Raw genomic sequence first — 144,179 nt, 5'->3', positions numbered from 1 at the left:
TTTTCCCACAGGACAGGGTCAGGGATTGAAAGGAACATTCATCCTGGATGGACTTGAAACAGGGGGTAAACTCCAAACCTGACCTTCAGAATAGAGTCTGTGTTTACCATGAACAGACACCTGAAGGTGCGATGTGCTTTTTTGAATTCTTCTGTGAACACAGGGCAGTGACCTGATGGAGGTGGGTCCTAGCTGATAGATCATGGAAACAAGCATGGAGTATTAATGTGTTGCACTGAGGCTGTTTCAGCCGGATCTCCACCTGTAGTCTAGACACAGGTCACATGACTTCAATCTGACCAATCGGAAGATTCCAGATTGACCTCTATGTTCTGATTGATTGAGTGATTTCTTTCCATTTGGGCTATCAGAACAATGCTCAGGACTCTAGGTTGATCATGGAGACAATTGGTATTTTGGAGGGAGAGCTTTCATTTTAAAGTCACCAATGGTAAAGGTAGTATAGAAAGCCGCTCATTCTGGATAGGAGCTCCCAGTGTCCCTATCCACCACAAAGATATAACCCACCCACCTGCTGGCATTTATGACTTGTTTTGCTCATGTGCCCCACAGTGCTATCTTTTCTTGTCAAAACCTGTTTGGCTAGCGCTTTACTGAACCAACTAGGACTCTATAGAGCACACTGTGGAGTGTCTGTATGGGGACAAGTGATCATTCCCGTCCCCAGGACTCTGTGTGCCATTCCAGGAGAGTAATGAAATATCCATGCCTTTAGTGTCCTGTCATTTCTCTTCTGGATCCTACAGACCTCCAGATTTTGCATATGAGAGAACACAGATGTTGTTGATTGGGACTTGATTGTCACGTATAGTACAGTCATGTTTTTATTTGTTGTTCATAATTTTTATTTCAATTTGCAACAAGCTGTTTTACATGTCAGTCTCAGGCCTTCACACTCTCCTCTTCCCCCGTCCCCTCAATATCTATCCCATCCTCTTTCTGATCCACAGGAAGCTTGATTCCTTCCCTGGGAATCTTCCCAATCATATCATATGGAGCAGGGCATAGGCCCTCCCCCATGGATATAGGTTGAGAGAGTATCACTGTATGTGGTATGGGATCCTAATGTCTATTTACACAGTAGAGATAAATTCACTACCGTGACCCCCAGAGACTGGCCAGTCCTCCTATCTAACACCCATATTTAGAGGGCCTGAATCCATCCTATGCTGGTTTTTAAACTACCAGACCGGAGTTCGTGTGCTCCCCCTTGTTCAGGTTAGCAGTTTCTATGGTTTTTTCCACCATAGTTTTGACCCCTTTACTCATAACTCCTACCTCCCTGCAACTTTATTATAGGAGTTTGCCTCAGTGTTTAGCTGTGAGTGTCTGCTTCTGCTTCCACCAGCTACTGGATGAAGGCTCTTGGAAGGCATATAAGGTAGTATTTAATCTCATTATCAGGGAAGGGCATTTGAGGTAGCCTCTCCACTATTGCTTAGATTGTTACTTGGGGTCATCCTTGTACATCTCTGGACAATCCCCAGTGCCTGATTTCTTTTTGAATCCTATAATGTCTCCCTCTATTATGGTATCTGTTTTCTTTCTCTCCTCTATTCTTCCCTGACCTTATCCTCCTGTCCCAACATGTCCTCCTTCCCCTCCTCTTCTGCCATTCTGTTTCTCTTAACTCCCTCTGTCTTCCACATATGCTCCCAATTTGCTCCTGAGGTCTTGTCTCTTTTTTCTTTTGTGGGACACAATGTATAACTCTGTTAGTGTCTTCCTTTCTTCCTAGCTTTTTTGCTGTGTGCTATTTAGGCTGGTGATCCTTTGCTCTGTGTCTTACATACATATATGAGTGAGTACATAGCATGTTTGTCTTTTTGTGACTAGGTTTCCTTACCTGAGATGGTTTCTACTAGTTCCATCCATTTGCCTGAGATTTTCAAGATTCCCCTTTTCCCTCTTTTGTGTAGTATACCATTGTTTAAATCTACACATTCTCCATCCTTTCTTCAGTTGAGGGGTATTTAGGTGGCTAAATCTAGGTTCTGGCTATTACAAATAAATCTACCATGAATATAGTTGAACAGATATCCTTATTGCATGTATGGACATGTTTTGGTTATGTGTGTATGAGTGGAATTCTGGATCATGAGGTAGAATGATTGTCATTTCCTGAGTAACCGCCATACTGATTTCCAAAATTGCTGTACAAGTTTTCACTCCCACCAGCAACGGAGGAGTATTTCCCTTTCTCCACATCATCTCCAGCATAAACCATCTGAGGGTTAGTCGTAGTATTTATAATTTCATTCCAGTGGTCTACTTGTCTATTTTTGCACTAATACCAAGCTGTTTTCAGGACTGTAGCTCTATAATAAATCTTGAATTCCGGGATGGTGATACCTCCAGAAGTTCGTTTATTGTACATGTTTGTTTTACCTATTCTGTTTTTTTCCATATAATGTGGAATACTGTTCTTTCAATTTCTGTGAAGAATTGTGCTGTGATTTTGATGAGGATTGCATTGAATCTGTAGATTGCTTTATGCAAGATTGCCATTTTTACTATATTTATCCTACCTATCAAACAGCATGGGAGATCTTCCTACTTTCTGGTATTTTGTTTAGTTTCTTTCTTTAAAGATGTAAAATTCTTACTATGTGTGCTTTTCAGATGTTTGGTTAGCATTAACCCCAGATATTTCATGTTGCTTGTGGCTAATGTGAAGGGTGATATTTCTGTGATTACATTCTCAGCCCGTTCTTGTCTGTATATCATAGGTGTACAGATTTTTTGAGTTAATCTTGTATCCTGTCATTTTGCTGAATCTTTTTATTAGCTATAGGATTCCCCTGTTGCAGTTTTTCTGGTTAGTTATGCAAACTATCATATCATATTGAAATAGTCTAGTTTGACATCTTCCTTTCAATTTGTACCCTCTTGGTCTCTGTTTGACTTCTTATTGCTCTCACTAGTACTTCAAGTAGAAATTTGAAGAGATATGGAGAGTCGGGACAGCCTTCGTAAATCATGTTTACGTGTGTATATTTTCTGTAAAATTTCAAATACTGACATTCATTATGTGCTCCTGACCCACATCCTCTTCATATATTAATCTCATTCTTGTATTGAAACTGTCATGTGTCCTTTGCAATTGACTCATTAACAGTTTCCCTTTGTGGATATGCATATTTTCAGGTCTGACTTGAGTATCATCCATGGCACTGTACTAGCTCCTAAATGAGTGACAGAGTTGAGCTGGAGAACATAAGATTGCAGGATACAGAGGCCCAAGAGACAGTTTGTACAGGGAGGATTTAGAGAGGATGGAAGATAGAGTGGAGTCTCCATGGGGAGTGGGATGTGTGCTGGGGTAAGAACAGTGGAGACTAAGTGCTATAATTTCAGATTCCCTTTGCGTCCTTTTCATATTTAAAGTGATGAACTTTGTAAATCAGGAGACACAGGGAGGAGATTTGCATCTGTGGCCTGAAAGAGCAGATGTAGGATCCATGCAGGAGTTCCAGATGGGAGTGTGCCCACTTGCCCACCATGATGTGTCTCTGCCCAGAACAGGAGGAGGTAAGTCATTTACCACAGCTTTCTCCCCAGGAAACCATAGTTCATAAGGAAAAATGGTTCAGGGCTGCAATTCACAGCATCCTCGATAGAGGGTGCTCTTAGGCAAGACAATGTCCATGGTGCTCATGAATGAACACACCCTGAGCACCAGTCTCAGTGAAATACCTCAGCAGTAGTCACTAATTTGTCCATCCCTTCTGGTTTCTGGTCCCAGTGAAGTGTTTTTTCCTCCTCTTCCTCTCATCCCAGTGGTCGTGTTTGTAGACTTCTTTTATCTCTGAGTCCTGTTTATCAGAAAGGCCCAGTCACACTCCATACTCACTTAGTTTGTGATGGGGCCTCACTGTAGGGAGTTTTCTCAGGAACATCTTTTTCTCTTACAGGAAACTGCAGCAAGCTGGAGGAAAATGGGTACCACTGTGCATGGAATTCTGGCACTTTGCTTCACTTTGCAAATAGGTAGAGCTTTCCTTACCTAGGGAAGAGTGTTCAGATATGGGGTCAGCACTTTTACAATTACTTTGTACCCTGGTCCCACGCTGTACAGGATTCAGGTTTAGACAGCCTTTGTGACTGAGAGCTAGGGCTTTTGGCCTGGTTGTCATTTTGTTTGTCCCGCTGTGTTACTTCCTAACTGAAACCAGTGCCTGGGCAAGGGAAAATTGCCTCCTGTGGCAGGACATGTAATCTTCTAAGAGACACCACAATGGGACCAGGGCCTCCAAGCCCATGTAATGGTTTGTAAGAATGTGAATCTCAGAATGTAGAGATGATCAAGTGTTCAGATGTTACAGTGCCAACTGTTAATATCTTTGGTCACTGGAGGGAGCATATTGTAGACTTTATTTAGACTGTTATTTGAGAGAAGTCAGGTAGTGACCAGGCTCTCACACTTAACACCCTTCTTTCTGACTGTCTGCATGATGGAGGCAACAGGAACAGGTGCAGTCAATACCAGCTATTTGTGTCTACTTCTTTCCACACCCTACCCAAACTTTCCCAGTACTGTTCACCTCCCTGGGGAGAAAAGTGTGTAGACTCTGCGATGCTCAATAGCTTATTCTTTTGTACAGTTTAAATTCCTTTGACCCATGCATGATAACCTTTTTGGTATTATCCTGGGTCAATTGTATTTTCCAACCTCAACCTCAGAACTCTAATTGGCAACCCTTTCCCTCCTCAGATCTCCAGGTCATGTTGGCCATGTTCTATGACAATCTTCATTTTTACCATGTGCATCCTGTGTCATCTAGGCAAGTGTCAAATGAGGTGGGGTGCAGGAATCACAGTTCCCAGATACAGACATGTCAGTGGGAAAATTCATCTCCTCCTTAATTCTCGAGCCAATGAACAGCACTTGATCATGAAAGCAGGAAAAACCAATCCCTGCAATCAGAGCTTTGTAAGAGAGCACACTGAGTTTTCCCTTAGGAAGGTCATATAGGAAGAAAATGGACATTGACCCCACCTCACTTGTTCCTGAATTGCACCAAAATCATCCTGCTGTTTTCTGTATGGTCTTAGGTCTAGTGTTGTTCTATAAATCTTTCTGCTAGCATTATCTTTAGTTTTAAATCTGCCTTCTCTTTTAGGTGTCTGTCCACATCCTATATGACGGACCGAAAACTCCTGACCTGAGGATGTGCACAGAGTTCATTACTGACATTGAATGAGGAGTGCACTTGTCACCTCCCCTTCTTCTGGAAGACTAACTAGTCATCGTCTGAGCACTTGAGAAGCTCAGAGTATCCACTCCCCATTATGAGGTCAATGCAATGGTTGGTCTTCCACCTTTCAAGTTTACAACTAGACGTGGGGAATGTTAGGAGAGTCTCCTTAGGAGAGTCTCCTTGTGAAAGCCTCCCAGTGGCTAGTTATTCCTGAACCACTGCCCAACTAAGATTCTTTTCATTTTGACAGTGCAGAATGTTACCCATGCCTTTTTGTACTCACTGACAACACTGACAGCATGTCTGCCCTAAGAAAGTATTTAAGAAGAGCCTTGGGAAATGAATGTCCTTCTCTTTCAGATCTCTAACCTGCATATTCTGAGCAGGGCAGTGTCCACAGACCTCCTCACTGTCATGATCATGGAGAACTGAAGTCACACAGTAGGTCCAATCTCACTGGTATTCATAGAATTAGACTACAAATAATTCTGTTTTGTTGTTATACAATTGAAATTAATTGAAATGGTTTCTTCTGGTTCCATGCATTGACTAGGAATTTGAAGACTTAATTTTTTCCCTGCTGAGTTGTATTCTATTGTATAAATGTATCAAATTTTCTCTAGGCATTCTTCATTTGAAAAATATTTAGGTTTTTTCCAGATTCTGGCAATTATAAATCATACTGCTATGAATGTAGTTGAATAGATATTTTTGTGGTAAGAATGTCCATCCTTTGGGTATATGCCTAAGAGTGGAATTGCTGGATCTTGTGGTAGACTGATTCTCATTTCCTGAGAATCTGCCATACTTACCTGTTGTTGGTTTGATATTGCCAACTTGAATCTGTCCAGAAAATTGTCCATTTCCTTTAATTTTGTGGAGTACAGGTTTTCAAGGTATGAACTGATGAATCTCTTGATTTCGACTGTGTCTGTTTTGTCTGCTTTTCATTTTTGATTTTGCTATTTTGCATGTTGTCTCTCTGTTTTTTTGGTTAGTTTGGATAGGTGTTTGCCTTTCTTGGTGATTTTGTTAAAGAACAACCTTTTGTCTTATTTATTCTTTGTGTTGTTTTCTTTGTTTCTACTGTTGTGATTTCAGACTTGAATATAATTATATCCTGTCATCTACTATTATTCCTGGGTGAGTTTGCCTCTTTTAGTTTTAGAGCTTTCCGGTGTGCTGTTAATCCTCCCGTGTTACTATCATCCAGTTTTGTCATGTGGGTACTTAGTGCTAAGAACTTTATTCTTAGTTCTCTTTTCAAAATGTCCTATACGTTTGGGTATGTTGTGCCTTAATTTTCATTAAATTCTAGGAAGTCTTTAATTTCCTTCTTTCTTCATTGACCCAGGAGTGGTGCAACTGAGAATTTTTAAATCTCCATGAGTTTGTAGACTTTATGCAGTATGTGTTGTTAATTCTATTTTTAAACCATGGTGACTGGATTAGATACATGGGGTTATTCAAATATTTAAATCTGCTAACGTCTGCTTTGTTGTTGAGCATGTGATCAATTTTAAAGAAAGTTCCTTGTGGCACTCATAAGGAGGTATATTATATAGTGTTTAGATGAAATGTTCTATAGATGTCTGTTAAATACTATTGAGTCATATCTTTTGTTAGTTGCTTAATGTCTTTGCTACGTTTCTGTCATTTAGTCCTGTCCTATGTTTATAGTGAGGTATTCAGATCTCCAAGTATAAGTTTGTCAGATTTTATGTGTGATTTGTGTTTTAGTAATATTTCTTTTTATGAATGTTGGTGCCTTTATATTTGTGGCATATTATTCTGAATTGAGATGTCATCTAGATGGATTTTTTTGGTGATGAATATGAAATGACCTCTATTATTTCATTAATTTATTTTGGAGTATAGTTTTCTAGGTATAAGAATAGGTACATAAAATATTTTTTATGCCCATTTGTTTCGAAAACCTTTTCCGAAATTTTTTCTTTGAGATTAGTTTTGTCTTTGAAGTTGAGGTATGTTTAGTGTGTACAGCAGAAAAATGGAATCTTCCTTCCCATTCATTCTGTTACCTGTGACTTTTTGGAGCAAATCAAGAAATCAAATATGGAGGGATATTATTGATCAATGATTGTTGATTCTTGTTTATTTTGATATTTGTTATCATATATAGTATTGTGTGTGTGTACCCCACACCCTTTTTATTCTTTTGGTAATGTGGAATTATCTATTGCCTATGGTTTTATGAGTGTAGTTAACTTGCTTGGTTGCAGTTTTCTTTCCAATACTTTCTGTATGTCTAGATTTGTGGATGTGTATTGTTTAAATCTGGTTTTGAAATGGAATATCTTGTTTTGTCCAATAATAGTGATTGAAATCTTTGCTGCTTATAGTAGTCTGGGCAGGTATTCATGGTCTCTTAGTGTCTGTGGAACACCTATCCAGTACCTTCTGGTTTTCAGAGTTTCCATTGAGAAGTCAGATGTCATTCTGATAGGTCTGCCTTTGTAAGTTACTTGACATTTTTTCTTTGCAGCTCCTAATATGATTTCTTTATTCTGTATGTTTAGTGTTTTGATTATTATATTTCTAGGGGACTTTTTTTTTTGGTTTGGTTTAATTTTATTTATTTATTTTTTTGATCCAGTCTTTTGGTGTTCTATTAGCCTGTTGTAGTTTTATAAGCATGCCCCACATTAGCTTGGGAAATTTGTCTTCTATGATTTTGTTTAATAGATTGTCTACGACTTTCTGCTTGGCTTTTTTGCCTTCTTCTATTCCTACCATTCTTAGGATTGGCCTTTTCACAGTGTCCCATCTTTCCTGGACATTTTGTGTTCGGGATTTATTGGACACAACACTTTCGTTGTCTATGATGCTATTTTCTTCAGTGAATCTTCCACACCTGAGATTCTCTGTCCTATGTCTTGTTTTCTTTTTAGTTATGCCTGAATCTCTGGTTTCTGATTGTTTATCTGGACATTGTACTTGCAGCATTCCCTCTGTTTGTGTTCTTTAATGCGTCCATTTCAGCTTTCAAGTCTTGGACTATTTGAATTCTATTTTCCCCGAATCACTGTTGCTCTTGTCTTGCTTGAATTCAGGCCATCTCCTCCCCCACATTTCCTGGGAACTCATTGTGTTAGCCCTGAATCTCAGTGGATTTTCTTAACCAGAAAATGTTTTATAACATCCTTATTCCTGTGTTCTTTATGACTCTGAATCCATTTGCCCTATGGTACCAAGGCAGCCACCTGATCGGGCAGAACCTGGCGCTCTTGAATCATCTTTGCATAGGCTTTCCCTGATCTTAGGAACACAAACTCCTTAGGCCCTTTACTTTCATATGTTGCAGGGTAGCTGGTATTGACTTGCCCATAGCATTCCATTTCCTCAATTACATTGTGTGTCAGGCCTTTATGTCCTTCAGCAAAGCTTTGGCACCAATATTCAATTTTGCTGTGCTCTTTTTATTCTTAAATTGTATATTTGAATTTCTTTTTTGCCCTGCTTGTTCATTTTCATTGTAAAACTGCATAAGAGTGATTGCTAATAACCACATGACAGTGTCACTATCAGGATATTTTAAAATGTCTTCTGCCATTGAGATTAGTTCAAAGCCTTTCGTTTAACCTGAGATGATTCATAGCAGAAGGGTAAAAAGCTGCCACATACTTTGGAAAAGTACCACAAGTATGTTGTGTAGCCCAGTTGCTAATACTGTTGCATTGGAAACTTTTTGAGCTAGGCTCCAATAGTCCACATTGCTCTCAGCAGTATTATCTTTCAATCCTTGAAATAGATGGCTCATTTGGCTCCCAGTTACAATATCCAATAACTTTCTTAATTCAAAGTCCTAAAATCTTCCCTGGTCCTCCAAAACCAGTGCCATCAGGCCTGTCACAGCAATACCACATTGCTAGTACCAACTTCTGTCTTAGTTAGTTTTATATTGTTTTGAAAAAACACTACAAAAACTACTTACCAAAACACTTTAAACTTGGACGTCATGGTTGCAGAGAGTTAGAGTCCATGGCAGTTATGGTAGGTTGCATAGCTGCAGACAGGTAGGCATGTTGCTAGAGCAGTAACTAAGACATCACATCTTATCCGCAAACACAAGGCAGACAGACAGCTAACTGGGAAGGACAAAGACTTTTTAAACCCAAAACCATCCCTATGAGACACCTCTTTTAACCTGGCCATATCTCCTATTCCCTTCCACAAAGTTTGAATTTGGCCAGTTTTATGCAAATCACAACAGTGGCCTTATTTATGTCTTACAGGTTTTGAAATTTGTATTTACATTTTTACTCAACTCTTGGAATTTAAAAATTTTTCTTCTGGATGTCTTCAGTGAAACATAAGTTTGTGAACATTATGTACAATTTATTGCTATTGATATCTATTTAATATCAGTTATTTACATTTTCTTTTGTTTCAGGAGACTTGTTTTGTTTCCTAATATGGGATCAATATTGGAAGCACTTCAACGGGCTGCTGAGAAAGATGTATTTTTTATATTTATTCCTTTTAGAATTTCATACATGGGTACTGCATTTATATTATACTTAGTCATGTCTCTTCGCATACCAAATACTTATCCCACATGCCTTGTCAAATTACTGACATCTTTAATTATTATTGTCACACCCCTGTTTGTGTGACTGTGTGTGTGTGTGTGTGCATATGGGTTTGTGTGTGTGTGAGAGAGATAGATTTGCTAAGTTGATTTATTGTTGCTCAGAATTATATGTGTTCAGGGTCACCAATTCGGATTGGTTATCTCATCAGGAATCTATCCCTGGGGAAAACATTCTCCCTCTTTTAGCAGCAGTTAGTTGTCCAAGCTCTTCACTGTGGATGGGATCTCTGCCCATGTGTGTTGAATTTTTACACGATGTCACTGCATAGTTCTTTTTTAGGTGACAATATTGTTATATACTAATGGGTATAGCTTCAGGTCAAATATAGAAAATGGCACCTCACAACAAGCATACAGTTCCTATGGCTCTTAGAATGACTCTGTGGTGTCACAAAGTTTGGTGTAATAAAAAGTTAAACAGCCAATAGCTAAGCCAGATTTTGGAGGCAGAGAGAAATGTGTAAAGAAGAATGTCGTGTCAGCAGGTGGACAGAGAGAAGACAGGCAAGTAAAGAGGCAAATGCCATGAGTCATGTGGCAATATAGATGAATAAAAAATGGGTTAATTTAGGTTGTGAGAGCTACCATCTGAGTTTTCATAATTAATAAGCAGTCTTTGTGTTGTCCATTTGTGAGCTGTCTGGCAGGACATACAAAGACTAACCACATATAGTTCCCAATTTCCAGGTACATATTTTCACGTAAGACCCAAGAAAGCACTAAATAAATAGATACCTAACACAAAACAGAATGAAAACTGGCTGCCTTGTTTCTCAGTCTCTCACGTATACACCATAGAATGATATGCTTTCCGGTATCAGTGTACAGGCCAGAAAATACAGCATGCCACGAACTAAGCTGTATGGTAGTTTACGATTTTGCTTCTGCAGACAGAAAAGTTTACAAATATGCATGAAAGCAAGTTCAGGTGGAGAAAACCCCTCTAAATTGGATACAGTTTGTTTAAAAATGTGCGTGGGCTTAATGTGAAAAAAGAGAAAAACAATATAGACAGTCACAAAAATGAAAAATAAAGAGTTTAATTTTAACGGAGTAAAGTATTTATAGAAATAGTAAAGTATTGAAAATGGCAAATTGAAATGGCAAATACACAGGGAGCCTGGATACTATATATTATTGTGGTGCTTGAATTTTTAAATTGCTAATCAACAAACAATATCTGTTGAGACACATTGGATTATGGGAATTGCTAAATTAAACCAACCCATATATTTTAAACATGTCTTCAAAATTGTGGAAGAGGTTAAGCTTTTGTTTCTACAGAATATGAAAAGCTACGGGTTCCCTCAAGTTTGAAGAGGATCAGGTTTGATTGGAGGACTCGCTGAACATTCTGGCTACAGACATAAAGCAATACATATAAAAATTACAAGAGGGGTAAGTATATTTTACCTACTCAGATGTAAAACAGAAATTTATCTTTGGGTGGCATGTGTACAACACACAGTCCACACTTGTATGAATGAAGATATGTGTACATTACCTTTCAAAGTTTCTGTGTTTTCAGAGCAATGAGACCAGACCAATGAAAACAGGTGGCCCTGTTGATCCAGACTCTCTCTGAGTGCCTCTGTTGCAGTTTCCACAGAGTTTTGCATGTAGAACAACTTCAAGACTGCTGGTTGAGATGATGTACCCTACCAAACTATTCTAGCTAGGACATGACCATCGTCCTACATTTTTCAGGTTCCCCGCAAAGATTCAAGGACCCCCCAGAAAACAGGAACCAGTCCAAGGAACGCAAGGCTGTCATTCCAAAGTGATACGGTTGGTGGGTTTTGGTCATTCAGTAGATTATGAGTATTTGTTACCTTTTAGGGGTGTTGCTTACAAATTGTTATTGGTCATTGTCAGAGAGAAAGATAAAGAAAGGAGAATAGTTTCAAGGATCTCTTTGTAAAAAGAGGGGATATAGCATAAAAATGATGAGATTAAAAAAATGATTTGTTGAATCTACATTTGAAAAACCATTCATCTCAAATATTATATATTTGTATGGATTTTTGTATACTGAAACAAATGTAAGGGTTTTATTGATTAGAAGATACTGTACATCCATTTCTATTATTATTTAAAGTATTGTAGCAATGTTGCTCACTTAACAATGTCATATAGATTTCTGGTCCTTGAAAGCCATTATTACAAACTAGGAAAGTAAAAAAGCATAGGTTAGCAGTTAGTCACTTATAACTATCAAATTTGTAGTCATGTTAGGTATCTTTTCAAAGTCAAACGGATATATTTTAGATATATAGATGATCTTAAAACACTTATAAGTCTTATAGAATACAACATTTAAAATGTTTTGTTAACAAAGAGCTTTTCATGATACTCAGATATGTCTATTATTGGTAGCAACAATTTAAATCAAACTTCATAAGGAAAGTTTACTTTCAATGTGGCAAAACTAGCCAATGGACCAGAAACTGCTCTCGTCTTGACTGTGTGCTGTACACAGTGGACACGTAGGAGACATAGGAAAAAAACTGTTGAACTTTGCCAAGACAAAGGTGGACAAGCTCCAAAAAGTTCCCCCTCATGTAAATGTCTGCAGACATTCTGCAAACCGACAAGAAAGGTATGCCCAAACTTTGCCAAAACAAGAAGGGAGAGTCCTTCAATCTCCTGCTTCATAAAATGCCTGTCAGATATTCTTGGCCTGTATGCCGAAGATGGATGCCTCCATGTTGTAAGAGATACTTGAGTGACTGTTCAGACATCCACATGTCTGTCCTTTCTATAGGCTTGGAAATGGCTTGCACTGCATTTGTTCTTTAGTAAGTTAATATCATGTCCTGGTGCCTTTGATGGAGTTGAATAGTAGGTAGTTATATAGAAGGTAAATTAGGTAAAGAGCTTTGAACTTATCAAGACAGAGCAAATAAAGAAGTATATTCTCCAAGTATTCCAGCATATTTTAAATATAATTCTTGCCCCATAATTGTTCTGATTGTCTGTAGTTTTACTGTGTTAATGTTAAAACTTTTTCTTTTCATTTAGGTAAAAAGAGACTAAAGTTGTATAATAATATTTTTGTATACCATGAAGAAGTGTCACTCAGCTTGTTTTAATAAAAAGCTGAATGTTCAGTAGGTTGGCAGGAATGACAGGACAGAGCGAACACAAGAAAGAAGGTTGAGTTGACAGCTGGATAGAAAGGGGACAGACTTGTAGGAAAAGGGCGAAAAGCTATGAGATATTTGGCAATATGTAAATAAATAAAAATGGGTTGGGATTTTTAAAAAATTGTTTTATTTAATTTGTTCTTATTTTATATATCAATCCCAGTTCCAGCTCCCTCTCATTCTCCCATGCCTTGCACAGAACCCCTTGCCATTCCCCCATCTATTTCCTAGGGAGAGTGAGGCCTTTCTTGAGGGTCATCAAAGCCTGGTAATCATTTGCGAGTACTGCCTAGTCCTTTCTCCTTGTCTCTACATTAAGGAAGTATCCCTCCATGGGGAATTGGCTCCTGAGGTCCGTTCCTGCAGTAGGAGATACACCCTGGTTCCATTATCAGAGGTACCATATCCCAGGCCTTTTGACTGAGACCCATGTTCATGGGGTCTGGTTCAGTCTTATGCTTGTTTCTTAGCTATCAGTCAGGGGTATAGGAGCTCCCCTTTATTTAGGTAAGCTGTTTCTGTGGGTTTCCCCAGCATGGATTTGACCATTTTGCTCATCACTTCTGCCTCTCTGCTACTGCATTACAGCAGTTTCTCTCAGTGTTCAGCTGTGGTTGTCTAATCATGCTTCCATCAGCTACTGGATGAAGATTCTAGGATGGCATATAAAGTAGTCCTCAATCTCATTATCAGGGAATGTCATTTAAGGTAGCCTCTCCAACCACTATTGTTTGATTGGTAGTTGGGGTCATCCTTGTTGGTGTTTGGACATTTCCCTAGTGTGAGATTTCTCTTGAAACCTATTATGTGTCCCTCCATTATGATACCTCTTTTCTTGTCTCCTCTATTCCTCTCACGACTCATTCTTCTGAGTCCCTCATGTACACTTTCACCCTCCTCCTCTCTCCTTTTGTTTCTCCTGTATACCCACTCAGGAGATCTCGTCCCTTTCTTCTTCTGTGAGGGACCATGTATGTCTCCCTTATTGTCCTCCTTGTATCCTAGCTTCTCTGGAGGTATGCATTGTAGGTTGCCATTTTTTTGCTGTATGACTAAAAACCAAATACGAGTGACTCCATACCATGTTTGTCATTTTGTGACTGGGTTACCTCACTCAGAATGGTTTCTTCAAGTTCTATCCATTTGCCGGAGAATTTCAAGGTTCCATCATTGTTCATGGTTTTTTTTTTTTTTTTGTGTGTGTGTGTGTTTTGTTTTTTGTTATGTTTTTGTTTATTTGTTCCACTCTATAGTGCTCCATAGTGTAAATGTACCACGTTTTCTGTATCCATTCTTTGGTTGAGCAGCATCTATGTTGCTTTCAGGATCTGGCTATTACAAACAATGCTTCTATGAATATAAATGAACACGAATGTATATTTGTTGGGTATATGTCTAAGGGTGGAATCCCTGGATCTTGTGGTAGACTGATTCCCACCTTCTGGAGAAACCACCATACAGATTTCCAAAATGGCTGTACAAATTTGCACTCCCACGAGCAGTTGAGTAGTGTTCCTATTTTCCTTATCTTCTCCAGCATAAACTGTCATTGTTGGTTTTGATTTTATGCAATCTTGCCCGAGTAAGGTGGTATTTCAGAGCCGTTTTGATTTGCATTTTCCTGATAGCTAAGGCTCTTATGCACTTTCTTATGTGTCTTTCGGCCATTCTTGTTCATCTATCGACAATTCTCTGTTGTGTTTTGTACCCAAGTTTTAAATTGGAATATTTGTTGTTGTGATCAGCTCATTGTTTTGTTCCTGTATTTCTGAGATGAGTTCTTTGTCAGGTGTGGGGCTGGTGAAGATCTTTTCCCTTTCTGTGGGTTTCCTTTTAGTCTAATTCATTGTGTCCTTTGCCTTACAGAAGCTTCTCAGTTTCAGGAGGTCCCATTTATTATTTTTTGATGTCAATCTGTGCTTCTGGTGTTTTGTTCAGGAAGCGGTCCCCTGTGCCAAGTTGTTCAAGGGTACCTCTCACTTTGTCTTCTAAGAGGTTCAGTGTGGTTGGGTTTCTGTTGAGGTCTTTGATCCATTTGGACTTAAGTTTTGAATAATGCAATAGATATGGGTTTATCTGCAGTCTTCTATACACCATCATCTAGTTGTGCCAGTACCATTTGTTGAAAATGCTTTCTTTTTGTCCATTTTAGCTGCTTTGTCAAAAATCAGGTGTTCATAAGTGTGTGGGTTAATATCTGTGTTTTAATTCAATTACACAGGTCTACCTTATTATTTTCATGCATTACCAAGCTATTTTCATGACTATAGCTCTATACTAGAGCTTGAAATCAGTGAAGATGATGCTTGTAGAAGTTTCATATCATACAGGTTTGTTTTGGCTATGACTACGAGACAAGAAAGGTTCCAGGGATAGGTAGAAGCATATTCAACATATATGTCTTGAGAGAACTTGTGTCCAGAACCTCTCTTCTGTAAGATAGGCCACATGGAAACACTTAGATTAATAGAAATTAATTAGTATTTAAGACAGAGTTAGCCAATAAAAAATGCTAGTAACCAGCTAAAAGCTTTATATGAGGTACAGCATCTCCGTGTGATATTTGTGGCTGTCATGTCAGTGGAACCGGGAGGGCAATAACTGCTCATAACGAAATGGAATCCACAATGTGGCTACTAAGAACTTCCACTTACATTTAACAAAAACCTTAAAAATGTCTTCAGAAACAAAAGAACAGATACAAGCAAGGCTTGTTGGTAATAGTATTTTTCTCTATTGGGATCTGTTTTCCTAGAGACAATCAGAGATTTGTGTGGTTCCTTTGAGAGATCTTTCCTGACTCAACATATAGGCAAAATACTACAAAGCTTTTAAAGAACTCTACTGAGAACTTAATGGTGGTTACAAGAGCTGGCTATGGCAGTGACCACATCTCCAAGCCAGCTGCATGTTGCTGTATGGTAGAGTACACCATGCCAGTGAGTACAGCTCACAGATCTGCCCCCCCCACCGCACACCCCCTGTCATCTTTGTTAGACTGCTGTTATTATAGATGTGGTTTTGATTTTAACAATGTTGTTTAACAGATAAAAGATCCATGGCAAGAAAAAGATTTACACTAAAGACAGATTCTGATTAAGTAAAACCTCTGAAGGTTTACAATGTGTTTTAAGATATACATTGGCTTGGGAGAGAACATGATAAAGTGGTTAAAAAAAATGGAAAGAGAGTTGCTGGGTGTTGTTGGCACATGACTTTAATTCCAGCTTTCGGGAGGTAGAGGTAAGTGGATCTCTGTGATTTCCAAGTGAATCTGGTGAATAGAGTTAATTCCATGATGTGCAGTAGTTAAACAGAGAAATCTCATTTGAATAAATAAAAAATATAAATAGAAAAAATAAAATAGTAAAAAATCCACGTAAAGATGGAAACCACCAAAAGATTCTTGATGCTCTATACTATTATATTGTCTTTAAATTGTCTGAATTTTGAGGAAATAACAATAGTTGTTTTTAAAAAGCTGCTGGATTCATCCAATTTATATATTTTAAAAATGCTTTGAATTCAAAATTTAAGTTCAAGGACAATTTAGTGGGAAAAGGATTTCTAATTTTGTTTCCACAGAAATCAAAAGCTGTGGATTCCTTCCAGACTAACATGGTTAGTAAAGCAAGACCCCCAAATGCATTGGACAAGAGAGCCTTGCAGACCACTAAATCCTGGGTTTGTACATCTTAGACTCCCATGACAAGACCCTCTACCAGGAGGAAGCAGTCTGGAAAGAGCGATGCCCAAATTCCCAAATACTGCCTATAAATATTTGTTTTCCTTAATTGTGGCTGATTATAGATAGTTAAGGACCACAACCAAGCTTTTTAAATGTATAATGGGGATTATGGCATTCATATGAATACTCTTTTTGTAATGGATTTTCAATTATTGATACAAATTTAACATCAATTTTGTGATATGTATATTTTTTCTCTTGTTTAGCTATTGTGTTTATATAGCACATTTAGAAAAGAATTATATTGCTGTTTTCTGTTTTTCTTTTCCCCCTTATAGCCCAGCCTCTGCCTGATGTGAGTCTGGGACAAGTTCAGGCTGCACCAGTTTACTGAGGAAAACTCTGGGTTATGTCCAAATGTCTCTCTCCCTTTAGCCTGTCCCTAGAAAGTACAGTCTTAATACTCTACCCTACCCCACCCAGAACCTGCCCTCCCTCTAGCCTTTGTCCTACTGGGCCAGCTGATCGAATAATCTGGTTGAGTACTGGGACAGAGTGGAGGTTCCGCAACCCCTCCTTCTCCTGAGAACTTCCAGGACCTTCTCTAAGCACACTGGATCTGTCTATCCATGTGAGACCACCCTGAGACTCTGCTTACCTGATCTTTGACCCACATCGGTGGGCCTCTGCTGGAGGTTAGTGTGGGACAAGTTCAGGCAGAATCCCCCATATACCTTTCTGTGGAACTCCCTGGGTTATCCCAAATCTCACTCCCCAGTATATCCTTTCCCTAGATAGTACAGAGCTAGTACTCTGATCCACAATCTACCCCAACTAGAACCTGATATGTCCCTACTCTGTGCAGTTCTGGGCCAGCTGACCCACTGCTCTTGTTGAGTACCTGGCCAGAGTGCAGGTCCAATAGGCCTCCAACTCTGGGGAACACCCCGGATCTTCCCCTAGCACACTGGGCCTGCCTATCCATGCGAGACCACCCTGTGTCTCAGCCTGCTTGATCTTACCCTTTTTCAGGGCTTCTGAAGGAGGAGAGTGCTACTAGAGTGGATGGATACATCCAGAGTGACAGAAATCAAATTCCTGATCCACCTATGCGCACAGTGAGAGTAAGAGAGAGAGAGAGAGAGAGAGAGAGCCTCTATATGTACCTACTGGAAGAAGTGATAGAAAGACAGGAATATAAGAAAACAGCCAACAAGAGAATGACAAGCCTGACACCACCAAAATTTACGGACCCTACACCAATTAGACCTGAACACACCAAAGCAGAGGAAGCAGAAGAGAACAACTGAAAAAATAACTCTACATGAAAATGTAGAGACCCTCAAAAAAGATTTGAGAAAATCCCTTAAAGAGATGAAAACAAACAAACAAACAAAATATTTGAAGAAATGAGTAAAATCTCTTAATGAAAGTATGGAAAGCCAAGACATAAAACAAACAGATGAAGTAAACAACATTTCAAGACTTGAAACCTGAAATAGAGACAGTAAAGTAAACATGAACTGAAGTAATGCTGGAAATAAAAAACCTGAGCAAACTATCAGGAAGTACAAATGCAAGCAAAACTAACAGAACATACAAGATGGAAGAGAGAATCAAAGATGCTGAAGATAAACTAGAGGAAATAGATTCATTGACCAAAGAAAATCTTAAATCCAACAAATGCTTAACATGAAAATCCAGGAAATGTAGGACACCTTGAAAAGGCCGAACTTAAGAATAATAGGCATAGAGTAAGGCGAAGAAGCCCAGCTCAAAGATTCAGAAAACATATTCACCAAAATCACTGAAGAAAACTTACTCAATGTAAACTATAACCTGCCCGTGAAAGTAGAAGAATTATACCAAACACCAAATAGACTTGACCAAAGAAAAAAGACCCCAAGACACATTATAATCCAAACACCAAACATAGAGAATAAAGAAACAATATTAAGAGCAGCAAAGGAAAAAGGATAGGTAACGAGGAAACATATAAAGTCAGACTTATCAAAATTACATCTGACTTCTCCATGGAAATTCTCAAAGCCAGAAGTTCCTGGATAGATGTTCTATAAGTACTAAGAGTCCACGGATGCCTGCCTAGACTTCTATACCAAACAAAACTCTTAATCATTGTAGACAGAGAACACAAAATATTCAGCGTCAAAGTCAGAGTTTCACAATACATATCACAATACAGCCCTACAGAAAGTTCACAAAGAAAACTCCAACTCGCTGGGTTGTTCCCTGATCCTGCTGCACCTGTGTCCTTTCCCCCATTGAGAACACCCTTGGAGCTCTGATACACCCCCACCCATCCCCACCTCGAGCCTGCCCCACCTACCATGTGCCCTACCTCGCCCACTGTCCTGCTTTTCTTCCCTGGTTGAGCATGGTGCAGAGGGTGGAGCCAACAGTCCACCCAACTTTGGAGACTTCTCAGAGCAACTCTGAACAAAGGAGACCTCCCTATCCTCGTGGGACCACTAGTAATTTCCACCTTCTTGGTCTCTGTCCCTACCTCCAGTCCACTGCTGGAGTCCCAGGCCCCTTCCAGAGATCTGCCTATCTCTGCGGGTCCACTCTGAGTTCCTGGCGGCAAGATCCTTGACCCCTAAAGCAGGGCCTCTGCTAAAGAAAGAGGCCTCAGCTGGAGAGTGCCAGTTTCAAGTGAGATCAGATTATCCTGCAGAAACTTCCCAAGTTTCAGCTTTGCCTTTGTACTCTTCCTTCAGCCATTGCCTAGAGCCATTGTCTAGAGGCATCTTCTACTGGATCCTCAGACCTGACCCCATCCCTGGGTCCCTGTCTGCAGAGAGACCACCTATAGAGCATCGAACACCCAGAGATACAGATATTGAATCTCTGACCCACATAAGCCCTCCGGGAAAGTACCATAGAGAGAGGAGGAGACCCCACCAACACCTACTGGAAGAAGTTATGGGAAGACAGCAATACAAGAAAACACCTAACAACAGAAAGACAAACATGACACCACCAGAATCTAGGGAATCTACTCCAACTAGAATGGAAAACAACAAAAAAACAGAGGAAGCAGAAGGGAAAGACTTAAAAATTACCCTAATATAGACCAATGGAATCGAATTGAAAATCCTGATATTAATCCACGCCCCTATGAATACATGATTTTCCACAAAACAGCTAAAAATTATACAATTGGGCAAGGATAGCATCTTCAACAAATGGTGCTGGCACAATTGGATGAGGGTGTGTAGAAGACTGCAGATAGACCCATGTCTGTCGCCATGCACAAAACTCAAGTCCAAATGGATCAAAGAACTCAACATCAATCCAGCCACATTGAACCTCTTAGAAGAGAAAGTAGGAGGTACCCTTGAAAAAATTGGTATAGGAGACCGCTTCTTGAATATAACTCCAGGGGCACAGACACTGAAAGAAACAATTAATAAATGGGACCTTGTCAAACTTAGAAGCTTCTGTAAGGCAAAGGACACAGTCGTCAAGACCGAAGGGCAGCCCACAGACTGGGAAAAGATTTTCACCAATCCTATATCTGACAAAGGGCTGATCTCCAAAATATACAAAGACCTCAAAAAACTAGTCAACAAAACACCAAATAACCCTATTAAAAAATGGGGTACAGAACTGAAGAAAGAATTCTCAATGGAGGAAATCAAAAAGGCTGAAAGACACTTAAGAAAATGCTCCACATCCTTAGCTATCAGGGAAATGCAAATCAAAACAACTTTGAGATACCATCTTACCCCTGCCAGAATGGCTAAAATTAGAAACACCAGTGATGACATATGTTGGAGCTGATGTGGAGAAAGTGGAACACTCCTCCACTGCTGGTGGGAGTGCAAACTCATACAGCCATTTTGGAGATCAGTATGGCGGTTCCTCAGGAAAATGGGAATTAGTTTACCACAGGACAAGGCAATCACCCTCTTAGGCATATACCCAAAGGATTCACATCATGCAACAAAGACATCTGTTAAACTATGTTCATAACATCACTACTTGTAATAGCAAGAACCTGGAAGCAACCTAGATGCCTCACAATTGAAGAATGGTTAACGAAGATGTGGCACATCTACACAATGGAATACTACTCTGCAGAAAAAAATAATGGTATCTTGAAATTCGCAGGCAAGTGGATGGTGCTTGAAGAAACCATCCTGAATGAGGTAACCCAGTCACAAAAAGAGGAACACTGTATGTAGTCACTCATATATGGATTTTAATCCTAGATCAAATGATTACCAGCCTATAATTCACATCACCAGGTGAACTAGGATACAAGGTGTATTCTAAGAGATTCATATAAAGTCCCTCACAGAAATGGGAAGGGGAAAGTTCCCCAGAGCTCAGGTGAAGTGGGGGAGGACAGCGAATGGAGAGCGAAGTAGGAGAAAATGAGGGGGATGAAAGGAAAACATGTGCGACCAGGAATATTCAGCCTGGTTAGGTATAGAAGACAGGAAAGAGAGAGAGACAGAGACAAAGAGAGAGAACATAAAAGAGGGAGCCAATATTGGTTTGAAGATAAAATTGAACACAAAGAAAGATCGAGAGAACTATAAGACTGCTCCCAACTAACAATTTGAGCTTCCGTGGAAATGCTATCATAAATGCCCTTCCCGGAGAGTGAGATCAACAACTAACTTCTCCATGGAGCCTTCAACTAATGCCTTTTGAAAACAGGATCAAACACCCATACATAAACACTGAGTCGAACTAGAACCCAGATGCAGATGGAGAGGACAAGACCTTGCAGCAGAAACACATACAGACAGCTTACCTGAACAAGGAGGAGCTAAGGGCCACTAGACTGATAGCTGGGAAGCCAGCATGGGACTGACTCAGGCCCCCCTGATTATGGGTCTCAGCCAGAAGGACTGAGCAGTCTAAGAGACCTCAGACAATGGAGCGAGGATGTATCCCTGGTTCACAAAAGAACTTTGCGAACATATCCCCCATGGAGGGATAACTGCCTTAATCTAGAGACAGGAGAGAAGCCCTAGTCCCTACTTCACAGGACCTGTCAGATGTACATGACCCCAACTGGATGGCAGGCCCCTACATATGGAATTGGGGTGGGGGGATGGACGGGGAGGGTATTTAGAGTGCATGTGAGAGGGCAGAGAGGGAAAAAGGGAGGGAAGGAGGGAGGAAGGGTTGGGGAAAGGGAGCGAGGGAGGGAGGGAGGGAGAGGGAGAGGGAACTGGGATCGACATGTAAAATAATATATTAAACTAAAAAAAAAAAATGCTTTGACTCCAAAATTTAAGTTGAAGGACAAGTTACTGGGGAAAAGGATTTCTATTTTTGTTTCCACAGAAAATGAAAAGATGTGGATTCCTTCCAGACTAATGTGGTTTGATCAGGCCAGACCGCCTGAAACAGAGTACAAGCTGATCCTACATTCAAAACAGGTGGACAAAACAGCCCTACAGACTACAGCCAGGATTTCTGAATCTTCTTTGAATCCCCCAAGACAGCGCCCCTTACCAGCAGGAAGTAGTTTGGAAAGAACGACGCCCAAATTCCCAAATATTGTGTATAAATGTTTGTCTTCATTTAATTGGACTTTTATATAAAATTAATTAAAAAATAAAAATAAAAGAATTACCCTAATAAAAATGATAGAGGCCCTCAAAGAAGATGTGAGAAAATTTTTAAAGAAATGGAGGAAAAAACAAACAAAAAAGTGGAAGAAATGAACAAATTCCTCAAGGAGAGCAAAGAAAGTACAGAAAGCCAAGAGAAAATATTAAGCATATGAAGATATTGGTTCAAGACTTAAAAACTGAAATAGAGAAAAAAAAAGCAACACAAACCGAAGAAATGCTGGAAATAGAAAAACTGGGCAATATCTTGGGAACTACAGACACAAGCATAACCAAGACAATTGAAGAGATAGAACAGAGAATCTCAGGCGCAGAAGATCAACTAGAAGAAGTAGATACATCGACCAAAGAAAATCATAAATCCAACAAATCCTTAACACAAAACATCCAGGAATAGTGGGACACCATGAAAAGGCCAAACCTAAGAATAATAGGAATAGAGGAAGGTGTAGAAGCCTAGCTGAAAGGTGCTGAAAACATATTCAACAAAATCATCTGCTCCACATGGAACCTTCTCTAAAGGTTCTATACTAGGTGGCATAAGAAACCTCAACAGATTCAAGACAATAGGAATAGTCCTCTGTATCTTATCAGACCAACATGCTTTAAAATTGGAATTCAACAACACAAATAGCAGAAAACCTGGAAACTGAACAAAGTGCAATTGCACCACTCCTGGGTCAAAGAAGAGATAAAGAAAGAAATTAAGGACTTTCTAATATTCAACGAGAACAAGGACACAACATACCCGAACTTATGGGACACCTTGAAAGCAGTGCTACGAGGGAAGTTCATTGCACTAAGTGCCCAAATGAAGAAAACAGAGGTTAGTCACATAAGAGAATTAACAGCACAACCGAAAGCCTTAGAACAAAGAGAAGCGAACTCACCCCGTAGGAGTAGATGCCAGGAAATAATCAACTTGAGGGCTGAAATCAACAAAATAGAAACCTGGAGAACAATAAAAAAAATCAATGCAATGAAGAGGTGGTTTTTTGAGAAAATCAAGAAGATAGTGAAACCTTTATCCAAATTAACGAAAAAGCAGAGAGAGAATATGAAAATTAACAAAATCAGAAACGAAAAGGGGAACATAACAACAGACACAGAGGAAATCCAGACAATTTTCAGGTCATACTTTGAAAATCAGTATTTACAAAAATTGAAAATTCAAAGAAAATGGACAAATTTCTGGATAATTATCACTTACCAAAATTAAATCAAGAACAGACAAACAACTTAAATAGACCTATAACCTGCAACGAAATAGAAGCAGTCATCGAAAACCTTCAAAAACAAAAACAGTCCAGGGCCAGATGGATTCAGTGCAGAATTCTACCAGACATTCAAGGAAGAACTAATACCAATACTCCTCAAACTGTTCCACAAGATAGAAACAGAAGGTTCATTGCCAAACTCTTTTTATGAGGCAACAATAACCTTGGTACCCAAGCCTCACAAAGACACAACTAAGAAAAAAAACTACAGACCAATATCCCTGATGAACATCAATGCAAAAATACTCAATAAATACTGGCAAACTGAATTCAAGAATACATCAAAGAAAACATGCACCATGAACAAGTAGGCTTCATCCCTGGAATGCAGGGATGGTTTAACATACGAAAATGTATCAACGTGATCCACCATATAAACAAATTGAAAAAGAAAAACCATATGATTATCTCCCTAGAAGCTGAAAAAGCCTTCGACAAAATTCAACACCCTTTCATGATAGAGGTCTTGGAGTGGTCAGGGATAACAGGAACATACCTAAACATAATAAGAGCAATATACAGCAAACCAACTGCCAACATCAAACTGAATGGAGAGAAACTTAAGCCAATTCCTCTAAAATCAGGAACAACACAAGGCTGCCTTCTCTCTGCATATCTCTTCCATATCATACTAGAAGTTCTAGCTAATGCTATAAGACGACAAAATGAGCTCAAGGGGTTCCAAATTGGAAAGGAAGAAGTCAAACTGTCTCTATTTGCAGATGAGAGGGTAGTTTACATAAGGGACCCAATAAACTCTACCAGGGAACTCCTACAGCTGATAAACACCTTCAGCAAACTAGCAGGTTACAAGATAAATTCAAAAAAATCAGTAGCCCTACTTTTTTCAGACAACAAAGAGACAGAGAAAGAAATCAGAGAAACATCACCCTTTACAATAGCCACAAGCAACATAAAGTATCTTGTGGTAATGCTTCTGAACAAATAAAAGACCTATATAATAAGAACTTTGTGACTGTAAAGAAAGAAATTAAAGAAGATACCAGAAAATGGAAAGATCTCCCATGCTCTTGGATAGGTAGGATGAATATAGTAAAAATGGCAATCTTGCCAAAAGCAATGTACAGATTCAATGCAATCCTCATTAAAATCCCACCACAATTCTTCACTGACCTTGAAAGGATAATACTCAACTTTATATGGAAAAACAAAAGACCCAGGATAGCAAAACACCCCTATGCAATAAAAGAACTTCAGGAGGCATCACCATTCCTGACTTTAATCTCCATTACAGATAGTTCTGAGAAGAGACTGGTATTGGCATAAAAATAGACAGGTAGACCAATGGAATCGAATTGAAAATCCTGATATTAACCCACACACCTATGAACACCTGATTTTCCACAAAACAGCTAAAATTTTATAATGGGGCGAAGACAGCATCTTCAACAAATGGTGCTGGCACAATTGGATGAGGGTGTGTAGAAGACTGCAGATATACAGACCCATGTCTGTAGCCATGCACAAAACTCAAGTCCAAATGGATCAAAGACCTCAACATCAATCCAGCCACATTGAACCTCTTAGAAGAGAAAGTAGGAGGTACCCTTGAACAAATTGTTATAGGAGACCACCATCCTGACATAACTCCGGGGTCACAGACACTGAGCGAAACAATTAAAAAATGGGACCTCTTCAAATTTGGAAGATTCTTTAAGGCAAAGGACACAGTAGACAAGACCAAATGGCAGCCCATAGACTGGGAAAAGATTTTCACCAATCCTATATCTGGCAAATGGCTGATCTCCAAAATATACAAAGACCTCAAAAAACTAGTCAACAAAACACCAAATAACCCTATGAAAAATGGGGTACAGACCTGAAGAAAGAATTCTTAAAAGAGAATATCAAAAAGGCTGTAAGACACTTAAGAAAGTGCTCCACATCCTTAGCTATCAGGGAAATGCAAAGCAAAACAACTTTGAGATAACATCTTACTCCTGCCAGAATGGCTAATATTAGAAACACTAATGACGACTCATGGTGGAGGGGATGTGGAGAAATGGGAACAGTCCTCCACTGCTGGTGGGAGATCAGTACAGCGGTTCCTCAGGAAATCGGAATTAGTTTACCTCAGGACACGGCAATCCCCCTCTTAGGTATATACCCAAAGGATTCCCATCCATACAACCAAGAGATCTGTTCAACTATGTTCATAGCAGCACTATTTGTAATAGCAAGAACCTGAAAGCAACCTAGATGCTCCTCAGTTGAAGAATGGATAATGAAGATGTGGCACATCTACACAATGGAATACTACTCTGCAGAAAATAATAATGGTATCTTGAAATTCGCAGGCAAGTGGATGGCACTTGAAGAAACCATCCTGAATGAGGTAACCCAGTCACAAAAAGAGGAATATAGTATGTACTCATTCATATATTGACTTTAGACCTAGATTAAAGGGTCACCAGCCTATAATTCACACCACCAGAGTAACTAGGATACAAGGTGTATTCTAAGAGATTCATATATAGTCCCTCACAGAACTGGGATGGGACAAGTCTCCCAGAGCACAGTAAAATTGGGGGTTGGGCAGTGAATGGAGAGACAAGTAGGAGAAAAAGAGCGGGAGGAAAGGAAAAACATGCAACTAGGAAGAGTGACCCCGGTTAGAAATGGAAGGCAGGAAAGAAAGGGAGAGAGAGAGAGAGAACATAAAAGAGGGAGCCAATATTGGTTGGACGATAAAATTGAACACAATGAAAGGTCTAGAGAACTACAAGACTGCCACCAACTAATAATTTGACCTTCCCTGGAAAGGCTACCATAAATGCCCTTCCTGGAGAGTGAGATCAACAGCTAACTTATCCATGGAGCCCTCAACCAATGCCTGTGGGAAACAGGAACAAACACCCATGCATAAACACTGAGTCGAAGTAGAACCCAGATGCAGATGGAGAGGACAAGAGCAGGCAGCAGAAACACATACAGAGAGCTTACCTGAATATGGAGGAGCTAAAGGGCCACCAGACTGATAGCTGGGAAGCTAGCATGGGACTGACTCAGGCCCCCCTGAATATGGGTCTCAGCCAGAAGGACTGAGCAGTCTAAGGGACCTCAGACAGTGGAGCCAGGATGTATTCCTGGTGCACAATAGGACCTTGCAAACAAATCCCCATGGAGGGATAACTGCCTTAACCTAGACAGGAGAGAAGCCCTAGTCCCTGCTTCAAATGACCTATGAGATCTACATGACCCCAACTAGATGGCATTACCCTACCTATGGAATTAGGGTGGCGGATGGGATGGGATGGTGGTTAAGGTGCATGAGAGAGGGCAGGGGGGGGGGTAAAAGTTAGGGAGGGATGGAAGTAAGGAGGGAGGGAGGGAGAGGGAACTGGGATCAAATGTAAAATAATAAATTAAATAAAAAATGTGTTTACTTCAAAATTTAAGTTGAAGGACAAGTTACTAGGGAAAAGGATTTCTATTTTTGTTTCCACTGCAAATGAAAAGATGTGGTTTCCTTCCAGAATAATATGTTTTGATCAGCCAGACCTCCTGAAACAGAGTATCAGTTGATCCTACATTCAAAACAGCTGGACAAAGCAGCCTTACAGACTGCAGCCAGGATTTCTGCAGAATACCCCATGACAGCACCTGTTACCAGCAGGAAGTATTTTGGGACGAAAGATGCCCAAATTCCCAAATATGGTCTATAAATGTTTGTTTTCATTTAAATGGACTTGGTTATATAAAATAAATAAATAAAAAAGGAAAACTCGAACTCAAGAAAATTAAGTGCTTTCACAAATACTTAGGCAATAGACAATCCCTCTTCACAAGAACCCAAAGGATAAAAGAGGACAAATATATTCACAACACCATAGCCAAAAACAATTTAAAAGCAAACAAAATTTAACAATCAATGGTTCTTATGTTCTCTAAGCATTACTGGTCTTAACTTACCTATAAAAAGTCACAGCTAGACTTATGGCTGGTGTTGGGCCTGTAAAGCTGGGGGGGGGGCTGGGAGCACTGCCCTTAAGATGGCATGGCAATGCGGTCCCCGGCAGATCAGGACAGGTTCATTTGTATATGTCCTGCTTGTTTAAATAATAAGATGACCATAGCCGAGAGGAGGCAGATTCATATAAGTAAATTATTATACTAAAACAAAAATCTCAGAAACCCTACAACCGCATGGAAACTGAACAATGTGCCATTGTACCAATCCTAGGTCCAAGAAGAAATAAAGAGATTAATGACTTCCTGGAATTCAATGAGAATGATGACCCAACATACCTCAACGTATGGGACACTTTGAAAGCACATGAACGAGGAAATTTATTTGCACTAATTCCCCATATGAAGAAAACAGAGGATAATCACTTTAGAGAATTAACAGCACAACTGAAAGCCTCAGAACACAAAGAAGCATAGTCACCCCGGTGGAGTAGATGCCAGGAAATAACCAATTTGAGGACTTAAATCAATGAAGTAGAAACCTGGAAAAGAATACAAAAATTCAATGTAACAGAGAGTTATTATTTAAGAAACGCAAAAAGATAGACAAACCTTTATCCAAACTAACCAAAAAACAGAGAGGGAACATGGAAATTAACAAAATCAGAAACAATAATGGGGACATATCAATGGACAGTGAGATATGCAGACAATTTTTAGATCATATTTTCAAAACCTATATATATATATATACTCCATAACATTTGAAAATTCAAAGGAAATGGACAAATTTCTCGATAACAGTCATTTACCAAAATTAAATAGCAAACAGATAAGCAACTAAATAGACCTAAAACTCTAATGAAATAGAAACAGTCATCAAAAGCCTCCCAACAAAAAACTCCAGGGCAAGCAAGCTTCAGTGCAGAATTCTCAGTGTTGTTCAAAGAAAAACTAATACCAACACTCCTCAAATGTTCCACACAATAGAAGCAGAACGTTCATTACCAAACTCTGTATGAGGGCACAATTACCTTGTTTAACAAACCACACAAGACACAACTAAGAAAGAGAAGTACAGATCAAAGTGTCTCATGAATATTGAAGCAAAAACTACTCAAGAAAATACCAGCAAATGGAGTTCAAGAACACATCAGAGAAATCATCCACCATGATGATGGCGACTTTTCCCTGGGTTGCAGGGATGGATCAATATATGGCTGTTCTTAAAAAAAAAAAAATGGTTATCTGTCTACCACAAGACCTAGCATTCTACTCTTAGGCATATACCCAAATGATCCACATTCATGCAACAAGGACATCTGTTCAACTATGTTCATAGCATCACTGTTTGTAATAGCAAGAATCTAGAAGCTACCTAGAGGCCTTTCAAGTAAAAATAGATGAAGAAGAGGTGGCACATCTACAGAATGGAATACTACTCAGTAGAAAACAAACGAACAATCAAAAACAATGGAATCTTGAAATTCACAGGCACATGGAAGGAACTTGAAGACACCATCCCGAATGAGGTAACCTAGTCACAAAAAGAGGAACATGGTATGTACTCACCCATATATGGATTTTAGACATAGAGCAATGGATCAACAGCCTATAATTCACACAGCCAGAGAAAATAAGATACAAGTGGAACCTAAGCCCCACAGAGAAGGGGAAAGGAACAAGTGGAGAGGGAACGAGGAGAGGAAAAAAGTGGGACTAGGTAGAGTGAGTCAGGAGTGGAATATAAGAGAGGAAAATAAGAGAGAGAGATGCCGTAAAAGAAGGAGCCATTATAGGTTTGAAGAGAAATCTGACTCTAGAGAAATGTCCAGAGACCTCCAAGGATGACCCAACTAACAATCTGAGCAAGAGTGCAAATACTACCATAAATGTTGCTCCCTGATAATGAGATTGATGATTACCTTATCTACCATCATATAGTCCTCATCTAGTAGCAGATAGAAACAGAGAAGAGACCCACAGCTAAACACTGAGCTGAACTGGAACCCAGATGCAGAGAGGGAGAGGTGATTAGAAAATCGGGACAAAACCAGGCTAACCACAGAGACAGCTGACCTGAACAATGGGGAGGAGGTAATGTTTCCACAGACTGATAGCTGGGAAACCATCATTGGACCAACTCTTAACTCCTGAACGTGGGTCTGAGTTAGAAGGCCTGGGCAGTGCAAAGGACCTCTGACAGTGGAACCAGGATGTATCCCTCTGGCAGGAAAGATTTTCGTAGCACTTTTCCAATGGAGGCATACTCCCTTAACCTAGAGCCAGGAGGGAGGGCCTAGTCCCTTCTCCAAATGACTTGATAGATTTTGTTGATCCCTTCTGGAAGGCATCACCCTCTCTGTGGATGTGATGGTGGGGGTGGGACAGGAGGATCATTGGCGGGCATGGAAGGGAGGGAGGGGTGGAAAGTGGAAGGGATGGAGGTTGGAAAGGAGGGAGATGGTAATGGGATCGATTTGTATAATAAGAAAAATAAAAAAAACTAGAAAAAAGAAAAGTGATGCATATCTATAATAGTCATAATTTGTAGTTATGTAAGTTAGGTTGTCTAGATATACAGAGATATAATTGAGATAAATAGGAATCCTTGACAATTTTCAAAGACCTACAGCATGTGGCATTTAAAATGGTTTAGGGTTTTTCTTAACAGTGTGGCACAACTGCTCCTGGCAACACCACCTTCATCAGAAAGGAAGGTGGACATGGAAGAAACTGGTTATGGAGTTTACTATAACATGGCAAAACTAGTTATGTGGGTAAGATACTGGTCTTGTCTGGACTTTTATACTTTATACTGTATAAACTGGATATGCTGAATCTACAGGAAAATGGCTGCTGATAAAAGATGTACAGTGCTACAGGTTCCTGTCTCATGGAAGAGTCTGCCAGACAGTCTATAGGACACAGAGAAAAAAGACTGACAAACTGCCAATACAGGTGGACAGGTTAAAGTTTCCTGAATTGCTTAGGAGTGTGCGACACACATACACACACACATATTCACACACACACACACATAAACACACACACACACACACACACACACACACACTATGGCCTATAGGCTAATGATGAAACATACGGAAGAACTTTGGGTGACTGGTCACGTAGCAAGATGTGTCTTTTTCATTTCTAGAGTCTATATATTATCCTTTTGTGGTGTTTGATGGAGTTGAAGCCACATACGTATGGTTATAGTTTTCCTTAGGTTTTCCTGAAATTTCATATAAGATTTAAGACTAACAAAGATAGGATAGATGATATTTCCTTTAAATCTTGCTCAATGTTAATGGATTCAGCATTGTTAACTATGTTTTTTATTTGATTACTGTTTTGTTATATATTCTACTATGTTAAATATAAAACCCTTCTTTTTATTTTAGACAGAAAAGTGTATGAGATAGGAGATGTCATTCTGTAAATATGTTTCTTTATTGCTTAATGTATAAGGCTTTGCTGACCAATGGAAGAGCGAGCTATGTGGAACTAGGAGACATGAAGATTCAGGTTAGGTCGAAGCAGATTCAAGATGTAGGACTTGAGAGAACAAGGGTTCTGAGACTTTCTCCGGTAAGAAATACCTCGTGGAGCCACACAAATTAATAGTAATGGGTTAATATTTAAGACAATACTAGCCAGTAAGGGATGCTAATAACAGGCTAACAGCAAATATTGTTTGTCTTTTATTCGTGGCATGCATTTTAGTTAGACTAGGCAGGCAGGTGAACTGCTCATAAGAGAAGTTCCTGTATTGTACAGGTTTGTTTTGGCTATCCTAGGTCTTTTGTTTTTCCATGTAAAGTTGCATATTTCCTTTCAAGGTCAGTGAAGAACTGTGCTGGGACTGCACTGAATATGTAGATTGTTTGTGGCAAGATTGCCATTTTTACTATGTTTATCATACCTATCAGTGAGGATGGGAGATATTTCCATTTTTATGGCATATTCTTAAACTTCTTTCTTGAAAAACTCTAAGTTTTTGCTACAAGGTCTTTCACTTGCTCGATTAGTGTTACCCCAAGACATTTTATATTGCTTGCGGCTATTGGAAAGGGTGATGTTTGTCTGATTTCTTTCTCATCCCCTGCATCATCTTTCTATAATAGGATTACTGATTTCTTTTTATCTTGTATCCTGCCACTTTTTTGAATGTCTTTATCAGTTATAGGAGTTCCTTGGTAGATTTTAGGGTACCTTATGTAAACTAAAATATCATCAGCAAATAGTGAACGATTGACTTTCCTTTACAATTTGTATCCTTTTGATCTCCTTTTGTTGTCCTATTGCTTTAGCTAGAACTTCGAGTAAAATATTGAAGAGCTATGGAGAGTGTGGATAACCAACCTGGTCTATCTAGTTCCTGATTTTAGAGGAATCGCGTTAACCTTCTTTCCATTCAGTTTGATACTGGCTGTTGGTTTACAGTATATTGCTTTTATTAAGTTTAGGTATGTTCCTGTTATCCCTGACCTCTCTAAGACCTTTACCTTTGTCAAAGGCTTTGTCAGCATCCAGTGACATGATCATGTGATTTTTCTTTTTCAGTTTGTATGTCTGGTTAATCACATTGATAGATTTTCAAGGGTAGAACCATACCTGCAACCCAGGGATGAAGCCTACTTGGTTATGGTGGATGATTTCTCTGATGTGGTCTTGGATTTTATTTGCCAGTTTTTATTGAGTACCCTTGCATCTATGTTCATGAGGGATATTGGTGTCTAGATCTCCTTCTTAGCTGTGTCTTTGTGTGGCTTGGGTACCGAGATAATTGGGGCCTTGTAAAAGGATTTTGGTAATGAACCTCCTTCTTCTATTGTGTGGAAAAATTTGAGAAATATTGATATTAATCTTCTTTGAATTCCTGGTTGAAATCTGCACTGAAGCCGACCAGCCCTGGGCTTTTTTTGGTTGGGAGACTTTTGATGACTGCTTCTATTTCATTAGGGGTTATAGGTATATTTAAGTTACTTATCTTTTCTTGATTTACTTTTGGTAAGTGATAGTTATCCATAAATTTGTTCATTTTCTTAGAATTTTCAAATTTTGTGCAGTATAGTTTTTCAAAGTATGACCTGAAAATTGTCTGGATTTCCTCTGTATCTGTTATTATGTCCACCTTTTTTTTTTCTGATTTGCTTATTTGCACATTCTCTCTGTGCCTTTTGGTTAGTATGGATAAAGGTCTTTTTTACCTTGTTGATTTTCTCGAAAAACCAATTATTTGTTCTAATGATTTTTTGTACTGTTTACCTTTTTTATACATACTTGATTTAATCCCTTAAATTTATTTTTTCTAGCATCTACTCCTGTGTTGTGAGTTTGCTTGTTTTTGTTCTATAATTCTTTCATGTGATTATCCTCCGTTTTCTTCATATGGTCACTTAGTTCAATGAACTTTCTTCGTAGCACTGCTTTCAAAGTTCACATAAGTTCGGGTATGTTGTGTCGTCATTCTCTTTTAATTCTAAGAAGTCTTTAATTTTTTTTTATTTCTTCCTTGACTCAGGTGTGGTGCAATTGCCCCTTGTTCAGTTTCCATGAGTTTGTAGGCTTTCTGCAATTTGTGTTGTGAATTACAAGTTTAAAGCATGGTTGTCTGATAAGATACAGGGGACTATTCCAATTTTTTTGTATCTGTTGAGTTGTGTTTGTTGCCTAGTATGTGGTTGGTTTTAGAGAATATTCTAAGTGTAGCTGAGAAGAGAGTGTTTGGATGGAATTTTCTATAGATATCTGTTAAACCCAATTGGGACATAACTTCTGTGAGTTCTTCTTTTCTTTGTTAAGTTTCTGTCTAGTGGTGAGAGTGCGGTGTTGAAGTCTGCTAGTATGAGCGTGTAGTTTTATGTGAGCTTGATTTTAGTAGTGTTTCTGTTATGAATGTGGATATTTTGTATTTGTGGCATAGATGTTCAGAGTTGAGACTTTGTACTGGTTGATTTCTCCTGTGAGGAATATGGTATGACATTCTTCATTTCCTTTGATGGATTTTGGTTTGAAGTCTTTCTTGTTAGATATTAGGATAGCTACACCTGCTTGCTGCTTGGGTCCATTTGATTGGAAGATCTTTTCCCAACCGTTTACCCTGAGGTAATGTCTGTCTTTTCATAGGCAAGTTAAGACCATTAATGTTGAGGGAAAGTAAGGACCATTGATTGTTAGTTCTTGTTTGTTTTAGATTTGTTGTTGGTGGTTGTGTTGTGAATATAGTTGGGTCGGTGTTTTCCTTCCATAAATTTGTAGGGCTGGATTTGTAGATAACTATTGTGAAAAGTCTTGATTTGTCATTGAATATCTTGTTTTCTCCTTCTGTAATGATTGAGAAATTTGCTGGTCATATAGTCTGAGGTGGCATGCATGGACTCTTAGTACTTGTAGAAAACGTATGCACGACCTTCTGTCCTTGAGAGTTTCCATGGAGAAGTCAGGTGTAATTTTGATATGTCTGCCTTTATATGTTATCTGGCCTTTTTTCCTTTGCTGCTCTTAATATTCTTTCTTTATTCTTTATGTTATGTATGTGGAGTATGATGTGTCTAGCGATCTTTTGTCTTTGGCCCATTCTACTTGGTATTTGGTATGCTTTTTGTACTTCCTCAGACTGAGAAAATTATCTTCAAAGGTTTTTTTTAATTTTATTTTATATAACAAAGTCCAATTAAATGAAAACAAACATTTATACACAATATTTGGGAATTTGGGAGTCGTTCTTTCCAAACTACTTCCTGCTGGTAAGGGGCGCTGTCATCGGGGATTCGAAGAAGATTCAGAAATCCTGGCTGTAGTCTGTAGGGCTGCTTTGTCCAGCTGTTTTGAATGTAGGATCACCTTGTACTGTGTTTCAGGCAGTCTGGCGTGATCAAACAACATTAGTCTGGAAGGAATCCACATCTTTTCATTTTGTGTGGAAATAAAAATAGAAATCCTTTTCCCCAGTAACTTGTCCTTCAACTCTGGCCAATAGCTGGTGCAAGAGTCTTCAAAGGTTTTGATGAATATGATTTCTGCACCTTTTAGCTGGGCTCTTTGCATTCTTTTTTGAAATATTAATTCATTTGATTATTTGTTTTTGCATATCGATCCCAGTTCCCTCTCTGTTCTCCCCTATTTCCCTCTCTCCCATCCTCACATATACCCCAACCACCCTCTCCTCTCACCTCCTCCACCTCTCTATATGTTGGTTGATGCCCTCCACGAGGGATCATCTAAATCTGTTAAGTCATTTGGAGCAGGGAATAGGACTTCTCTGGTCTATCTACATTATGGAGTATCTCTCCATGGGGGATGTTCCCGTAAAGTCCTTTTGTGCACAAAGGATACATCCTAGTTCCACTGAATGAGTTCCCTTAGAGTGCTCAGGTCTTCTAGCTGAGACCTATCTCCATGGGGTCTTAATCAGTCGCATGCTGGATTCCTAGGTATCATTTTGGGTGGCAGGAGGTCTGTGATTGGAGGGGAACTAGGAGAAACAGAAGGGGAAGAGAGGCAATCCCGTGGGACTAGGAAGATTGAGTCAATGGAGGAAGAGAAGAGACAAAAAAGAAGAGAGAGATAAAGTGTGAGAGAGAGAAAAAGAGAGAGAAGAGAGAGACCATAAAAAAGGGAGCCATTATAGGTTTGAAGAGAAAACAACTGAAAGAAAAGAAATGTTCAGAGAACTACAAAACTGACCCCAACCAAAAATTGAGCAATAGTGGAAAAGGTCCATAAATTTCCATTCCTGAAAATGTGATCCAAGACTAACTTATCCACCATTATGGAGCCCTCATCTAGGAAACAGAAGCAAACCCCTACAACTTTTTGTTCTTTTATGCCTTTTATTCTTAGGTTTTGCCTGTTCAATGTGTTCCTCATTTTTTATTATGAAGGATTTGTTGTATTTAAAATTTCCTTTTTTGATGAATCTATTTCCTCTAGTTTATGCTTAGCATCTGAGTGTCTGTCTTCCATGGCTTGTATTCTGTTGGTTATGCTTGCACCTGTAGTTCCTGATTGTTTTTCCAGTATTTCTTTTTCTGCATTCCCTCAGTTTTGTTTTTTCTTCTTTGTCTATTTCAGATTTCAAGTCTTGAACTGATTTAGCTGTTTCCTTCATCTGAGTGATTTCTTCCTCCTCCTCCTCCTCCTTCTTCTCCTTCTTCTTCTTCTTGGCTTTCCTTATTTTCTTTAAGAGATTTATTCATTTCTTACAATTTTTGTTTGTTTTTTCCATTTCTTTTAGTTATTTTCTCATATCTTCTTTGAGTGCCTATATCATTTTTATGAAGTTATTCCTTAAGTTGTTCTGTTTTGCTTCATCTGCTTTTGTGTATTCAGGTGTAGTTGTAGAGTTTCTAGATTGAGTTTATGTCATGCTTGTCTTTCTCCTGTTGGATGTTTCCTTGTATTGCTGTCTTCCCATAGCTTCTTCGTTTGGGTACACGAGGATTCTTTCTCTCTTCCCTACTCTCCCGGCGGGCATAGGTGGGTCAGGTGTTTGATGTCTGTAACTCTGCATGGTCCAAGCTCTTTAGGAGGTTTCTACTCTCTCAGAGGCCTGGTGATGGGGTTCAAAGATCAGGAAGGTAGAAGGACTGAGTTTGGTCCCACTTGGATAGGCAAGTCCAGTGTGATCAGAAGAGATCCAGGAAATTCTTGGGAGGTGGAGGGGTTGTTGGAGTCCCACTGTGTCCCAGTGCTCATCCTGAGCAGTGGAGCAGCAGGCCAGGTAGGACACACGATGGGAGGAAGGCAGGTTTTGGGTGGGGTGGTTGTGCACCAGATTACTAGGACTGTGCTGTGTATGGCCAGGATATAAGTGGTAGGGAGATTTGGGGCTAACCCAATGATTTAACCATGGCACGGTTTGTGGGCATTCGCCTGAACTGGTTTCATAGTCACCTCCATCAGAGATATGACTATGGGGGTCAAATATCATGGAGACAGGGACTCAGGGTGGTCCTGCATGAATCAGCAGGTTCAGTGTACTCAGAGTCGACCATGAAATTCTCTGGAGGTGGAGGCATTGTTTGACATGCACTTTGGCCCAGTGCACAACAACTGCAATGGAGCATCTGCCCAGTGAGTCACAGTGTGGCATATGTTAGTGTTGTTAACATGGCAGTTTTGTGGGACTATGAAGAGTTGGAGTTGGAGTGTCTCTGATTCATTTATCTGCTCTTGAAACACTTTCCCTCCTATTGGGGTGCCTGGTCCAGTCTCAATATGAGGGTTTGTTCCTTGTCTTATTGTATATTTTCATGCACTCTAAGGCCTACTCTTTCTGAAGAGAAATAGAAGGGTGCTGGATCTAGGGGAGGGGCAAATAGGGGAATCTAGGAAGAGTGGAAAGAGGAGAACTGTGATCAGGATGTATTGTATGAAAGAAGACTTTATTTCCCGTGAAAAAATTAAAAAATGTTTTTACAGAGGTCCTGAATTTTGCATTCTATCATGAACAAGTGACACAATGGAGATGTCCATAAACCTTATACCACTGGTCTCAGTTTGTAAATTTGAGTCAATACAGCATGGTGATAGGCTTGGAAACGATGTATTCATTCAATGCCATCAGTGCCAAAATATTTGTCCTCTTGTAACCCTGTAGATGAGCATAAGGATGTAGGATCCTTGAAACTACTGTTTAATTCAGAGACTGTTAAGTGAGTGTGGTGCTTTGAAAAAAAAAATGGCCTGCATAGTGGGTGGCACTCTTAGGGTGTATGGCGTTGTAGGAGTGTGTGTCGCCTAGTTGAAGGCAATGTATCACTGTAGTGGTAAATTCTGAGGTCTCCTTTGCTCAAGCTTTGCTCAGTGTGAAACTCAGACCATGTTCTCTTACCTGCAAGTGATGGTGTAGGACTCTGAGCTCCTTGTCCAGCACCAAGTTTGTCTGCGTGCTGTCATGCCACATCTGGATGACAATGGAATGAATCTCTGAAAATGTAAACCAAACCAATTAAATGATTTTGTTTTATAAGACCAAGTATCTCTTCACAGCAATAGAGACCCTAATGAGACAGTGAGTTGTGAGGGTTATTATTTCCTGAGAGTCTCCCCTCATCCCTTAGCTGCTGGGAAATAATCCATATCCCAAAAATATCCAGCCTGCTGTGAGACTACTCTAATTGGTCATCCCGTGTTTGATAATCCTAAATCAGAAAGACTCTCAAATTCGAAGGTCTCTCAGCATTGATTTGACTCCACAATACTGACACATGGCACACTGGTGCGTTTTAAGGCAACACTTGTGTCTCAATTGTAAAACATGTCATTACCAAAAACCTTGTTTGGATCTGTAGATGGGAATTTCCCGGTCTCCCTCATCAGAACAGTTCTATGGTGGTATAATTTATCACTGGCCTGGTACCCTACACCTGTTTCCCCTTTCAAGATGTCACTGACAAGCCAGGTCCTCCTTTGGTGAGCAAGCATGCTGATGACATCACAGTCTATTGCAAGGAGTAGGGTTTTTCTGCCCACCATTGGTCTGGTCCCGCCGCCACACCAGCCCCAATTAAAACACTGAGACTCTGTATTAGATGTAATGCTGTTGGCCAGGTACTTGTTTCTTACCGGCTAGCTCTGTCTTAATTATTAACCCATTTCTATTTATCTGCACGTGGTTTTAATCTTACCAGGGAATGGGGTAGACGTCTGATCTCCCCAACATCTCCATGTTGACTCCTCCTTACTACTTCCTCTTTTCTCCTAGTCCCTCCTATCTTCCTTTTTTATTGGCCAACAGTGCTTTATTCATTAACCAGTTTGAGAATCATGTATACTGAATGACATCTCCCTTCATCTCCTCTTTTCTGTCTAAATAAAAAGAAGGGTTTTAACTTTTACATAGCAAAATATATAACACAACAGTTATTAAGTAAGATTCACAGTTAGAAATAGTTAATCCACTACTATTTAGCATGATTAAAAGAAACTATTCTATCATCTATCCTTTATTTGTAAGTCTAAAGTTCTATATGTAACTTAACTTTAAGCCTAACTAATGAAAACTATAACCATAACTATGTGTATTCAACTCCTTCAAACACCACAGAAGGATAGTATATAAACTCTAGAAATGACAGAAACATCTTGCCTTCTCAGTCACCCGAAGTTTGTTTGTAATCTTCCATCTTCAGCCAATAGGCCATAGGAAACTTTACTGTCTTCTTGTATTGGCTGTTTGTCAGTCACTTTTCTCTGTCCTGCAAACTGTCTGGCAGACTCTTCCATGAAGCAGGAACTGTGTAGCAATGTCCATCTTGTATCAGCAGTCACTTTTCTGTGGGTTCTGCATGTCCAGTTTATACAGCATAGAGTCAAAAAGTCCAGAGAAATGGCTAGTCTTGCCATATTGAACGTAAACTTCTTAATGACTTTCTTCAATGTTCATCTTCCTTTTTGATACAGTGGTGTTGCCAGGAGAAGTTTTGTCTCACTGGCATGAAAAACCTTAAACCATTTTAAATGCTATATTCTGTAGGTCTTTGAAAGGTTTGAAGAATTCTTATCTATCTCAAATACATCTCTGTGTACCTTGAAAAACTTAACTAACTTAAATCTAAGCTTTGACTATCATAGCTAACTATCTATAATCTGTATTAATTTATACATTGCATTTCTAACTGAGCTTTATAAACACAATACCTAAACAACAAGAGAAATATACATATCACAAAATTGACCTTAAAATGTATCAATAAATGAAAATGCATTCCAAAACAAAGTATTTATATCTTTAAAATAATCCCCTTTTTACCTGTATAAAATTGGTTTTGATAATTAACCAGTTATAACCAACCAAATTTAAATGAAAACAAACATTTATAAACACTATTGGGAATGTGGGCATAATTCTTTCCAAACTTCTTCCTGCTGGTAGAGGGCGCTGTCATGGGGAGCCTGAGAAGAGTCAGAAATCCTGGCTATAGTCTGCAAGGCTTCCTTGTTCAAGCTGTTTTGAATGTAGGATCATCTGTGATTCTGTTTCTGGGGGTCTGGCTTGAACAAACCACTTTAGTCTGGAAGGAATCCACAGCTTTTCATTTTCTGTGGAAACAAAAATAGAAATCGTTTTGCCCAGTAACTTGTCCTTAGACTTAAATTTAGGAGTCAAAGCATTCTTAAACTATATAAATTGAATTAATCCAGCAGTATTTTCTTTAACAGTTGTTTTCTCAGCAGTCAAACGATATAAAGACAACAGAAGAGCATATAGTATCCACAGTTTTTCTGTGCTTTCCATCTTTACATGGCTTTTTTACTTCTGTTTCTGTTAGTTGTTTTTTGTTGTTGTTGTTTTTTTTTTTTTTTTTTTTTTTTTTTTTTTTTGAGTCAGGTTTTCTCTGTGTAACTTTTATCAGTCCTGGAATTCACTCTGCATACCAGGTTTACTTTGCAATGCCAGAGATGTGCTTGCCTCTGTCTCCTGAGTGCTGGGATTAAAGGCGTGTGCCACCACACCCAGCCTCTCTGTCTATTTAAAACCATTTTATTCCTTTTCTCTCCCAAGCCTACCTATGTTTTAGAACAAGCTGTAAACCTTTATTTTGGCCATGAGTCTTTATCTGTTAAAGAACAACATTGCTAAAAAGAAAGTCATAGTTGTTTCTGCCAAGGTTTATCAAAGATGGTAGCAGGTACTTTTACCGCCAGCAGTAAGAGCTGTGCTTACCGTGTTGGTCTATGCTGCATGCAGCAGCATGCTGTCAGCTTGTAGATGTGGTCACTTCCTTTGCCAGCTCTCATACACACCAGTAAATTTTTAGCAGAGTTTTTTTTCAAAGCCCTGTGGCTTTTTGCTGCTTATGCTGAGTCAGGGAACTTTTTAAAGGAGCCGTGCAATTATCTGCTTGTCTCTCACAATGCAGAGCCCAATAAGAAAAATGCTGCTACCAAGAAACCTTGCTTCAGAGTCACAAAGTTCTTATTATATAGATCTTTTACTTGTTTGGTAAGCGTTACACCAAGATACTTTATGTTGCTTGTGGCTATTGTAAAGGGTGATGTTTCTCTGATTTCTTTCTCTGCCTCTTTGTCGTCTGAAAAAAATAGGGCTACTGATTTTTTTTGAGTTTATCTTGTATCCTGCTAGTTTGCTGAAGGTGTTTATCAGCTGTAGGAGTTCCCTGGTAGAGTTTATTGGGTCGCTTATGTAAACTATCATATCATCTGCAAATAGAGACAGTTTGACTTCTTCCTTTCCAATTTGGATGCCCTTGATCTCCTTTTGTTGTCTTAAAGCATTAGCTAGAACTTCTAGTTCGATATTGAAGAGATATGGAGAGAGAGGACAGCCTTGTCTTGTTCCAGATTTTAGAGGAATTGGCTTAAGTTTCTCTCCATTCAGTTTGATGTTGGCAGTTGGTTTGCTGTATATTGCTCTTATTATGTTTAGGTATGTTCCTGTTATCCCTGACCTCTCTAATACCTTTATCATGAAAGGGTGTTGAATTTTATCGAAGGCTTTTTCCGCATCTAGGGAGATAATCATATGGTTTTTCTTTTTCAGTTTGTTTATATGGTGGATCACGTTGATAGATTTTCGTATGTTAAACAATCCCTGCAATCCAGGTATGAAGCCTACTTGATCATGGTGGATGATTTCTCTGATGTATTTTTGAATTCGGTTTGCCATTATTTTATTGAGTATTTTTGCATCGATGTTCATCAGGGATATTGGTCTGTAGTTTTCTTTCTTAGTTGTGTCTTTGTGAGGTTTGGGTACCAAAGTTATTGTGGCCTCATAAAAAGAGTTTGGCAATAAACCTTCTGTTTCTATCTTGTGGAACAGTTTGAGGAGTAGTGGTACTAGTTCTTCCTTGAATGTCTGATAGAATTCTGCACTGAATCCATCTGGCCCTGGACTTTTTTTCGTTGGAAGGCTCTCGATGACTGCTTCTATTTCATTTTGGGTTATAGGTCTATTTAAGTTGTTTGTCTGTTCTTGATTTAATTTTGGTAAGTGATAGTTATCCAGAAACTTGTCCATTTCCTTTGAATTTTCAATTTTTGTGGAATACAGATTTTTGAAGTATGACCTGAAAATTGACTGGATTTCCTCTGTGTCTGTTGTTATGTTCCCCATTTCATTTCTGATTTTGTTAATTTGCATGTTCTGTCCCTGCTTTTTCGTTAATTTGGATAAAGGTTTATCTATCTTGTTGATTTTCTCAAAAAACCAACTCTTTGTTGCATTGATTTTTTGTATTGTTTTCCTGGTTTCTATTTTGTTGATTTCAGCCCTCAAGTTGATTATTTCCTGGCGTCTGCTCCTGCGGGGTGAATTCGCTTCTCTCTGTTCTAAGGTTTTCAGTTGTGCTGTTAATTCATTTATGTGACTAACCTCTGTTTTCTTCATATGGGCACTTAGTGCAATGAACTTCCCTCGTAGCACTGCTTTCAAGGTGTCCCATAAGTTCGGGTATGTTGTATCCTCATTCTCGTTGAATATTAGAAAGTTCTTAATTTCTTTCTTTATTTCTTCTTTGACCCAGGAGTGATGCAATTGCACATTGTTAAGTTTCCATGAGTTTGCAGGTTTTCTGCTATTTGTGTTGTTGTTGAATTCCAATTTTAAAGCATGGTGGTCCGATAAGATACAGGGGACAATTCCTATTCTCTTGTATCTGTTGTGGTTTGTTATGTCTCCTAGTATGTGGTCGATTTTAGAGAAGGTTCCATGTGGAGCAGAAGAAGGTATATTCTTTTGTCTTTGATTGGAATGTTCTATAGATGTCTGTTAGCCCCAGTTGAGACATAACTTCTGTTAATTCTTTTGTTTCTTTGTTGAGTTTCTGATTTGTGGTCCTGTCTAGTGTTGAGAGTGGTGTATTGAAGTCTCCCACTATAAGTGTGTGAGGTTTTATATGAGCTTTGAGTTTTAGTAGTGTTTCTTTTACGAATGTGGGTGACTTTGTATTAGGGGCATAGATGTTCAGAATTGAGACTTTGTGTTGATGGATTTCTCCTGAGATGAATATGAAATACCGTCTTCATCTCTTTTGACTAGTTTTGGTTTGAAGTCTAGCTTGTTAGATATTAGGATAGCTACGCCTGCTTGCTTCTTATTTCCATTTGATTGGAAAGTCTTTTCCCAACCCTTTACCCTGAGGTAATGTCTATCTTTGGAGCTAAGATGTGTTTCTTGTATGCAGCAGAAGGATGGATTCTGTCTTCATATCCATTCTGTTAGCCTGTGTCTTTTTATAGGTGAGTTAAGACCATTAATGTTGAGGGTGAGTGAGGTCCATTGATTGTTGATGCCTGTTTGGTTTAGGTTTGTTGTTGGCAGTGGTATTGTGAATATATTTTTTCTGCTTCACCCTAGGTTTCTGGTGTAGTTGGATTATCTGTTGCCTACATTTTTGTGGGCGTAGTTACCTTCCTTGGGTTGGAATTTTCCTTCCAATACTTTCTGTAGGGCTGGATTTGTAGATACATATTGGGAAAATCTGGTTTTGTCATTGAATATCTTGTTCTCTCCATCTATATTGTTTGAGAGTTTTGCTGGATATAGTAGCCTAGGCTGGCATCCGTGTTCTCTTAATACTTTTAGAACATCTATCCAGGACCTTCTGGATAGATTCCAAACAGCTGGACAAAACAGCCCTACAGACTACAGCTAGGATATCTGAATCTTCTTCGAATCCCCCAAGACAGCGCCCCTTACCAGCAGGAAGTAGTTTGGAAAGAACGACGCCCAAATTCCCAAATATTGTGTATAAATGTTTGTTTTCATTTAATTGGACTTTGTTATATAAAATTAAATAAAAAAATGTATATGTATATGTATATGTATACATATATATGAAGATTTTTTAATTTTATAATTCTGCTACAAATATCAATACAACTGTATATTTTTCATTTACAAAGTCAAATCATCAGCTAAGTTTTTGAACAAAGTAGGCATTTACATAAAATAAAAAAAAGAAACCTTGCTTGTCTCTTTTGTTTATAAGCCCCCCCCCTTTTTTTAAGCTTTTGTTAAATTTTGAGTGGATGTTCTTATTAGCCAGGTGGGCGCCATATGTAAGGAGAAAGGTTTTTCCTCCCGCTGCTGGTCTTGTCCTGCCACCACACCAGCCCCAATTAACACACTGAGACTCCATATTAGATATAATGCTATTGGCCAGGTATTTGTTCCTTATCGGCTAACTCTGTCTTAATTATTAACCCATTCCTATTAATCTCCACATGGTCTTAATCTTACAGGGGAGTGGGGCAGACGTCTGGTCTCTGCAGCCTCTCAAAGTTGACACCTCCTTACTACTTCCTCTTTTCTCCTTGTCTCCTAGTCCCTCCCATCTTCCTTTCCTATTGGCCAACAGTGCTTTATTCATTAACCAGTATAAGAAACATACATACAGAATGACATCTCCCATCAGTCTATGCAGTGTTTTCTTTTCTTGCAATTTGAGGCCGAGATGAATCCTCCTCTGTGACCTTCAATTTTGGCTCTATTTACATCTCACACATGCCAAGGTTGTTGTTGTCAATGTCAACTCCTGTCCATGTGTCATTGGTATGTTGTGCCCACATGCATCATGTATGGTGGATTATTTATTTGCGAGAGACAACAAACAAGTACTTTCCCCATCACCTTCTGGGACAGAGTGAGTGTATCAGGCCCAGGGCTTGTGTTTGGTTGTGTCTCAAATGTGCAGGTAGTTACTGGATTTCTAAGGCTCAGGAGGAGGGGTTATGGCCACACTTCATATAATAGTCAGCGAGATTGGACAATGGTGGTGTCCCCATGGCTGTACTTCCAGTCAGGATGGGGTCTGTCTTTTGCTCTCTCTTCTTCAGTATTGAGAAGAGTTCCGGTTGTGGTATCTCTTAGATGGATTGCAACACTGTCTGTGTGATCAAATATGCACTGACTTGACACCACAGAGATACGTTTTAAAGCAGCCCTCATGACACAGGTACAGTTCACACAGAGTCTACAATGATTGTGTGACCGTATCCTAATCCATGTGTACATAGTGTCAACACATCTTAGTGTGGTTCAAGTCTACATTTCAGTCTCATTTGTACCTACGCCATTAGGGGACTGCAATGATCAGGTAAGGTATAGGCTTTGACCATTTCTGACACAAACACACAGAGCCCCTGAAAAGGATATGCCCTTCTGGTGAGAGGAAGACCTGAGCTTTCTTGGTGAAGATGCCTATGAGACCGAGTCACTAGAATTGATCTGCTGTTGGTGTCCATGTTAGTGATGTGTTGCCACCTGCCCTCTATGCCATGTCTCAACCACATTTGCTAAGCACATGGTTTATTGTTTCCTATTCTATTGTGATAGAAGTTCATATGGAATCTTAAGAAAGAAAGAAAATCTCAGGTTTATTTCTGGAGGGATAAGAGCTCATGCTGGTGGGTTAGAGGAGTAGAAACCAGCTGAAATCTTGAAGGCACTAGCAGGAGAGTGTCACAAACTCAGTGCCAAGCAGGAAGTAGAGAGCACAAATGCAGACTTTGCACATTCATCTCAGGGACAGTCCCAAGGATAGATTTCTGTCACACAAGCACCACCATATTAAATTCCCAAAGTGTACCATCAACTGCCCTTGTGTGCCCATGTGTTCAATGGCCAATTTGTGTATGACAATTTTAATTCAAAGTCCTACAGTGGTTTCATTAACTCATGTCCGATGTGTTGAGCATTTGGTTTCTAGTTTGGGAAATTGTTGAATACAAGGGTGTGGACCTATGTCACTGGGGGATAGAGAACTTCTAATGCTGGATCACCAGCCACATAACTACCAGGTTATAGGGACCAAGAAGCTCCCACCACCATGGCATCCATTTCTCCTGAAATCCTTTCCATAAATCAACACATTCTCCCTAGAGTTTATTCTGGTCTGGGATCTTGTCTAAGACATGAGAAATATACTCAGGGCACTGGCTGTCGTACAGAACCTGATCTACATCACTGTCAGTTCTGACAAGTCATGATTGGTCAGTTGTTTGTGGTGACATCACAAGGAGACATTAGGAAGACTTCTAGAAAACAGTGCATGTTAGGGACTGCATGACTAGTGCTCCCATCCATGTATCTCAGGGTAGCCATTGGTTGCCTTCAGGGCAGATGGACTTAAATATGGCTCTGACAGACTAGGAATCTCCAATCCATTGCATGATGGACAATGACTTGTGAGTGAAATAAAGTCTTTACTGTCATTCCTTGCATTTGATCAGTGTTTTCTCACAGCATCAGAGTGTCCAAATAATCTATGTGTCTGTGTTTAAGTTTCTTCTTTTGTTTGTTATTGTACGAATCATGGACTTGATATGGTCTCCTGACTGGGTTTGACTTCCACTACTCCTGTCCCAGTCTTAGTATTTCCATGGATCCAGGCATCTGACACTATAATGCAAGTGTCTTTAAAAGCACTATATCTTCATAATGTAAGATTGTGGGGAGATCATTACTTCCAGTTAAAGTTGCAGTACAGGGCTATTATAAAAAAACAGCATGGCATGTTATTGGTAACAAAATAAACACACAAGCAAAAAAGAGATACTGTGATCAGTGGCATGGTGCTGAAAACTCAGAGGAAAATCCAACTCATGAACTCTAAAAGTAGCCCAAAACATGCACTGTAAAAATGTCAGTATCTTCAACAAACAGTGTTGGTCAAACTTCTTCTTCTTGCCTGCACATAGATGAAGCCAAATTGATCCATGCTTGCCACACTGCACAAAACTGAACTTCAAATGGATCCAAGGGCTCTTTACAAACCCGGACACAGGTAGCCTGATAGAAGAGAAAATAAAGACTAGCCTTGAACTCATTGGCACAGGTAATCTTTCTCGACAGAAAATTATTAGCACTCATACTAGGAACAGCTATTAGTAAATTAGACCTCATGAAACTGAGAAGCTTCTTCAAAGGAAAGGACACCATCATTCAGACAAAGTGGCAGCCTCCATGTAGAATTGGGCAAGATTTTGTTTTTATAAACCACATAACTTGTAGAGCAATAATATCCAATATAGAACAACACAAACTAGGTAGCAGAATAACAAATAACTGAATTTGAAAAAGAGTCACAGGTCAAAATAGAGATGTTTTAATAGATAAACTCAAGTGGCTGAGCAAAGCCAATAACAACAGTGAAACAGGGGAAAATATAATTCAAATAGTCCAAGACTTGAAAGGTGAAATGGACACAATTAAAAACACAAACAGAGGGAATGCTGCAAGTAGAATGTCCAGATAAACAATCACGAACCAGAGATTCAGGCATAACCAAAAAGAACACAAGACATAGGAGAGAGAATCTCAGGTGTGGAAGATTCACTGTAGAAAATAGACTCAGTGACAAAGAAAGTGTTAAGTCTAATAAATTCTTTAACACAAACTATCCTGGAAAGCTGGGACAGTGTGAAAAGGCCAAATCTAAGAATAGTAGGAATAGAAGAAGGCGAAAAAGCCAAGCTCAAAATCGCAGACAACCTATACAACAAAATTATAGAAGACATAGTTCCCAACCTAATGTAGGGCATGCTTATACAACTACTAGAGGCTAGTAGAACACCAAAGACTGGATTTAGAAAAGTATAAAAACAAACAAACAAACAAACAAACAAACAAAAACAACAGAATCCCCTTGAGACATAATAATCAAAACACTAAACATACATAATAAAGAATCATATTAGGAGCTGCAAAGAAAAAAGACCAAGTAACTTAGAAAGGCAGACCTATCAGAATGACATCTGACTTCTCAATGGAAATTCTGAAAACCAGAAGGTACTGGATAGGTGTTCTACAGACACTAAGAGACCACCTATACCAGACCAGACTACTATAACCTGCGAAGATTTCAATCACTATTATTGGGGAAAACAAGATAATCCATTTCAAAACCAGTTTTAAACAATATATATTTAAAAATCTGGGCATACAGAAAGTATTAGAAGGAAAACTCCAAGCAAGTTAACTATACTCATTAAAAACACAGGTAATAGATAAATCCACATTACCAAAAGACTAAAAAAGGTTGTGGGGTACACACACACAATACCATATATACAATAAGAAATTTCAAAACAAACCAGAAACAACAATCATTGTTTAAAAATATCCCTCCCTATTTCATGTCTTAATTTGCTTCTAAAAAGACACAGGTAATAGAATGAATAGGAAGAAAGAGTCCATTTTTCTGCTGTAAACAGTACACATACCTCAACTTCAAAGAGAAACATTATCTCAGAATAAAAAGTTGGGAAAAGGTTTTCCAAACAAATTAGCATAAGAAATATTCTATGGCTCTACTGCCAGGCCTTTCCTAGAGGTGAGTCTAGGCCCATATCAGGCGTCCTCTCCCCTACATCCTCCCCTGAGAACTCCCTGGTTTGGCCCCAGATCCCACTTCTCCTGTATCGTGTTCCCATGGAGAGTGGTCTTGGAGCTCTGATACACCCCTACCCATCCACACAGAGAGCCTACCCTCCTCCTACCCTGTGCCCTTCCTTGCCCACTGTCCTGCAGCTCTGGCTGAGCACTGGAACAGAGGGTGGAGGCAACAGACCAGACAACTTCGGGGAACTTCTGGGAGAGGATCTGAACACAGGAGACTGCCCATCAATGAGGGACCACCCATAATTTCCACCTGCCTGGTCTCTGACACCCACCGCTGGTCCTTTACTGGAGTCCCAGGCCCCTTCCAGAGATCCACCTATCTCTGCCAGACCACTTTGAGTTCTTGCTAGCAGGATCCTTGACCCCATAGCAGGGATTCTGCTAAAGAGACCTCAGCTGGAGATTACCAGGCCCAGGTTAGATCTGCCTATAGGCACAAGGAACATCCAGAGACCCGGCCTTCGGGATCTTTGACCCCCATTGCCAGCCTTCTGCTGGAGCCTGATCACTGACCCCCATACTAGGGCCCTTGCCTGTAGAGAGACTGCCTAGAGAGCTTGGACCACCCAGAGCTACAGACATCAAACCTCTGAACCACATAAGCCCACTGGGAAAGTACCATAGAAAGAGGGAGAAACCCCATCAACAACTACTGGAAGAAGCTATGGGAAGACGGCCATACAAGAAAACACCTAACAACAGAAAGACAAGCATGACACCACCAGAATCTACACCAACTTGACCAGAACACAACAACAAAGCAGGTGAAGCAGAAGGGAATGACTTAAAAGTTGTCGTCATACAAATGATAGAGGCCCTCAAAGAAGATGTGAGAAAATTCCTTAAAGAAATGGAAGAGAAAACAAACAAAAAAGTGGAAGAAATGAACAAATTTCTTATGGAAATTAAAGAAAGTACAGAAAGCCAAGAAAAAGCAATTAAACAGGTGAAGGAAACAGTTCAAGACTTGAAAACTGAAATAGAGAAAAAAAAGGCAACACAAACGGAAGTAATGCTGGAAATAGAAAAACTGGGCAATAGATCGGGAAGTACAGACAGAAGCATAATCAACAGAACTCAGCAGATGGAAGAGAGATTTGAATTCCATCTATAGATGGAGAAAAGAATATATTTACTGACAAAACCAGATTTTCCCAATACGTATCTACAAATGCAGTCCTACAGAAAGTATTGGAAGGAAAACTCCAACCCAAGGAATGTAACTATGCCAACAAATATGAAGGCAACAGACAATCTAACTACACCAGAAACCAAGGGTAAAGCAGGACAAATAAATTCAAAATACCACTGCCAACAACAAATCTAAAACAAACAAACATCAACAATCAATGGTCCTTACTCACCCTCAACATTAATAGTGTTAACTCATCTATAAAAAGACACAGCACAGGCTAACACATCATTCCCACCACTATACAGGACCTCCAATCAGAAACTCAACAAAGAAACAAAAGAACTAACAGAAGTTATGTCTCAACTGGGTTTAATAGCCATCTATAGAACATTTCATCCAAACACAAAAGAATATACCTTCTTCTCTGCTCCACATGGACCCTTCTCTAAAATCGACAACATACTTGGTGGCATAACAACCCTCAACAGATACAAGGGAATTGGAATTGTCCCCTGTATCTTCTCAGACCACAATTAATTATAATTGGAATTCAACAACAACACAAATCGCAGAAAACCTTCAAAGTCATGGAAACTGAACAATGTGCAATTGCACCACACCTGGGTCAAAGAAGAAATAAAGAAAGAAATTAAGGACTTTCTAAAAATCAACCAGAATGAGGAAACAACATACCTGTACTTATGGGACAACTTGAAAGCAGTGTTATGAGGAACTTCATTGCACTAGTTGCCTATATGAAGAAAACAGGATAGTCACATAAGAGAATTAACAGCACAACTGAAAGCCTTACAACAAAAACAAGCAAACTCACTCTGGTGGAGTAGATGCCAGGAAATAATGAACTTGAGGGCTGAAATCATCAAAATAGAAACTAGGAGAACAATAGAAAAAAATCAATGCAAAAAAGAGGTTGTTGTTTGAGAAAATCAATAAGATATACAAACCTACATCCAAACTAAGGATAAAGCAGACAGAGAACAAGCAAATTAACAAAATCAGAAACCAAAAGTGGAACATAACAAGGGACCTAGAAGATATGCAGACACTTTTCAGGTCATAGTTTGAAAACCTGTATTCCACAAAAATTTAAAATTCAAAGGAAATGGACAAATTTCTGGGTAACTACCACTTCTAAAATTAAATCAAGAACAGACAAACAACTTAAATAGACTCATAACATGCAATAAAATAGAAGGAGTCATTAAAGCCTTCCAAATGAAGATGTGGCACATCTACCCAATGGAATACTACTCTGCAGAAAAAAATAATGGTATCTTGAAATTCGCAGGCAAGTGGATGGCACTTGAAGAAACCATCCTGAAATAGGTAACCCAGTCACAAAAAGAGAAACACAGTATGTACTCACTCATATATGGATTTTAGAACTAGATCAAATGATCACCAGCCTATAATTCACATCACCAGAGGAACTAGGATAGAAGGTGTATTCTAAGAGATTCATATAAAGTCCCTCAGAGAACTGGGAAGGGACAAGTCCCCCAGACCTCAGGTAAAGTGGGGGAGGACAGCTTATGGAGAGAGAAGTAGGAGAAAATGAGGGGGAGGAGAGGAAGTCATGTGGGAACAGGAGGATTGAGCCTGTTTAGGAATGGAAAATAGGAAAGAGAGGGAGAGAGGAAGAGAGAGAGAGACAGAGAGAGACAGAGACAGAGAGAGAGAGAACATAAAAGAGGGAGCCAATATTGGTTTGAAGATAAAGTTGAACACTAAGAAAGGTCGAGGGAACTACAAGACTGCTCCCAACTAACAATCTCAGCTCCCGTGGAAAGGCTATCAAAAATGCCTTTCCCGGAGAGTGAGATTAACAACTAATTTCTCCATGGAGTCCTCAACTAATGCCTGTTGAAAATAGGAGCAAACACCCATACATAAACACTGAGTCGAACTAGAACCCAGAAGCAGATGGAGAGGACAAGACCATGCAGTAGAAGTACATAGAGACAGCTTACCTGAACAAGGAGGAGCTAAGGCCCACTAGACTGATAGCTGGGCAGCCAGCATGACACTGACTCAGGGCCCCCTGAATATGGGTTGTAGCCAGAAGAACTGAGCAGTCTAAGGGACCTCAGACAGTGGAGCCAGGATATATCCCTAGTGCACAAAAGAACTTTGCGAACACATCACCCATGGAGGAATAACTGCCTTAATCTAGAGACAGGAGAGTAGCCCTAGTCCCTACTTCACATGACCTGTCAGATCTACATGACCCAAACTGGATGGCATTCCCCTACATTGGAATTGGGGTGGGGGGAAAGGAGGGGAGGGTGTTTAGAGGGCATGTGAGAGGGCAGAGAGGGTAAAAGGGAGGGAAGGAGGGAGGGAGAGAGACAAGGAGGGAGGGAAGGAGGGAGAGAGGGAGGGAGGGGTTACTCGGATCAACATGTAAAATAATAAATTAAATAAAAAAAATGCTTTGACCCCAAAATTTAAGTTGAACGACAAGTTACTGGGGAAAAGGATTTCTATTTTTGTTTCCACAGAAAATGAAAAGAGGTGGATTCCTTCTAGACTAATGTGGTTTGATCATGCCAGACCGCCTGAAACAGAGTACGAGGTGATCCTACATTCAAAACAGCTGGACAAAGCAGCCTTACAGACTACAGCCAGTATTTCTGAATCGTCTTCGAATCCCCCAGGACAGCGCCCCTTACCAGCAGGAAGTAGTTTGGAAAGAACAACACCCAAATTCCCAAATATTGTGTATAAATGTTTGTTTTCATTGAATTGGACTTTGTTATATAAAATAAATTTAAAAAATACAAAAATAAATAAAAAGGTATAAAATTGAAAAAAAAATTCAGGAACAAGGCTGCCTTCTCTCCCTATCTCTTCAACATAGTACTTTAAGTTCCAGCTAAAGAGATCAACAACTAACTTATCCATGTAGCCCTCACCTGTTACCTCTTGGAAATAGAAGCAAACACCCATTCCTAAACCCTGAGTTGAACTAAAACCCAGATGTAGATGGACAGGAGAAGACCAGCCTGAAGAAGGACATAGAGACCACTTACCTCAACAAGGAGGAGCTAACTCGCCCAGAGACTGATAGCTGGGAAGCCAGCTTGGGACTGAATCAGTGCCCCCTGTATATGGGTCTCAGCCAGAAGGACTGAGCAGTCTAAAAGACCTCAGACAGAGGATCCAGGATGTATCCCTGGTGCACAAAAGGACCTTTTGAACACATCCCCCATGGAGGGATACTGCCTTAACCTAGTCTCTACTTCAAGTGACCTGTCAGATCTACATGACCCCAACTGGATGGCATTGACCTACATGTGGAATTGGGGTGGGAGGATGGGAAGGGAGGGTATTCAGGGTGCATGTGAGGGGGAAGATAGGGTAAGAGTGAGGGAGGGAGAAGGAACTGGGATCGACATGTAAAATAATAAATTACATTAAAAAAAAGAGAGAGAAATGATTCCACATCCTAAACTCTCAGGGACATGACAATCAAATGAATTCAGAGATTTACCTTACACTATGAGAATGTCTTAGATCAATAAACCAAGTGACTGCTACTTCTGGCAAGGACTTGTGGTAAGAGAAACACTCATCCATTACTGATAGGAATGCAAGTCTGTTTTGTTCAGCTACCATAAAACCATCGTGGAATGTCCTCAGAATGATTAAAACCAAACTACCTGAAGATCCAGGTATACAACTCTTGAATAAACCCCCAAATGCCTTTACCAATGAGATCTAAGTGAATCTCTTTCATACAGGTGGATAGTATCTTATTCATCCTCTGTAGAAGACTTTCTTTCTCTGCCCTGAAAGACAAACAAATAGGTTACACACAGTCTGACCTTACAGGTTATTAGGAAATTAGGGAAGACAGTGCCTGTGTCTAATCTGTGGTGATACAGCGAATTTAGAGGACATTACATAGGAGCACTAAGGACTGTCATGATGGGAGAGTATAGCTACAGTAAGAGATGAGGCACAAACTGAGAACCTCTCCTCACTATTCCTGAAAGGAGAACATGGGCAGTGTTTGGAAGACAGTGCCTTCCTGGAGCATAGAAAATGTAGGGATTTGATTCAGGGAGCTGCTACATATGTGTGCATCAATTAAATGAGAGGGGGCTATGGGCAGAGAGAGAACCACTGATTGATTGTGTTCATCATGACACCTATAATGTAACTTGACCATGCCTAACTAGAGAAACATGCTTATGATTGCAGAAATAGTAATTGGAGAGGACAGGGACAAGTCAGAAGAATATTGAGATTACAATGCCATATAATCTACTGAACAATTTTGCTGATGTCCATGCCATTAGTGTTCCCACTGACTTAAGTTTTCTTAACTCTGAGGTTAAGTAAATCTACCTCCTGCAAGTAGACCGTTCACAAGTATTAAATATCATCCATTAGAAAAGTTAGATGTAGAATGGCTGGAGACAAGTATGTAAGATTACAAAATTTCAAAAAATCGCTGTGCGTTGCCAAGATGTGATTGGACCGTTGCATGTGACATCACTTGGATTCCATGTGAGGTAAGATACATATCGTCCAATGAAAGACCACCACCCTGGAATGTCATTTGTCATTGTGCTTCAGAGAAGCAGTTGGTCAAGGTGGAGTGAGCAGTTGGACTCAGCTGTTTCTTTTCTCATTTTGACTTTCCAAACCTGTGGATCGTGACATAGTGGGTGAGTTTCCCAGGGTTTCAGCTTGGCCTTTTGTCACTGGTCAATATATTCCTTTATTTACATCACAGGTTTAGGTTTTGATTTCTGCCTGTAAGTTTTTTTTTTTCATTTCACCCAATTTACATTTTTCAGCTCTTTTTGTCTTCAGTTTTGTGATTGTTATTGTGTATTTATATATGAAATGCTACAATAGTATCTGTATAGGATGAAGAATTTGATCTGACTCCCATATCTGCCTATACTGCATTTCAATGCCATTTTCCTAATCTTTTTCACTTTCCCATCCATTGAATGTGAGGAGAAAACGCAAAGGAAGAAAGGTTCTCCCCACTGCTTGTTCATGACCCTCCAGGAACAAAAATGGGACATTGTTGTTTGTGGAACTGGAATTTTGAAAGTAACACTATCTCCAGTTTCATGATTTTATCATAAACGTAGCGTATCATACCTTGGATGACTGATCATGAGACTTGAGTAATGTTACATTATGCTTTGATGTGTATCAATTTGTGTTCAGTGTAGGCATCATGATGTATACTGTGAATGTGGTGTGAATATGGTGTAAGCTATCTCTCCTGGAGGTTTATCTGTTATTTTCTAACTTCTTAGTCAAGCCATTGCCTTACACCAGGCCCCTTTTAAGTTTTATTCAGTTGGTCTGAGAACAAGGGCAATGCATATCCATGAACGTGTTGAAAACGGTCCTTCCTTCACATGTTAGGCTAGTGAAATATTTGGAGAATGTTGCTGTTACATGGTCAGGTAAAGAATTCATCAGCAGATTGTCTCGGTGACTGTAAAAGTTTTTCTTGATACTCAGTATTTTTAGTGTTTTGTTAAGTTTTGTTTCATATACATTAAGTTTTACTCTCATTTATTATTTCCCCTTGTAGGATATATTTTCTCTTTTATCAGGTGATGGAGGTATGGGGCAGAGTTACCAGAGGGATAGTGATGCTAGCAATCAATCCTCCTTTCAGAAAAAATGTTGTTAATGTTAATGGACACTCTGTGGTTGTCTGAAGGAGTTTAATCCCATCAGAGTATTTGTCCACAACTCAAGGTTTGTGAGAGGGAGATGGTATAACACCAAGAAAGAGGCTTGCTTAACATGAGACCTGTATGCAGGATAGAGGAAGGGATCTGGACTTGAGGCCACTAGAAGAGCTCATTGATTATAATCAGGGTGTAGATGGGAGAGGTATGATCAATGTGTGATTGTGTGACAGCAATGAATCTATTTTGACATTTGGGAAAGGAGCAGGGGTGGGGTGTGGATGGAAAGCAGCTCTCTTTACTAAGAACATGTATCCTAGGGGGGAATTTGTAAACTGAAAAAAAAAAAATTAAAAATCACCATGGCTTTGTTTTGACCTTTGATTGGTCCATCGCATGTGACATCACAGGGAGTCCTTGTGAGGTGTGCTAGTCCCTAGCCAATAAAATTGCATTGCCTGAGACTGGGCTTTGTCTGTACTTCAGAGCATCAGTTGGTTCTTGGGAGATCAGTTGGTCTCAGTTGTTTGCCATATACTTAGCCTTTTCCCCTCCTGTTGGATCTGGACATAGTGACTGTATTTCCCAATTTTTAGTGTGTTTTTGGCTTTGGCGTTTGACATCTTTTTACACTTTTATTTACATAATTGCTTTGGGTTTCAGTCAAACTTTTTCTCATTTCATACCAGTGATCTTGTGTATTTTAGAAATTTATCGGTATTCATTAATTGTATAGAATGAGAAATTTGATCATAACTTTGATATATTGCTTTCCTTTCATTTGATCATATCCATCTGCTATATTTCCTTTCCCACCAACACTGAATTTGACAAATACTTTCCACTATATAAAGGTTATTTATCCCCCTGCCTGCTCATGACCTTTGGGAAAGAAACTGTGACACCTGTGTTTGTGGAACTGCATGTGTGTAGTAACGCTTTTCTAGTTCCAAGCTTTTTCCTGAAGAAGGCATTGCCTTTCACTGATTTCTATATATAGGACTTACCTCAGTGATGTGTACATGCTATGCTTTGACAATTTGTTCACATTAATGAATGATTTATTCCTGGTTAAAGATACCTTGATCATGAGTTATGGTCTTAATTTGGCGTTGAATTTGATGTGACCTGTCTATGATTCTCACTGAGATTTTCCAACCTTTCAGTCAAGGATATTGCCTGAAAATAAGATCTTTTAAAATGTCTCGTATGGTTTGAAAATTAGGGTAATGTTTCCTTTACGAACAGAACTTGAACTGTTCCTTCCCTTGGTTTCAGAAGTACTGAATGACTTGTGGAACATTGCCATTAGCTGTTGCTGTCTAGTTTGTTGTTCATGAATCCTGGGATTTAGGTTTGCGGTTTCATATTTATATTCATGTTTTTCATTTATATTTATTCTTCTTTCATAAGTACATCCTGGCTGCAGCTTCCCCTCCCTCCAATGCTCCTGTGTCCCTCAGATCTACTGCTTCTCTGTTTCCCTTCAGAAAACATCAGATAGCACCTGAACACAGCAAAAGAATATGTAATAAGATTATTTTTAAATTTTGCCTTTGATCTGATCCCAAATTTAATATCAAAAATTCATTATTTAATTTCTCTGCCATTTCTTTTCTCTTATAAAGTTTTTCAGTATTTAACATAATAATTGTACAGTACATATAATATGTACTATGTGTAGTATAATTCTATTTATTATACCAATGATTATTATATATTATAACAAAATACATATCAATATTATTTTAATAATAACAATTATTTAATATGTGTATTATATTTCCTCAACATAAATATATATATACATAAATTTTGTATATTAACAATAAGTAATTACCTTATAAATTTTATACAGTTCTGTAGTGTACATTGATGCTACTTCACTGTAAAATTTACATACTCCCCCCATTGTTTGAACTGATGTTATGACTTGTATCAATGCACAGACACCCTCTTTCCTCCAGAAGCAGATGCTGTTCGCGTGCTTTGTTTCAGGAAAAACTGTACCTAGTGTTAGCTCTTTCCTACAACACAACAGTGCTCTAGTCACTGTATTGAATGTGGACTCTTCCCCACAGTCTCCTTCTATGCTCTGCTGTTGTTCTATTTGCTTGCTATATATTCTTCTTAAACTGCTGTGTGAGTCTGTTTGCCCTGTGAAAAAAAAAGGCTATTGAGTTTGTTGCTGAAATGGATGTGTATTATCAAGACTCTCATCGAAGATTTTTCTCATGTGTATTCACTAAGTAAAGGAAGTTAACTTGCTGTATTCATTGAACTTATTTGTTTGTGGGATCAGCAGAGTAAGAGTGGCACAGGGAAGAGTTTGGGTGTGTTCCTTTGCTTCCTCTATCTTCAATTATTATCTATCACTGGTCCTCCTATTTCTAGAAAGTACTGAACGATCCACAGAATCCATGATATTTGGGTTCTGCCATGAATGGAGCACTGCTTATTGCAAGTCCAAAATTGTTAGTTTTTGCTCATGTGTTTAAATGCTTTCATTTTACCTTAATTCAATATTTATACCTGAGTGGGAATTCAGACCACATTTTCTAATGTACCGGTATCTCAGCACTGTAACATTCCGGAAATGCCCTCAGGACTGTAGTTCTATCAGTTACACCATCAATAGTTGTATAATGTAATCTGTGTCTGACCTGCGTTGATGAGCTTGATTGAGCAGTTTGCATTGTGGCACATCCATGAAAAGAACTAGCTCATTGTCTCAGGGATCTCAGCATGTGCTTTGCACTCCCACTTTACTGACTCCAACAGAACCTTCTTTGATCCCCATCTACTGCTGTGGGTTTGGGTTCTTCAAGTATTTTTATATCACTGGAGGTCATCAGTAGGATATCACACATTTCATTAAGAGAATTCAAAACTATAAACATTCCCCATAAACCTACAATATTATTATTTTTTTAGCACTGTGTGCCTCTGAAATTTCTGAGGAGATAAAGTGGTTGGAATTGAGCATAACACCATGGCCAGCCACATGGAAGAGGACATTCTTGAAAAGGATTTCAAGATGTTACTATCTTTAGGTTCTGGTTCATTTGGGGAGGTGAAGCTGGCCTGCCACCTTCCCACACATACACGAGTGGCTGTCAAGGTCCTGGAGAAAAGCATCAACAGTGTGGCTGACATCAGCAGTGAAGTAAACATCCTTCAGTCTGTAGAACACAGGAACATCGTTCGATTTTTTCACATGATCGACACACTGACGACCACTTACATGATCATGGAATATGTGGCAGGCATAGATCTGGAGAGCTGCGTCAGGGCAGCGGGCTGTCTAGAGGAGGAGGAGGCTAGACCGCTTTTCCAGCAGGTCGTGTCAGCAGTGTACTTCCTCCACCAAAGACACATCGTGCACCGTGATATAAAATTAGAAAACATCTTACTGGACGCAGCAGGAAACGCCAAGCTGTGTGACTTTGGTATGGCAACTAAAGTCACCGAGGGGCAGACGTTGGAGGAGATCTGTGATTCCATGCTCTATTGGGCCCCAGAGATCTTGGCAAGGAAACCCTATGATGGAATGGCAGGTGACATGTGGAGCCTGGGTGTCGTTCTCTACGTCCTGGTAACAGGGCACTTCCCATATGTCGAAATCACCCCTGATGGTATGCACCGGCTCATCACCACCACAATGTGTCCCATTCCCCACCACCTATCAAAATCGTGCCACATCATCCTGGCACGTTTACTCATGGTCCCCACCGGGTACAGAATAACAATACGTCAGCTTGTGGAACGACCATGGCTGGGCCACATTCCAGAACACGTACCACCCGACACTAAAGAAATCCTTCCCAGGGTCGTGGAGACTATGTGCAGCATGGGCTATACGTGTAAAGAGATTGTATCATCCCTAAAGCACAGGCAACAAAATAATGTAACAGCAACCATAAATATCCTCAAATTCAAACTGAGCTGTGGGCATAGCCATCTACAAGATAAGTCCCGGATAAACATGGTCTCTTCAGGTCTTCTCAGCCTCCCTCGGCCCTTGAGGAGAGCTAGTGAACCAGCTCTTCCTGCTGTGGAGAATCATTTTCACAAAGCCCATGTGGAAGGAACAGGCAAGGGATGCAGAAGCTCCCCAATGGTCAGGAGACACCCCTGCCTGGAGCTGATGCCCTGTCCTGATATTAAAGTCCCAGAAAGAGATAGTTCAATGGCTGATATCACCAATACTGCAACAAGGGACATTGTAGTCAACAGGAACTCAGCTGACATTCTTCCTGTCAGTGTCTCTTCTCCTGAACCATCCCTGGATGAAACAGCCACTGGGTTTGAGAACATGGGCTTCTCCATAGAGGAGCCATCCATGGGGTCTGACATTCAGAGTGACCCGTCCCAGGTGGCAAACGCAAGATCTGGCACCAGGCCATTCAGGGGCTGGAAACTGATGAGGAAGCACATTTCCAATGCACTGAGGGTGCTGTGCTGCTGCTGCTGCTGCCTGCCCACCCCCAGGTGAGCCTCGACCCCTTGTTTCTGGGGCTTCAGAGGAAGGAGGGACCATGGAGTTTTACGTGCACTGCAGTAGGTTTAGTCACCCAGATGAATTGTTCCATTGTATTTTCAAGAAATTATTTTACAGTTGTATCCACTGAGAGGGCACAGAATTTAAGATGTCTGGTACATTAGACGCAATATGCCATAGCTTTCTTTTCATGTAATTGCCTGGAAAATGAGATAGCATAGCATGGGAAGTGCCAGAAGGGAAGGAAGGGTGTGATTTTGGCTAATGTGGGCAAAGGTTCAGAATAGTGGAACATTGGTACCAAACCTTGTTCTGTCCAAGTTGCTAATGGAGATGCTTTCATGTTTCCTTCTGCTTTGAAGTGTGGAAAACGAGATGGCCTAGTAGAACACCAACTCTGGTGAGGAGTGACTGCTCAGAAGGGAACCAGGATGGATGGATGGACAGATCTGCAGAATGTCAACACCGAGCTATCCAAGTCACCAGGCTCCTGCATCCATCCTCGTGCTATTGTGTGATGTGCATGTTTGATTCTCCTTCAGCTTCCTCCAGCACCAGCAGTTGTTGTTGTACCCAGACGTGCTCATTAGGCACGTTTACCCAATGACCCTATCTCCCTAGCTTTTTCCTTTTAGGACCTACAGACGGCATGGCAAATGGCTGCTTGTACATCCAGGAGTGCCTTCTGTACCAGTCTAGGCTGCTCATCATCCTGTTCACTTTAGCCATTCCAACTTATTCTGTGACTGTTTTGGAATGTACAGCTAGACCTGTGTAAGTCCTCTGGGGGAAGGACATGGTTCCTAATTGGGAAACAGGATTGAAGTAGGAAAAAAGGGAAATGTGGGGCAGTGTAATGAATACAGTCTGTCGTGGGGACTTCCTGTCAACAACTGCTATGAAAGAGATTAATGTATTGATCTCTGACAGGGTTTCTGTACAAGCTAGTGAAGGACCAAGGGTCCCGTGAAGTCCATAATGGGACTGAGAATAGGAACAGCCAGCAATTAGGTTTACAGGAACTGCTCTGGTCATCCTAGCATGTAAGGTACACAAAAGGATGCTGCCTTGGAAATGTCATCTTGTTATTACCCATTGAGCTAGGATGTTGTTGGAGTAAATGCCAGGTCTTGGCAAGTGGAGTCCCATCTTCCTCTGTTCTGAGTAATCCTGTCTGCCAGTCACTAATTGAGGTGCTTCCATTATTCTTTGTGTGTTTAGTTGGAGGAAATGAAATGTCCCACTTAACACAGCTTCTTGCTGTAAAATAGGAAGGAATTTGGTCACAAATCTGTGTCTTGTGCAGCAAGATGTAAGGGCAACAGGACTTAGTATCCATCCTGTAACAATTCAGCCTCAGCTACCACATTCCCAAAAGTTCCTGCCACTGCCACCCTCTCATGTTGTTGTTCATCCCTGAACAGTCACATGTAGCTTGAAGCTAGTTAAGATCTACTTCCCTGTTTTTATGGTCTTGAAGAACCAGGCTTCCATGCATCAAGTAGGGTTGCTTCTGTGAACAGGACAGAATATATTCAGCTCTGGGGCAGCAATCCTCTTTGATCACTCAAGTCCCGCCAAATTGCTTTCTGACTGTGTTTAGGAAAAGATTCAGGTAGTGCAAAACCAGTGAGAAATGGGATAAGGGAGGTTATGGGGAAGAACAGGGAGAAGCGAATTGGAGAGGATAAAGAGGAAATGAGAGGACCTGTAAAAATGGTGAAAAAGTCTGTCCTGAGGATCTAACCTCAAAAGAGTCAGGAAAAAGGGAAGTTTGTTCGGGAGGGGTTTTCAATAAGTAAAGTCAGGAACAAAAGTATCTTGCAGAAGAGTTCCCACTGGGCTCTGCATGAAGAGGTATTCCCTGTACTCAAATTTATGGCTCATGTCAATATGTAGAAGTGTGAAGCTCCTTTAGGAAGGGGTTACTCTCCTGGGCTACTGTTGAAGAGTGTGGCAATAGAGATGTTTGGCTCTGTCATGCAGTATTGTCTCCTCATGTCCTGTCTGAATGACCTGAAGACATCTTTGTCTCTGTTCTCAAGCCCTCTTCATCCAGAATTCTCATGTTCCTTCTGATCACCTGATCCAAGATTTTGACATCATTTTCCCATCTCACGGAGGTATTTTTAACTTACTTTTGACCATACATTACCATTGTTATTCTCCAAAGTGGAGAGGTAAGTAGGCCTTGCCAAGCTCCATGCTGAGATGTACCTTCACAAGTCCCTCAGCCATGACTTCTCTATGACCAATGATGACCGAAGGGGTCATGCTTTCACGAAGTCTTTGATTATGGTGGAGCCCATGATAAGGGCCATAGGTTAAGTGTGAAGCAGAGGTGGGTATAGTGTCTGAACTGTTTTCCAGGATACCTTCAGGTAGGGAAGAGCTCACTGAGTTGTTAAGGGGAACTGATATCTACTGGGAATCCAGTGCCCTAATCTGTCATGCATCATGTGAAGGGAAGATTGAGTATAGTAAGTATATGTTTTGAGAGAGAATGAGATTCTCAGGCCAGGTCTTGTTGTCTGGGAGAAAATTACATATGAGTTGGCCTATGTCAGCTTCTCCAAGACAGAGGGAAACTTACCATTGATTGCTTCAGAGCAATGGCAGACTGAGAGACCTTAGAGGTGTGGAAAGAGAGGTGCTATCTTCTTCATGAACTTGGAACCCAGATTCTATTCTGACCACCAGACCCTGGGCTTTTCTCAAACACTAGTGCATTTTGAAGTCGTTGGATGGTATTTGTCTAGCAGGATGGCAGCACACTTTTGCCATCAGTTACTTTGTAGTATACTGATCACCTCATGCATCCCATGTACACAGAACTATTAGCAGCTTGCTTAGTGGGTGAGACCAATTTTGAGTTGTGGGAATCAACCCTGGAAAAGCATTTTTTCTCTAGCAGATCAGTGGTGCCAGGGCTGTGAAATGGCTGAATTCAGGAAATGAGACAAGGAAATTTCATGAAAGCACTTTTTATGTTTTGAGTTTAAAGAGAGGATATTATATGCCCCGCCTATCCTTAGCCTCTCTATGTAGAACAGTCAGTTCTCCAACTCACAGAGATCCACACCTGCCTCGCCTCCTGAGTACTGCGATCACACATGTGCACTGCCATGCCTGGCCTCAAGTACTTTATACCATCAATGTAAATACCCCCAAATATGTGAGATAGAATTGTACCAATTCTGTGCTTTTTCCCACAGTACAGGGTCAGGGATTGAAAGGAACATTCATCCTGGATGGACTTGAAACAGGGGGTAAACTCCAAACCTGACCTTCAGAATAGAGTCTGTGTTTACCATGAACAGACACCTGAAGGTGAGATGTGCTTTTTTGAATTCTTCTGTGAACACAGGGCAGTGACCTGACGGAGGTGGGACCTAGCTGATAGATAATGGAAACAAGCATGGAGTATTAATGTGTTGCACTGAGGCTGTTTCACCCGGATCTCCACCTGTAGTCTAGACACAGGTCACATGACTTCAATCTGACCAATCGGAAGATTCCAGATTGACCTCTATGTTCTGATTGATTGAGTGATTTCTTTCCATTTGGGCTATCAGAACAATGCTCAGGACTCTAGGTTGATCGTGGAGACAATTGGTATTTTGGAGGGAGAGCTTTCATTTTAAAGTCACCAATGGTAAAGGTAGTATAGAAAGCCGCTCATTCTGGATAGGAGCTCCCAGTGTCCCTATCCACCACAAAGATATAACCCACCCACCTGCTGGCTTTTATGACTAGTTTTGCTCATGTGCCCCACAGTGCTATCTTTTCTTGTCAAAACCTGTTTGGCTAGCGATTTACTGAACCAACTAGGACTCTATGGAGCACACTGTGGAGTGTCTGTATGGGGACAAGTGATCATTCCCATCCCCAGGACTCTGTGTGCCATTCCAGGAGAGTAATGAAATATCCATGCCTTTACTTTCCTGTCATTTCTCTTCTGGATCCTACAGACCTCCAGATTTTGCATATGAGAGAACACAGATGTTGTTGATTGGGACTTGATTGTCACGTATAGTACAGTCATGTTTTTATTTGTTGTTCATAATTTTTATTTCAATTTGCAACAAGCTGTTTTACATGTCAGTCTCAGGCCTTCACACTCTCCTCTTCCCCCGTCCCCTCAATATCTATCCCATCCTCTTTCTGATCTACAGGAAGCTTGATGCCTTCCCTGGGAATCTTCCCAATCATATCATATGGAGCAGGGCATAGGCCCTCCCCCATGGATATAGGTTGAGAGAGTATCACTGTATGTGGTATGGGATCCTAATGTCTATTTACACAGTAGAGATAAATTCACTACCATGACCCCCATAGACTGCCCAGTCTTCCTATCTAACACCCATATTTAGAGGGCCTGAATCCATCCTATGCTGGTTTTTAAACTACCAGACTGGAGTTCGTGTGCTTCCCCTTGTTCAGGTTAGCAGTTTCTGTGGTTTTTTCCACCATAGTTTTGACCCCTTTGCTCATAACTCCTACCTCCCTGCAACTTTATTATAGGAGTTTGCCACAGTGTTTAGCTGTGAGTGTCTGCTTCTGCTTCCACCAGCTACTGGATGAAGGCTCTTGGAAGGCATATAAGGTAGTATTTAATGTCATTATCAGGGAAGGGCATTTGAGGTAGCCTCTCCACTATTACTTAGATTGTTATTTGGGGTCATCCTTGTACATCTCTGGACAATCCCCAGTGCCAGATTTCTTTTTGAAACCTATAATGGCTCCCTCTATTATGGTATCTGTTTTCTTTCTCTCCTCTATTCTTCCCCTGACCTTATCCTCCTGTCCCAACATGTCCTCCTTCCCCTCCTCTTCTGCCATTCTGTTTCTCTTAACTCCCTCTGTCCTCCACATATGCTCCCAATTTGTTCATGAGGTCTTGTCTCTTTTTTCTTTTGTGGGACACAATATATAACTCTGTTTGTGTCTTCCTTTCTTCCTAGCTTTTCTGCTGTGTGGTGTGTAGGCTGGTGATCCTTTGCTCTGTGTCTTACATACATATATGAGTGGGTACATACCATGTTTGTCTTTTGTGACTAGGTTTCCTTACCTATGATAGTTTCTACTAGTTCCATCCATTTGCCTGAGAATTTCAAGATTCCCTTTTTCCCTCTTTTGTGTAGTACACCATTGTTTAAATCTACACTTTCTCCATCCTTTCTTCAGTTGACGGGTATTTAGGTGGCTAAATCTAGGTTCTGGCTATTACAAATAAAGCTACCATGAATATAGTTGAACAGATATCCTTATTGCATGTAGGTACATGTTTTGGTTATGTGTGTATGAGTGGAATTCTGGATCATGAGGTAGAATGATTGTTATTTCCTGAGTAACCACCATACTGATTTCCAAAATTGCTGTACAAGTTTTCACTCCCACCAGCAACGGAGGAGTATTTCCCTTTCTCCACATCATCTCCAGCATAAACTGGCTGTGGGTTAGTGGTGAGGATTATAATTTCATTCCAGTGGTCTACTTGTCTATTTTTGCACTAATACCAAGCTGTTTTCAGGATCTACCTCTATAATAAATCTTGAAGACAGGGATGGTGATACCTCCAGAAGTCCCTTTATTGAACAGGTTTGTTTTACCTATAATGTGTTTTTCCCCCATATAATGTTGAGAATTGTTCTTTCAAGTTCTGTGAAGAATTGTGCTGTGATACTGATGGAGATTGCGTTGAATCTGTAGATTGCTTTATGCAAGATTGCCGTTTTTACTATGCTTATCCTACTTATCCAACAGCATGGGAGATTGGTATACTTTCTGGTATTTTGCTTAATTACTTTCTTTAAAGATGTAAAATTCTTACTATATCTCTCTTTCACTTGTTTGGTTAGCGTTAATCCAAGATATTTCATGTTGCTTTTGGCTATTGTAAAGGGTGATATTTCTCTGATTACATTCTCAGCCCGCTTCTTATCTGTATAACATAGGTCTACAGATTTTTTGAGTTAATCTTGTATCCTGTCACTCTGCTGAATCTTTTTTTTTTATTAGATGTAGAAATCCCCTGGTACAATTTTTTGGGTCACTTCTGTTAACTATCATATCATATTCAAATAGTGAAGTTTGACTTCATCCTTTCCAATTTGTACCCCCTTGATATCCTTTTGATTACTTATTGCTCTCACTAGTACTTCAAGTAGAATATTGAAGAGATATGGAGAGTGTGGGCAGCCTTAATGAATCACGTTATGTGTATATGTTTTGTGGAAAATTTCAAATACTGACATTCAGTATGTGCTCTTTGACCCACATCCTCTTCATATATTAATCTCATTTTTGTATTGAAACTGTCATGTGTCCTTTGCAATTGACTCAGTAACTAGTTTCCCTTTGTGGATATGCATATTTTCAGATCTGACTTCAGTATCATCCATGGCACTGTACTAGCTCCTAAACGAGTGACAGAGTTGAGCTGGAGAACATAAGATTGCAGGATACAGAGGCCCAAGAGACAGTTTGTACAGGGAGGATTTAGAGAGGATGGAAGACAGACTGGAGTCTCCATGGGGAGCAGGATGTGTGCTGGGGTAAGAACAGTGGAGACTAAGTGCTATAATTTCAGATTACCTGTGCATATTTTTCATATTTAAAGAGAAAGATTTTTATAAATCAGGACATGCACGGAGGAGATTTGCAGCTGTGGCCTGAAAGAGCAGATGTAGGTGCTATGCAAGAGTTCCAGTTATTCAACATGATGTGTCTGTGTCCAGCACAGGAGGGGGTAAGTCATTTACCACAGGAAACCATAGTTCAGAAGGAAAAATGGTTCAGGGCTGCAATTCCCTGCATGCTTGACAGAGGTTGGTTTTAGACAAGACCATTTCCAAGGTGCCCATGAATGAACACACCCTGTGCACCAGTCTCAGGGAAGTACCTCAGCAGTACTAACTAATTTGTCCATCCCTTCTGGTTTCTGGTCCCAATTATTAGGGCAAGAGATCTGTTTCTCCTTCTTCCTCTTCAGTGGTTGTATTTGAAGTCTTCTTCTTTTATCTCTGTTCATCAGAAAAGCACAGTCATACTGCATACTCCCTGTAGGGAGTTTTCTCAGAAACATCTTCGTCTCTTACAGGAAACTGCAGAAAACTGGAAGAAAATGGGTACCACTGTGCATGGAATGCTGGAACTTTGCTCCACTTGCAAGTGGGTAGAGCTTACACTGCCTAGGGAAGAGTGTTCAGGTATGGGATCAACACTTTTACAATTACATTGTACCCTGGTTCCATGCTGTACAGGATTCAGGTCTAGACTGCATTTGTGACTAAGAGCTAGGGCTTTTAGCCTGGCTTTCATTTTGTTTGTCCTGCTGTGCTAACTTATTAATTGAAACGAGTGCTGGGCAAGGGATAATTGCCTTCTGTGGCAGGCCATGTAATCTCCAAAGAGACACCACAAGTGGACCAAAGTCTCCAAGCCCATTGAATGGTCTGTAAGAATGTGAATCTCAGAATGTAGAAATGATGCTCAAGAGTCCAGATATTTACAGTGCCAACTATTAATATTTTTGATCACTGGAGGGACCATATTGTAGCCTTTATTTAGACTGTTATGTGAGAGAAGTCAGCTAGTGATCAGGCTCTCACACTTAACACCCTTCTTCCTCACAGTGTGCATAATGGAGGCAACAGGAACAGGTGCAGTCAATACCAGCTATTTGTGTCTGCATCTTCACACACACTACCCCAAACTTTCCCAGTACTGTTCAGCTCCCTGTGGAGAAAAGTGAGTCTCTAAGGTTCTCAATAGCTTGTTCTTTTTTACAATTTAAATTGCTTTGAACCATTCATGATACCTTTTTGGTACCAGCCTGTGTAAATTGTACTTTCCGACATCAACCTCAGAACTCTAATTGGCAACCCTTTCCCTCCTCAGATCTCCAGGTCATGTTGGACACGTTCTGTGACAAACTTCATTTTCACCACATGTGCATGCTGTGTCATCTAGGCAAGTGTCCAATGAGGTGGGGTGCAGGAATCACAGTTCCCAGATACAGACATGTCAGTGGGAAAATACATCTCCTTAATTCTCGAGCCAATGAACAGCACTCGATCAGGAAAGCTAGGAAAAACCAATCCCTGAAATCAGAGCTTCTTAGGAGACAACACTGACTGCTCTACCAGGAAGGTCATATAGGAAGAAAATGCACATTGACCCCACCTCACTAGTTTCTGAATGGCACCAAAATCAACCTGCTGTTTTCTGAAAGGCCACAGGTCTAGGGTTGGTCAATAAATCTTTCTGCTAGCATCATCATATTTTTTAAAATCTGCCTTCTCTTCTAGGTGCCTGGCCACATCCTCTATCATAGATCCCAAATCCCATGACCTGAGGATGTGCACAGAGTTCATTACTGACATTAGAGGAGGACTGCACTTGTCACCTCCCCTTCTTCTGGAAGACTAACTAGTCATTGTCTGAGCCCTTGAGAAGCTCAGAGTATCCACTCCCCATTATGAGGACAATGCAATGGTCGGTCTTCTACCTTTCAAGTTTACAACTAGACCTGGAGAATATTAGGAGAGTCTCCTTAGGAGAGACTCCTTGTGAAAGCCTCCCAGTGGCTAGTTATACCTGAATCACTGCCCAACTAAGATTCTTTGCATTTTGACAGTGCAGAAAGTTACCCATGCCTTTTTGTACTCACTGACAACACTGACAGCATGCCTGAACAAAGAAAGTATTTAGGAAGAGCCTTGTGAAATGAATGTCTTTCTCTTTCAAATTCTAGCCTGGATATTCTGAGCAGGGCAGTGTCCACAGACCTCCTCACAGACATGACCATGGAGAACTGAAGTCATACATTTGGACCAACCTCACTGGTATTCATAGAAACAGGCTCCAAATAATTCTGTTTTGTTTTTATACAATTTAAATTAAAAACAATCTTATTTCATATAAAAATCCCTGTTTCCCCTTCCTCCAATTCTCCCATGCCTCCCACCAATGCCCCATCCTACCCTTTCCCGTCTCCAGGGAGTGTGAGGTCCCCCAAAGTGATCATCAAACTCTGTTACATCTTTTGGTGCAAGGGCTGGGCCCTCCCCCTTGTGGCTAGGCTGAGAGACAACCCTCATAATGAATGGGCTCCCACATCCCATTCATGCAGTAGGGATATATCCTGGTTCCAGGAGACATAACCCCTTTGCTCATCCCTCCTCCCTATCTAACAAGATTTCAGGTGTTCATCTCATTGTTTGGCTTTGTATCTCTGTTCCTGTTTCCATCAGCTCCTTGATGAAGATTGTAGGATGGCATTCAAGATAGTCATCTCATTATATGGGAAGGTCATTTTAGGTAGCCTCTCAACAATGTGTAGATTCTTAGGGTGGTCATCCTTGTGGCTCCCTGGAGATCTCCCTCATTAAGGTATCTCTTTTCTTGCTGTCCTCTGTTCTTCCCCCAAGTTGACCTTCTGGTTCTCTCATGGTCTTCTCTCTCTCCCTTTCTCCCCTCTTCTTTCGTTTCCTCCCCTCTCCACATGCTCCCTATTTACTCAGGAGATCTTGTCACTTTTCCCTTTTCCACAGGCCAATATCAGCTTCCCTGGAGTTTTGTATTGTAGCCTGGTAACCCTTTGCTCTATTTCTAATATCTGTTTTTGAGTGAGAACATACTGTATTTTTCTTTCTGTGTCTGGATTACCTCCTTTATAATGGTTTCTTCTATTTCCATGCATTTGCCTAGGAATTTCAAGATTTTATTTTTTTCCCTGCTGATTTGTACTTCATTAAATAAATGTACCAAATTTTCTTCATCTATTCTTCATTTGAAAGGTATCTAGGTTTCTTCCAGGTTCTGGCAATTACAAATCATGCTGCTATGAATGTAGTTGAACAGATGTTTTTATGGTAAGAATGTCGATCCTTTGGGGATATGCCTAAAAGTGGAATTGCTGGATCTTGAGGTAGACTAATTCTCATTTCCTGAGCATGTGCCATACTTATTTGTTGTTGGTTTGATTTTGGTAACTGGTATCTATCCACAAAAATTGTTCATTTCCTTTAATTTCTATAATTTTATAGAGTACAGGTTTTCAGTTTTCAAAGTATGAACTCATAAATCTCTGGATTTCGACTGTGTCTGTTGTTAATTCTGCTTTTCATTTTTTATTTTGTTATTTTATATGCTATCTCTCTGCTTTTTGGTTCGTTTTGATAGAAGTTTGTTCTTCTTGTTGTTTTCTCAAAGAACCAACCTTTAGTCTTATTTATTCTTTGTATATTTTCTTTGTTCCTACTATTGTGATTTCAGACTTCTAATTATATCCTGTTATTTACTATTATTCCTGGGTGAGTTTGCCTCTTTTAGTTTTAGAACTTTCAAGTGTGCTGTTAATTCAAGTGTGACTATTATCCAGTTTTGTCATGTGGGTACTTAGTGCTAAGAACTTTATTCTTAATTCTGTTTTCAAAATGTCCCATAAGTTTGGGTATGTTGTGCCTTAACTTTCATTAAGTTCCAGGAAGTCTTTATTTTCATTTTTTCTTCATTGACCCAGGAGTGATGCAACTTTGAAGTTGAGGTATGTTTAGTGTGTACAGCAGAAAAATGGAATCTTTCTTCCTATCCATTCTGTTATCTGTGTCTTTTTAGAAGCAAATTATGACAAGAAATATGAATGGATATTATTGACCAATGATATTTGATTCTTGTTTGTTTTGAAATTTGTTATTATATATGGCATTGTGTGTGTGTACCTCACAACCTTTTTTTGTTGTTTGGTAATGTGGAATTATGTATTGCCTATGTTTTTATGAGTGTAGTTAACTTGCTTGGTTGGAGTTTTCCTTCCAATACTTTCTGTATGTCTAGATTTGTGGATATGTATTATTTAAATTTGGTTTTGAAATGGAATAACTTGTTTTCAACAATAATAGTGATTGAAATCTTTGCTGGTTATAGTAGTCTGGGCTGGTATTCATGGTATATTAATGTCTGTAGAACACCTATCCTGTACCTTCTGGTTTTCAGAGTTTCCACTATGAAATCATGTGTCATTCTTATAGGTCTGCCTTTGTAAGTTACTTGACCTTTTTTCTATGCAGCTTCGAATATACTTTAATCTGTATGTTTATTGTTTTGATTATTATGTTTCTAGGGGACTCTTTTTTGTTTTTTGTTTGTTTTCATGTTTTTTTTTTTTTTTTTTTTGGATCCAGTCCTTTGGCATTCTATTAGCCTCTTGTAGTTTCATAAGCATGCCCTACATCAGGTTGGGAAGTTTGTCTTCTATGATTTTGTTGAATAGGTTTTCTGCGACTCTGAGCTTATCTTTTTCACCTTCTTCTGTGCCTATTATTCTTAGGCTTGGCCTTTTCACACTGCCCCAGCTTTCCTGGATATTTTGTGTTAGGGATTTATTAGACTTAACACTTTCTTTGTCAATGAGTCTATTTTCTACAGTGAATCTTCCACACCTGAGATTCTCTCTCCTATGTCTTGTATTCTTTTTAGTTATGCCTGCATCTGTAGTTTCTGATTGTTTACGTGGACATTCTATTTGCAGCATTCCCTCTGTTTGTGTTCTTTATTGTGTCCATTTCAGCTTTCAACTCTTGGTCTTTTGAATTATATTTCCCCCCTGTTTCACTGTTGTTATTATTGGCTTGGCTTGAATTCAGGTTGCCCCCCCCATTTTATGGGAACTTATTGGGTTATCCCCGAATCTCAGTGGATTTCCTTAACCACATAAGATTTAATAACCTCCTTATTTCTGTATTCTTCATGATTCTGAATCCATGTGCCCTATGGTACCTCCAAAACCAGTGACACCATGCCTGTCCAGCAATACCACATTGCTAGTACCAACTTCTGTCTTAGTTAGTTTTATATTGTTGTGAAAAAACACTATGACAAAAACAACTTACCAAAACACTTTAAACTTGGATGTCATGGTTCCAGGGTATTAGTGTCCATGGTAGTTATGGTAGGTTGCATGGCTGCAGACAGGTAGGCATGTTGCTAGAGCAGTAACTAAGACATCACATCTGATCCACAAACACAAGGCAGACACACAGCTAACTAGGAACGACAAACACTTTTTAAACCATCCCTATGAGACACCTCTTTTAACCTGACCATATCTTCTAATCCCTTCCATAAAGTTCTAATGAGCCAATTTTATGCAAATAACAACAGTTGTTGTAATCATGTCTTACAGGTATTAATATTTGTATTTTCATTTTTATTCAACTCTTGGGAATTAAAAAAAATTTCTTTTGGATGTCTTCGGTGAAACATCAGTGTGTGTACATTATGTACAATTTATTGCTATTGATATCCATTTAATATCATTTATTTCAATTTTACGTTATTTTAGGATATTTTCATTGTTTCCTAATATGGGATCAATTTTTGAAGAATTTCAATGGGGTGCTAAGAGAGATGTATTGTAATTTATTCCTTCAGAATTTCATACATGACTACTGAATTTATAATGTATTTATCCATCACTCTTCTTATTCCAAGTACTTCTCCCACACTCACTCTCAAATTACTGACATCTTTAATTATTATTGTCACACCCCTGTATATGTGTGTGTGTGTGCATGTGTGTGTGAATATGTGTGTGTGTGTGTATGAGAGAGAGAGGTTTGCTAAGTTGATTTATTGTTACTTAAAATTATATGTGTTCAAGGTCACCACTTTGCATTGGATATCTCATCAGGAATCTATCCCTGGGGAAATCTATCTCCCCCTTATAGCAGCAATTAATTGCCCAAGCTCTTCACTGTGGATGGGATCTCTCCCCATGTGTGTTGACTTTTTACATGATGTCACTGCTCAGTTTTAATTTAAGTGACAATATTGTTATATACTAATGGATACAGCTTTAGGTCAAATACAGAAAATAGCATCTCACAGCAAGCACACATGTCCTATGGCTATAAGAATTATTCTGTGTTTTGGAATAATCTTATTGTTTACTGTGAATAAGTGTCACTCAATTTAGTTTAATAAAAACCTAAACAGCCAATAGCTAGGCAGGATTTTGGAGGCAGAGAGAAATGTGGAAAGAAGGTAGAGTCACCAGATGGACATAGAGAAGACAGGCAAGAAAAGAGGAATATCCATGAGTCATGTGTCAATATAGATAAATAAAAAATGGGTTAATTTAGGTTATGAGAGCTAACATCTGAGCTTTCACAATTAATAAGATGTCTTTGTGTTGTTCATTTGTGAGCTGGCTGGCAAAACAAAGAAAGACTAACAACATATAGTTCCCAATGTTCAGGCACATATTTTCACATAAGAGCCTGGAAGGTACTAAATAAATAGATACCTAACACAAAACAGAATCAAAACTGGCTTCCTAGTCTCTCAGTCTCTCATGTACACACCATAGAAAGAGATGCCTCCAAGTACAGGCTTGAGAATACAGCATGCCATGAGCTAAGTTGTATGGTAGTTTAAGATTTTCTTATGCAGACAGAAAAGGTTACAAATATGCAATAAAGCAAGTTAAGGTGGGAAAACCTCTAAATAGGTTTCAGTGTGTTTAACAATGTACATGGGCTGAAGATGAAAAAAAAAAAGAAAAAGAAAAGAAAAAGGATATAGACAATCATAAAAATAAATAAATAAACTGTTTAATCATAATGGATAAAGTATTTATAGAAAGACTAATGTAATTAAAAAAAGAATCAACCACATAGATAAGGCAAATAACAGGCAGTCTGGATATTATATATTATTGTGGTATTTAAATTTTAAATTGCTGATCAACAAACAATATCTGCTGAGAGACATTGGATTATAGGAACTGCTAAATTAAACAAACCTATATATTTTAAAAAATATCTTTAGTTTAAAATTGGGGAAGAGGTTAAGCTTCTGTTTCTACAGATCATGAAAGGCTATGGATTCACTCAAGTTTAAAGAGGATCAGGTTTGATTGGAGAACTCCCTAAAAATTCTGCCTACAGACATAAAGTAATAAATCTAAAAAACTACAAGAGAGGTAAGTATATTTTACCTACTCAGATGTAAAACAGAAGTTTATCTTTGGGTGGCATGTGTGCAACACACAGTCCATACTTGTATTAATGAAGATATGTGTACATTACCTTTCAAAGTTTGTGTGTTTTCAGAACAAAGAGATCAGACAAATGAAAATGAAAAATGGTTTCCCTGTTGATCTACTCTCTGAGTGCCCCTGTTGCAGTTTCCTCAGAGTTTTGCATCTAGAACAATGTCAAGGCTGCCAATTGAGGTGATGTTCTCTCACAGATTATTCTATCTAGGACGTGATCATCCTCCTATATTTTTCAGGCTCCCCCCAAGATTCAAGGACCCCCCCAGACACAATCCAATGAAGGGAAATCTCTCATTCCCAAGTGATAGGGTTAGTGGGTTTTGGTCATTCAGAAGGTAATAGACATTTGTCATTGTTTAGAGGAGTTGCTTAGAAATTGTTATTTGTTATTGTCAGAGAAAAAGATAAACAAAGGAGATTAGTTTCAAGGATCTCTTTCTGAAAAGAAGGGATATAGCATAAAAATGATGAGGTAAAAAATGAATTGTTGACTCAACTTTTGAAAACCCATTAGTCAGTCTCAAGTATTTTATATTTGTATCAATTTTTGTATACTGATACAAATTTAAGGTTATTTTTGTTAGCAGATACTGTATACATTTCTACTCTTATATGAAGTGTTGTAGCAATGTAGCTCATTTAAGAATGCCATATAGAATTGTGGTCCTTGAAAGCCATTATTACCTGAACTAGGGGGAGCTCATGGACCCCAGACTGATATCTGGAAAACCAGTATAGGACAGAACCAGACCCCCTGAACGTCGATGTCAGTTGAAAGGCCAGGGTAGTCTTTGGGACCTCTAGTAGTAGATCAGTATTTATCCCTAGTGCACAAATGGACTTTGGGAGCCCATTCTCCATGGACTGCTACTCTCACAGCCTAGACACATGGGGGAGGGCCTAGGCCCTGCTCCAAATGATGTGACAGACTTTGATGATCCTCTATGGAAGAACTCACCCTCCCTGGGGAGCAGAAAGAGGATGCCCCTAGTTCAGGTAGGCTGTTTCTGTGGGTTTTCCCAGACTAGTCATAACCCCTTTGCTCATCACTCCTCCCTCTCTGCAACTGGATTCCAGGAGTTCAGCTCAGTGTTTAGCTATGGGTATCTGCTTCTGCTTCCATCAGCTACTAGATAGAGGCTCTAGGATGGCAGATAAGGTAGTCATCAATCTCATTATCGGGGAAGGGCATTTAAGGTAGCCTCTCCACAATTGCTCAGATTGTTAGTTGGGGTCATCCTTGTAGGTCTCTGGACATTTCCCTAGTGACAGATTTCTCTTTAAACCTATAATGGCTCCTTCTATTATGGTATCTCTTTTCTTGCTCTCCTCTATTCTTCCCCCACTCAATCTTCCTGCTCCCTCATGCCTTCCTCTCCCCTTCTTTTTCTCCTAACTCTTTCTCCCCTCCTCCCATGCTCCCAATTTGCTCAGGAGATCTTGTCCTTTTCTCCTTCTCCAGGTGACCATGTATGTCTCTCTTTGGGTCCTCCTTGTTTCCTAGCTTCTCTGGGGGTATGGATTATAAGATGGTAATCCTTTGTTCTATGTCTAATATTCATATATGAGTGACTACATACCATGTTCATCTTTTTGTGACTGGGTTAACTCACTCAGTATGGTTTCTTCTAGATCTATCCATTTGCCAGCTAATTTCAAGATTCCATTGTTTATTTTTCTGCTGAGTAGTACTCCATTGTGTAAATGTACCAGGTTTTGGTTATTACTAATAATGCGTATGCACAATTTTTTCATGATCTAAAATGTGATTATAACTCAAAATAATAAATCAGAGCAGTCTGAGACCCTAAGCTTAGCTCTAAATTTAGGCATTACATCAGAGGGTCTCAGAGCTGTGATGCAGCATGCTTAACACTGATGAGCTTTCAGAAGTAAACTCTGCCATGTCTATCTGCCCCACGAGACCATGTTCCTCCATGGAGACAACTGTAATTGGTGGCCCCATCTTTGCAGATCTAACAGTTTAATCAGTTCTAACTGAAGTAATGGCAGGATTAATGAAATGCACCCTTGGTTCCAGGCTGGTGGGGGTGGCAGAGGATGGGATCATGCTTCTTGCTGATGGTTCTGGGACCAAGAGTTCAGGCTGACTTTGAGAGTGAACTTCTAACTTGCCCATTATGCTGTTACCTTTAACAACCTTCCTACCCTCACAGATCTTACCTGTTTCTACTGTGTGTCCTGAATATTGTATTTAATGGCCTGTCAGCCTCTGGGAGAAACTCCATATCTCAGTCTGTGCTGCTGTGTTTGTCCAGTTACTTTGGCCACAGCTAGAAGCATTAAGGGACAAGCTGTGACTGTAGCTAGGAAACTGAATTTTTTAAATGTGTTGGAACAACCTACTGGAAATTCTGCTTTCTTGCTTTAACATGGAATCAAAACCAGAATTGAGCATTGTCTTCACAGACCACATTTTGCTCATTTGCTTTTCTCTGTAGTTCATACAATGCTACATGTTTGTGACTTTGTATCTGTTTCCCCTACTAGAATATAATCATGTTTAAAAGATAATAAAGGAGAAATGAATTACTTTTTTTAAAAAAAGCCATTATTACAAGCTATTTAGGATAGTAAAAAAAAAATTTAGGTCAGTAGTCACTTATAACAATCAAATTTGTAGTCATGTTAGGTATCTTTTCAAGGTCAAACAGAGATATATTTTAGATATATAAATGATCATAAAACACAAGACCTATAGAATACAACATTTAAAATATTTTTTAACATAGAGCTTTGATGATAATAAGACATGTCTATTATTGTTAGCAACAATTTAATTCAAACTTCATATGGAGTTTACTTTCAATGTGGCAAAACTAGACATTGGACCAGAAATTGCTCTAGTCTTGACTGCTGACAGTGTGCTGTACACACTGGACACATAGGACACATAAGAATGAAACTGTTGAACTTTGCAAAGACAAAGGAGGACAATCTCCAAAAAATTCCCCCTCATGCATATGTCTGCAGACATTTTGCAAATAGACAGGAAAGCAATGCCCAAACTTTGCCAAAACAAGATGGGAGAGGTCTTCAAAAATCCTGCTTCATAAAAAGCCTGTCAGATATTCTTGGCCTGTATGCCGAAGATGGATGCCTCCATTTTGCTGCAGATACTTGAGTGATTGTTGAGACATCTGCACGTCTGTCCTTTCCATAGTCTTGGAAGTGGCTTGCACTGCATTTTCGCAATATTATGTCCTTCTGGGGCCTTTGATGGAGGTGAATTGTAGGTAGTTACATAGAAGGTAAATTAGGTAAAGAGCTTTGAATTCATCAAGAAAGAACAAATAAAGAAGTATTTTCTCCAAGTATGCCAGGGCATTGTGAGTGCAATTCTTGCCTTATAATTGTTCTGATTGTATGGAGTTTTAGTGTGTTAGTGTTAAAGTGTTTTCTTTTTATTTAGACAAAAAGAGACAATGATTGTAGAATAATATTTTTGTATAACATAAAAAAGTGTTACTCAGCTTGTTTTAATAAAAAGCTGAATTGCCAAATAGCTAGACAGGAATGACAGGACAGTGTGGACACTAGAAAAAAGGTGGTGTTGACAGTTAGATGAAAGGGAACATTTTTATAGGAAAAGGTAGAAAAGGTATGAGTTATGTGACCATACGTATATAAATAAAAACGGGTTAGGTTTTTTAAAAAATTGTTTCATTTAATTTGTTCTTATTTTATATATCAATCCTAGTTCCATCTCCTCCCCATTCTCCCATGCCCCACACAGAGCCCCATGCCATCCCCCATCTACTTCCAAGAGAGGGTGAGGCCTTCCATGAGGGATCATCAAAGGCTAACAATCATTGGGGGTAGTGCCTAGTCCTTTCTCCTTGTCTCTATGTTAAGGGAGTACCCCTCCATGGGGAATAGGCTCCTGAATTCTGTTTCTGCACTAGGGAATACATCTTGGTTCCATTGTCAGAGGTACCATATCCAAGGCCTTTTAACTGAGACCCATGTTCTTGTGTTTGGGGTCAGTCTTATGCTTGTTTCCCAGCAATCAGTCTGGGGTATAGGAGCTCTGCTTTGTTTACATAAGCTGTTTCTGTGTGTTTCCCGAGCATGGATTTGACCATTTTGCTCATCACTTCCTCCTCTCTGCAACTGGATTACAGGAGTTTCTCTCAGTGTTCAGCTGTGGGTGTCTAATCATGCTTCCATCAGCTACTGGATGAAGATTCTAGGATGTCATATAAGGTAGTCCTCAATCAGGGAAGGGCCTTTAAGGTAACCACTCTAACCACTATTGTTTGATTGCTAGTTCGGGTCATTCTTGTAGGTCTTTGGACATTTCCCTAGTGTAAGATTTGTCTTTAAACCTATTATGGGTCTTTTCTTGCTCTCTTCTATTCCTCTCCTGACTCAATCTTCTGGCTCCCTCATGTACACTCCCCCTCCTCTTTTTCTGTTCTGTTTCTCATAAATACCCACCCCAACTGCTCCCAATTTGCTCAGGAGATCTCGTCCCTTTCTTCTTCTGTGAGGGACCATGTGTGTCTCTCTTATTGTCCTCCTTGTATTCTAGCTTCTCTGGAGGTGTGGATTGTAGGTTGCCAATTTTTGCTCTATGACTAAAAACCATATACGAGGGACAACATACCATGTTTGTCATTTTGTGACTGGGTTACCTCACTCAGAATGGTTTCTTCAAGTTCCATCCATTTGACTGTGAATTTCAAGATTCCATTGTTGGTGGTGGTTTTTTTTTTTTTTTTTTTTTGTTCCACTGTGTAGTACTCCATAGTGTAAATGTACCTCATTTTCTCTATCCATTCTATGGTTGATCAGCATCTAGGTTGCTTTCAGGATGTGGCTATTACAATCAATGCTGCCACTAATATAGTTGAACATGAATGTGAATCTTTTGGGTATATGCCTAAGAGTGGAAACCCTGGATCATGTGGTAGACTGATTCCCATTTTCTGGAGAAACAACCATACTGATTTATAAAATGGCTGTACAAATTTGTGCTCCCACAAGCAGTAGAACACTTTTCCTCTTGTTCCCTATCTTCTCCAGCAATAACTGTCATTGGTTGTTTTGATTTTAGCCAGTCTGGCCGGTGTAAGATCGTATGTCAGAGCTGTTTTGATTTGCATTTCCCTGATAGCTAAAGATGTTATGCACTTTCTTAAGTGTTTTTCGACCATTTTATATCCACCTATCGACAATTCTCTGTTGAGTTTTGTATCCAACTTTTAAATTGGATTATTTGTTGTTGTGACTAGCTTCTTGAGTTCTTCCTTTATTTCTGAGATCAGTCCTCTGTCAGATGTGTGGTTGGTGCAGATCTTTTCCCTTTCTCTGGGGTGCCGTTTAGTCTAGTTCACTGTGTCCTTTGCCTTACAGAAGCTTCTCAGTTTCAGGAGGTCCCATTTATTAGTTGTTGATCTCAGTGTCTGTGCTATTGGTGTTATGTTCAGGATGAGGTCTCCTGTGCCAATTTGTTCAAGGTTAGCTCCCATTTTCTCTTCTAAGAGGTTCAGTGTTGGTGGATTTATGTTGAGGTCTTTGATCCATTTGGACTTAAGTTTTATTTATGGCGATAGATCTAGATCTATCTGCAGTCTTCTACACAACCTCATCTAGTTGTGCCAGTACCATTTGTTGAAAATGCTTTTTTTCCATTGTATAATTTTAGCTGCTATGTCATAAATCAGGTGTTCATAAGTGTGTGGGTTAATAATCTGGGTTTTTAATTTAATTCCATTGGTCTATGTTACTATTTTTGTGCATTATAAAGCTGTTTTCAGGAATATAGCTCTATACTAGAGCTTGAAATCAGTGGTGGTGATGCCTGTAGAAATTTTGTATTGTACAGGGTTGTTTTGACTATGACTAGGAGACAAGAAAGGTTCAGGGATAGGTAGAAGCAGATTCAACATGTAAGTGTTGAGAGAACAGGGGTTCAGAACCTCTCTCCTATAAGATAGATCATGTGGAAATACTTAGATTAATAGAAAAAGGTTAGTATTTAAGACAGAGCTAGCCAATAAGAAATGCTAGTAACAGGCTAACAGCTTTATATCTGCAACAGCATCTCCGTGTGTTATTTGTGGCTGCCATGTCAGTGGGGCCAGGAGGGCAATAACTGCTCATAACAAAATGGCATCTGCAATGTGGTTACTAAGAACTTCCACTTACATTTAACAAAATCTTAAAAAAGGGTTTTAGAAACAAAAGAACAGAGACAAGCAAGGCTTGTTGCTAATAGTATTTTTCTCTGTTGGTCTCTGTTTTGCTAGAGACAATCAGAGATTTGTGTGGCTCCTTTGAGAGATGTTTCTTGACTCAGCATATAGGCAAAAAACTACAAGATTTTAAAGTACTCTGCTAACAACTTGATGGTGTTTAATAGAGCTGGCTATGACAGTGACCTCATCTCCAAGCCAGCTGCATGCTGCTGTATGGTAGAATACACTAAGTCCGTGAGCACAGCTCACAGATCTGCACCTTCCCCAGTCATCTTTGTTAGACTGTGGTTAATTCAGCTGTGGTTTTAATTTTAACAATGTTGTTTAGCAGATAAAAGACCCATGGCATGAAAAAATTTACAATAAAGACTGATGCTGATTCAAAAAAAAAAAAAAAAAAAAAAAAACCTCTGAAGGTTTACAATGTGTTTTAAAATATACATTGGCTTAGAAGAGAAAATGAAACAGGATAAAGTGATTTAAAAAGTAGAAAGAGAATAGCTGGGTGTTGGTGGCACACACCTTTAATTCCAGCTTTCCAGAGGCAGAGGCAAGTGGATCTCTATGATTTCCAAGTGAACCTGGTGAATAGAGTTAATTGCAGGACAGACAAAATTATACAGAGATACTTTGTCTCAATAAATAAAAAAATAGAAATAGAAAAAAATAGAATAATAAAGAAGCCATGTAAAAAATTCTTGATGCTGTATACTATTATATTGTCATTAAATTGTTTGACTGGTGAGTAAATAACAATAATTGTTTTTAAAAATGGTGCTGGATAATCCAGTTTTTATATTTTAAAAATGCTTTGACTTCAAAATGTAAATTCAAGGACAGGTTACTGGGAAAAGTATTTCTATTTTTGTTTCCACAGAAAATTAAAAGCTGTGGATTCCTTCCAGATTAACATGGTTGTTACAGCAAGAATCCTGAAGCAATGTCCCAGGTTATCAACCATTCAAAACGTCTCGGACAAGGCAGCCTTGCAGACCACTATAGTCAGGGTTTGTACATCTTAGAATCCTCATGACTAGACCCTCTACCAGGAGGAAGCAGTTTGGAAAGAACAATGCCAAATTCTCAAATATTGTCTATAAATGTTTATTTTCATTAAATGTGGTTGATTATAGATAGTTAATGACCACAAACAACCTTTTAAAATGTAAAATGGGGATTATGGCAGCGATATGAATACTTTTTTAGAAATGGATTTTCACTTATTGATACAAATTTTAGGTCAATTTTGTGATATGTATATTTTTTTCTTGTTTAGGTATTGTGTTTATATAGCACATTTAGAAATGAAATTTATGGACGTTTTCTTTTTTTTTTTTTAAACCTTATGTCCAAGCCTCTGCCTGAGGTAAGTGTGAGAATAGTTCAGGCTGCATCCCTTTACCGAGGAACACCGTGGGTTACTTCCAAATGTCTCTCTCCCTAGATAATACACTCTTAGTACTCTTCTCTATACCCTACCCCACCCAGATCTGCCCATCACTCTACCCTTTGTCTTACTGGGCCAGCTGATCGACTAATCTGATTGAGCACTGGGCCAGATTGGGGGTTCAACAACCCCTCCATCTCTGGAGAACTTCCAAGATCAGCTCTGAGCACACTGCACCTGTCATTCCAAGTGAGGCCACCCTGAGGCCCCTGCCTGCCTGATCTTTGAACTCTATCAATGGGCCTCTGCCAGAGGTGAGTGTGGGACCAGTTCAGGCAGAATGCCCCTTACACCTTTCCCTGAAATTCCCTGGCTTATCCCAAAACTCACTCCCCCTATATCCATTCCCTAGACAGTATAGTGCTAGTAATCTGATCCACAAACTACCCCAACTAGAATCTGTCCTGCCCCTACCCTGTGTACTTTTGGGCCTGCTGACCCACTGCTCTGGTTGAGTACTGTGCCAGAGTGCAGGTCCAACAAACCTTCAACTCCAGGGAACTTCCTCGATCTGCTCTGATCACACTGGGACTGCCTGTCTATGCGGGACCACGCTGTGTTCAGCTTGCATGATCTTACCCTTTTGCAGGGCTTCTACTGGAGGAGAGACCTACTAGAGAGGATGGACTACATACAGAGTGACAGAAATCAAATTCCTGATCCACGCATGCACAGGGATAATAGGGTACAGAGAGAGAGAGAGAGAGAGAGAGAGAGAGAGAGAGAGAGAGAGAGAGAGAGAGAGAGCACGCGAGAGAAAGGAGAGAGAGACACTTGCCTGTACCCACTGGAAGAAGTGATAGAAAGGGAGCAATAGAAGAAAACACCAAAGAAGAGAAAGACAAGCTTGATACCTCCACAATTTCTCGACTCTACGCCAATTAGACCTGAACACACCAAAGCAGATGAAGCAGAAGAAAAATGCTTAAAAAATAACTTCATAGAAATGATAGAGGCCCTCAAAGAAGATATGAAAAAATCCTTTAAAGAGATGGAAAACTGGCAAACCAACAACTGGAAGAAATGAACAAATCTCTTAATGAAAGTATTGAAAGCCAAAAAAAAATCAAACAAACAGATGAAGGAAACAACATTTCAAAACTTGAAAACTGAAATAGAGACAGTAAAGAAAACACTTACTGAGGTATTGCTGGAAATAGAAAAACTGGGCAAACTATCAGAAACTACAAATTCAAGCATAACCAACAATATACAAGATGGAAGAGACAATCTCAGACACTGAAGATAAACTAAAGGAAATAGTTTCATTAGACAAAGAAAATCTTAAATCCATCAAATCCTTAACACGAAAATCCAGGAAATGTAGAACACCTTGAAAAGGTCAAGCCTAAGAATAATAGGCATAGAGGAAGTGGAAGACCCAACTCAAAGATGCAGAAAACATATTCAACAAAATCACTGAAGAAAACTTACCCAATGTGAAGCAGGACACGCCTGTGAAAGTCCAAGAATTAAACCGAACACCAAATACACTGGAACAAAGAAAAAAGACCTCAAGACATATCATAATCCAAACACCAAACATAGAGAATAAAGAAAGAATATTAAGAGTAGCAAAGGAAAAAGGACAGATAACAAGGTAACATATAAAGTCAGACTTATCAAAATTACACCTGATTTCTCCATGGAAATCCTCAAAGCCAGAAGTTCCTGAATAGATAGATGTTCTACTAGTACTAAGAGTTAATGGATGCCCGTCTAGACTTCTATACCAAGCAAAACTCTTAATCATTATAGACAGAGAACACAAACTATTCAATGACAAAGTCAGATTTTCACAATATATATCTTCAAATTCAGCCCTACAGTAAGTTCTGGAAGGAAAATTCTAATCCAAGAAACTTAAGTACTTTCACAAATACATAGGCAATAGATAATCCCAGTTCACAAGAACCCAAAGGATAAAGCAGGACAAATATATTCACAACACCATAGCCAACAACAAATTAAAAACAAACAAGATTTAACAATCAATGGTCCTTACTTTCTCTCAACATTAGTGGTCTTAACTCGCCTATAAAAAGACACAGGCTAACAGAGTGGATACAAAAAATAAATCCATCCTTCTGCTGAATACAAGCAACATCTCTAAGCTTCAAAGACGTACATTACCTCAGAGTAATAGGTGGAGAATTATCTTCCAATGAAATGGACCCATGGAGCAAGCAGGTGTAGCTATCCTAACATTTAACAAATAAATCTTCAAACCAAAATCAATCAAAAGAGATGAAGATGGTCATTTCAATTTCACAGGAGAAATTCTTTGGCACAAAGTCTCAAATCTGAACATCTATGTCCCAAACATAAAAGTACACAGATTCGTAAAAGAAAGGCTATACAATGATCACACAAACCTTCACACACTCATTGTGGGAGAGTTCCACAACCCACTATCACCACTAGACAGGACCAACAGAGAGAAACTTAACAAAGAAACAGAGAACTAACAGAAGCTATGTCCCAATTGTGTTTAACAGACATCTATAGAAATTTCATGGAAACACAAAAGAGTATACCTTCTTCTCAGCTCACCATGGAACCTTCTCTGAAATCAACCATATACTAGGCAACATAACAAACATCAACAAAATATTGGAATAGTCCCTTGTGTCTTATCAGACCACCATGCTTTAAAGTTGGAATCCAAAAACACAAATCTCAAAAAACCTACAAAGTCGTGGAAACTGAACAATGTGCCATTGCACCATTTCTGGGTGAAAGATGAAATAAAGAAAGAAATTAAAGACTTCCTAGAATTCGATAAGAATGATGACCCAACATAAATGAACTTATGAAACACGTTGAAAGCAGATCTAAGAGGCAATTTCATTGCACTAAGTCCCTATATGAATAAAACTAAGGATAGTCACATTAGAGAATTAACAGCACAACTGAAAGCCTTAGAAGACAAAGATGCATACCCACCTCGGAGGAATAGATGCCAGAGGACTTAAATAAATGAAGGAGAAACCAGGAAAAGAAAACACATTTCAATGTAACAAAGCTTTTTTTTTTTTTTTTTTTTTTTTTTTTTAGAATAACAAAGAGATGGACAAACCTTTATTCCAACTAATGGAAAACCAGAGAGGAAACATGGAAATTAAGACAATCAGGAACAAAAATGGGGATATTTCAATGAACAGTGAGAAATACTGACAATTTTCAGGTCATATTTTGAAAACCTGTACTCCATAAAATCTGAAAATTAAAAGGAAATGGACAAATTTCTCAATAACTATCACTTACCAAAATTAAATCAAGAACAGATAAGCAACTTAAAAAGACCTATAACCCTAATAAATTAGAAAGAGTCATCAAAAGCCTCCCACCTAAAAGAATGTCCAGGGCAAGAGAGCTTCAGTGCATATTTCTACCTGATGTTCAAAGAAGAGCTAATACTAACACTCCTCAAATTGTTCCACACAATAAAGGCAGAAGGTTCATTACCAAACTCTTTTTATGAGGCCTCAATTACCTTGGTTCCCAAGCCACACAAGACACAACTAAGAAAAGGAACTACAGACCAATGTCTCTCATGAATATTGGTGCAAAAACTACTCAAGAAAATACCGGCAAATGGTATCCAAGAACACATCAGAGAAATCATCCACCATGACCAATGTTACTATTCCCTGGGTTGCAGGGATGGATCAACGTATGAAAATTTATCAATGTGATCCACCATATAAACAAGCTGAAAAAGAAAAACTAATCATCTCACTGGATGCTGAAAAAGCATTTGACAAAATTCAACACCTTTTTATTTTAAAGGTCTTGGAGAGATCATTGATAACAGGAACATAGCTGAACTTAATAAAAGCAAAATACAGTAAACCAATAGACAACGCCAAACTGGATGGAGAGAAGACTGAAATAATTCCGCTAAATTCAGGAACAAGGCAAGGCTGCACTATCTCTCCATATCTCTTCAATATTGTCCTTGAAGTTCTAGCTAAAGCAATAAGACAACAAAAGGAGAACTAAGGGATTCAAATAGGAGAGGAAGAAATCAAATGTTCACTATTTGCAGATTATATGATAGATTACATAAATGGCTCAAAAAATTCTACCAAGGGACTCCTACATCAAGCTAACAGCATACAATATAATCTCAAAAAAATGATAGCTCTACTAATTACAGAGGACAAATGGACTGAGAAAAAATATCAGAGAAACATCACCACTTACAATAGGAACAAACAACATAAAGCATACTGGGTAGTTTTACCAAACAAGTGAAAGACCTATAAAGCAAGAAATTTGTATCTTTAAAAAAAGAAATTGAAGATATCAGAAAATGGAAAGACCTCCCATGTTCTTCGATGTGTAGGATAAATATAGAAACAATGGCAACCTTGCCAAAAGCAATCTACAGATTCAATACAATCCCCATCAAAATCTCAGCACAATTCTTCTTTGAAAGAAAGAATAATAATCAACTTTATATGGAAAATCAAAAGACCCAGGATAGCCAAAACAACCCTGTACAATAAAAGAACATCAGGAGGCATCACCATCCCGGACTTCAAGCTCTTCTGTAGAGCCATAGTCTTAAACACTGCTTGGTACTGGCACAATAACGGAAAGGTAGAACAATGGAATCAAATAAAAAAATCCTAACATTAACTCACACACCTAGGAACCCCTGAGTTTTGACAAAACAGCTAAAAGTAAAAAAAAAAAAAATGAAAGGGGGAAAGCATCTTCCACAAATGGTACTGGCACAACTGGTTGATGGTATGTAGAAGACCACAGACAGACCCATGTGTATCGCCATGCCCAAAACTCAAGTCCAAATGGATCATAGACTCCAACATAAATCTAGCCACAGTAAATCTCTTGGAAGAGACATTGGGAGGTACCCTTGAACAAATTGGTACAGGAGACTGTATCCTGAACATAACACGAGTAGCACAGACACTGAGATCAACAATTAATAAATGGGACCTCCTGAAACCAAGAAACGTCTGTAAGGCAAAGGACACAATCAACAAGACTAAAAGGCAACCCACAGAGTGGGAAATGATCTTACCCCACTCCACATCTGACAGAGGGCTGATCTCCAAAATATACAAAGAACTCAAGAAACTAGTTACCAAAACAAAAAACAACTCTATTTAAAAAATGTGGTACGGAACTGAGAGAATTCTCAATAGAGGAAATCAAAAAGGCTGAAAGACTATTAAGAAAGTGCTCAACAATCTTAGCTATCAGGAGGAAATGCACATCAAAACAACTCTGAGATACCATCTTCCTCCTGCCCGAATTGCTAAAATTAGAGAGCTCCAATGACAACTTATGCTGGAGAGGATGTGGGAAAGGGGAACACTCCCTCACTGCTGGAGGAAGCACAAAATTTTATAGCCATTTTGGAGATCAATATAGATGTTCTTCAAAAAAAAAAATGGGTATCTGTCTACCACAGGACCCAGCATTCTATTCTTAGGCATACACCCAAATGATCCACATTCATGCAACAAGGACATCTGTTCAACTATGTTCATAGTAGCACTGTTTGTAATAGCAAGAACAGGGAAGCAACTTAGATGCCCCTCAAGTGAAGAATAGACGAAGAAGATATGTGGCACATATACAGAATGGAATACTACTTAGCAGAAAACAAACAAACAAACAATGGAATCTTGAAATTCACAGGAGCAGGGATGAAACATGAAGAAAAACCCTCCTGAATGAGGTAACCAAGTCACAAAAGAGGAACATGGTGTGTACTCACTCATATATGGATTTTAGACATAGAGCAATGGATTACCAGCCTATAATTCACACAGCCAGAGAAAATAAGATACAAGTATGAAGCTAAGAGTGTCTTACAAAGTCCCAGAAAGAAGGGGAAAGGAAAAAGTTAAGGGTGACCTAGGGGAAGAAAGCATATGGGATTAGGTAGATTGAGTCAGGAGAGGAAAATGAGAGAAAAAATAAGAGAGATAGAGATGCCGTAAAGGAGGGAGCCATTAAAGTTTTGAAGAGAAATCTGTCTCAAGAGAAACGTCCAGAGACCTCCAAGGATGACCCAAACTAACAATCTGTGCAACAGTGCAAATACTACCTTAAATGTTGTTCCCTGATAATGAGATTTATGATTAACTTATCTACCATCATAGAGTCCTCATGTAGTAGCTGATGGAAACAGAAGCTGAACACTGAGCTGAACTGGAACCCAGATACAGAAAGGGAGGAGTGATTAGAAAAGGGGGACAAGACCAGGCTACAGAAACCACAGAGACAGCTGACCTGAACAAAAGGGAGCTAATGTCCCCCAGACTGATAGCTGGGAAACCAGCATTGGACCAACTCTTACCTCCTGAATGTGGGTCTCAGTTAGAAAGCCTGGGCTGTCCAAGAGACCTCTGACAGTGGAACCAGGATGTATCCCTCTTGCAGGAAAGATTTTCGTAGCACTTTTCTAATGGAGGCATACTCCCTTAACCTAGAGCCAGGAGGGAGGGCCTAGTCCCTTCTCCAAATGACTTGATAGATTTTGTTGATCCCTCCTGGAAGGCGGTCTCTGTGGATGGGATGGTGGGGGTGGGACAGGAGGATCATTGGCGGGCATGGAAGGGAGGGAGGGGTGGAAAGTGGAAGGGATGGAGGTTGGAAAGAAGGGAGATGGTAATGGGATCGATTTGTATAATAAGGAAAATAAAAAAACTAGAAAAAAGAAAAGTGATGCATATCTATAATAGTCATAATTTGTAGTTATGTAAGTTAGATTGTCTACATATACAGAGATATAATTTCGATAAATAGGAATTCTTGACAATTTTCAAAGACCTACAGCATGTGGCATTTAAAATGGTTTAGGGTTTTTCTTAACAGTGAGGCACAACTGCTCCTGGCAACACCACCTTCATCAGAAAGGAAGGTGGACATAGAAGAAACTCGTTATGGAGTTTACTCTAATATGGCAAAACTAGTTATGTGGGTAAGATACTGGTCTTGTCTGGACTTTTATACTTTATACTGTATAAACTGGACATGCTGAACCTACAGGAAAATGGCTGCTGATAAAAGATGTACAGTGCTACAAGTTCCTGTCTCATGGAAGAGTCTGCCAGACAGTCTATAGGACACAGAGAAAAAAGACTGACAAACTGCCAATACAGGTGGACAGGTTAAAGTTTCCTGAATTGCTTAGGAGTGTGCCACACACACACACATATTCATACACACACACACACACACACACACACACACATGTTCATACACACACTATGTTCATAGCAGCAATATTCGTAATAGCAAGAACCTGGAAGCAACCTAGATGCCCCTCAATTGAAGAATGGTTAACGAAGATGTGGCACATCTACACAACGGAATACTACTCTGCAGAAAAAATTAATGGCATCTTGAAATTCGCAGGCAAGTGGATGGCACTTGAAGAAACAATCCTGAATGAGGTAACCCAGTCACAAAAAGAGGAACACAGTATGGACTCACTCATATATGGATTTTAGACCTAGATCAAATGATCACCAGCCTATAATTCACATAACCAGACGAACTAGGATACAAGGTGTATTCTAAGAGATTCATATAAAGTCCCTCACAGAACTGGGAAGGGACAATCCCCCAGAGCTCAGGTGAAGTGGGGGAAGACAGCGAATGGAGAGAGAAGTAGGAGAAAATGAGGGGGAGGAAAGGAAAACATGTGCGACCAGGAAGATTGAGCCTGGTTAGGAATAGAAGATAGGAAAGAGAGAGAGAGAGAGAGAGACAGAGACAGAGAGAGAACATAAAAGAGGGAGCCAATATTGGTTTGAAGATAAAATTGAACACAAAGAAAGGTCCAGAGAACTACAAGACTGCTCCCAACTAACAATCTCAGTTTCTGTGGAAAGGCTATCATAAATGCCCTTCCTGGAGAGTGAGATCAACAACTAACTTCTCCATGGAGCCTCAACTAATGCCTGTTGAAAATAGGAGCAAACACCCATACATAAACACTGAGTCGAACTAGAACCCAGAAGCAGATGGAGAGGACAAGACCATGTGGCAGAAACACATAGAGACGGCTTACCTGAACAAGGAGGAGCTAATGGCCACTAGGCTGATAGCTGGGAAGCCAGCATGGGACTGACTCAGGCCCCCCTGAATATGGGTCTCAGCCAAAAGGACTGAGCAGTCTAAGAGACCTCAGACAATGGAGCCAGGATGTATCCTTGGTGCACAAAAGGACTTTGCGAACATATCCCCCATGGAGGGATAACTGCCTTAATCTAGAGACAGGAGAGAAGCCCTAGTCCCTACTTCACATGGCCTGTCAGATCTACATGACCCCAACTGGATGGCATTCCCCTACATATAGAATTGGGGTGGGGGATGGGAGGGGAAGATGTTTAAAGTGCATGTGAGAGGGCAGAGAGGGTAAAAAGGAGGGAAGAAGGGAGGGAGGCTTGGGGGGAGGGAGGGAGGGAGGGAGGTAGAGGGAACTGGGATCGACATGTAAAATAATAAATTAAGTAAAAAAAAAAAATGCTTTGACTCCAAAATTTAAGTTGAAGGACAAGTTACTGGGGAAAAGGATTTCTATTTTTGTTTCCACAGAAAATGAAAAGATGTGGATTCCTTCCAGGCTAATGTGGTTTGATCACGCCAGACCGCCTGAAACAGAGTACAAGCTGACCCTACATTCAAAACAGTTGGACAAAACAGCCCTGCAGACTACAGCCAGGATATCTGAATCTTCTTTGAATCCCCCATGACAGCGCCCCTTACCAGCAAGAAGTAGTTTGGAAAGAACGACGCCCAAATTCCCAAATATTGTGTATAAATGTTTGTTTTCATTTAATTGGACTTTGTTATATAAAATAAAAGAAAAGAAAAAAAGTAAAAGAAAAAAGAAAAAAGAGAAAAGTGATGCATATATATAATAGTTAAAACTTATATTTATGTGACTTAGGTTTTCTAGATATACAGAGATGTAATTGAGATGAATAGGTATTCTTCACATCTTTCAAAGACCTACGGAATATGGAGTTCAAAATGGTTTACGTTTTTTCTTACCAAGGAGTCACAACTGCTCCTGGCAACACCACCTTCATCAGAAAGGAAGGTGGACATGGAAGAAACTCGTTATGGAGTTTACTCCAATATGGCAAACTAGTTATATGGGTAAGATACTGCTCTTGTCTGGACTTTTTGACATTATGATGTATAAACTGGACATGCAGGTCCCTCAGGCAAATGACTGCTGAGAAAGATTGACAGTGCTACAGGTTCCTGCTTCATGTAAAAGTCTGCCAGACAGTCTACACGACACAGAGAAAAGGGACTGACAAATTGCCAATACAGGTGCATACTTCAATGTTTCCTGCTTTGCTGAGGAGTGTGTGACACACTCACTGTGGTCTACAGGCTGATGATGAAACATTACAGAAGTACTTTGGGTGACTGATCAAATAGCAAGATGTGTCTTTTTCATTTCTAAAATTTATATATTATCCTTTTTGTCTTTGATGGAGGTGAAGCCAGATAGTTATGGTTATAGTATTCCTTAGGATTTCCTTAAAATTACATATAAGACTTTAGACTCACAAAGATAGGATAGATGATGTAATATTTTCTTTAAATCTTGCTCAATTTTACTGGATTGAACATTGTTAACTATGATTCTTGTTTGATATCTGTTTTGGTATATATTCTACTATGTTAAATTTAAAACCCTTTCTATTTTAGACAGAAAATGGACATGATGAGATATGTCACTTGTTAATATGTTTCTTTTGTTGTTTAATGAATAATGCTTTGTTGACCAATTGAAGTGCAAGATAGGTGGTACTAGGAGACAAATGATTTGGGGATAGGTAGGCGCAGAATCAAGATGTAGGACTTTAGAGAGCACAGGTTCACACTCTCTCTGATAACATAGACCACGTTGAAATACGCAAATTAATAGAAATGGGTTAATATTTAAGTCAAAGCTAGCCAGTTAGAAATGGTAGTAACAGACTAACAGCAAATACAGCATCTCTGTGGGTTATTTGGGACTGGCATGTTAGCAAGACCAGGCTTGCAGGAGAAGTGCTGATAACAGAAGTTCTTGTATTGCACAGGTTTGTATTGGCTATCCTGGGTATTTGTATTTCCATATAAAGTTGCACTGACTTTCAAGGTCAGTGAAGAACTGAGCTGGAACATTGATGGGGATTGCATTGAACCTGCAGATTGCTTTTGGCGAGATTGCATTTTTACTATGTTTATCCTACCTATCTGTGAGCATGGGAGATATATCCATTTTTCTGGTATCTTCTTTAACACCTTTCTTGAAAACTTCAACATTCTTGCTACAGGGTCTTTCACTTGTTTGATTGATGTTACTCCAAGATATTTTATATTGCTTGTGGCTATTGTAAAGGGTGATCTTTCTCTGATTTCTTTCTCATCCCCTTCAACATCTGTATATAGTAGAATTACTGATTTTACTTTTTTTAGTCAATCTTGTACCCTGCCACTTTGTTGAATGTCTTTATCAGTTGTAGGAGTTCCTTGGTAGATTTTTTTATGGTAACTTGTGTAAACTAGCATATCATCAGCAAATATTGGTTGTTTGTCTTCTTCCTTTCCAATTTGTATCACTTGATCTCCTTTTGTTGTCTTATTGAAGAGATATGGAGAGAGTGGAAAACCAACCTTGTCTAGTTCCTGATTTTAGTGGAATTGCCTTAAACTTTTCTCCATTCAATTTGATGTTGGTTGTTGGTACACTGTATATTGCTTTTGTTAAGTTTAGCTATGTTCCTGTTATCCCTGAACTTTGACAAAGTCAAAGGCTTTGTCAGCATCCAGTGAGATGATCGTGTAATTTTTCTTTTTCAGTTTGAATGTCTGCTTATTCACATTGATAGATTTAAAAGTGTTGAACCATACCTACAACCCAGGGATGAATCCTACTTGGTCATGGAGGATGATTTCTCTGATGTGGTCTTGGATTTTATTTGTCAGTTTGTATTGAGTATTGTTGCTCATGTTCATGAGGGATATTGGTGTATAGTACTCCTTCTTAATTGTGTTTTTGTGTGGCCTGGTAAAAAGATTTTGGTAATGAACCTTCTTTTTCTATTGTGTGAGACAATTTGAGAGGTATTCCTATTAGCTCTTCTTTGATTTTCTGGTAGAAATCTGCAGTGAAGTCCTCTGGCCCTGGGCTTTTTTGGTTGGGAGGCTTTTGATGACTACTTCTATATCATTAGGGGTTATAGGTATATTTAAGTTGCTTATCTGTTCTTGATTTACTTTTGGTAAGTGATAGTTTTCCAGAAATTTGTCCATTTCCTTTGAATTTTCAAATTTTGTGCATTACAGGTTTTCAAAGTATGACCTAAAAATTGTGTGAATTTCCTCTGTGTCTGTTATGTCTCACTTTTTGTTTCTGATTTTGTTAATTTGCATGTTCTCTCTGACTTTTGGTTAGTATGGATAAAGTTTTTTTTTTTAATCTTGTTGATTTTCTTAAAAACACAATTATTTGTTGCAATGATTTTTTTTTATAAAAGTAGACACAATTTTATTAAGGATTTCAAATTACATATTTCAAACTTCTGGAATGGGGTAGAACCATTTGGGGAGCAACTAAATGTCATCATGAACACTGAACGCCAGTGTCCATCCACAAAGCACATCACATTATACAAGAGGCACCAGCTACCTGATCACTTTGACAACAGCTACTTCCTAAGGAAGAAAGGGAGGGAGGGAGGGAGGGAGGGAGGGAGGGAGGGAGGGAGGGAGGGACAGTGGGAGGAAGAGAAAGAGGGAGGGAAGAGGGAGAGAAAGACTGTGCTAGCTCCTTGAGAAAGTGGGGTTCTACCTTTAGGTTACAAACTTCAATGGTCAAGAAAATGAGCTGTGTTTAGATGAATTATGATTACTGAAAATAGCACAAACCATCTAATAGAAAGCAACCAACCATTTTCAAAATAGAGGAAATAACAGGTTAAGAGCTTCGTGTTCACACCCTAAGACCTCAATACTAAAATTTCACAAAAAGAACTATTGCCTCTCCACTAAAGAAGAAAAAAAAATCTTTGGTATAAAACAAATTTTATTAACAGCAGGAATGATACTGTCCTCCAAGTACAATCCAATTAATATACCCTGTGAAAACAAGTTCCTTCCCCAAAATGAATAGTAATTAGCCTGAGGTATTTTAAACGTGTCTCTCAGCATCTAAAACTTAAGTCACCTTCCCTCCTCTTCTATGGCCTCTTTATCACTTTGGGATTTATTAAACTGTGGTCACTTGAAACACCTGAAAAGGTGGGGGAGACTTAAGAAAAAAGGGCAGTCTTTAAATTGTACAATAATTTCAAGATTTACTTTAATTTTCCAGTTTAATTAGCCAAATTTAGTGTGAATATAATGCTGAACATCACACTTGTGGTACAGAGACCAGATTGTTTTTGAGATTTAGTTAAGACTGGGAAAGTTTGTGATATTTACCCCAATATGCCTTAACATATCTGTGAGGTAGTTAAATCAACAGTGCTACTCCTTCCTAATCGCCCACAGTAAACAGGAGCATGCTGAAGGTCACACTACTCATTCTTGAGCACTAAGTGTCAGAAATAAACAGATGCCAAATATACTTATTTCTAACAAATGGAACTTAACCTGTTTAAAAAAAGTACCACATATCACCTGTTAGTCCTTTTAAAAAGCCCATGCCTATTACCTCTTCCAAAGGTATGTTCAGTATGGAAAGCTAGGCATCCCTGAACTCAAGCTAACCCTCCACAATAGCCTCATCAAGTACAAACTGAGACATCTTCCTGTGAGGGCTAAAACTGTTGACATTTTTATTTTAGGCTATAAAACAAAATTAGGCAAACAAGAGAAAAACTCAAAATAAGTTCAAATGATGTAATTCTATCCTTTCCAGGAAAGCAGAAGGTAGGCCCTACCACAAAGAAAACATTTAATTAATGGAGGTTAATTTTCAAAGTACATTTATACTATCAGATTAACTTCTTTAAAAAAACCCTCGGGATTTGTTCATCTTGCTATGATAACTAATAACTATGAGTTGACATCTGTTATAATTATATCATCTGAAATAGAACACTTCCTTAATCTCAGTTACTAGGTTTGATCTTACTGTAAATTCTTAACCACAATTTTCCTTTCTCCAACATGTCAGCCATGCATCCCCTAGCATAATGGAAGTATCAGCTGAAACAGGCCAACTTCATCCATCTGAAAACAATTTTGGTTCTAGAGGAAAGAAACAGCTATATAGCAAACAAGGGGTAAAACAGCTGAATTCCCAAACTTGCGTATTCCAATAGGTATATGATGAAAACATTCTGGAAGACCAAACTGCAGAATTAGTGCCATGCACTAGAAAGATTCCTGCATTCAACAGATCTGAGAGAACTAGAGTTAGGATGCTAGGCAGAACAGCTTGGTCTTTACAATAGCAATTTCCTTTCCTTTAAAGACTTACTGATTCTACCAAGGAAACACAAAACATAAGGCTGTGAGTAAATGACAGTCACATTTAGGCTATTAGGGTAGGCCATCCTCAAGACCAGACAGCTGGTTCACTGCTGTTTGCACTCTGCTGGGTTCTGATCCGTCTTGGGGTCACAGTCAGGGTCATTTTCCTCATCTCTTTCTTCCCCTTCCTCATCATCCTCTTCTCCTTCATCATCATAATCACCATCATCATCCTCAATAGATGTAGAACACTGATTTTGGGATTATCCGCTCCCGTAAAAAGTGACCAATTTCAAAGTCTGCAGCCAGTATGGCTTCGGAATCATCATCCAGATCTCCATTCTCAGAACTTCAGGAGGGGCAAAAAAATTAAAGAATCATTGGAAACTGTTTTAGTCACAGTAGGAACTGTCTCAGGCCCCTTGTGTTTCTGCTTCTTTTTAATGGTTTTCAAAGTAACATTGTTGCCTTTTTCCCCAATCTATCTGGCACCCTGTACAACCCATAATTTCTAGTCCATCAAAAGAAAAGGTATCAGAATCATCTGGTTCTGACCTCATCCTGTATGTCTTTGTTAACACTTCATTGGTAAAACATTCATTGGGTTCAAAGTGAAATTCTAAGATAAAACTCATAGGCTGGCCAGCATCTGAGGACTTCACTTTAATATCTTTCAAGTGCTTCAGATAGGTTCATCATGTTCCTGAACCATATCACTGAGCAAGTCAACATTCTTAAAAACTGTCAACCAAAATGCAGGAATCCCTTCTTTTTCTTCATCGTTTTTCTCCTCTTTAAACTTGGCCTTTTCTTTCTTTCTTTCTTTCTTTCTTTCTTTCTTTCTTTCTTTTATTTTATTATTTTATTTTATATAACAAAGTCCAATTAAATGAAAACAAACATTTATACACAATATTTGGGAATTTGGGCGTCGTTCTTTCCAAACTACTTCCTGCTAGTAAGGGGCACTGTCATGGGGTATTCAAAGAAGATTCAGAAATCCTGGCTGTAGTCTGTAGGGCTGCTTTGTCCAGCTGTTTTGAATGTAGGATCACCTTGTACTCTGTTTCAGGCGGTCTGGTGTGTTCAAACCACAGTAGTCTGGAAGGAATCCACATCTTTTCATTTTCTGTGGAAACAAAACTAGAAATCCTTTTTCCAGGTAACTTGTCCTTCAACTTAAATTTTGGAGTCAAAGCATTTTTTTTAATTTATTATATTACATGTCGATCCTAGTTCCCTCTCCCTCCCTCCCTCCTTTCCTCCCTTTTACCCTCTCTGCCCTCTCCCATGCACTCTAACCACCCTCCCCTCCCATCCCCCCACCCCAATTCCATATGTAGGGGAATGCCATCCAGTTGGGGTCATGTAGATCTGACAGGTCATGTGAAGTAGGGACTAGGGCTTCTCTCCTGTCTCTAGATTAAGGCAGTTATCCCTCTATGGGGAATATGTTCGCAAAGTCCTTTTGTGCACCAGGGATACATCCTGGCTCCACTGTCTGAGGTCTCTTAGTCCTTCTGGCTGAGACCCATATTCAGGGGGGCCTGAGTCAGTCCCATGCTGGCTTCCCAGCGGTTGTGGTGGCCCACGCCAGTAGGATTTGCTGAAGGAGGCAGTGACCTTTTCTTTTAGTTCCTCCGAAATTCCTTCCTCCTCATCTGGTTTCCACTCACATTCTTCTTCTGTAGGTTCATAAATTGCATTAATGATCTCAAATCGCTTATCAAGTAAAGGCTGATAGAGAACAGCATACTTCCTTTCAAGATCATGAACTTCCTCGTAGAACTTGGCTTCTATCTGTGCACATTTAACTTGAAGGTTTTTGATGGCATTCACCCATCTTTTGACTACTTTAGGAAGGCTTTCAATGTATCCTGTTGGTGGGTCTACCAGACCATCCAGTCTCTCCTGAAGAGCTGCAAGGATCTGAGGGTTTTGCATCATCTGAACAGTCGGCTGACACGCTTTGATTTTTGTTTTTTCACCCATTTCTTCTTCTACTTCTTCAACGTCATCCAAGTCTTGATCAAGTTCAGACTGTTCTTTGCTGTCAATGTCTTCCATCTTGTAAGAACTCCAAATATCGTTCCAGGAGGCTCGGGCACAGAGCCTGGCAGCTGGAGTTGTGCAGGCAGTGACTCAGGGCAGCAGCTGCGGGAACAGTGGGAGGAGAGGGAGCTGCAATGATTTTTTTTTTTTTTTTGTCTTGTTTTCCTTGTTTCTACTTTCTTTATTTCAGCCCTCAATTTGATTTTTTTCTGACATCTACTCCTGTGGTGTGAGTTTGCTTCTTTTTGTTCTATAATTCTTTAATGTGATTATCCTCCGTTTTCTTCATATGGTTCCTTAGTACAACGAACTTTCCTCAAAGCACTGCTTTCAAAGGTCCCATAAATTCAGGTATGTTGTGTCTTCATTTTCTTTGAATTCTACGAAGTCTTTAATTTATTTCTTCCTTGACTCAGGTGTGGTGCAATTGCACATTGTTCAGTTTCCATGAGTTTGTAAGATTTCTGCAATTTGTGTTGTTGAATTCCAACTTTGAAGCATGGTGGTCTGATAAGATACAGGGGACTATTCCATTTTTTTTGTGTGTCTGTTGAGGTTTGTTATGTTGCGGAGTATGTGGTAGGTTTTAGAGAAGGTTCCATGTGGAGCTGAGAAGAAGATATATTCTTTTGTGTTTGGATGGAATTTTCTATAGATGTCTATTAAACCCAAATGGGACATAACGTCTTTTTTTCTTTTTTTACTTAACTTATTATTTTACATGTCGATCCCAGTTCCCTCTCCCTCTGTCCCTCCCTCCCTCTGTCTCTCACTCCTTCCCTCCCTCCCTTTTACCCTCTCTGCCCCCTCACATGCAAACTGACCACCCTCCCTTCCCATACCCCCTCCCCAATTCCACATGTAGGGCATGCCATCCAGGTGTGGTCATGTAGATCTGTCAGGTCATTTGAAGTAGGGACTAGGACTACTCTCCTGTCTCTAGGTTAAGGCAGTATCCCTCCATGGGGGATGTCTCCCCATGGTTCTTTTGTGCACCAGGGATACATCCTGGTTCCACTGTCTGAGGTCCCTTAGACTACTCAGTCCTTCCAGCTAAGAACCATACTCAAGGGGGCCTGAGTCAGTCCCATGCTGGCTTCCCAGCTATCAGTCTGGGTGCCCATCAGCTCCTCCTTGTTTGGGTCAGCTGTCTCTTTGTGTTTCTGCAACCTGGTCTTGTCCTCTCCATCTGCATCTGGGTTCTAGTTCGACTCAGTGTTTAGGTATGGGTGTTTGCTTCTGTTTCTAACAGGTATTAGGTGAGGGCTCCGTGGAAAAGTTAGTTGTTGATCTCACTATCCAGGAAGGGCATTTAAGGTAGCCTTTCCATGGTTGATAAAATTGTTAGTTGGTGGCAGTCTTGTAGGTCTCTAGAGCTTTCTTTGTGTTCAGTTTTCTCTTCAAACCTATAATGGCTCCCTCTTCTATGTTTTCTCTCTCTCTGTCTCTGTCTCTCTTTCTCTCTCTCTCTCTCCTGTCTTCTATTCTTACCCTGACTCAGTATTCGTAGTCACACATGGTTTCCTATCCTTCCCCTCTCTTTCTCCTACTTCTCTCTCTCCATTCACCGACCCCCCTTTCCCTGTGCTCTGGGGGATTTGTCCCTTCCCACTTCTGTGAGGGAGTTTATATAAATCTCTTAGAATGCACCTTGTATCCTAGTTCCTCTGGTGGTGTGAATTATATAGGCTGTCAATCCTTTGCTCTAAGTATAAAATCCATATATGAGTGAGTACATACCATGTTCCTCTTTTTGTGACTGGATTCCCTCATTCAGGATGGTTTCTTCAAGTGCCATCCACTTGCTTGCAAATTTCAAGATTGCAGTATTTTTTTTCTGCTGAGTTGTATTCCATGTAGATATGCCACATCTTTATCCATTCTTCAATTGAGGGGCATCTGTGTTGCTTCAAGGTTCTTGCTAAATACTGCTGCTATGAACATAGTTGAACATATGTCTTTGTTGCATGGATGTGGATCATTTGGGTATGCCTACCTAAGAGGGGGATTGTCAGGTCCTGTGGTAAACTAATTCCCATTTTCCTGAGGAACCGCCATACTGATCTCCAAAATGGCTGTACGAGTTTGCACTCCCACCAGCAGTGGAGGAGAGTTCTCTTTTTTCCACATCCTCTCAAGCGTGAGTTGTCATTAGTGTTTCTAATTTTAGCCATTCTGGCAGGATGGTATCTCAAAGTTGTTTTGATTTGCATTACCCTGATATCTAAGGATGTTGAGCACCTTTTTAAGTGTCTTTCAGCATTTTTGATTTTCTCTATTGAGAATTCTTTCTTCAGTTCTGTACCCCATTTTTTAATAGGATTGTTTGGTGTTTTGTTGATTAGTTTCTTGAGTTCTTTGTATAATTTGGAGATCAGTCTTTGTCGGATATAGGATTGGTGAAAATCTTTTCCCAGTCTGTGGACTGCTGTTTGGTCTTGTCCACTGTGTCCTTTGCCTTACAGAGGCTTCTAAGTTTGAAGAGTTCCCATTTATTAATTGTTGCTCTCAGTGTCTGTGCCCCTGGAGTTATGTTCAGGAAGTGGTCTCCTATACCAATTTGTTCAAGGGTACCTCCTACTTTCTCTTCTAAGAGGCTCACTGTGGCTGGATTGATGTTGAGGTCTTTGATCCATTTGGACTTGAGTTTTGTGCATGGCAACAGACATGGGTCTATCTGCAGTCTTCTACACACCATCATCCAATTGTGCCAGCACCATTTGTTGAAGATGCTGTCCTCTCCCCATTGTATTCTTTTAGGTGTTTTGTCGAAAATCAGGTGTTCATAGGTGTGTGAGCTAATATAAGGATTTTCAATTATATTCCGTTGGTCTACCTGTCTAATTTTGTGCCAATACCAGGATGTTTCAGAACTATAGCTCTATAGTAGAACTTCAAGTCAGGGATGGTGATGCCTCCTGAATTTTTTTAATTGTACAGGATTGTTTGGCTATCCTTGGTCTTTTGTTTAAAGAAGCAGAGAAAGAAATCAGAGAAACATCACCCTTTACAATAGCCACAAGCAACATAAAATATAATGGGGTAAAGCTTACCAAATAAGTGAAAGTCCTATATAATAAGAACTTTGTGGCTCTAAAGAAAGAAATTAAAGAAGATACCAGAAAATGGAAAATCTCCCATGCTCTTGGATAGGTAGGATAAAATAGTAAAAATGGCAATCTTGCCAAAAGCAATCTACAGATTCAATACAAACCTCATTAATTGTTTTTTTCTATGTTCAGTTTGTGCCTGGTCGTCCTGTCTAGTGGTGAGATTGGGGTGTTGAAGTCTGCTAGTACTAGTATGTGGTTTTGTGTGAGCTTGACTTTTAGTGGTGTTTCTGTTATGAATGTGGGTATTTTGTATTTGTGGCATAGATGTTCAGAATTGAGACTTTGCACTGTTTGATTTCTCCTGTGATGAATACGATATGACCTTCTTCATGTCCTTTGATGGATTTTGGTTTGAAGTCTTACTTGTTAGATATTAGGATAGCTACACCTACTTGCTTCTTGGGTCCATTTGATTGGAAGATATTTTCCCAACCCTTTACCCTGACGTAATATCTGTCTTTTCATAGGCAAGTTAAAACAATTAATGTTGAGAGATAGTAAGGACCATTGATTGCTAATTCTTGTTTGTTTTAGATTTGTTGTTGGCAGTTGTATTGTGAATATAGTTGGGTCAGAGTTTTCCTTCCAGAACTTTTGTAGGGCTGTATTTGTAGATATGTATTGTGAAAAATCTTGATTTGTCATTGAATATCTTGTTTTCTCCTTCTGTAATGATTGACAGTTTTCCTGGTCATATAGTCTGAGCTGGCATGTGTGGACTCTTGGTACTTGTGGAACACCTATGCACGACCTTCTGGCCTTGAGAGTTTCCATGGAGAAGTCAGGTGTAATTATGATAGGTCTGCCTTTATATATTATCTGGCCATTTTTTCCTTCGCTGCTCTTAATATTCTTTCTTTATTCTGTGTCTTAGTATGTTGTTTATGATGTGTCTAGGGGTCTTTTTTCCTAGGCCATTCTATTTGCTATTAGGTATGCTTCTTGTACTTTCAAAGATATGTTCTTCTTCATATTGGGAAAGTGTTCTTCAATGATTTTGATGAATATATTTTCTGCACCTTTGAGCTGGTCTTGTTCGCTTTCTTTTTTTTTAAAGATTAATATTTTATTATTTGTATTTTGCATATTGATCCCAGGTCCCTCTCCTTTCCCCCCTGTTTCCCTCCCTCCCATCCTCACATATTCCCTGACCACCCTCCTCCCACCATCCCCCACTCCACATGTAGGGTGATGCCCTCCAGGAGATGTCATCTAAATCTGTTAAGTCATTTGGAGTAGGAAGTAGAACTTCTCTCCTGTTTTTAGATTAAGGGAGTATTACTCCATGGGTAATGTGCCAGTAAAGTCCTTTTGTGCACAAGGGATACATCCTAGTTCCACTGAATCAGTTCCCTTAGACTGCTCAGGCCTTCTAGCTGATACCTATCTTCATGGGCTTTGAATCAGTCCCATGCTGGATTCCTAGCTATCAATCTGGGTGGGGGGGGAGGGCAGTGAGTGGAGAGGGAACTAGGAGAAAGAGAAGGGAAAGAGAGGAAATGCCTTAGGATTAGGAAGATTGAGTCACTGGAGAAGACAAGAGACAAAAGAGAAGAGACAGAGAGACAGAAAGAGACAGAGAGAGAGAGAGAGAGTGAGTGAGTAAGGAGAGAGACCATAAAAGAGGGAGCCATTACAGGTTTGAAGAGAAAACTGAACGTAAAGAAATATTCAGAGAACTACAAAACTGACCCCAACAAACAATTGAGCAACAGTGGAAAGGGTACCATAAATTTCCTTCCCAGATAATGAGATCAAGGGCTAACTAATCTACCATCATAGAACCCTCATCTAGCAAACCCCTACAATTTTGTGTTCCTCTATGCCTACTATTCTTAGGTTTGGCCTGTTCGAGGCATTCCTCATTTCCTGAATGTATTGTGTTAAGGATTTGTGGGATTTAAGATTTCCTTTTTCTAAGGAATCTATTTCCTCTAGTTTATCTTCAGCGTCTGAGATTCTCTTTTCGATCTCTTGTATTCTGTTTGTTATGCTTGCATCTGTAGTTCCTGACTGTTTGTCCAGTATTTCTATTTCCAGCATTCCCTCAGTTTGTGTTTTCTTCATTTTCTCTATTTCGGTTTTCAAGTCTTGAACTGTTTGAGTTGTTTTCTTCAACTGTTTGATTGTTTTTTTTTTTTTTTCTTCAATTTCCTTATTTATTTATTTCTTCCAATTTTTTATTAGTTTGTTTTTTCCAATTCTTTAAGGTACTTTCTCATATCTTCTTTGAGTGCCTATATCATTTTAATGAAGTTATTAAGTTGTTCTATTTAGCTTAATCTGCTTTGGTGTATTCAGGTCTAGTTGCTGTAGAGTTTCTAGATTGTGTTTATGTCATGCTTGTCTTTCTAGTCTTGGATGTTTCCTTGTATTGCTGCCTTCCCATTGCTTCTTCCAGTGGGTGCACGAAGAGTCTCTCTCTCTCCCCTACTCTCCCAGTGGGCATAGGTGGGTCAGTTGTTTGATGTCTGTAAATCTCCATGGTCCAAGCTCTCTAGCAGGCCTCTCCTCTGTCAGAGTCCTGGTGTTGGGGGGTCAAAGATCAGGAAGGTAGAATGACTCAGTTTGATCCCACTTGGATAGGCAAGTTCAGTGTGATCAGAAGAGATCCAGGAAATTTTTGGGTGGTAGAAGGGTTGTTGGACCCCCATTGTGACCCAGTGCTCAACCTGAGCAGTGGAGCAGCAGGCCAGGTAGGACACAGGGTGGGGGTGGACAGGTTTTGGGTGGGGTGGTTTATGGATCAGATTACTTCGTCTGTACTATGTAGGGCCAGGATACAGGGTGGAGGGAGATTTGAGGCTAACCCAGTGAATTCCCAGGGCTGGTTTTGGGGATCATTTGGGTTGAACTGGCTCCAGACTCACCTCCAGTAAAGACCATGTGATGGGGGTCAAATATCAGGAGGCAGGGACTCAGGGTGGCATTGCAGGAATCAGCAAGTCCAATGGGCTCTGAGTGGACCAGGAAGTTTTCTGGAGGTGGAGGAGTTGTTGGACCAGCACTTTGGCCCAGTGCACAATGCAGCAGACCTTTCAGTGGGCGACGGGTCTGTGGTGAGACCAAGACTCAGATAAACAGGTCAGGAGTGGCTTCGGCTTGACAGACAGACACAAACACACTCAAGGAGGTTTGCAACTGCTGCAATTTTTACTTCAGAGCATCAGGTTTTTATGCAGAAAATTCAAGGAACAGATCTTTGGCCACAGTTTAAAATTTACAGACATAATATAGAAATGTCAGCAATTACTTTGGAGCATGAGATCGTAAATACATCTAAGCAAGTGTGTACCCGGGAACCTTTGTTTATTTAGGCCTACTTGTGGTCAGCTTACCAGGGATTTGATTTACTGAGTTTAGAGTATAATCATTGTCTCTGGTCAGTAAACTTTTAACAGCATTGATAAGAACTCTTGTGCTGTTTTATTGATTTAGGGGTCCTAAAAACTCAGTAGTAAATCCCACAACTGCTTTGCTGCAGGGGGGCTAATTAGGCAGGGTCATTTTGTGGGCAAATTCCTATAGCTTTAGGTATGTTAATTTATTAGGCCTTGGGCTGACACCTGAAGTCTCCACTGGCACCCTGGGATTTGTAGCTGAGGGCTGGTCTATATCTCTTTCTGTCCCTGAAACTACATCTAAGTGCTTTCTGGACTTCTCTGAATTAACAGAGGAGCTACAGGATCAAAAGTATTAAAACTATCATAGCACAACAAACACCTAGCACCCATTCCAGACTGTCAGTCAGGCAATCACCTGCAGGGTCCTGAACCACTTTTCCCCAGGAGGTGTAACCACATGTGGTGCAAACCCTTGGAAAGGTAGCCATTGAGATTTCTTTCAGCCATTGCTACACTGTCTCTACTGGGGCTAGTGTGGCAGCATAACAAGAGCACTAGAGCATCTGCCTTGTGTGGCATATGTTAGTGTTGTTAACAGGGCATTTTTGTGGAACTTCTAAGAGTGGGAGTTGGAGTGTCTCTGACTCATTTGTCTGCTCTTGAAACACTTTCCCAGTAGGGGTGCCTGGTCCAGTCCCAATATGAGGGTTTGTGCCTTGTCTTATTGTATATTTTGGTGCACTTGAAGGCCTACTATTTTCTGAAGAGAAATGGAAGGGTGGTGGATCTAGGGGAGATGGAAAGTAGGAGGATCTTCTAGGAGTGAAAAGAGGGGAACTATAGTCAGGGTGTATTATATGAAAGAAGATTTTATTTCCAGTGAAAAAAATTAAAAAATATTTTTACAGAGGTTTGGAATTTTGCATTCTACCATGAACAAATGACACAATGGAGATGTCCATAAACCTTATTCCACTGGTCTCAGTTTGTAAATTTGAGTCAACACAGTATGGTGATAGGTTTGGAAGGATGTATTCATTCAATGCCATCAGTGCCAAAATATATATCCTCTGGTAAGCCTACAGATGATCACAGGGATGTAAGATCAGAGAAACTACTGTTTAATTCAGAGAATGTTAAGTGAGTGTGGTGGTTTAAAAAAAAAATGGCCTGCAAAGTGGGTGGCAATCTTAGGGTGCATGACGTGGTAGGAATATGTGTGGCCTTGTTGGAGGCTGGGTGTCACTGTAGGGTATCCTTTGCTCAAGCTTTGCTCAGTGTGAAACTCAGACCACCTCTTACCTGCAAGTGATGGTGTAGGGCTCTCAGCTCTTTCTTCAGCACCATGTTTGCCTGCATGCTGCCATGCCACATCTGGATGACAGTGGATTGAACCTCTGATAATGTAAACCAAAGCAATTAAATGATTTTATTTTGTAAGACCATGTATCTCTTCACAGCAATAGAGACCCTAATAAGAAAGTGAGTTGTGAGGGTGAGTATTTCCTGAAAGTCTCCCCTCATCCCTTAGCTGCTGGGAAATCATGTGTAGCCCCAAAGTATCCAGCCAGAAGTAATGCTTGTGCTCTGCCGTGAGACTACTCTAATTGATCATCCAGTGTTTGATAATCCTAAATTAAAAAGACTCTAAAATTAGAAGGTGTCTCAACATTGATTTGACACTACAGTGCTGACAAATGGCACACCCGTGAGTTTTAAGGCAACACTTGTGTCTCAAAACACAACATGTCATTACCAAAAAACTTGTTTTGTAGGATCCGTGGATGGGAATTTCCTGGTCTCCTTCATGGGAACAGTTCTATGGTGGTATAATTTATCACTGGCCTGGTACCCTACACCTGTTTCCCCTTTGCAGATGTCATTGACAAGCCAGCCCCCCTATGGTGAGCAAGCATCCCGATGCCTTCACAGTCTATGCTGTGTTTCCTTTTATTGCAATTTGAAGCCGAGCTGTATCCTCATCTGTGACCTTCATTCTTGGCTGTATTTGCATCTCACCCAGGCCAGGGTGGTTGTTGTCAAGGTCAACTCCTGTCCATGTGTCATTGGTATGTTGTGACCACATGCATCATGTATGTTGGATTGTTTATTTGCGAGAGACAACAAACAAGTACTTTCCCCTTCACCTGCAGGGACATAATGAGTGTATCATGCCCAAGCTTGTTTCTGGTTGTGTCTCAGATGTGCAGGTAGTTATTGGATTTCAAAGGCTCTGGAGGAGGGGGTTATGGCCACCTTTATATAATACTCAGTGAGCCTCTGTACTGAGCATAAGAGAGGGTGTGGTATCTCTTACATGGATTGCAACACTGTCTGTGTGATCAAATCACCACTGACTTGACACCACAGAGATAAGTTTTAAAGTTGCCCTCATGCCACAGGTACAGTTCACACTTAGTCTACAATGATTGTGTGACCATATCCTAATCCATGTGTACATAGTGTCAACACATCTTAGTGTGGTTCAAGTCTACACTTCAGGCTCATTTGCACATACACCACTAGAGGACTGCAATGATCAGGTATGGTACAAGCTTTGGTCATTTCTGACACAAACACAAGAGCCCCTGGGGAGGAAAGGCCCTTCTGGTGGGAGGCAGACCCCGAGCTTTCTTGGTGAAGATGCCTATGAGACCTGAGTCACTAGAATTGATCTGTTGTTGGTGTCCATGTTAGTGATGTGCTGTCCCCTGTCATCTATTCCAGATCTCAACCACATTTGCTAAGCCCATGTTTTATTGGTTCCTATTCTGTTGTGATAAAAGTTCATAAACATGGAATCTTAAGAAAGAAAGAACATCTCCGGTTTATTTCTGGAGGGATAAGAGCTCATGCTGGTGGGTTAGAGGAGTAGAAACCAGCTGAAATCTTGAGTGCATTAGCAGGAGAGTGAGAGTGTCACAAGCTCGGTGTCAAGCAGGAAGTAGAGATCACAAATAGAGACTGTGCACATTCATCTCAGGGACAGTCCCAAGGATAGACTTCTGTCACTCAAGCACCACCATATTAAATTCCCAAACTTTCACATCAGCTGTCCTTGTGCCCATGTATTCAAATGGACAATTTGTAAGAGATATTTCTAAACAGAGTACTACAGTGGTGTCATTAAATGTATGTCAGATGTGTTGATCATTTGGTTTCTAGTTTGGGAAATTGAAGAATACCAGGGTGTGGAGCTAGCTAGAGGACCTATGTCACTGAGGGATAGAGAACTTCTAATGTTGTGTCACCAGCCACATAACTACCAGTTTATAGGGACCAAGAAGCTCCCATTACCATGGCTTCAGTGTCTCCTGAAATCCTGTGCATAAATCAGCATTTCCTCCCTAGAGTTGATTCTGGACTGGGGTAGGGTCAAAAACATGAGGAAATACTTAGGGCCCTGGCTGTGGTGCAGAACCTGATCTAAACCACTGTCAGTACTGACAAGTCATGATTGGTCAGTTGCTTGTGGTGACATCACAAGGAGACATTAGAAAGAATTCTAGCAACTAGTGCATGTTAGGGACTGTGTGCACAGTGCACCTGTCTTTGTATTTCTGAGGAGCTGTTGGTTGCCTCCAGGGCAGACGGACTCAAAAATGGCTCTGACAGACTAGGAATCTCCAATATACTGCACAATGGGTCATATCCTGTGAGTGAAATAATCTCTTTACTTGCACTCCTTGCTTTTGTTCAGTGTTTTCTCACAGCATCAGAGTGCCCAATGAATCTATGTGTCTGGCCTTAGATTTGTCTTTTGTTTGTTATTGTATGAAACGGGGACTTAATATGGCCTTGTATCTGGGTGCGTACTATCACTACTTCTGTCCAAGTCTTAGTATATCCAAGGTTCCAGGTATCTGACAGTATAATGCAAGTGTCTTTAAAAGCACAATTTCTTCATAATGTAAGACTGTTGGAGGATCATTACCCACAGTTCAAGCTGTAGTACAGGGCTATAATAAAAACAGCATTGTATTGGAAACAAAACAAAACAAAAACCAGATGCTGTGTCCAGTAGCATGGAGCTGAAAACTCATAGGACAATCCACACACTCATGAAATATAAAAGAAGCCTGAAACACACAGTGTGAAAATGTCTGTATTTTCAACAAACTTCTTGCTTGCACGTGGATGAATCCAAATTGATCCATGCTTACCACACTGCCCAAAAACTCAACTCCAATTGGATCAAAAGGCTCTCTATAAAACCAGACACAGAGAGCCTGATACAAGAAGAAATAAAGACTAGCCTTGAACTCATTGGCACAGGAAATCTTTCTGGAGAGAACATTATTAGCACACATAATAAGAACAACTGTTAGTAAATTAGAACTCATGAAACTGAGAAGCTTCTCCAAAGGAAAAGACACATTCAGACAGATGGCAGCCTCCATACAGAATTGGGCAAGATTTTGTTTTTACCAACTACATGTCTGGTACAGCAATAATGTCCAATATACAACAAACACTAACTAAATAGCAGAAAAACAAATAACTGAATTTAAAATTGGTCACAGGTCAAAATAGAGAAGTTTTAACAGATAAACTCAAGTGGCTGAGCAACACTTAAGAGAAATGGTTCAACATCCTAAACTCTCAGGGACCTAACAATTTAATCAATTTAGAGATTTCACCTGACACCATGAGAATATCTTAGATCAATAATCATAGTGGCAGCTAATTCTGGCAAGGACTTGTGATAAAAGAAACACTCATCCATTGCTGGTAGGAGTGCAAATGTATTCAGCTACCATGGAAACCATTGTGGAATGTCCTAAGAATGATGAAAACAAATCTACCTCAAGACCTAGCTATACCACTCTTGGGAACAAATCCCAAAATGCCTTAAGCTATGAGCTACTTGCTGAACCATGTTCATCCAGGTGGGTAGTCTCTTATTCATCCTCTGTGGCTATCTTTCTTTCTCTGCCCTGAAAGATACACAAATATGTTACAGACAGTCTGACATCATGGGTTATTAACAAATTAGGGAAGAGAATTCCTGATGCCTGCTCTTTGGCTACTCAGAGAAGTTAGAAGACTTTATGTTAGAGCACTAAAAACTGTCATGATGGTGACTGTAGCCAAAGTAAGCAGAGATGAGGCACTAATGTAGAAGTTTTCATCACTGCTCCTGTAAGAGCATGGACAGAGTTTGGAAAACTGTCTTTCTGGAGCATAGAAACTGTAGGGATTTGATTTAGGGAGCTGCTACATATTTTGAGATGTGTATGTCAATTCTGGAAGATCCTCACTGAAGGAGGACAGGCACTCTATTTCAGTCAGTTTAAGGTCACATATGCCATGTTTTTTAAATGAGAGAGGGCTGGGGGCGAGAAAGAACCACTGATTGACTGTAGTCATCATGACATCTGAAGTGTAACATGACACTGCCTAAGTAGAGAAGCACGCTTGATACTGAAGAAATATTAATTGGAGAAGACAGGGACACGTCAGAAGAATATTGAGATTACAATGCCAAATAATCAACTGAACAACTTTACTGATGTCCCTGCCATTAATGCTCCCATTGACTTATGTTTCCTTAAATCTGAGGTTAAATAAACTCTACATCCTGCAAGTAGACCTTCCACAAGTATTAAATTGCATCCATTAGAAAAGTTAGCTGTAGAATGGCTGGAGACAAGAATGTAAGATTAAAAAATTTTAAAAATGGCTGTGCCTTTTGCCAAAATGTGATTGGATCATTGCATGTGACATCACTTGGATTCCGTGTGAGGTAAGATACATAACGTCTAATGAAAGACCACTACCCTGGAGTCTCATTTCTCATTGTGCTTCAGAGAAGCAGTTGGTCAAGGTGGAGTAAGCAGTTGGACTCAGCTGTTTCTCTTTTTATTTTGACTTTTCCAAACCTGTAGGATCGCAACATAGTGAGTTTCTCAGATTTCAGCTTGTCCTATACTCACTGTTCTATTTCTTACTTTATTTATATCACTGGTTTGGGTTTTGATTTCTGCCTTTAAGTTATTTTCTCATTTCACCCAATTTCACTTTTATCCGCTTCTTTTTGCCTTCATTTTTGTGATTGTTAGTATGTAATTATATATGAAATGCTACATAGTAGCTGTATAGGATGAAGAATTTGACCGTGACTTCCCATATCTGCCTATACTGCATTCTGATCCCATTTTCCTAATCTCTTTCACTTTCTCATCTATTGAATGTGAGGAGAAAACCCAAAGGAAGAAAAGTTCTTCCCACTGCTTGTTCATGACCCTCCAGGAAATAAATGGAACATTTTTGTTTGTTGAACTGGAATGTTGAATGTAATACTATGTCCAGTTTCATGATTGTACCATAAACATATACCTTTGATGAGTGATCATGATACTTGAGTAATTTTATATTATGCTATGCTGTGTGTCAATTTGTGTGAGTGTAGGAATCATGATGTTCCTGTGTGAAGGCTTCTGGATCACGATGTATGGTGTGAATGTGCTTTTAGATGGTCAGGTAAAGAATTCATCAGTGAATTGTCTTGGTCCCTGTAAAAGTTTTTCTTGATATTCAGTATTTTCAGAGTGTTTTGTCGAGTTTTGTTGCATGTACTTTAATTTTTACTTTTATTTATTATTTCCCCTTCTTGGATATATTTTCTCTTTTAGAAGGGGATGGAAGGAACGGCCAGAGATTACAGACAACAGATAGTGATGCTAGGAGGGATCTTCCTTTGAGACAAATTGTTGTTGTGTTGATAGATAGTCAGTGGGTATCTGAAGGTGTTTTAATCCTATCAGACAGATCATGTATCCACAAACCTTAAGGTTTCTGATCAGGGGGAGATATAACACCAAGAAGGAGGCTTGGTTAATATGAGACCTGTCCTCCAGAACTGTGGATGGGATCTGTACTTGAGGCCACTAGAAGAGCTCATTGATTATATTCAGGGTATAGGTGGGAGAGGTATTATCAATGTGTGATTGTGTGACAGCAATAAATCTGTTACAACTTTTGGGAAAGTATCAGGGGTGGGGTGTGGATGGAAAGAAGCTTTCTTTACTAAGAACATTTATCCCAGGGGGGGAATTTGTACACTGAAAGAAAAAATTAAAAATCATCATGGGTTTGTTGTTGACCCTTGATTGGTCCATTGCATGTGACATCACAAGGAGTCCTTGTGAGGTATGGTAGCCAAGACACTGCCTGAGACTGGGCTTTATCTGTACTTCAGAGAGTCAGTTGGTTCTTGGGAGAGCAGTTGGTCTCAGTTGTTTGCCATACACTTGGCCATTCTATTGGATCTGGTCATAGTGAGTGTGTTTCCCAATTTATCAGTTTGCGTTTGGCTTTAGCAGTAGACATTTATTTACTCTTTCATTTACATAACTGGTTTTGGTTTCATTCAAATTCTTTGTCATTTCATACCCATGTTCCTATGTATTTTACAAATTTAGCAGTACGCATTAATTGTATAGAATGAGAAATTTGATCATAACTTTGATATATTGTTTAACTCTAATTTGATCATATTTATTTGCTATATTTCCCTTCCCTTCCACACTGAATTTGACAAGTACTTCACACTATATAAAGGTTATCTATCCCCCTGCCTGCTCTTGACCTGTTGGAAACAAAATGTGATACCTGTGCTTGTGGAATTGCGTGTTTGTAGTAACACTTTTCTAGTTCCAAGCTTTTCCTTGAAGGCACTGCCTTCCACTGATTTCTGACTAGATGTAGGACTTAAACCTCAGTTTTGTGTACATGCCATGTTTTGACAGTTTGTGTACATGAATGAATGTTTAGTGTTCCTTGTTAAAGACATCTTGATCATGAGTTATGGTCTTATTAATTTGGGTTGAATTTGATGTGCCCTATTATGATTCTCACTGAGAATTTTCCGACCTGTCAGCTAAGATTATTGCCTGAAAATAGGATATTTTTAAAATGTCTCCTATGGTTTGAAAATTAGGGTAATATTTCCTATAGGAAAAGAACTTGAACTTGTTCCTTCCCTTGGTTTCAGAAGTACTGAAAGACTTGTGGAACATTGTCATTAGCTGTTGTTTCCAGTTTGTTGTTTATGAATCCTGGGATTTAGGTTTGTTGTTTCATATTTATATTCATGTTTTTCATTTTTATTTATTCTTCTTTCATTAGTACATCCTGGCTGCATATTACGCTGCCTCCATTGCTCCAAGTTGTTCCCCATCTCCGATGTCCCCCAGATCTACTGCTCCTCTGTTTCCCTTTAGAAAAAAGCAGGCTCCCTAAAGATAGCACCTGAACACAGAAAAAAAAAAAAAAAAAAAAAAAAAGATTCAATGAGAATACCTTTAAATTCTGTCTCTGTTCTAGTCATGGTATGTGCTTCTATATATTCTTTCATAGTTAAAGAATACCCAATTTTAAATTTTAGAACTTCAGTATTTTATTTTTCTGTCATTTCTTTTCTCTTACATTTTCACAATTTTCTAACTAACTAAATATATATTACACATCATATGTACTATGGGTAGTATATGTTCTATATTTTATACAAATGAAATTATGTATATTATAATAATATATGTGACATTATTATTATAATTTATTATACTATGCTACATAGTGATAATCATCACAACTATATAATAAGTGTTACATGTTACATAAAATAAATATATATATACATAAATTTTACGTATTGCGAATAAGTAGTTGTATTATAGCTTTCATACAGGCCTGTACTGTATACTGATGCTATTTCACTGTAAATTTTATATACTCCTCCATTGTTTTTACTAATATTATGACTCATAAATGCCCAGATACCTTCATTCCTCCAGACTCAGAAGAGACCAAGTAGATCTTAATTCTGTTCATTCACATGCTTTGTTTCAGGAAAAACTGTACCTAGTGTTAGCTCTTTCCCACATCTCAACAGTGCTCTAGTGACTGTATTGAATGTGGACTCTACCCCACAGTCTCCTTCTACGCTCTGCTGTTGTCTATTTGCTTGTTATATTTTCTTCTTAAACTGCTGTGTGAGTCTGTTTTCCCTGTGATGAAGGACTCTTGAGTGTGTTGCTGAAATGGATGTGAAGTATCCAGAACTCTCATCAAAGATTTTTCTCATGTGTGTTCACTAAGTAAAGGAAGTTAACTTGCTGTATTCATTGAATTTATTTGTTTGTGGGATCAGCAGGGTAAGAGTGGCACAGGGAAGAGTTTGGGTGTGTTCCTTTGCTTCCTCTATCTTCATTTATTATCTATCCATGGTCCTGCTATTTCTAGAAAGTACTGAACTATCACCAGAATCTATGATATTTGGGGTCTGCCATGAGTGGAGCACTGATTGTTGCAAGTCCAAAATTGTTTAAAATTAATTTGACTCATGTGTTTAAATGCTTTTAATTTTACCTTAATTCAACAATTATATCTGTGTAAGAATTCTGAAAATAGTTTCTAAAGTATTGGTTTATAAACACTGTAACATCCCAGAACTGTCCTCTGGACTGTAGTTCTATCAGTTACAACATCAATAGTGATAGAATGTAATCTGTATCTGATCTCCATTGATGAGCTTGATTGAGCAGTTTGCATTGTGGCACATCCATGAAAAGAACTACCTCATTCTGTCAGGGATCTCAGCATGTTTTTTGCAATTCCACATTACAGACTCAAGCAAACCTTCTTTGATCCCTATCTACTTCTGTGGGTTTGGGGTCTTCAAGAAATTTTATATCACTGGAGATCATCATTAGGATATCACACATTTCATTCAGAGAATTCAAAACAATAAACTTTCCCCTAAACCTACATTATTATTTTTTTTTTTTTTTTAGCACTGTGTGCATCTGAAATTTCTGAGGAGATAAAGTGGTTGGAACTGAGCATACCACCATGGCCAGCCACATGGAAGAGGACATTCTTGAAAAGGATTTCAAGATGTTACTATCTTTAGGTTCTGGTTCATTTGGGGAGGTGAAGCTGGCCTGCCACCTTCCCACACATACACGAGTGGCTGTCAAGGTCCTGGAGAAAAGCATCAACAGTGTGGCTGACATCAGCAGTGAAGTAAACATCCTTCAGTCTGTAGAACACAGGAACATCGTTCGATTTTTTCACATGATCGACACACTGACGACCACTTACATGATCATAGAATATGTGGCAGGCATAGATCTGGAGAGCTGCGTCAGGGCAGCGGGCTGTCTAGAGGAGGAGGCTAGACTGCTTTTCCAGCAGGTTGTGTCAGCAGTGTACTTCCTCCACCAAAGACACATCGTGCACCGTGATATAAAATTAGAAAACATCTTACTGGACACAGCAGGAAACGCCAAGCTGTGTGACTTTGGTATGGCAACTAAAGTCACCGAGGGGCAGATGTTGGAGGAGATCTGTGGTTCCTTGCTCTATTGGGCCCCAGAGATCTTGGCAAGGAAACCCTATGATGGAATGGCAGGTGACATGTGGAGCCTGGGTGTCGTTCTCTACGTCCTGGTAACAGGGCACTACCCATATGTAGAAATCACCCCTGATGGTATGCACAGGCTCATCACCACCACAATGTGTCCCAATCTCCACCATCTATCAAAATCATGTCACATCATCCTGGCACGTTTACTCATGGTCCCCACCGGGTACAGAATAACAATAGGTCAGCTTGTGGAACGACCATAGCTGGGCCACATTCCAGAACACGTACCACCCGACACTAAAGAAATCCTTCCCAGGGTCGTGGAGACTATGTGCAGCATGGGCTATACCTGTAAAGAGATTGTATCATCCCTAAAGCACAGGCAACAAAATAATGTAACAGCAACCATAAATATCCTCAAATTCAAACTGAGCTGTGGGCATAGCCATCTACAAGATAAGTCCCGGATAAACATGGTCTCTTCAGGTCTTCTCAGCCTCCCTCGGCCCTTGAGGAGAGCTAGTGAACCGGCTCTTCCTGCTGTGGAGAATCATTTTCACCAAGCGCATGTGGAAGGAACAGGCAAGGGATGCAGAAGCTCCCCCATGGTCAGGAGACACCCCTTCCTGGAGCTGATGCCCTGTCCTAATATTAAAGTCCCAGAAAGAGATAGTTCAATGGCTGATGTCACCAGTAGTACAACAAGGGACATTGCAGTCAACAGGAACTCAGCTGACATTCGTCCTGTCAGTGTCTCTTCTACTGAACCATCCCTGGATGAAACAGCCACTGGGTTTGAGAACATGGGCTTCTCCATAGAGGAGCCATCCGTGGGGTCCGACATTCAGAGTGACCCATCCCAGGTGGCAAACACAACATCTGGCACCAGGCCATTCAGGGGCTGGAAACTGATGAGGAAGCACATTTCCAATGTACTGAGGGTGCTGTGCTGCTGCTGCTGCTGCTGCCTGCCCACCCCCAGGTGAGCCTCGACCCCTTGTTTCTGGGGCTTCAGAGGAAGGAGGGACCATGGAGTTTTACCTGCACTGCAGTAGGTTTAGTCACCCAGATGAATTGTTCCATTGTATTTTCAAGAAATTATTTTATAGTCATGTTAAATGACAGTTGTATCCACTGAGAGGGCACAGAATTTAAGATGTCTGGTACGTTAGACTCAAAATGCCATAGCTTTCTTTTCATGTAATTGCCTGGAACATGGATCCAAAATGAGATAGCATAGAATGGGAAGTGCCAGATGGGAAGGAAGGGTGTGATTTTGGCTAATGTGGGCAAAGATTCAGAATAGTGGAACATTGGTACCAAACCTTGTTGTGTCCAAGTTGCTAATAGAGATGCTTTCATGTTTCCTTCTGCTTTGAAGTGTGGAAAACGAAATGGCCTAGTAGAACACCAACTCTGGTGAGGAGTGACTGCTCAGAAGGGAACCAGGATGGATGGATGGACAGATCTGCAGAATGTCAACACCGAGCTATCCAAGTCACCAGGCTCCTGCACCCATCCTCGTGCTATTGTGTGATGTGCATGTTTGCTTCTCCTTCAGCTTCCTCCAGCACCAGCAGTTGTTGTTGTACCCAGACGTGCTCATTAGGCACGTTTACCCAATGACCCTATCTCCCTAGCTTTTTTCTTTTAGGACCTACAGACGGCATGGCAAATGGCTGCTTCTATATCCAGGAGTGCCTTCTGTACTAGTCTAGGCTGCTCATCATCTGGTTCACTTTAGCCATTCCAACTTATTCTGTGACTGTTTTGGAATGTACAGCTAGACCTGTGTAAATCCTCTGGGGGAAGGACATGGTTTCTAATTGGGAAACAGGATTGAAGTAGGAAAAAAGGGAAATGTGGGGCAGTTTAATGAATACAGTCTGTCGTGGGGACTTCCTGTCAACAACTGCTATGAAAGAGATTACTGTTTTGATCTCTGACAGGGTTTCTGTACAAGCTAGTGAAGGACCAATGGTCCCGTGAAGTCAATAATGGGACTGAGAGTAGGAACAGCTGGCAATTAGGTTTACAGGAACTGCTCTGGTCATCCTAGCATGTAAGGTACACAAAAGGACGCTGCCTTGGAAATGTCATCTTGTTATTACCCACTGAGCTAGGATGTTGTTGGAGTAAATGTCAGGTATTGGCCAGTGGAGTCCCATCTTCCTCTGTTCTGAGTAATCCTGACTGCCAGTCACTAATTGAGGTGCTTCCATTATTCTTTGGGTGTTTAGTTGGAGGAAATGAAATGTCCCACTTAACACAGCTTCTTGCTGTGAAATAGGAAGGAATTTGGTCACAAATCTGTGTCTTGTGCAGCAAGATGTAAGGGCTACAGGACTTAGTATCCATCCTGTAACAATTCAGCCTCAGCTACCACATTCCCAAAGCGTTCCTGCCACTGCCATCCTGTCATGTTGTTGTTCATCCCTGAACAGTCACATGTAGCTTGAAGCCAGTTAAGATCTACTTCCCTGTTTTTATGGTCTTGAAGAACCACGCTTCCATGCATCAAATAGGGTTGCTTCTGTGAACAGGACAGAATATATTCAGCTCTGCAGCATCAATCGTCTTTGATCACTCAAGCCCCTCCAAATTGCTTTCTGATTGTCTTTAGGAAAAGATTCAGGTAGTGCAAAACCAGTGAGAAATGGGATAAGGGAGGTTATGGGGAAGAACAGGGAGAAGTGAATTGGAGAGGATAAAGAGGAAATGAGAGGACCTGTAAAAATAGTGAAAAAGTCTGTCCTGAGGATCTAACCTCAAAAGAGTCAGGAAAAAGGGAAGTTTGTTCGGGAGGGGTTTTCAATAAGTAAAGTCAGGAACAAAAGTATCTTGCAGAAGAGTTCCCACTGGGCTCTGCATGAAGAGGTATTCCCTGTACTCAAATTTATGGCTCATGTCAATCTGTAGAAGTGTGAAGCTCCTTTAGGAAGGGGTTACTCTCCTGGGCTACTGTTGAAGAGTGTGGCAATAGAGAAGTTTGTCTCTGTCATGCAGTGTTGTCTCCTCATGTCCTGTCTGAATGACCTGAAGACATCTTTGTCTCTGTTCTCAAGCCTTCTTCATCCAGAATTCTCATGTTCCTTCTGATCACCTGATCCAAGATTTTGACATCATTTTCCCATCTCACGGAGGTATTTTTAACTTACTTTTGACCTTACATTACCATTGTTATTCTCCAAAGTAGTGAGGTAAGTAGGCCTTGCCAAGTTCGATGCTGAGATGTACCTTCACAAGTCCCTCAGCCATGACTTCTCTATGACCAATGATGACCAAAGGGGTCATGCTTTCACGAAGTCTTTGATTATGGTGGAGCCCATGATTAGGGCCATAGGTTAAGTGTGAAGCAGAGGTGGGTATGGTGTCTGAACTGTTTTCCAGGACACCTTCAGGCAGGGAACAGCTCACTGAGTTGTTTCGGGGAACTGATATCTACTGGGAATCCAGTGCCCTAATCTGTGATGCATCATGTGAAGGGAAGATTGAGTATAGTAAGTAAATGTTTTGAGAGAGGATGAGATTCTCAGGCCAGGTATTTTGTCTGGGAGAAAATTACATATGAGGTGGCCTATATCAGCTTCTCCAACACAGAGGGAAACTTACCATTGATTGCTTCAGAGCAATGGCAGACTGAGAGACCTTAGAGGTGTGGAAAGAGAGGTGCTATCTTCTTCCTGAACTTGGAACACAGATTCTATTCTGACCACCAGACCCTGGGCTTTTCTCAAACACTAGTAAATATTGAAGTCGTTGGATGATATTTGTCTAGAAGGATGGCAACACACTTTTGCCATCAGTTACTTTCTAGTACACTGACCACCTCATAGATCCCATGTACACAGAACTATTACCAGCATGCTTAGTGGATGAGAACAATTTTGAGTTGTGGGAATCAACCCTGGAAACGCCTTTTTTCTCTTGAAGATCAGTGATGCCAAGGCCTGTGAAAAGGCTGAATTCAGGAAATGAAACAAGGAAATTTCATGAATGAACTTTTTATGTTTTGAGTTATTTTTTATTTTTTTATTTGATTTAATTTTATATAACAAAGTCCAATTAAATGAAAACAAATATTTATAAACAATATTTGGGAATTTGGGCGTCGTTCTTTCCAAGCTACTTCCTGCTGGTAAGGGGCACTGTCTTGGTGGGACTCGAAGAAGATTCAGATATCCTGGCTGTAGTCTGTAGGGCTGTTTTGTCCAGCTGTTTTGAATGTAGGATTAGCTTGTACTCTCTTTCAGGCGGTCTGGCGTGATCAAACCTCATTAGTCTGGAAGGAATCCACATCTTTTCATTTTCTGTGGAAATAAAAATAGAAATCCTTTTCCCCAGTAACTTGTCCTTCAACTTAAATTTTGGAGTCAAAGCATTTTTTTTAATTTAATTCATTGTTTTACATGTCGATCCCAGTTCCCTCTCCCTCCCTCCCTTCCTCCCAACCCTCCCTCCCTCCTTCCCTCACTTTTACCCTCTCTGCCCTCTCACATGCACTCTAAACACCCTCCCCTCTCATCCCCCCACCCCAATTCCATATGTAGGGGAATGCCATCCAGTTGGGGTCATGTAGATCTGACAGGCCATGTGAAGTAGGGACTAGGGCTTCTCTCCTGTCTCTAGATTAAGGCAGTTATCCCTCCATAGGGGATGTGTTCGCAAAGTCCTTTTGTGCACCAGGGATACATCGTGGCTCCATTGACTGAGGTCCCTTAGACTGCTCAGTCCTTCTGGCTGAGACCCATATTCAGGGGGGCCTGAGTCAGTCCCATGCTGGCTTCCCAGCTATCAGTCTGGGGGCCCATTAGCTAATCCTTGTTCGGGTAAGCTGTCTCTATGTGCTTCTGCAGCATGGTCTTGTCCTCTCCATCTGCTTCTGGGTTCCAGTTCGACTCAGTGTTTATATATGGGTGTTTGCTCCTATTTTCAACAGGCATTAGTTGAGGGCTCCATGGAGAAGTTAGATGTTGATCTCACTCTCCTAGAAGGGCATTTATGATAGCCTTTCCACGGAAGCTGAGATTGTTAGTTGGGAGCAGTTTTGTAGTTCGCTCGACCTTTCTTTGTGTTCAATTTTATCTTCAAACCAATATTAGCTCCCTCTTTTATGTTCTCTCTCTGTCTCTGTCTCTGTCTCTCTCTCTCTCTCACTCTCTCTCTCTCTCTCTCTCTCTCTTTCTCTTTCCTATCTTCTATTCCTAACCAGGCTCAATCTTCCTGGTTGCACAGGTTTTCCTTTCCTCCCCTCATTTTATCCTACTTCTCTCTCCATTCACTGTCTTCCCCCACTTCACCTGAGCTCTGGGGGATTGTCCCTTCCCAGTTCTGTGAGGGATTTTATATGAATCTCTTAGAATACACCTTGTATCCTAGTTCATCTGGTGATGTGAATTATAGGCTGGTGATCATTTGATCTAGGTCTAAAATCCATATATGAGTGAGTACATACTGTGTTCCTCTTTTTGTGACTGGGTTACCTCATTCAGGATAGTTTCTTCAAGTGCCATCCACTTGCCTGCGAATTTCAAGATACCATTTTTTTTTTCTGCAGAGTAGTATTCCATTGTGTAGATGTGCCACATCTTTGTTAACCATTCTTCAATTGAGGGGCATCTAGGTTGCTTCCAGGTTCTTGCTATTACAAATAGTGCTGCTATGAACATAGTTGAACAGATGTCTTTGTTGCATGCCTAAGAGGGGGATTGCCAGGTCCTGTGGCAAACTAATTCCCATTTTCCTGAGGAACCACCATACTGATCTCCAAAATGGTTGTATGAGTTTGCACTCCCACCAGCAGTGGAGGAGTGTTCTACTTTCTCCACATCCTCTCCAACATAAGTCATCACTGGTGTTTCTAATTTTAGCCATTCTGGCAGGGGTAAGATGGTATCTCAAAGTGGTTTTGATTTGCATTTCTCTGATAGCTAAGGATGTGGAGCATTTTCTTAAGTGTCTTTCAGCCTTTTTGATTTCCTCCATTGAGAATTCTTTCTTCAGTTCTTTCTTCAGTACCCCATTTTTTAATAGGGTTATTTGGTGTTTTGTTGACTAGTTTCTCCAGTTCTTTGTGTATTTTGGAGATCAGCCCTTTGTCGGATATAGGATTGGTGAAAATCTTTTCCCAGTCTGTGGGCTGCCATCTGGTCTTGTCCACTGTGTTCTTTGCCTTACAGAAGCTTCTAAGTTTGAAGAGGTCCCATTTATTAATTGTTTCTTTCAGTGTCTGTGTCCCTGGAGTTATGTTCAAGAAGCGGTCTCCTATACCAATTTATTCAAGGGTACCTCCTACTTTCTCTTCTAAGAGGTTCACTGTGGCTGGATTGATGTTGAGGTCTTTGACCCATTTGGACTTGAGTTTTGTGCATGGCGACAGACATGGGTCTATTTGCAATCTTCTACACACCCTCATCCAATTGTGCCAGCACCATTTGTTGAAGATGTTGTCTTCGCCCCATTATATAATTTTAGCTGTTTTGTGGAAAATCAGGTGTTCATAGGTGTGTGGATTAATATCAGGATTTTCAATTCGATTCCATTGGTCTACCTGTCTATTTTTATGCCAATACCAGGCTGTTTTCAGAACTATAGCTCTGTAGTAGAGCTTAAAGTCAGGAATGGTGATGCCTCCTGAAGTTCTTTTATTGTATAGGGTTGTTTTAGCTATCCTGAGTCTTTTGTTTTTCCATATAAAGTTGGTTATTATCCTTTCAAGGTCGGTGAAGAATTGTGGTGGGATTTTAATGGGGATTGCATTGAATCTGTAGATTGCTTTTGGTAAGATTGTCATTTTTACTATGTTAATCCTACCTAACCAAGAGCATGGGAGATCTTTCCATTTTCTGGTATCTTCTTTAATTTCTTTCTTTAGAGTCACAAAGTTCTTATTATATAGGTCTTTTACTTGTTTGGTAAGCGTTACACCAAGATACTTTATGTTGCTTGTGGCTATTGTAAAGGGTGATGTTTCTCTGATTTCTTTCTCTGCCTCTTTGTCATCTGAAAAAAGTAGGGCTACTGATTTTTTTGACTTTATCTTGTATCCTGCTAGTTTGCTGAAGGCGTTTATCAGCTGTAGGAGTTCCCTGGTAGAGTTTATTGGGGCGCTTATGTAAACTATCCTATCATCTGCAAATAGAGACAGTTTGACTTCTTCCTTTCCAATTTGGGTCCCCTTGATCTCCTTTTGTTGTCTTATAACATTAGCAAGAACTTCTAGTACGATATTGAAGAGATATGGAGAGAGAGGACAGCCTTGTCTTGTTCCTGATTTTAGAGGAATTGGCTTAAGTTTCTCTCCATTCAGTTTGATGTTGGTAGTTGGTTTGCTGTATATTGCTCTTATTATGTTTAGGTATGTTCCTGTTATCCCTGACCTCTCCAATACCTTTATCATGAAAGGGTGTTGAATTTTATCGAAGGCTTTTTCCGCATCTAGGGAGATAATCATATGTTTTTTCTTTTTCAATTTGTTTATATGGTGGATCACGTTGATAGATTTTCGTATGTTAAACCATCCCTGCATTCCAGGTATGAAGCCTACTTGGTCATGGTGGATGATTTCTCTGATGTATTCTTGAATTCGGTTTGCCAGTATTTTATTGAGTATTTTTGCATTGATGTTCATCAGGGATATTGATCTGTAGTTTTCTTTCTTAGTTGTGTCTTTGTGAGGTTTGGGTACTAAAGTTATTGTGGCCTCATAAAAAGAGTTTGGCAATGAACCTTCTATGTCTACCTTGTGTAACAGTTTGAGGAGTAGTGATATTAGTTCTTCCTTGAATGTCTGGTAGAATTCTGCACTGAATCCATCTGCCCCTTGACTTTTTTTGGTTGGAAGGCTTTCAATGACTGCTTCTATTTTGTTGCGGATTATAGGTCTATTTAAGTTGTTTGTCTGTTCTTGATTTAATTTTGGTAAGTGATAGTTATCCAGAAACTTGTCCATTTCCTTTGAATTTTCAATTTTTGTGGAATCAGATTTTCAAAGTATGACCTGAAAATTGTCTGGATTTCCTCTGTGTCTGTTGTTATGTTCCCCATTTCGTTTCTGATTTTGTTAATTTGCATGTTCTGTCTGCTTTTTTGTTAATTTGGATAAAGGTTTGTCTATCTTGTTGATTTTCTCAAAAAACCAACTCTTTGTTGCATTGATTTTTTATATTGTTTTCCTAGTTTCTATTTTGTTGATTTCAGCCCTCAAGTTGATTATTTCCTGGTGTCTATTCCTGCGGGGTGAATTTGCTTCTCTCTATTCTAAGGTTTTTAGTTGGGCTGTTAATTCTCTTATGTGACTATCCTCTGTTTTCTTCATATGGGCACTTAGTGCAATGAACTTCCCTCTTAGCACTGCTTTCAAAGTGTCTCATAAGTTCGGGTATGTTGTATCCTCATTCTCGTTGAATATTAGAAAGTCTTTTATTTCTTTCTTTATTTCTTCTTTGACCCAGGAGTGGTGTAATTGCACATTGTTCAGTTTCCATGAGTTTGCAGATTTTCTGCTATTTGTGTTGTTGTTGAATTCCAATTTTAAAGCATGGTGGTCCGATAAGATACAGGGGACTATTCCTATTCTCTTGTATCTGTTGAGGTTTGTTATGTCACCTAGTATGTGGTCGATTTTAGAGAAGGTTCCATGTGGAGCAGAGAAGAAGGTATATTCTTTTGTCTTTGGATGGAATGTTCTATAGATATCTGTTAACCCCATTTGAGACATAACTTATGTTAATTCTTTTGTTTCTTTGTTGAGTTTCTGATTTGTGGTCCTGTCTAGTGTTGAGAGTGGTGTATTGAAGTCTCCCACTATAAGTGTGTGAGGTTTTTATGAGCTTTGAGTTTAGTCGTGTTTCCTTTACGAATGTGGGTGAGTTTGTATTAGGGGCATCGATGTTCAGAACTGAGACTTTGTGTTGATGGATTTCTCCTGCGATGAATATGAAATGACCGTATTCATCTCTTTTGACTAATTTTGGTTTGAAGTCTAACCTGTTAGATTTTAGGATAGCTATGCCTGCTTGCTTCTTATTTCCATTTGATTGGAAAATCTTTTCCCAACCCTTTACCCTGAGGTAATGTCTATCTTTGAAGCTAAGATGTGTTTCTTGTTTGCAGCAGAAGGATTGATTCTGTCTTTGTATCCATTCTGTTAGCCTGTGTCTTTTTATAGGTGAGTTAAGGCCATTAATGTTGAGGGTGAGTAAGGACCATTGATTGTTGATGCTTGTTTGATTTAGGATTGATGTTGGCAGTGGTATTGTGAATATATTTGTTCTGCTTCACCCTTGGTTTCTGGTGTAGTTGGATTATCTGTTGCCTACATTTTTGTGGGTGTAGTTACCTTCCTTGGGTTGGAGTTTTCCTTCCAATACTTTCTGTAGGGCTGGATTTGTAGATACATATTGGGAAAATCTGGTTTTGTCATTAAATATCTTGTTCTCTCCATCTATATTGATTGAGAGTTTTGCTGGATATAGTAGCCTAGGCTGGCATCTGTGTTCTCTTAATAATTTTAGAACATCTATCCAGGACCTTCTGGCCTTGAGCGTTTCCATGGAGAAGTCAGGTGTAATTTTGATAGGTCTACCTTTATATGTTACCTGTCCTTTTTCCTTCGCTGCTCTTAATATACTTTCTTTATTCTGTATGCTAGGTGTTTTGATTATTATATGTCGAGGGGTCTTTTTTCTTTGGTCCAGCCTATTTGGGGTTCGGTATGCTTCTTGTACTTTCATGGGCATGTCCTTCTTCAGATTTGGGAAGTTTTCCTCGATGATTTTGTTGAATATGTTTTCGGCACCTTTGAGCTGGGCTTCCACACCTTTGTCTATTCCTATTATTCTTAGGTTTGGCCTTTTCATGGCGTCCCACATTTCCTGGATGTTTTGTGTTAAGGATTTGTTGGATTTATGATTATCTTTGGTTGATGAATCTATTTCTTCTAGTTTATCTTCTGCGCCTGAGATTCTCTCTTCCATCTCTTGAATTGTATTGGTTATGCTTGTGTCCGTAGTTGCCGATTTTTTGCCCAGCTTTTCAATTTCCAGCATTCCTTCCGTTTGTGTTTCCTTTATTTTCTCAATTTCAGTTTTCAAGTCTTGAACCGTTTCCTTCACCTGGTTAATTGTTTTTTCTTGGCTTTCTGTACTTTCCTTAAGGAATTTGTTAATTTCTTCTACTTTTTTGTTTGTTTTTTTCCTCCATTTCTTTAAGGGATTTTCTCACATCTTCTTTGAGGGCCTCTATCATTTTTATGATGGTAATTTTTAAGTCTTACCCTTCTGCTTCCTCTGCTTTGTTGTTGTGTTCCATTCTAGTTAGTGTAGAATCCCTAGATTCTGGTGGTGTCATGTTTGTCTTTCTGTTGTTAGGTGTTTTCTTGTATTGCCTTCTTCCCATAGCTTCTTCCAGTAGGTGTTGGTGGTGTATCCCCCCTCTCCCTATGGTACTTCCCCGATGGGCTTATGTGGGTCTGAGATTCAATATCTGTAGCTCTGTGTGGTCCAAGGTCTCTAGGTGTTTTCTCTGCAAACAGAGATCCAGGGATGGGGTCAAGGATGAGGATCCAGAAGATATAAGCAGGTACTCACAGTGGTCCTCTGGCCAATAGCTCTGGCCAATAGCTGGCGGAAGAGGGCAGGGGCTGAGCTGGGACTTGAGAAGGTTTTGCAGGATAGTGGGATCTCAATGGAAACTGGCACTCTCCAGCTGAGACCTGGTTCTTTGGGAAAGGCCAGGATTTGGGGGTCAAGGATCTTGCCTGCAGGAACTCCAAGTGGGCCTGCAAAGATAGGTGGATCTCTGGGAGGGGCCTGGGACTCCAGCAGAGGACTGGAGGCGGGGTCAGAGACCAAGCCACTGGTGAGTGGTTCTTGGAGGATAGTTAGGTCTCCTTTGTTCAGAGTTGCACCCAGAAGTCTCCGAAGTAGGGTGGACTGTTGTCTCCACCCTCTGTCCCAGTGCTCAACCAGAGCGGCAGGACCGTGGGTGGGGTAGGGCACAGTGTGGGGGGGAGGGTAGGCTACCAGTTTGGATGGGTAGGGGTGTATCAGAGCTCCACGGGTGCTCTCGATGGGGACCTGGGACAGGAGGAGCAGGATCAGGGGCCAACCCAGGGAGTTCTGGTGGGGGAGGGGAAAAAAGAGGTTGTAGGGGACAGGCAGCCCCAATTGGGCCCAGACTCACCTCTGGCCAATAGCTGGCAGAAGAGGACTAGGGCTGAGCTGGAACTTGAGAAGGTTTTGCAGGAAAGTGGGATCTCACTAGAAACTGGCGCTCTCTAGCTGAGACCTCAATCTTTGGCAGAGGCCAGGATTTGGGGGTCCTTATGTTTTGAGTTTAAAGAGAGGATATTATATGCCCCGCCTATCCTTAGCCTCTCTACATAGAACAGTCAGTTCTCCAACTCACAGGGATCCACACCTGCCTTGCCTCCTGAGTACTGGGATCACACATGAGCATTGCCATGCCTGGCCTCAAGTACTTTATAACATCAATGTAAATACCCACAAATATGTGAGGTAGAATTGTACCAATTCTGTGGTTTTTCCCGCAGGACAGAGTCAGGGATTGAAAGGAACATTCATCCAGGATGGACTTGAAACAGGGGGTAAACTCCAAACCTGACCTTCAGAATAAAGTCTGTGTTTACCATGAACAGACAACTGGAGGTGAGAAGTCCTGTTATGAATTATTCTGTGAACACAGTGCAGTGACCTGAAGGAGGTGGGACCTAACTGATAGATGATGGAAACAAGCATGGAGTATTAATGTGTTGCAGTGACCCTGTTTCAGCAGGATCTCCACGTGTAGTCTAGACACAGATCACATGACTTCAATCTGACCAATCAGAAGAGTCCAGATTGACCTCTATGTTCTGATTGATTGATTGATTTCTTTCCATTTGGGCTATCAGAACAATGCACAGGACTCTAGGTTGATCGTGGAGACAATTGGTATTTTGGAGGGAGAGCTTTCATTTTAAAGTCACCAATGGTAAAGGTAGTCTAGAAAGCCGCTCATTCTGGATAGGAGCTCCCAGTGTCCCTATCCACCACAAAGATATAACCCACCCACCTGCTGGCTTTTATGACTAGTTTTGCTCATGTGCCCCACAGTGCTATCTTTTCTTGTCAAAACATGTTTGGCTAGCGATTTAGGCCTTTGAACCTTGTTCATACTTGCTGGTTAATGAGGAGCCCAGGGATAAATGATTCTTAATACTGAACCAACTAGGACTCTATGGAGCACACTGTGGAGTGTCTGTATGGGGACAAGTGATCATTCCCCTCCCCAGGAGCACACTGTGGAGTGTCTGTATGGGGACAAGTGATCATTCCCCTCCCCAGGACTCTGTGTGCCATTCCAGGAGAGTAATGAAATATCCATGCCTTTAGTGTCCTGTCATTTCTCTTCTGGATCCTACAGACCTCCAGATTTTGCATATGAGAGAACACAGATGTTGTTGTTTGGGACTTGATTGTCACCTATAGTACAGTCATGTTTTTATTTGTTGTTCATAATTTTTATTTCAATTTGAAACAAGCTATTTTACATGTCCGTCTCAGGCCTTCACACTCTCCTCTTCTCCCGTCCCCTCAATATCTATCCCATCCTCTTTCTGATCTACAGGAAGCTTGATGCCTTCCCTGGGAATCTTCCCAATCATATCATATGGAGCAGGGCATAGGCCCTCCCCCATGGATATAGGTTGAGAGAGTATCACTGTATGTGGTATGGGATCCTAGTGTCTATTTACACAGTAGAGATAAATTCACTACCATGACCCCCAGAGACTGCCCAGTCTTCCTATCTAACACCCATATTTAGAGGGCCTGAATCCATCCTATGCTGGTTTTTAAACTACCAGACTGGAGTTCGTGTGCTCCCCCTTGTTCAGGTTAGCAGTTTCTATGGTTTTCTCCACCATGGTTTTGACCCCTTTGCTCATAACTCCTACCTCCCTGCAACTTTAATATAGGAGTTTGCCTCAGTGTTTAGCTGGGAGTGTCTGCTTCTGCTTCCACCAGCTACTGGATGAAGGCTTTTGGAAGGCATATAAGGTAGTATTTAATGTCATTATCAGGGAAGGGCATTTGAGGTAGCCTCTCCACTATTGCTTAGATTGTTATTTGGGGTCATCCTTGTACATCTCTGGAAAATCCCCAGTGCCAGATTTTTTTTTTAGATTTCTTTTTGAAACCTATAATGGCTCCCTCTATTATGGTATCTGTTTTCTTTCTCTCCTCTATTCTTCCCCTGACCATATCCTCCTGTCCCAACATGCCCTCCTTCCCCTTTCTTCTGTCATTCTGTTTCTCTTAACTCCCTCTGTCTTCCACATATGCTCCCAATTTGCTCATGAGGTCTTGTCTCTTTTTTCTTTTGTGGGACACAATGTATAACTCTGTTAGTGTCTTCCTTTCTTCCTAGCTTTTCTGCTGTGTGCTATGTAGGCTGGTGATCCTTTGCTCTGTGTCTTACATACATATATGAGTGAGTACATAGCATGTTTGTCTTTTTGTGACTAGGTTTCCTTACCTATGATGGTTTCTACTAGTTCCATCAATTTGCCTGAGACTTCCAAGATTCCCTTTTTCCCTCTTTTGTGTAGTATACCATTGTTTAAATCTACACATTCTCCATCCTTTCTTCAGTTGAGGGGTATTTAGGTTGCTAAATCTAGGTTATGGCTATTACAAATAAAGCTACTATGAATATAGTTGAACAGATATCCTTATTGCATGTAGGGACATGTTTTGGTTATGTGTGTATGAGTGGAATTCTGGATCATGAGGTAGAATGATTGTCATTTCCTGAGTAACCGCCATACTGATTTCCAAAATTGCTGTACAAGTTTTCACTCCCACCAGCAACGGAGGAGTATTTCCCTTTCTCCACATCATCTCCAGCATAAACCATCTGAGGGTTAGTGGTAGTGATTATAATTTCATTCCAGTGGTCTACTTGTCTATTTTGCACTAATAACAAGCTGTTTTCAAGACTGTAGCTCTATAATAAATCTTGAATTCAGGGATGGTGATACCTCCATAAGTTCGTTTATTATACTTGTTTGTTTTACCTATCCTTTTTTTTCCATATAATGTCGAATACTGTTCTTTCAAGTTCTGTGAATAATTGTGCTGTGATTTTGATGGGGATTGCACTGAATCTGTAGATTGCTTCATGCAAGGTTGCCATTTTTACTATATTTATCCTACCTATCCAACAGCATGGGAGATCTTCCTACTTTCTGGTATTTTGTTTAGTTTCTTTATTTAAAGATGTAAAATTCTTACTATATATGCCTTTCAGATGTTTGGTTAGCGTTAACCCCAGATATTTCATGTTGCTTGTGGATATTGTAAAGGGTGATATTTCTGTGATTATATTCTCAGCCCGTTCTTGTCTGTATATCATTGGTGTACAGATTGTTTGAGTTAATCTTGTATCCTGTCATTTTGCTGAATCTTTTTCTTAGCTGTAGGATTCCCCTGTTGCAGTTTTTCTGGTCAGTTATGCAAACTATCATATCATATTGAAATAGTCAAGTTTGACTTCTTCCTTTCAATTTGCATCCTCTTGGTCTCTGTTTGACTTCTTATTGCTCTCACTAGTACTTCAAGTAGAAATTTCAAGAGATATGGAGAGTGTGGGCAGCCTTAATGAGTCATGTTTACGTGTGTATGTTTTCTGGAAATTTTCAAATACTGACATTCAGTATGTGCTCTTTGACCCACATCCTCTTCATATATTAATCTCATTTTTGTATTGAAACTGTCATGTGTCCTTTGCAATTGACTCATTAACAGTTTCCCTTTGTGGATATGCATATTTTCAGATCTGACTTGAGTATCATCCATGGCACTGTACTAGCTCCTCAATGAGTGACAGAGTTGAGCTGGAGAACATAAGATTGCAGGATACAGAGGCCCAAGAGACAGTTTGTACAGGGAGGATTTAGAGAGGAAAGAAGACAGAGTGGAGTCTCCATGGGGTGCGGGATGTGTGCTGGGGTAAGAACAGTGGAGACTAAGTGCTATAATTTCAGATTCCCTTTGCGTCATTTTCATATTTAAAGTGATGAACTTTGTAAATCAGGAGACACCGGGAGGAGATTTGCATCTGTGGCCTGAAAGAGCAGATGTAGGATCCATGCAGGAGTTCCAGATGGGAGTGTGCCCACTTGCCCACCATGATGTGTCTCTGCTCATAACAGGAGGAGGTAAGTCATTTACCACAGGATTCTCCCCCAGGAAACCATAGTTCATAAGGAAAAATGGTTCAGGGCTGCAATTCACAGCATCCTCGACAGAGGGTGCTCTTAGGCAAGACAATGTCCATGGTGCTCATGAATGAACACACCCTTTGCACCAGTCTCAGGGAAATACCTCACTAATTTGTCCATCCCTTCTGGTTTCTGGTCCCAGTGAAGTGTTTTCCCCCTATGAGTGTAAAAGATCTCTTTCTTCTTCTTCCTCTTCCTCTCATCCCAGTGGTTGTGTTTGTAGTCTTCTTTTATCTCTGAGTCCTGTTCATCAGAAAGGCCCAGTCACACTGCATACTCACTTAGTTTGTGATGGGGCCTCAATGTAGGGAGTTTTCTCAGGAACATCTTTTTCTCTTACAGGAAACTGCAGCAAGCTGGAGGAAAATGGGTACCACTGTGCATGGAATGCTGGTACTTTGCTCCACTTTACAAGTGGGTAGAGCTTTCCTTGCCTAGGGAAGAGTGTTCAGATATGGGGTCAGCACTTTTACAATTACTTTGTACCCTGGTCCCACACTGAACAGGACTCAGGTGTATACAGACTTTGTTACCAAGAGCTAGGTCTTTTAGCCTGGTTGTCATTTTGTCTGTCCTGCTGTGCTTACTTCCAAATTGAAACCAGTGCCTGCTCAAGGGATAATTGCCTCCTGTGGCAGGCCATGTAATCTCCGAAGAGACACCACAAGTGGACCAGGGTCTCCAAGCCCATGTAAGAATGTGAATCTCAGAATGTAGAGATGATCAAGTATTCAGATATTTACAGTGCCAACTATTAATATCTTTTGTCACTGGAGGGAGCATATTGTAGCCTTTATTTAGACTGTTATCTGAGAGAAGTCAGCTAGTGACCAGGCTCTCACACTTAACACCCTTCTTCCTCACTGTCTGCCTGATGGAGGCAACAGGAACAGGTGCAGTCAATACCAGCTATTTGTGCCTACATCTTTCCACACCCTACCCAAACTTTCCCATTACTGTTCACCTCCCTGTGGAGAAAAGTGAATCTCTGAGATGCTCAATAGCTTGCTCTTTTGTACAGTTTAAATTCCTTTCACCTATGCATGATAACCTTTTTGGTACCATCCTGGGTCAATTGTATTTTCCGATGTCAACCACAGAACGCTAATTGGCAATCATTTCCCTCCTCAGATCTCCAGGTCATGTTGGACATGTTCTGTGACAAACTTCATTTTTACCATGTGTGCATCCTGTGTCATCTAACCAAGTATCAAATGAGTTGGGTTGCAGGAAGCACAGTTCCCAGATACAGATATGTCATTGGGAAATACATCTCCTCCTTAATTCTCGAGCCAATGAACAGCACTCGATCAGGAAAGCTAGGAAAAACCAATACCTGCAATCAGAGCTTTCTAATAGAGCACACTGAGTTCTCCATTAGGAAGGTCATACAGGAAGAAAATGGACATTGACCCCACCTCACTTGTTCCTGAATTACACCAAAGTCAATCTGCTGTTTTCTGTATGGCCTTAGGTCTAGTGTTGTTCTATAAATCTTTCTGCTAGCATCATCTTTGGTTTTAAATCTGCCTTCTCTTTTAGGTGCCTGGCAAAATCCTATATGATGGACCCCAAAACTCCTGACCTGAGGATGTGCACAGAGTTCATTACTGACATTGGAGGAGGAGTGCACTTGTCACCTCCCCTTCTTCTGGAAGACTAACTAGTCATCATCTGAGCACTTGAGAAGCTCAGAGTATCCACTCCCCATTATGAGGACAATGTAATGGTTGGTCTTCCACCTTTCAAGTTTACAACTAGACCTGGGGAATGTTAGGAGAGTCTCCTTAGGAAAGACTCCTTGTGAAAGCCTCCCAGTGGCTAGTTATTCCTGAATCACTGCCCAACTAAGATTCTTTGCATTTTGACAGTGCAGAAAGTTACCCATGCCTTTTTGTACTCACTGACAACACTGACAGCATTCCTAACCTAAGAAAGTATTTAAGAAGAGCCTTGGGAAATGAATGTCCTTCTCTTTCAGATCTCTAGCCTGGATATTCTGAGCAGGGCAGTGTCCACAGACCTCCTCACTGTCATGATCATGGAGAACTGAAGTCACACAGTAGGTCCAATCTCACTGGTATTCATATAATTAGACTACAAATAATTCTGTTTTGTTGTTATACAATTTAAATTAAAATCAATGTTTTATTGTGTGCCAATCCCTGCTCCCCCTTCTTTCCATTCTCACATTCCTCCCTCCAATGCCCCATCTTACCTTTCCAGTCCCCAGGGAGGATGAGACCTCCCAAAGTGATCATCAAACTTTGTTACATCATTTGATGTAGGTGCTTGACCTTCCCCTTTCTGGCTAGGCTGTGAGACATCCCGCATGGGGAAAGGGCTCCCAAATCCCATTCATGCAGTAGGAATATATACTGGATTCAGGGGTCTTGACCTTTGCTTATTCCTCCTTCCTATCTATAATTAGATTTCAGGTGTTCATCTCAGTGTTTAACTGTGTATATCTGCTCCTGTTTCTATCAGCTTCTCGATGAAGACCGCATGATGGATTTCAAGACAGTCATCTCTCTCATTAAATAGGAAGTTCATTTTAGGTAGCCTCTCAACAATGTTTAGATTCTTTTTTTTTTTTATTTATTTATTTTATATAACCAATCCATTAAATGAAAACAAACACTTATAGACAATATTTGGGAATTTGGGCGGCGTTCTTCCCAAACTACTTCCTGCTGGTAAGGGGCTCTGCCATGGTGGATTCGAAGAAGATTCAGAAATCCGGCTGTAGTCTGTAAGGCTGCTTTGTCCAGCTGTTTTGCATGTAGGTTCACCTGGTACTCTGTTTCAGGGAGTCTGGCTTGATCAAACCACATTAGTCTGGAAGGAATCCACATCTTTTCATTTTCTGTGGAAATAAGAATAGAAATCCTATTCCCCACTAACTTGTCCTTGAACTTAAATGTTGGAGTCAAAGCATTTTTTTTTAATTTATTGTTTTACATGTTGATCCCAGTTCCCTCTCCCTCCCTCCCTCCCTCCCTCCCTCCTCCCTCCCTTCCTTCCTCCTTCCTCCCCTTGCTTTTACCCTCTCTGCCCTCTCACATGCACTCTAACCACCCTCTCTCTCTCTGTGTCTCTGTCTCTCTCTCTTTCCTGTCTTCTATTCCTAACCAGGCTCAATCTTCCTGGCCGCACATGTTTTCCTTTCCTCCCCCTCGTTTTCTCCTACTTCTCTCTCCATTCGCTGCCCCCCTCCCACTTCCCCTGACCTCTGGGGGACTTGTCCCTTCTCACAATGTTTAGATTCTTAATGTGATCATCCTTGTGGCTCACTGGAGATATCCCTCATTAAGGTATCTCTTTTCTGTCTCTCCTCTGTTTTTCCCTCAATTTGACCTTCTAGTTCTCTCCTGGTCTCCTCTCTCTCCCTTCTCCCCTCCCCTTTCGTTTCCTCCCCCTCTTCACATGCTCCCTATTTACTCAGGAGATCTTGTCCATTTTCCCTTTATCACAGGCCAATGTCAGCTACTCTGGGGTTGTGTATTGTAGGCTGGTAACCCTTTGCTCTATTTCTGATATCTGCTTTTGAGTGAGTACATACCGTATTTTCTTTCTGTGTCTGGATTGCATCCTTTGTAATGGTTTCTTCTGGTTCCATGCATTGACTAGGAATTTGAAGACTTAATTGTTTCCCTGCTGAGTTGTACTCCATTGTATAAATGTATCAAATTTTCTGTATGCATTCATCATTTGAAAGGTATTTAGGTTTTTTCCAGGTTCTGGCAATTACAAATCATGCTGCTATGAATGTAGTTGAACAGATATTTTTGTGGTAAGAATGTCCATCCTTTGGGTATATGCCTCAGTGTGGAATTGCTGGATCTTGAGGTAGACTGATTCTCATTTCCTGAGAATCTGCCATACTTACCTGTTGTTGGTTTGATATCGTCAATTTGCATCTGTCCAGAAAATTGTCCATTTCTTTTAATTTTGTGGAGTACAGGTTTTCAAGGTATGAACTGATGAATTCTCTGGATTTCGATTGTGTCTGTTTTGTCTGCTTTTCATTTTTGATTTTGTTATTTTGCATATTGTCTCTCTGTTTTTTGGTTAGTTTGGATAGATGTTTGCCTTTCTTGGTGATTTTGTTAAAGAACAACCTTTTGTCTCATTGATTCTTTGTGTTGTTTTCTTTGTTTCTACTGTTGTGATTTCAGACATGAATATAATTATATCCTGTGAGTTTGCCTCTTTTAGTTTTAGAGCTTTTAGGTGTGTTGTTAATCCTCCTGTGTTACTATCATCCAGTTTTGTCATGTGGGTACTTAGTGCTAAGAACTTTATTCTTAGTTCTGTTTTTAAAATGTCCCATACGTCTGGGTATGTTGTGTGTTAATTTTCATTAAATTCTAGGAAGTCTTTAATTTCCTTCTTTCTTCATTGACCCAGGAGTGATGCACCTGAGAATTTTTAAATCTCCATGAGTTTGTAGGCTTTATGCAATTTGTGTTGTTGAATTCTATTTTTTAACCATAGTGATTGGATTAGATACATGGGGTTATTCAAATATTTAAATCTGCTAACGTCTGCTTTGTTGTTGAGCATGTGATCAATTTTAAAGAAGGTTCTTTGTGGGCAGTTTGAATCGCGGTAGGATGGAGGAGTGGGCGCCTGGATCTTGCTGTGAGTCCGCCTGGCCTTGTCTCTTGCTTGCTCGTCCCATCTTCAGCGCGGTCCGAGATGGCTGGCGGTAAGGCTGGAAAGGACTCCGGAAAGGCCAAGACAAAGGCGGTTTCCCGCTCGCAGCGAGCCGGCTTGCAGTTCCCTGTGGGCGGTATTCATCGACACCTGAAATCTAGGACAACCAGCCACGGACGTGTGGGCGCGACCGCAGCTGTGTACAGTGCAGCCATCCTGGAGTACCTCACCGCAGAGGTACTAGAGTTGGCAGGAAATGCATCAAAAGACTTAAAGGTAAAGCGTATTACCCCTCGTCACTTGAAGAATTGGACTCCCTGATCAAGGCTACAATTGCTGGTGGTGGTGTCATCCCACACATCCACAAATCTCTGATTTGGAAGAAAGGACAACAGAAGACTGTCTAAGGATGCCTGGATTCCTTATTATCTCAGGACTCTAAATATTCTTAACAGCTGTCCAGTGTCGGTGATTCCAGTGGACTGTATCTCTGTGAAAAACACAATTTTGCCTTTTTGTAATTCTATTTGAGCAAGTTGGAGGCTTAATTAGCCTTCCAGCCAACCAAATTTCTGCATTCGAGTCTTAACCATATTTAAGTGTTACTGTGGCTTCAAAGAAGCTATTGATTCTGAAGTAGTGGGTTTTGATTGAGTTGACTGTTTTTAAAAAACTGTTTGGATTTTAATTGTGATGCAGAAGTTATAGTAACAAACATTTGGTTTTGTACAGACATTATTTCCACTCTGGTGGATAAGCTCAATAAAGGTCATATCCCAAACTAGTTTTAAACTTGAAAAAAAAAAAAAAAAAAAAAAAAAGAAGGTTCTTTGGCACTCAGAACGAGGTATATTATATAGTATTTAGATGAAATGTTCTATAGATGTCTGTTAAATCCAATTGAGTCATATGTTTTGTTAGTTGCTTAATGTCTTTGCTACGTTTCTGTCATTTAGTCCTGTCCTATGTTTATAGTGAGGTATTCACAGCTCCAACTATAAGTGTGTCGGATTTTATGTGTGATTTGAGTTTTAGTAATATTTCTTTTTATGAATGTTGGTGCCTTTATATTTGTGGCATAATATTCTGAATTGAGATGTCATCTAGATGGATTTTTGTGGTGATGAATATGAAATGACCTCTATTATTACATTAATTTTAGTTTGGAGTATAGCTTTCTAGGTATAAGAATAGGTACATAAAATATTTTTTATGCCCATTTGTTTCGAAAACCTTTTCCGAACTTTTTACTTTGAGATTAGGTTTGTCTTTGAAGTTGAGGTATGTTTAGTGTGTACAGCAGAAAAAATGGAATCTTTCTTCCCATTCATTCTGTTACCTGTGACTTTTTGGAAGCAAATTAAGAAATCAAATATGGAGGGATATTATTGATCAATGATTGTTGATTCTTGTTTGTTTTGAAATTTGTTATCATATGTAGTATTGTGTGTGTGTACCCCACACCTTTTTATTCTTTTGGTAATGAGGAATTATCTATTGCCTATGTTTTAATGGGTGTAGTTAACTTGCTTGGTTGGAGTTTTCCTTCCAATACTTTCTGTATGTCTAGATTTGTGGATGTGTAATGTTTAAATCTGGTTTTGAAATGGAATATCCTGTTTTCTCCAATAATAGTGATGGACATCTTTTCTGATTATAGTAGTCTGGGCATGTATTCATGGTCTCTTAGTGTCTGTAGAACACCTATCGAGTACCTTCTGGTTTTCAGAGTTTCCATTGAGAAGTCAGATGTCATTCTGATAGGTCTGCCTTTGTAAGTTACTTGACATTTTTTCTTTGCAGCTCCTAATATGATTTCTTTATTCTGTATGTTTAGTGTTTTGATTATTATGTTTCTAGGGGACTTTTTTTGGTTTGGGTTATGTTTATTTATTTATTTTTTTGATCCAGTCTTTTGGTGTTCTATTAGCCTCTTGTAGTTTTATAAGCATGCCCCACATTAGCTTGGGAAATTTGTCTTCTATGATTTTGTTGAATAGATTGTCTACGACTTTGAGCTTGGCTTTTTTGCCTTCTTCTATTCCTACTATTCTTAGGATTGGCCTTTTCACAGTGTCACATCTTTCCTGGATATTTTGTGATAGGGATTTATTGGACATAACACTTTCGTTGTCTATGATGCAGTTTTTTTCAGTGAATCTTCCACACCTGAGATTCTCTGTCCTATGTCTCGTGTTCTTTTTAGTTATGCCTGTATCTGTGGTTTCTGGTTGTTTACATGGACATTGTACTTGCAGCATTCCCTCTGTGTTCTTTAACATGTCCATTTCAGCTTTCACCTTTGGGACTATTTGCATTCTATTTTCCCCATTTAACCGTTGTTATTGTCTTGCTTGAATTCAGGCCATTTCCTCCCCCACATTTCCTGGAAACTCATTGTGTTAGCCCTGAATCTCAGTGGATTTTCTTAACCAGAAAATGTTTTATAACATCCTTATTACTGTATTCTTCATGACTCTGAATCCATTTGCCCTATGGTACCAAGGCAGCCACCTGATCGGGCAGAACCTTGCCCTCTTGAATCTTCTTTGACTATGCTTTCCCTGACCTTAGGAACACAAACTCCTTAGGCCCTTTACTTACATATGTTGCAGGGTTGCTCGTAGTTCCTTGCCCAAGATCCCCATTTCCTCAATTACATTGTGTGTCAGGCCTTTATGTCCTTCAGGAAAGATTTGGCACCAATATTCAATTTTGCTGTGCTCTTTTTATTCTTAATTTGTATATTTGAATTTCTTTTTGCCCTGTTTGTTCATTTTCATTGTAAAATTGCGTAAGAGTGATGGCTAATAACCACATGACCATGTCACTATCAGGATATTTTAAAATGTCTTCTGCCATTGAGATTAGTTCAAAGCCTTTCAGTTTAACCTGAGATGATTCATAGGAGAAGGGTAAAAAGCCACCACATACTTTGCAAAAGTACCCCAAGTATGGTGTCTAGCCCAGTTGCTAATACTGTTGCATTGGAAACTTCTTGAGCTAGGCCCTCATAGCCCACATTGCTCTCAGCAATATTATCTTTCATTCCTTGAATTAGATGGCTCATTTGGCCCCCAGGTACAATATCCAATAACTTTCGTAACTCAAAGACCTAAAATCTTCCCTGGTCCTCCAAAACCAGTGCCATCAGGCCTGACACAGCAATACCACATTGCTAGTACCAAATTCTGTCTTAATTAGTTTTATGTTGTTGTGAAAAAAAACACTATAAAAACAACTTACTAAAACACTTTAAACTTGGATGTCATGGTTCCAGAGAGTTAGAGTCCATGGCAGTTATGGTAGGTTGCATGGCTACAGACAGGTAGGCATGTTGCTAGAGCAGTAACTAAGACATCACATCTGATCCACAAACACAAGGCAGACAGACAGCTAACTGGGAACGACAAAGACTTTTTAAACCAAAAACCATCCCTATGAGACACCTCTTTTAACCTGGCCATATCTCCTAATCCCTTTCATAAAGTTCAAATTTGGCCAATTTTATGTAAATCACAACTGTTGCCTTAATTATATCTCAAAGGTTTTGATATTTGTATTTACATTTTTACTCAACTCTTGGGATTTAAAAATTTTTCTTCTGGATTTCTTCAGTGAAACATCAGTTTGTGAACATTATGTACAATTTATTGCCATTGATATCTATTTAATATCAGTTATTTCAATTTTCCTTCATTTTAGGAGACTTGTTGTTTCCTAATATGGGATCAATTTTGGAAGAATTTCAACAGGCTGCTGAGAAAGATGTATTTTTTCAATTTATTCTTTTTAGAATTTCATACATGGGTACTGAATTTATAATATATTTAGTCATGTCTCTTCGCATTCCAAGTACTTCTCCCACACGCCCTCTCAAATTAATGACATCTTTAATTGTTATTGTCACACCCCTGTTTGTGTGAGTGTGTGTGTGTGAGTGTGTGTACATGAGTTTGTGTGTGTGCACGTGGGTTTGTGTGGGGGTGTGTGTGTGTTTGTGTGTGTGTGTGAGAGAGAGATATTTGCTAAGTTGATTTATTGTTGCTCAGAATTATATGTGTTCAGGGTCACCAATTGGGATTGGTTATCTCATCAGGAATCTATCCCTGGGGAAACCTTTCTCCCTCTTTTAGCAGCAGTTAGTTGTCCAAGCTCTTCAGTGCGGATGGGATCTCTCCCCATGTGTGTTGAGTTTTTACAAGATGTCACTGCTTAGTTCTTATTTAGGTGACAATATTGTTATATACTAATGGGTATAGCTTCAGGTCAAATATAGAAAATGGCACCTCACAACAAGCATACAGTCCTATGGCTCTTAGAATGATTCTGTGGTGTCACAAAGTTTGATTTAATAAAAAGTTAAACAGCCAATAGCTAAGCCGGATTTAGGAGGCAGAGAGAAATGTGTAAAGAAGAATGTCGTGTCACCAGGTGGACAGAGAGAAGACAGGCAAGTAAAGAGGCAAATGCCATGAGTCATGTGGCAATATAGATGAATAAAAAATGGGTTAATTTAGGTTGTGAGAGCTACCATCTGAGTTTTAATAATTAATAAGCAGTCTTTGTGTTGTCCATTTGTGAGCTGGCTGGCAGGCATAGAAAGACTAACAATATATAGTTCCCAATTTCCAGGCACATATTTTCATGTAAGACCCAAGAAATCACTAAATCAATAGATACCTAACACAAAACAGAATCAAAACTGGCTTCCTTGTTTCTCAATCTCTCATGTACACACCATAGAAAGATATGCTTCTTAGTCTCAGTGTACAGGCCAGAGAATCCAGCATGCCAGGAACTAAGCTGTATGGTAGTTTACAATTTTGCTTCTGCAGACAGAAAAGTTTACAAATATGCATGACAGCAAGTTCAAGTGGGGAAAACCCCTCTAAATAGGATACAGTGTGTTTAAAATGTGCATGGGCTGAAGATGAAAAAAGAGAAAAACAATATAGACAGTCACAAAAATGAAAAATAAAGAGTTTAATCATAATGGAGTAAAGTATTTATAGAAAGCGTAAAGTAATGAAAATAAGAATAAACCACATGGAGATGGTAAATACACAGGGAGCCTGGATACTATATATTATTGTGGTGTTTGAATTTTTAAATTGCTAATCAACAAACAATATCTGTTGAGACACGTGGGATTATGGGAATTGCTAAACTAAACCAACCCATATATTTTTAAAATGTCTTAACTTCAAAATTGTGGAAGAGGTTAGGCTTTTGTTTCTACAGAATATGGAAAGCTATGGATTCCCTCAAGTTTGAAGAGGATCAGGTTTGATTGGAGGACTCCCTGAAAATTCTGGCTACAGACATAAAGCAATACATATAAAAATTACAAGAAGGGTAAGTATATTTTACCTACTCAGATGTAAAACAGAAATTTATCTTTGGGTGGCATGTGTACAACACACAGTCCACACTTGTATGAATGAAGATATGTGTACATTACCTTTCAAAGTTTCTGTGTTTTCAGAGCAATGAGACCAGACCAATGAAAACAGGTGGCCCTGTTGATCCAGACTCTCTCTGAGTGCCCCTGTTGCAGTTTCTGCAGAGTTTTGCATGTAGAACAACTTCAAGACTGCTGGTTGAGATGATGTACCCTACCAAACTATTCTAGCTAGGACATGACCATCGTCCTACATTTTTCAGTTTCCCCGCAAAGATTCAAGGACCCCCAGAAAACAGGAACGAGTCCAAGGAACGCAAGGCTGTCATTCCAAAGTGATACGGTTGGTGGGTTTTGGTCATTCAGTAGGTTATGAATATTTGTTACCTTTTTGGGGTGTTGCTTAAAAATTGTTATTGGTCATTGACAGAGATAAAGATAAAGAAAGGAGAATAGTTTCAAGGATCTCTTTGTGAAGAGAAAAGAGGGGATATAGCATAAAAATGATGAGATAAAAAAATGATTTGTTGAATCTACATTTGAAAAACCATTCATCTCAAATATTTTATATTTGTATGTGATGGGAGATGCCATTATGTATATATGTTTCTCATACTGGTTAATAATAAAGCACTGTTGGCCAATAGGAAAGGAAGATAGGAGGGACTAGGAGACAAGGAGGAAATAGGAAGTAGTAAGGAGGAATCAAGATGGAGAGTCTGAAGAAAGCAGTATGCCGCCGGCTCCCCGGTAAGAGAAATACATAGATCAGCAGAAATGGGTTAATAATTAAGGCAGAGCTAGCCGATAAGTAACAAGTAACCAGGCCAACAGCATTGTATCAAATACAGAGTCTCTCTGTGTTATTTGGGGCTGGCACTGAGGCAGGACAAGACCTGGTGGCAGCAGGCAGAAAAACCAAACTTGTTACAAAAGTATGGATTTTTGTATACTGAAACAAATGTAAGTTTTTTTTATTAGAAGATACTGTACATCCATTTCTATTATCATTTTAAATATTGTAGCAATGTAGCTCACTTAACAATGTCATATAGATTTCTGGTCCTTGAAAGTCATTATTACAAACTAGGAAAGTAAAAAAGTATAGGTTAGCAGATAGTCACTAATAACTATCAAATTTGTAGTCATGTTAGTTATGTTTTCAAAGTCAAACAGATATATTTATATAGATGATCTTAAAACACTTATAAGTCTTATAGAATACAACATTTAAAATGTTTTGTTAACAAAGAGCTTTTCATGATACTAAGACATGTCTATTATTGGTAGCAACAATTTAAATAAAACTTCATAAGGAGTTTACTTTCAATGTGGAAAAACTAGCCAATGGACCAGAAACTGCTCTTGTCTTGACTGTGTGCTGTACACAGTGGACACGTAGGAGACATAGGAAAAAAACTGTTGAACATTGCCCAGATAAAGGTGGACAATCTCCAAAAAGTTCCCCCTCATGTAAATGTCTGCAGACATTCTGCAAACAGAAAAGAAAGGTATGCCCAAACTTTGCCAACACAAGAACGGAGAGTCCTTCAATCCCCTGCTTCATAAAAAGCCAGTCAGATATTCTTGGCCTGTATGCCGAAGATGGATGCCTCCATGTTGCAAGAGATACTTGAGTGACTGTTCAGACATCCACATGTCTGTCCTTTCTATAGGATTGGAAATGGCTTGCAATGCATTTCCTCTTTACTAAGTTAATATTATGTCCTGGGGCCTTTGATGGAGTTGAAGAGTAGGTAGTTATATAGAAGGTAAATTAGGTAAAGAGCTTTGAATTTATCAAGACAGTGCAAATAAAGAAGTATATTCTCCAAGTATTCCAGCATATTTTAAATGTAATTCTTGCCCCATAATTGTCCTGATTGTCTGTAGTTTTACTGTGTTAGTGTTAAAACTTTTTCTTTTTATTTAGGTAAAAAGAGACTAAAGTTGTACAAAAATATTTTTGTATACCATGAAGAAGTGTCACTCAGCTTGTTTTAATAAAAAGCTGAATGTTCAGTAGGTAGGCAGGTATGACAGGACAGAGCAAACACAAGTAAGAAGGTTGAGTTGACATCTGGATAGAAAGGGAACAGACTTGTAGGAAAAGGGCGAAAAGTTATGAGTTATTTCACAATATGTAAATAAATAAAATAGTTTTATTTTATTTGTTCTTATTTTATATATCAATCCTATTCCCAGCTCCCTCCCATTCTCCCATGCCTTGCACAGAGCCCCATGCCATCCCGCATCTACTTCCTAGGGAGAGTGAGGCCTTCCTGAGGGTCATCAAAGCCTGACAATCATTTGGGGGTAGTGCCTAGTCCTTTCTGCTTGTCTCTACATTAATGGAGTATCCCTCCATGTGGAATGGGCTCCTGAAGTCCGTTCCTGCAGTAGGGGATACACCCTGGTTCCATTGTCAGAGGTACCATATCCCAGGCCTTTTGACTGAGACCCATGTTCATGGGGTCTGGTTCAGTCTTATGCTTGTTTCTCAGCTATCAGTCAGGAGTATAGGAGCTCCCCTTTATTTAGGTAAGCTGTTTCTGTAGGTTTCCCCAGCATGGATTTGACTATATTGCTGATCACTTCTGCCTTTCTGCAACTGGATTACAGGAGTTTCTCTCAGTGTTCAGCTGTGGGTGTCTAATCATGCTTCCATCAGCTACTGGATGAAGATTCTAGGATGGCATATAAAGTAGTCCTCAATCTCATTATCAGGAAAGGCATTTAAGGTAGCCTCTCCAACCACTATTGTTTGATTGTTAGTTGGGGTCATCCTTGTTGGTGTTTGGACATTTCCCTAGTGTGAGATTTCTCTTGAAACCTATTATGAGTCCCTCCATTATGATACCTCTTTTCTTGTCTCCTCTATTCCTCCCACAACTCAGTCTTCTGAGTCCCTCATGTACACTTTCACCCTCCTCCTCTCTCCTTTTGTTTCTCCTGTATACCCACTCAGGAGATCTCGTCCCTTTCTTCTTCTGTGAGGGACCATGTATGTCTCTCTTATTGTCCTCCTTGTATCCTAGCTTCTCTGGAAATGTGGATTGTTGGTTACCATTTTTTGCTCTATGGCTAAAAACCAAATACAAGTGACTACATACCATGTTTGTCATTATGTGACTGGGTTACCTCACTCAGAATGGTTTCTTCAAGTTCCATCCATTTGCCTGAGAATTTCAAGATTCCATCATTGTTCATGGTTTGTGTGTGTGTGTGTGTGCGTGTGTTTTGTTTTGTTTTTTGTTATGTTTTTGTTTATTTGTTCCACTCTATAGTGCTCCATAGTGTAAATGTACCACATTTCTGTATCCATTCTTTGTTTTAGCAGCATCAAGGTTGCTTTCAGGATCTGGGTATTACAAACAATGCTGCTATGAATATAAATGAACACGAATGTGCATCTTTTGGGTATATGTCTAAGGGTCGAATCCCTGGATCTTGTGGTAGACTGATTCTTACCTTCTGGAGAAACCACCATACAGATTTCCAAAATGGCTGTACAAATTTGCACTCCCACCAGCAGTAGAGCACTGTTCCTATTTTCATTGTTGGTTTTTATTTTATCCAATATTGTCCGAGTAAGGTGGTATTTCAGAGCATTTTTAATTTGCATTTTGTTGATAGCTAAGGCTCTTATGCACTTTCTTAAGTGTCTTTCGGCCATTCTGGTTCATCTATCGACAATTCTCTGTTGTGTTTTGTACCCAAGTTTTAAATTGGATTATTTGTTGTTGCTGTGACTAGCTTATTGTTTTGTTCCTGTATTTCTGAGATGAGTTCCTTGTCAGGTGTGGGGCTGGTGAAGATCTTTTCCCTTTCTGTGGGTTTCCTTTTAGTCTAATTCATTGTGTCCTTTGCCTTACAGAAGCTTCTCAGTTTCAGGAGGTCCCATTTATTATTTTTTGATGTCAATCTGTGCTTCTGGTATTTTGTTCAGGAAGAGGTCCCCTGTGCCAAGTTGTTAAAGGGGACCTCTCACTTTGTCTTCTAAGAGGTTCAGTGTGGTTGGGTTTCTGTTGAGGTCTTTGATCCATTTGGACTTAAGTTTTGAATAATGTGATAGATATGGGTCTATCTGCAGTTGTATCAGTACCATTTGTTGAAAATGCTTTCTTTTTTTCCACTGTATAATTTTAGCTGCTTTGTCAAAAATCAGATGCCCTTAAGTGTGTGGGTTAATATCTGTGTTTGTAATTCAATTCCATTGGTCTACCTTACTATTTTCATGCATTACCATGCTATTTTCATGACTATAGCTCTATACTAGAGCTTGAAATCAGTGATGATTATGCCTATAGATGTTCCTATATTGTACAGGGTTGTTTTGGCTATGACTAGCAGACAAGAAAGATTCAGGGATAGGTAGAGGCATATTCAACATATAAGTCTTGAGAAAACTGGTGTCCAGAACCTCTCTTCCATAAGATAGGCCACGTGGAAACACTTAGATTAATAGAAATGAATTAGTATTTAAGACACAGTTAGCCAATAAAAAATGCTTGTAAAAGGCTAACAGCCTTATATGAGGTACAGCATCTCCGTGTGATATTTGTGGCTGTCATGTCAGTGGAACCGGGAGGGCAATAACTGCTCATAACAAAATGGCATCCGCAATGTGGCTACTAAGAACTTCCACTTACATTTAACAAAAACCTTAAAAAAGGATTTCAGAAACAAAAGAACAGAGACAAGCAATGCTTGTTGGTAATAGTATTTTTCTCTATTGGGCTCTGTTTTGCTAGAGACAATCAGAGATTTGTGTGGTTCCTTTGAGAGATATTTCCTGACTCAACATATAGGCAAAATACTACAGGACTTTTAAAGAACTCTACTAACAACTTACTGGTGTCAAGAGCTGGCCATGACAGTGACCATATCTCCAAGCGAGCTGCAGCTGCTGTATGGTAGAGTACACCAAGCCAGTGAGCACAGCTCAAAGATCTAGCAAGAACCACCACCACATACCCACTGTCTTCTTTGTTACACTGTGGTTAATTCAGCTGTAGTTTTAATTTTTTTGGACTTTTATTTTTTATTTTATTATTTTATTTTATATAATTAAGTCCAATTAAATGAAAACAAACATTTATACACAATATTTGGGAATTTGGGCGTCGTTCTTTCCAAACTAATTCCTGCTGGTAAGGGGCGCTGTCATGGGAGATTCGAAGAAGATTCAGAAATCCTGGCTGTAGTCTGTAGGGCTGCTTTGTCCAGCTGTTTGGAATGTAGGATCACCTTTTACTCTGTTTCAGGCGGTCTGGCGTGATCAAACCACATTAGAGTTGGTTTTTTGAGAAAATCAACAAGATAGACAAACCCTTATCCAAATTAATTTTAACAGTGTTGTTTAGCAGATAAAAGATCCATGGCAAGAAAAAGATTTACACTAAAGATAGATTCTGATTAAGAAAAACCTCTGAAGGTTTACAGTGTGTTTTAAGATATACATTGGTTTGGGAGAGAACATGATAAAGTGGTTTAAAAAATGGAAAGAGAGTAGCTGGGTGTTGTTGGCACATG

General features: G+C 39.8%; 1 protein-coding gene and 2 pseudogenes across 1 annotated transcript; 2 read left to right on the top strand and 1 right to left on the bottom strand.

The window, feature by feature from the left end:
* The first annotated feature begins 57,641 nt into the window (after positions 1-57,641).
* On the top strand, positions 57,642-113,558 carry LOC127238286 (sperm motility kinase-like). The gene is made up of 2 exons (XM_051206835.1): positions 57,642-58,041; positions 113,124-113,558. Exons 1-2 carry the CDS (start codon positions 57,694-57,696, stop codon positions 113,556-113,558), a joined length of 783 nt encoding a protein of 260 aa, XP_051062792.1. The 5' UTR covers positions 57,642-57,693.
* LOC127238232 (nucleosome assembly protein 1-like 1) lies at positions 94,519-96,526 on the bottom strand (annotated as a pseudogene).
* Positions 113,559-133,235: 19,677 nt separating the features above from the next.
* On the top strand, positions 133,236-134,032 carry LOC127238238 (histone H2A.Z-like; annotated as a pseudogene).
* The last annotated feature ends 10,147 nt before the right edge of the window (positions 134,033-144,179 follow it).

The sequence above is a fragment of the Phodopus roborovskii genome, unplaced genomic scaffold (assembly GCF_943737965.1).
Source record: "Phodopus roborovskii unplaced genomic scaffold, PHOROB, whole genome shotgun sequence".
Lineage (NCBI taxonomy): Eukaryota > Metazoa > Chordata > Mammalia > Rodentia > Cricetidae > Phodopus > Phodopus roborovskii.
This window is presented reverse-complemented; position numbering and strand designations above follow the sequence as displayed.

Coding starts and splice junctions, on each gene's coding strand:
- LOC127238286 (XM_051206835.1), top strand. CDS start 57,694: ATGGCCAGCCACATGGAAGAGGACATTCTTGAAAAGGATTTCAAGATG. Junction 58,042..113,123: donor CTAGACCGCTTTTCCAGCAG/GTCGTGTCAGCA, acceptor CTTTTCCAGCAG/GTTGTGTCAGCAGTGTACTT.